We start from the raw sequence: 118,116 nt of genomic DNA on the forward strand, positions 1-118,116 counted from the left end.
TATACTTTTATCAAAATTCTAAATACATCTGTGTTTTACATAAAATATTTTCTTAAATGTTATATGTTTTAAAACGTCAATAATAACTATTATTATAAGTTCAAGAATACATTAATCGAAAAATATATATCAAAAAATAAAAATAGTATAATAAAATATTTTATGTATTGATACTTTAAATAATATTTATGGTTTAATACATTAAATATAAAGTATTCACATTTTAAATGTAATTTTAACTCTATGTATTAATTATTCTAAATAATGGTATGTATATATTATTTCTTTAAATTTATGAATTAATACGTTAAATAATATTTAATTTTTTTAACTAGACAAAAGTTTAAGAAAGTTAGATTTGGAGACTAATCGAATCCATGTTGATGTGGAATATGAATTGGTTCCTTATTGATCATATCAATCAATCTTTGTTAACAAATAATATTTGAAAATTGAAGTGATAAATAACGACTACAAATGATTAAACGAGTCTTCTTTTTTAATGTTAATTTTTTCTAAAAAGAATAATTTTCTTTTTGGCTTCTCCTGCTGTGATTGTTTTTTTCTTTTTGGTCATCAGCTAAATGATTGCACCCAGCACTCATTGATTCATGTAAGAGGTGGGAGCCAATCCTTTATAGAGACTCACTTTCCACACGACGTCACAAACTCATCTGGTAAGGTTTGTAAATTTTTATTTTGAAATAAGTTTAGGAAAAAGTTAATATAATACATAGTTACATACAAATTATATCTTCATTTTTAGCTTGCGTGATTTTAAACTTAACAATATTTCAATTAAAGAACCGAATATTATATCCTAGAAAATTACGTTTATTTTTTCAAGATTAATTCTCATCCACGCGTGGACTTTGAGTCTCTTTCAATCTTCGGTAATAAAATTAAGTGCTTGTTTGGACACATGTTCAACACACAAGTATAATATGCAAAAATTACGTCACTTTGAATCAAATATGCAGAAGCTACAACTTGATGCTTCTAGGTAGACGTGTGTAAAATATAGCAAGAATCGAAACCAAACAAGCTGATTAATATTGTCAACTCATGATCTGCACTTATAAGTAAACTTCGTGTTTGAAATTTGAATCTTATCATTTTGGTCGGTATTTTTCATAACATATATCACATTAGAATTGCTTTTGTATGTTTCGTTCTTTTTTTTTTTAACTGGTTCTAGAACGCTAATAATTAGATTGAGAAGCCGAATTAATATAAAATTTGTACTGTGACTCGGATGACATATGAAATTGTATTTAATCATTTAAATTTGATAAAAAAAATGATAATTAATTTTAGTTTTAATTTAGAAGGATTACCCTATCAATTTGAAAGAATTACAATTTCTTTTACATTATAATCATTTAAGTTCCAGGTATTTTTTAGATAAACTTTGCTATAAATACTTATACCAAAAAATAAAAAACAAACTAATTATAAAAGAAACTATATCTAATAATCAAAGTTTGACAAAAATGATTATTAATTGTAGTTTTAATTTCAAAGGATTACCTTATCGATTTGAAAGAATTATAATTGTTCTTTTATATTATAATCATCTAAGATTTAGGTATTGTATAGATAAAAAAAATCATAAACACTCATGAAAAAGAAAATAAATAAAAATAAAATGTTTAAATTTTTACTAAATTTAAAATTTAGTTACGCACTTTAACTTATATAGAAACTATTTCATCTAATTTCTCTAATAGTTAGGGTGATAAGTTGATTTTAATTTATGAGAATAGTTCACTTTCATTTTATCATCTTATTTTTCTTCTCCATAAATACTTATGAAGAAATTTATTAAAAAATAATCTCATTTCATTTGAAAATGATTCTGAATCTCATTTATATTGTTTATAAACGCAAATAAGTCAAGCTATGAAGCATTAAGTTTGACATGTCAAAACCGCGTCCTTATTCGAATTCAATTATTGTTACAACTACACAACTAGCATTTACTAGGAAAGAGAACATACTACCCCCTTGGTCCATTATAATTATTTTGGTAAGAGAAAAAATTTGTGTTAAAATAATTATTATTTTAATTTGTTAATGTAATATTGATTATGTTTTTTTTTACTTATATCTCTTGTAATATTAATGGTGAACAATAAAATATATAAATAAATTAATAATAGTATAAGATTATTTTTGTAAAACTATTATTTTATTTTATTTTATTGTTTTTTTTGTGTAAAATAACTTAGGATGAGTATTATTTTCAAACTTACCTGGTATAAGCTAATAAAAGTAAAATAATAATGATGATCTTCCTTAAAAAAAAGTAAAATAATCATAATCATTTTGGCATTAATTACAACCTAACAGTCTATAGATAAGAAGCTATTTGATTATAATCGTATCCTGGAACATCTGAAGACCTTAATTAAAGAATATTTACTGCTTTTTTTGTTACTACTTACTACATATTACTGCATTCTTCCCATAATTATTAATGTTTGAGATTAATACATATGAAATGAAAAAAAAATATTTTTTATGGAAAAATAAAAAATATTTAATGGATGCAAAATATTATTTCCTTCGTTTCATTATAACTAGTGTGTAAAAAAAATAATTTATCCCTAAAAATTATTATTATTTTAATTTTTTAATATAACATTAATTTTTTTCACTTATTTTTCTTATATATTAATGATGAAGTATAAAATCTAGAAATAAATTAATGATGATATAATGTTAATTTTGTAAAATTATTATTTTTTATTTATTTATTATTTTTTTTTATGTGTAAAATAATCTGAGACAAATTAGCTTGGAACCGAAAAAATAGTGTTGTGATTATATTTGATAAGATATTTTAATTAGTTTATAGTTTTTTTATTAGTTGAAAAATTTGTTTAACTATTTAATAAATAATTTTTTTAGTTATTTTTAGCATTTTTTTAAAAGTTAGTTTTTAACTTTTTATATTTTATTCCTATATATTTATCCAATTTTCTAATTATTATTTTTAAATAAATCATGATTTTTATTATTTTTTGTCATTTTATATTTTTTAACTACTTTGATAATTAATTTTACTAAACATTTATAATTTAATAAATTTGTTTTTTAACTTTTAATAACAGTTGATTTTTCGACTTTCAACTAAATTTTGAGTTAAATTTTGTAAAATATAACTTATATTTATATTAAAATGACATTATTTATATTCAATATCACATAAAGTACTTATAATGGTTATTTAATAAATATATAATTAAAAACAATTAAATTTAAAATTTTAAAATATCAATTATTTTGGAAAAAAATAATGGTTTACACCATCTAAATTAAAGTGACAGGAGTGCATTTTAGAGAATAAAACACAATAATAACCATAATTTATATATATATATATATTGATTTTATCACAATGCTTAAGTGATGATTTTTTAATTACTAATAACTATGAGCATATTTTATTTTTTAAAGTACACTTCCTCACTTTAAAATAATCAAATTAAAAAAAAACTAGAAGATTAGTAGTTATGAGAAGGTCATAATAATTACTTAAAAAAATACGTATTAAATAATACATATAATATATATAAATATAATAAATATTTTTAATAAAAACTAGTACTATTTATTTTTTCTTAAGATTTGCATTTGAGTATTATTTTTTCATTTTTATCGTTATCTATGCAATTATTATTTATTAATGAACTACTAGGGCGAGATGGCCACGGACGGAATCACCCCCCCACCCCCGTCTGTCCTCTTCGCCTGTGTTTGATAACATCGAAATCGAACGAAAACCTTTCTTTTACGGCAATATATATATATATATATATATATATATATATATATATATATATATATATATATATATATAATATTAAATAAATATAAATTCAGCAAATTTTTATTCAACATTTGTTTCCCTATCTATTTATCTATCAGAGTCCAACGCCACCAACTGAACATTGAACAACAACATAGTTCATCCTCTTCCTTCTTTCTCCACCAAACCTTAAACCTTAAACCTTAAACTCGCATATAACCCAATCAAATTTGCCTTTAGATTCTCATTTCCCGTCAAACTATCTCTCTCTCTCTCTCTCTAGGAATCCAAAATATTCCAACTAAACCTTTCTTCCTTTTCATGGCAGATCCTACCCGTCTTTCATTCAGGTTAGATTCTAATCATCGTGATACTCAACAAAAGCTGGGTTAGCTTTAATTAACGTTAGTCAATCAAAAAATTGTCTTTTATTTTTTTTGGTTTTCTGGGTTCAGTCCCATACACAGCTTGCGATCGGATCCGGTTACAGTGGATTGACTTATAAGGTTTTAATGGTTCTGCCATCATTAGTGGTCATAAGGGACTTTGAAAAAGGTTCTGGTTTATTATAATCTATTATGAGATGAAGTGAAAACCAAATAAACTAAAAATTCGCATTCTTTTCTTTGATTTGTTACTTACTCAATCTTCTATCTTGCTTGGGTTCCAAGGTTTTCTTCGTTTATTTTTAGTCATGCTGCATTAATTTAATATATACGTAGAAGCTTAAACTTAAAACCAGTTTCAAGTTATTCGTGCCTGTCAATATCAGGGTAACCTTTTACCTTCTTTTGTCCCTTTTTATTTATGTTTCTGGTCTCCTTTACTTTGTTGTTCTCCACCTGAATAATATTCTCAAGTTTTTACCTTCTAATGATTTTATGTCCTCTCTCATAAAATAAAACTTCTGTTATTTTGGTCTTTCGAGCACATTCAGTCAGGCTCAATGGCAGAGGAATTATTCGTAATTAAGCATTGAAGAGTCCTTTAATTCCTCTCTGTTAATTTTCATTGTAATTGAATCTTGGTGTAAATGTTGTTAAACTATTAATACGCTTGCTATTGTCTTTGTAGTAAAATTGTTATTTTTATTGCTGGCATAATTACCCATGCTCTTTTGCAGTTCAATCTCATACCTGTATGTGTATCTCTAATGCAATCAGTTAATGAATGAGAAGAGGAATCCAAAACGTCAAAAACCACTGCCTTTCAGCATGCCTGTGACAGACTCAAATGATCCGCAGAATTTTGATGATAACATTCTTTTCCCTGTTGAAGAGATTGTACAATACCCGTTGCCCGGATATGTGTCGCCAACTTCAATAAGTTTTAGTCCCGATGATAGTTTAATTTCTTATTTATTTAGTCCTGATAACTCTTTAAACAGAAAGGTTTATGCATTTGATCTGAAGACCAATACACAAGAATTGTTATTCAGTCCCCCTGATGGTGGACTCGATGAAAGTAATATTTCTCCGGAAGAAAAGTTGAGGCGGGAGAGGTTGAGGGAGCGTGGTTTAGGTGTGACACGGTATGAATGGGTGAAGACAAGCTCAAAAAGGAAAGCAGTCATGGTGCCACTGCCTGCTGGGGTTTGTTCCCTTTATCCTGCAATTGATTTAAAATGTTGTCTTATGTTTTTATTCAGGAGAGAAAAGTGGTAATAGTTTTTAAACATTTATCTTACACTTTAGTACTTTAACCTGTTAGGAACACTTCAGAAGCACATAGATCACATTACTCCAATAATCTCACCATGATGCCTCATTGCCACCAGAACGTTATCCCCTTCTTGAAGTGTGATGTCAGTCCCTTTCTAACACTTGCTTGGAACAAGCTGTCAACATTTAGATGTTCTATATGAACAAATTAACTGAAGCCTCAAATGCTGATTTTTGTTTTGTTTTTCTTCTTCTTTTTGTATAGGGTGGCTTATCATTCTGCAATTGTCTAGCATAGTTGAAAGGAGGTTTCTCGAGTTATTTACTAACCTCTTCAATTTCTTTATAAAAACTGAGCTTCTTGTACCTGATTTTGGAAGCTGTGTTAACTTCAATGATTTGCGTCCCATAATTGCCATTGAAATTGACTAGGCTTATTCCATACTTGATACTAATATAGGTTGGAATCTTGTTTATATGTATATAACAATGTTATGCCAAACTCTATATTCTGTTGTGTTTTGAATAGGTGTGTATGAGAATGATTTTTTTTTCTCTCATTTTGTATTTTATACTACATTGAATATGATATTGATTATTTACTTGAAATAGTCAAGTTTCTTATGGTTATTTCCTTTTCCCTATGAACAGATTTATATTCAGGACATTCCCCATTCAAAAGCAGAGCTCAAGCTTCCAAGTGTATTAGGTTCACCCATTATTGATCCACATCTCTCTCCAGATGGATCAATGCTTGCCTATGTAAGAGACTCTGAGTTGCATGTTCTGAATCTCTTGTCTAATGAATCAAAGCAGTTGACCCATGGGGCAAAAGAAAATGGTTTGGTAAGTTCAGCACTTGGCTGTTCTTTTCTGTATTGGATTGCTAAATGCATTTGAGTTCTACAAGATATTTATGATTCTTATATAAGTCACCTGACTAATTAATGTAATCTTTTAAGATAAAATACCTTTAAAGAAAAATATTTTAGCAATTAAAAGATTATATGGTTATGTGTCCTTTTGAAACATTGTAAGCTTCACCTACTTTAAATCTTCAAATCAGCTGCACGTATCCTATTTAAAGTTTTTAACTCTGTCATATGTGTTTCATTACAAGTAGGAGGCATCTCACTGCTGAATTTGGTTCAGCTTGGTCCTTCTGTCCTTGCTGCCAATGGCCTGGATAATGATAGTTTAGTGCAGTGTTGATTCTCTTCTAGGGTCAATCTCTAGTAGGACTCTAAGGTTTTTCTTTTCTTATTTATGACGTAAAGCTTGATTGGATTAAGATATTTGAAAACTGGAACTTCAAAAGAGTCAAATTACTCTTGATCATCCAATAGACCTTAGGCTTGAACTTGTAGACTTGTCATTCAAATGATTGCATAAAGCTTTTAGTTTGTTTTCCAGTAGTTGAAATGTTTTGTTTGACTCTTACATTATTTTAGTCTGAGAAAATTTGACATTGGGTTTATGTGTTGCAGACTCATGGGCTTGCAGAATATATAGCTCAGGTGAGATTTACTTTAAAATTAGATACTTTTATATACATTTTTAGACTAAATATGGTGCTTTGCATTCCTTGTATGAATTAGTCCTTCCTTCTACCTCTGACCGGGTGAGTTGCATAATAGATAGGTTCTGAAATGATCTCATTTTTTATGATTTCATCCTTAGCTTGTTAAATTTTCCGTACGTTTTACAGTGACAAGAACTAACTCTTCTAAAAAGCTTAATATGTTATGTGCTGGCCCTGGAATGGTTTTTATCTTTGCCAATAACATGTATTTTTCGGATTTCAGGAGGAGATGGATAGAAAAACTGGATATTGGTGGTCACTGGACAGTAAATATATTGCTTTCACTGAAGTTGATTCTTCTGAAATACCACTTTTTAGAATTATGCACCAAGGGAAGAGCTCAGTCGGTTTAGAGGCACAGGAAGACCACCCTTATCCTTTTGCAGGAGCTTCAAATGTTAAAGTGCGCCTTGGGGTTGTTTCAGTAGCTGGAAGCTCCATTACTTGGATGGATCTTCTCTGCGGGGGCACAGAACAGCAAAACAATGAGGAGGAATATTTGGCAAGAGTCAATTGGATGCATGGAAACATTCTCACTGCTCAGATTTTGAACAGGCACCACACTAAAATAAAGATCGTTAAGTTTGATATTAGAACAGGCCAAAGGAAAAATATATTGTTCGAAGAAAACAGCAGTTGGATCAATATACATGACTGTTTCACACCTCTTGATAAAGGAGTTACCAAATTTTCGGGTGGATTTATCTGGGCTAGTGAGAAAACAGGATTTAGACATCTTTATCTTCATGATGCAAATGGGACTTGTTTAGGACCCATCACTGAAGGTGAATGGATGGTTGAGCAAATTGCCGGTGTGAATGAGGCTACAGGTCTAATATATTTTACTGGGACCTTAGATGGTCCTCTGGAGTCCAATTTGTATTGTTCCAAACTTTTTGTTGATGGAAGTCAACCACTTCAGGTCCCTGTCAGACTTACGCACAGCAAGGGGAAGCACATTGTGGTCCTTGATCATCATATGCGAAATTTTGTTGATATTCATGATTCCCTTGGTTGTCCTCCTAGGGTGTTACTGTGCTCGTTGGAAGATGGAAGTTTAATCAAGCCTTTATATGAGCAGTCATTTACAATTCCAAGGTTCAAAAAGCTTCAACTTGAGCCACCGGAGATTGTTGAAATACGGGCTAATGATGGCACTACATTGTATGGAGCCCTATATAAGCCTGATGCTTCAAGGTTTGGACCTCCACCTTACAAAACTATGATCAATGTTTATGGTGGTCCAAGTGTACAGCTTGTTAGTAACTCTTGGCTAAGTACAGTTGATCTGAGAGCACAATATTTGAGAAACCAAGGCATCTTAGTTTGGAAGGTCAGTTCCCTGAATTTTACATGATTATGGTTCACTTTTTTTTTGCTTGCTTTTAAATTTATATGCATCCAGATTTTTATGATTCAGTCGCATGCTGAAACTCAAACATATAGGACATAGTTGCAATATATTGAATCTCATTTACGAACCACCGGTAGTAATATGATTGAGATGGGCAATCCACATATTTAATAGTGACAGAACATGCTTTCAATTAAGAAAATCCAAAAATGTATTCACCCTTGCAATTCATATTTCCCATTTGTATGCTCAATGGTTGTAGCAGTGCTTTGATGGTCCCAAATGCTTAGGTTCTTGACCCTTGAGCTTTTATATTGGGAATGTTTTTCCCTTTTCTAACAAACAGGGCAGATTTGCCCACTTTTTACAAAATGTAGCATGGAAAAATATAGGTTTTGCCTCTATCTGTTTCCAATTATATGGCCTGCTCATCCTTCCAAGTTAAATATTGCTCTCTTTGTTTACAGTTAGACAACAGAGGAACTGCGAGACGGGGGTTGAAATTTGAAAGCTATTTAAAACAAAAACTTGGTCAAATTGATGCTGATGATCAGCTAACCGGAGCAGAGTGGCTTGTCAAACAAGGGCTTACAAAAGCTGGTCACATTGGGTTGTACGGATGGAGCTACGGCGGGTATCTCTCTGCCATGACACTGTCAAGATATCCAGATTTCTTCAAGTGTGCAATAGCCGGTGCCCCTGTTACATCATGGGATGGATATGACACGTTTTACACAGAGAAGTACATGGGGTTGCCATCTGAAAACAAGTCAGGATATGAAAGCGGTTCTGTTATGAACCAAGTGCACCAGTTGAAAGGGCGGTTGTTGCTTGTGCACGGCATGATTGATGAGAATGTTCACTTTAGGCACACTGCAAGACTTATCAATGCACTTGTGGCAGCTGGAAAATCATATGAGCTAATAGTTTTCCCAGATGAACGGCACATGCCTCGGCGTCATAGTGACCGAGTTTACATGGAAGGGAGGATGTGGGACTTCATTCAGAGGAATCTGTAACATGACTTTTTAATTCATCTTTCATTGTTGTGTTTAGTTGAATGGGCAAAGTGGTTTCTGAAGTTCTTTTACCCAAAAGAATTGGTTTTGTTTCTTCTTGCCTTAAAGCTGATAAGCTACTTTGATGGCTATTTTGGCCCACTTCACACACCCTAACAAGAAACTCTTCTGGGTATCAAATAACTGAATAAGCCTTTAAAAGTCAAATAGTCTAGATCTTGTATGTGGAGGAGTTATCCACATAGCCCTTTTTTTTTATGAGCGGTTTGCTTTCTTTCTTTTTCACCTTTTTCACCATCAAGTCAACCTTATAATTCCTCGTACTGCTTACAAGGAATTGTTCCCCCCCTCCTTTGGCACTTCTCCTTTCTTGCCTTTGCTTAATTATAATTGAAGTTAAAAAAAGTTGAAGAAAAATATATGATTCATCCAGAAAAACCAAAAATATTAGTACCATACCAATGCTGGAATTTTCCTGAAAGGTCAAACACATATATAAGTTACCGTTGAAGAAACCATAATTATTTCCTCTATAAGGACGGTTGAGTATGTCAATTTTGCCGTTTTGCCGTTTGTTGATGGTAGAGGCCAATGTGTTTAACATCAAAAGTCTTCTCAAGTGCAGAAAGATAAGTATGAACACTATAGAAGAGTTGATTGCATCTCTTAAGAGCATCTCTAATGTCTAATGGAGGTTCTTGAAGGATTTTTTAAATGAAGAAACTATTTCTTATAGTTTCTTCTTCATTGGAACAAATCTATGTAACGGGACAGTTTCTTAAAAATAAAGATTTGTATCTTGTGGAAGAAATTATATCTTAACAATAAAAAAAACAATATTTATCTGACACATAACAAAATTATAATTAAGTGAAAATAAAAATAAAAAAAACATATAAAAGTGAGTTTTTTGAAGTTTCTTACATAAAAAGTAACTTAAGAAACACACTCAAGAAATTTCCATTGGAGATGCTTTTAGGGTAATTGATGGATACTACAATGTTGTGTAATGGTCACTCACTCTTGTTTAACCATTTAATGGGAGGTTAATAGTAGTCGCCTCATTAATGTCAAAGAAAAGGAGGTAATGCTTAATTAATAAATGTCACTTAATATTAGGTGCTCTAATTTGTACATTAGATAGTCCGGATTACAAACTCAAACATGGTTCAAATCAAGCTATTAAAAAAATGATCACGCAAGGCTCCCTGGGTTGTTATAGCATTGAACTAATATATCCAAAACCTAATAAGCTTTAGAGATCGATTGTGGGATGTTGCTTCCTACTTGCATATCGGATTGGACTTTCTGGACAGCAATGAGACACGTTAGGAAGCAAAGGAAGTTTTAGCCTCAATTGTGAAGTTGTTGGGTGTTCTATTATGCCTTCATGGCGTGGAGCAAAAGTCATGGTCAATTGATGCTACTTGGGCTGGAAGACTAGTAGGGCTTAAGGGTGGTTTCGAGGGAACTATTGCATTTTGCACCTCCTATTGCATTCTGAAAAGCATATTTCAAAATGCAAATTTTCATTTTGGAATATGAACTTTCTGGAATGCAATAGTGGGAGTGCTAGAAACAAATGCCTTCCAAGGGTCTGGATGGTACATGAGCCTTAATCTTTGAGGGGAGAGTAAATAAGGCAACCAACTTGGCCTTAAGGATATTTGTGGAAAGAGGTTAGACATTTTTATTAGGCTTAAAAAGCTTGACTTGGTCTAAGTTAGGCTTAAACTTTTTTAAAAAGCTCAAGTCTTAAGCCTTAAATAAAACTTATTAAACTTGATAGACTGATGTATTTATATTCATATCTAATACAATGTTATATACAAAATTTGCTAATATACATACACTTATTTTTAATTAAAGATGTTAACAAGTTATAATTAGAGATTTTCTTAAAGTACACAAATAGTATTCTGATTAAAAATCAAGTGAATTTAGTCAACAAATGATTGTGGGGATTGCTAGCATACACCAACTTGTTCTTTAATTAGATTATATTAGCAAGTTTTAACTGAATATCATCTTAAAATATGTCGATAATATAATTTCTTATGATACCTGAAAGGCTCAATGGATAACTAAAATTGAATATTTATGATATTTGGAAAACTCAATTGGCATAATTGAAATATTAAGGATTAAAACCGTACAATTGTAATATCTAAAATATCAAAAGCATAATTAAGTCAAAACGTTCACATTCTAGATTGGTAACTAATGAATTGATTTCAATTTTTTTAAATATCAACTCCTCATATAATCGATCTAGAGTGTATTTTGTAAAATGACTTTTTATTATTGGCAAAAATTAATCGCCTTTCTATCAACCTATTTAAAAAGTCTATATTAATGTTATAAAAATATCATCATCTCACTTGGAAAACTAAGGAAAGCCGTGTTAGGTTCACGGGAGGAAAAAATAACAGAAATTTTTATTTTATTTTCATCCTCTCTATTTTCATTCTGAAATTCAAACATAGCATAAAAGACCTTTGTTCACTAGTGATTAGGTTTTATTTTAATATTTTTAGTGATTCAATCCTCCTAATTGGAGGCATACAACGTTAACGTGGAATATAATGCATGGATTGTGTAAGAATTTGCGATCCAATGTCAAATTGCATTTAAAAAAAACAAACAAACAAACAAACTTTTCAATCATGGAAAACAATTCGCATTCGAATAAAAAGGTTTAAAGGTTGACCAAAACATAGTTAACGGATAAATATTGATACTAAGGGATAAATTTAGAGTCCCACTAATATCATATATATGTTTTTTTTATTAGTATTCATTTTTTATGTAGTTTGTTTTGTATTTGTATTAGTTTAAAGTATTTTTTTATACTGATGTTAATTAGAGTTTAGAGCTAGCTAGATACCAGTAAAAAAGAAAAGTTTAAAAAAGAAAAGTTCAAAACTATAACTAACAAATATTAGTTGAATTTATGTTGCTGCTTATTTGTCATAAAGAAAATTATTTTCAATAAAAAAATATGTTTTAATAAAATTTATAATTAAAATTAATCTAAATCATATTTAACGATTTAAAATGAATTTTATTTAACTTTAAAATGAACCAACCTGTCCCTACATAAATCTTTATGAAAATTCAGACACTATTTTTTCCAAGGCAAAATAAAGATACTATTAAAGTGAGTTCAAAGTACAAGATGTGCGTGAACATGATAACAACATCTGATTACAAATATTTTGCACCCCTGAACCTCCCATCCTTGCTTTTATGCCACCCAACTCTGCTACCAAAATTAAGAACGACATTCTGTGAGAACAACAAATATATCCCTGCCCACTTTCTGTTTGACACATTGCCAATACCAAACTTTCAACCTTCCACATACAAGACACAATGACACATGGCATCTCCCCACCCTTGTAGCATAGGAATTGCCAATGACTGATACAAAATACTCATTATACGAATTCTGTATTTAACAGCCATGCCCAACTTAAATAAATAAAGCCAACACTACTGGAAACAATAAAAAAGACTATTGCGTGTTCATCTGTACCAGCTGCACTATATACTCATTCATATAATAAAGATGTTATTCCGTATGGCCACATAGGATTTCAAATGATTCAGAAAGCACGTTCAAATTCAAATTTAAAGAAAAATATCGTGACAATTTGGAATCATATCTAACGGAAGGAATTAGTCTCCATAATATGATGAATCAAGGTTTAAATAGTTGTTCACACATAATATTCAACCCTACCTCAAAATTAACAATAATAATTAAATTAATTTTTTTAAATATTATCACAAATTTAAATTTTATTTTAAAAATACTTATAAAATTAATTGGTTTAAGTAATAATCAAATATAATAACATCAGTTATAATCTAATGAATATTTTTTTAACCAATAAATAAGAATTATATTGGTAATAACTCAATAAATTTTAATATCACAATTTTATTATAAGACTATATGTTTTAATGTAAAATCTTTTTTTCTCATTATAATATATAAAGAGGGGAGGATCAAATTAGACCGGTGTAATTTTGATAATTATTATATCATTCTATAACTTTTAAATGAATAATATTTTCTTAAAATTGATCATTGGATTGAAAGTTCTTTTACATAAATTACATATGCAAATTTTCGTATTAATATAAAATCATTAATTATTTTATTCATACAAATTAAAATTAATATAATATAAATATTTCAAAATATATTAAAATATGAATCATTTGAATATATTTTTATTGTTATTTAATTTTGAAAAAAAATTGATACAAATAATCTTAATAATATATAAATATAATTCAATAGTTAAATTAATAAAAATTACATTTTATATTAAATTATATTTTATATTGATAATAATATAATTGTACGCTATAAATACATAGTCATTAAACTTTTAATAATGTTTTTTCTCTTCCCTCTTTTAGAAGTGCATTACATATATTATCCTAAACAAGGAAAAAAAGTTCTCTCAACTACATCAAATTATTCTCGTATGCTTACATGTATATCCCTATACGAGCTTTTATTTTAATATTTTACTCTCTATCAACACTTCTTCCCTTTCTTCTTCTTCCCATTTCTTTTCATCTCCCCTATCTATTTCATTATTTTATTTTTCCTCATCAACACCCCTTTTTTCTTTTATTTTGCTGGTCTGTATTTTTTTTAAATTTCCTTACATTAATTAATTCTCATTGACTTTAAATTAAAGAGTCTGTAGAGTTCAGAAGCACTTCTTAGATAAGACGAGATAACCTGCGAATAGCGATTTATTTTGGAATTCCTTGCAATGGCAGAGACTTACTTCATCATCTCAATCGCTTGGGTTTTTGCGTCATGTAATGTGACTCCATTTACTATAGGTTTTCTAACACTACCCCAAAATTGAAAGTGGCAATGGAAAATTGACAAAAAAAATTAAAAACCGGCAGTTGCTAAACGGTTTGACATTTGAAAATAAAAATACTTAGCCACACATTGTTGCTAAAGGTAATTTTTGATAGCAGTGCATGGCAAAAAGCAATATGTGATATACAAAATAAAAATGGCAACCTCCATGTGTCTTGGCATTTTATGAAGTAAGATTAAAATGATATGGCAAGTTTTTGTCATGGTAAGGAGTGCCAATAAAAACCACTACTCGCAAGCTACCTCGTCTTGTCCAAGAGTGTGTTTGAAATGAGAATTAATCGATGCAAGGAAATTTAAAAGAAATAGAATACACAAAATAAACAAAGAGGGGGAAGTGTTGATTACAAAAAAGAAAAAGGAAGAAAGATGATAGGTGTTGATACAAATTAAAATATAAAAAAGTATTCGTATATGGATTAAAACTAGTAGTTTTACAGCGTAGCACACATCAATATCAGCTTACTACCACGTCATTCATTGTTAATAATATTAATTTGTTTTAACAACAGGAAGCAAAATAAAATAAAAATAAATGCTTGCACACAAACTAAAATTAACTATTTTTAAATGTAGAGACTAAAAGATAAAATTGGTACCATTATAAGAACCAACACATAATTTTTTTTTTAGGTATAAGAATTAAAACAAAACTGACAACACATTTTAGTGTCATATCAACACCCATTAACATTAACAACAAGAACGAAGACAAAAAAAATAATATTTGCACCGGATAAAAAGGGTGATTTTTAAGTGTTGGAAAAAAGGTAAATTTTATGCAACTATGGGATCAAATTAAGAATTCTTCCTGTTATAATTAGGATTATAAAAAATTATAGACATAAATGATTAATTTCTTTCATTTATCAGGGCATACTTTTAAAGAAAAAACTGTATATAAGATTAGGGCATACTTTAAAAACAATAAAATAAAATTGAAGATTAATTTGTATTGTGCTATGTAATTTACAATTTTGAAATTACATATAAAGAATAACATTTTTAATTAGAAATTTAGAACCATTCAACTAATATTAATTTTGTCAAAATTATTTCAATAAAAATTAGACAAAATTATTTTATTATAAATATGTATTTGGACACGCGTATATTATTCTGTCTAAGCCTAACAAATAGAACCAAAACATACCATTTGATTTTTTTTAAAAGCAAGCTTACTATTGGTAACTTCTATTGTCACGTGAATTTTTTTAAAAGAAAGACTTACTTTCAAAAATATTTTTTCAAACGAAAACTCATTAATTTAAAAATTTATAAACGTTGTTTTTTCCCCACAACTCTCTTTTTTTAGAGAAAACTAATGCTGTGAAAGACTAATATCTTGGATTTGACTCAATTTCTGTCGGTACAAAATTGCTATTTTGGAGACACGTCAAAATAATAAACAATTAACCACCGATTTTTGGACTTATCAACTTCTAAATTTTGTAATGACTTAAACGATAAATTTATGTATTGTATTAAAGAAATAAAATCCGAAAATAGTTTTAGTACTAAATTTAACATGTAATTTATTAATTATTCATTCCACAAAGAAATATTCTCTGTGTATTAAAGAAACGTAATATTTTACCTAATCTGCAAATGTAATTAATTAATTTTTTTGACAAAACTAAAATTTTAATTAATTTTTATTTTATTTTTATCTCTCCTATTAAATAATGTTTTAAAATACATATTAACTATTAGAGTTTTTTTTATCATTGATCAATATTATGATAATTAAATGAAACAAAAAAAAATTAAACGTCAATAAAAAGGAAATATTTTAACTGGAATTAGGGCATCAAACGCTCAACTCTATATACTATTATTCTTATCACGACCTTGTTTATTGCACACATTATTTTTGTAATTAGCCAAAATTTCTTTATCAATCACCTTAAATTATTCCATCTTTACCTTTGTTTATATATTAATTTTCTACCTATTTATTAATTTTAATCCATTCTCTTCTATCTTTATTTTTAAATTGAATTTTAAATTTTTTTATATGTCAATAATTAATCATATTATAATTTAAATGTTTATTATAAGTTCAATATATTATAAAAACATTTATTTATTATCAATTTTAATTTTATAAAAATAACTGTTTATTTTATATAATCATATAGTACAACACTAATTTCAAATAACTAACATTAATGAGTTACGATTTATGAAATAAACGACTAAATTATGACTATGAACTTTGTCATTTCTTACGAATGAAGTTCGTGAAATACCTCACTTATGAGCCGTTAGATACAATACATTCAATTGATTCACGTTTACCATTCTTTTTAATTAACCAAAAAATGTAAACATAAGATAAAAATTCAATCAACTTAACTTCTTGCATTCTATGTAAAAAAAAATTTACATTCTATCAATTAGTCATTGGTTTCAGTAATAGTCTCCTTAAATAAATTTTTGCATTCAAAACTAATTCATTTTCATGAAATAAATATCAGCAATATGTTTTTTATTATGAAATTAATTAGATATGAATCTCATTAAATAAATAATAAAACTCTTAAAAATATAAAATATATTAAACACCTACCATATACATGTAATAAAAAAATTGATAGAGAAATATTGGAAAGAAAGTTGGAATTATTCATATATTAAATTTTTAGCTTAAAAACAGTGTTCTAGAAATTTCTTTACATTTTGTTAAAAAAAACCTTTACATAATTAATTTTTTCTTTTCTTTCTAAGAAGAATTCAAAATCCTGCATTGATACCAGTCCAATTCCAATGTCTTTCAAATAACTAACATTAATTTTTTCAGTAACGTGTTTTTAACTTCGGTGACAAGTCATGGAGTCGAGTCCACGCCTATAAATGGCACCTCCCATTGGCAGATTCTATTTCATTTCGAAACCGTATTTTTTACACTGTCCGTCCAGTCTTAATTTTCTGCATTCCTCGAGACACTGACTCACTGAGTCGAGTTTTTTTTCCCGGAAAATTAGGAACCTGAGAAAATCTCCGATTCTCCGAGAAAATCCGTGCAATGGCGCTTAATTTCTCATATCACCGTCATCGCACATGAACGTCCTCTTCGATTTCGCTTCACTCTCTGTAAGCGTTCTGTTCACTTTAATTCCTTTCGTTTCAGATACTTTTTTTCTGCTTTTTCTTTTCTTCTAAGATTCGTCTCGTGAATTGTACTATTTGTCAGCATATGTAGCTTTTTTTTGTAGGAAGAAATTAATGTAAAACATCTCGTCTCCGATTCGCCTTGATGTTTCGTTTGCATGTCATTGGAAATTGTTTCGTTTTTGTTTGCTTTTTTTTCTTCTTCCGAGTTTCGGTTTTTCTGTATGATTCTACGGATATTGAAAATCGAGAGTTATGTTATTGTGCCTTTAGCTCTTCCAGCTTTGCTCGTTTGCTGAGGTTATCGGAAAGAAGAAAATTACTTAAGTGAGGCACAATACATTACTTAATTTTAATCTGATTGAATATTACTTCATTGTTGAGAAATTAAACTAGACATTTTCCATTTTACTGATTGTTAAGTTTATAAGTGATTGTTTGAGTTTTTTTTTTCTTTGATTGAATTTAATTTTCTCTGACTGAAGATTTCTTTCCTTTTGTAGGCTAATTGGAGTCCAGTTTGCAGGGAATTCTTCCTTCCTTTTTCAGCATCAACAAATTTTCTTATAGCATAGATTAGAACATGACAGCTACGAAAAAAATCATGTAATCAATTCAAGGAGATATGTGATCAGCTGATCTTCATTTCTCCAAGGTCTTGTGTTTTCTGAAAAGTCTTGGTTTGACTCTGAGACCTGGTTTCTGGAAAGAAACTTAGGATATACATATTTTAGGCTTCTAATTCTTGTTTGCTACTTAGGTTCAGGCATGAGGAATCAGGAAGAAAAAAAAGAATTTGATCTTTTTGTGATTTCCTATTGAATCTCTGATGGAAATCGGTTGAATTTTGCTATTGGTTTTGAGGTTCATAACTTGTTTATTTTTGAGCCAGCAAGGTTTTGAACCTGTAAATTGATAATGGCTTGTGTGGCACTTCATCCGGTGTGTGAAGAATCTCTTAACTGTGGTGAATTTACCAGCTGTTTCAGCCCTCATTTGAGGGAGTCAATTTTGATTTACCTAACTGTTGGTGGATCTGTGATTCCTATGCATATTATGAAGACGGATTCAATTGCTTCAGTGAAGCTGAGAATTCAAACCTTCAAGGGATTTTTTGTTAAAAAGCAGAAACTGGTTTTTGAAGGGAAGGAATTGGCTCGTAACAGATCTTGTATCCGTGATTATGGTGTTGGTGATGGGAATGTTTTGCACCTGGTGCTGAGGCTTTCTGATCTCAAAGCTATTACTGTTAGGACTATGTGTGGAAAGGAGTTTGGGCTTTATGTTGAGAAGAGTAGGAGTGTGGGCTATGTGAAGCAGCAGATTGCAAAAAAAGGGCAAGGGTTCTTGGATCACAAGGATCAAGAACTGATATGTGAGGGTGAGGAACTTGAAGACCAGAGACTTATTGAAGATATCTGTAAGGACAATGATGCTGTTATTCATTTTTTGGTCAGAAAATCAGATGCCAAGGTAAGGACTAAACCAGTTGACAAGGATTTTGAATTATCAATTGAAGCATCATATGTGCACAATCTGGTACCAAATTTACATGCAGACCAGTTAGGGTCAGTCTCTGTAACAAATGAGGTCCTGGAGAGGAGCCAATTAACAAGAGATTTTGTTCTGGAACCAATTATTATGAATTCCAACATCAAAATTCCACTGGTGATCCAAGAGCTAATTAAGAGCACTTCGGAGGGATTAGAAAAAGGCTGTAAACCAATTCAATCTTCAGAGGGATCAGGAGGAGCTTATCTCATGCAAGATTCTTCTGGCTTGAAGTATGTGTCTGTTTTCAAGCCCATAGATGAGGAGCCAATGGCAATAAATAATCCTCGAGGCCTACCTGTTTCTGAGGATGGTGAAGGGCTAAAGAAAGGTACGCGAGTAGGGCAAGGTGCATTGAGAGAAGTTGCGGCTTACATTTTGGATCATCCTAGGAAAGGACCTCGCTCATATTATAACAATGAGGAGGGCGGATTTGCTGGAGTTCCTCCTACAGTCATGGTCAAATGCCTTGATAAAGGATTTCATAATATTGAAGATTATCAGAATGATTCAGCTAATGTTAAAATAGGATCTCTTCAGATGTTTATGAGGAATATTGGAAGTTGTGAAGACATGGGCCCTAGTGCTTTTCCAGTGGAAGAGGTACACAAGATCTCTGTGCTGGATATCAGGTTGGTAAATGCAGATAGGCATGCAGGGAACATTTTGATTGCCAGGGATGGTGAAGACGGTCAAACTATCCTCATTCCAATTGATCATGGCTATTGCTTGCCTGAGAGTGTAAGTTTTCTGCCACTATAAATGCATTGGTTCGGTTTTCCAGTTGTAGGGATATTTTAAGCTGGTGGTGTTATCGACAACTACACTGTATCTTCTTAAATCTACTTCTCGTGCATGTCTACTTCAGAATAACTGCTAAAATGCTGTAAAATTCCAAGTGCAACTTCGCCACTGATCTCAGTGTTATTTGCTTAACAGATTACAGTCTCAATTAGATTCATTTTTCTCTGATTGTCAAAGGCATTAGACTGCATGAAAAGTAGAGTGTTTACTCTTCTTTAAATTTCCTACACTTTGCATATATTCTGATTTCGATTTTGGTTTTGGTTAATTCTACATATATTTCGACTTCTTATTCCTCTCTTAACTGCTGCTGAAATTCTCTTACACTTTTTATAGCAAAAACATTACTATCATTTTCAGCAAAGCCTATTATTCAGACTTCATATCCTTTTCAATAATCTCAAATTGATTTCTTTTGCATTTGCACTGTCTCTATTCCCTTGGTTGATTTTTCAGCAAACCTTCCTGATAATATGTGTGAACGTCTATTATGGAATATGTTGTCCTATCATACATAAGTGTAAATTTGGTATCACTTTTATAGGGAAAATAACCATTCCTTTTTTTCAAAAGCTCTCTCAGAAGTTACAAAATGAAAAATTCATCAAAATAAGTCAATCTAAAGAAGTTCTCAAGCTCCATTGTAAATGGTTTTCTGAGGTTCTCGAAATCAGAATATGATTATTCTGCATGGCGAAGGCATTAGCAGTAAACTGTAGTAATTATCAACTCTTCTTTCTTTGTTGTTGCTACTCTGAAAAGGAGTTAAATTGTGTGGCTTCCCTCTTGTTTTTCTTCTACTTATTCAGTTGTTCTATTTTCTCCCCTTTTGCAGTTTGAAGACTGCACTTTTGACTGGTTATACTGGCCACAAGCTAAGGAGCCTTACTCTCCTGACACCATTGATTACATAAAATCTCTGGATGCTGAAGAAGATATAAAGCTTTTGAAGTTTCATGGATGGGACCTTCCTCCTAAATGTGCCCAGATCCTTCGTATATCAACCATGCTTCTTCAGAAAGGTGCAGAGAGAGGACTCACTCCTTTCGCCTTAGGAAGCATCATGTGTAGAGAAACACTGAAGAAAAAATCTGTCATTGAGCAGATTGTTGAGGAAGCAGAGGAAGCGGCATTTCCTGGAGCAAGTGAAGCTGCATTTCTTGATCTGGTTTCAGTGGTCATGGATAGTCATTTGGATGAGCTATTCCCGTGACTGAATATACATAATTCACATACTTATTACTACTATTTTGATAATACAGTGATAAAGTGGTCGTGCTTGTTTCGTCTTCAAAGAGGATCCATCAAACTCGTTTAGTAGACTGTGGTTAAAACTTCTGTATTGACCAATCAAGCATTTGATGCTTGTATTGCAAATATCGACTTCTCTTATATATATATCTCTTATAACATGGAAATATATTGACCAGGAATGTTTATGGAGTCCTGTGCAATATTATTCCTCTTATGTTCTTTGGTGAATATAAAATTGTTTGAATAAAGTTGTACTTATCATAGAAAAAAGGAAACAAATTCTGCCATTCGTGGTGCGTTTTTTCTTTAAAATATGTTCAGATTCTGCGAGGTTGTGTCCGTAGAGCAGGGAAATTTTGCAGCTCTGCTCGGAAGGAATGAAACAAGGTTAATGAACATTGTAGGGAGTGCAAATGAAAGGATTTGTATTATCTGTTAAACTTAGGTGGAAGACTTCAATTTTAAAAATAAAACTCAGTAAATGGTAAAAATGTGCGAGAACATTTTTTGTAGGTAGAATTGTAAGTTTCTATTATTAATTAATTAGTAGTATAACTATCTACTTTAACATATAACCCAAAATTATAACTACAGAACCATAGCTCAAATGACATATAGCCTGATCCCATGATCAAGTTCTATTCATGCTACACTTTAGCTTATCGTTTTCTTTGAAAGTTTTAGGTATCATTTGTAAAAGGAATTATTTTTTGGAACTTATACTTTTATTTTTCCTATTTTTAATTTTTTTTCTACAGAAAAACTTACTCCACTCTAAAACATACCAAACTTAAATTAGGAATGCCATTTTATTTCAATCAATTCTATCATTTTCTGATAATATGATTTTATTATTTATGAAATCATCATTTATATTAACCAAACGTTTATGATAACAATTTTCTAGTATAATGGTTGACTGAAAAATATTCGTAATAATGAGTAAAGTATTGCCGACAAGCATGGTGCGTTCATAATCAATTGATCGCTTGTTCCCCCTGCTTATCACATAATATTCTCAAGATGTTGAGATTGCTTGCTTAACCTTCTCATATGCTAGATCTATATGTATTTAGTAAGACACCGTTCGGTAGAATAAAAAAAATGGAAAAAAAAGTAAAATGAAATAAGAGTTTTGGATTAAAGTATCAGTTTCAAAAACAACAAAGTCTAACCGATTAGTTATGGACCATTTGTTACATTTTTCAAAAAGAACAAATCATTTTTATTTTATTTATTTGTTGTGGTTATTTAAACTCTTCAAAAATAATAAAAATTGAATAAAACATGAATTTAATTAAAATAAAAAATATTTTAAATAATTTCCCATAAAATCAGTTACTTCTTTTAGAAAAAAAATAATTTTTATAATTGTAAACAAATATAAATTAGCTTCTAATTTTATTTAAATTTCTAAAAGTTAATTATTAAATTATTTTACATTGAATCCCTTTTTTTTAAAAAAAATAACAAATTGACCACTGACACTAGACTTTTTTTTTTTTTACCTAAAGCAGTTCTCTCATCTCATCTATGACAAGATACAGGGATGTATTAAAAAATATATTTAAAGGAGATGAAAATAAATAAACTTTGACATATATAATTGTCAATATATTATAAGATCGTAAATTTTCCTTATATATAAAGAGAAGGGGCGGGCGGGATCCATCCTTATTCCTATGTCAATCTGTTCATACTTTGCAGTGCTAAACATCAACAAATAACTCAATATACATTAATTAGGACTAATATTTTTTAATATCACTAGAATAAATAAGACAACCTAAACCTAACTAACTCAACCCGAATGTAAGAAAGAAAAATTACTCATGTCATTATATATTACTCATATCATTATATATTACTCATCATATACTTGACCAATATGCTATGACCAATATGAAACATTAGCATGTGCTTGATTAGACTTCAGCTAAGTACGATTATCTTTAATTTCTCGTCAAATATTTTTCTTTTTTGGTTTTCTAAAAACAATGCAAAAGCTACTTCATAGAACTTTCACATGTGTCCAAAAGACGCGTAGCCAAACACCCCGTTAATATGAACATCTGAACATGAACATGGATGGAAACATAATACCAGAATGGACCCCTTATCTGATATTCTGATGCCCCCATTAATTAATGGCTTGCCATGTATGCTCCTATGAAGTTTCCAGGCAATTGCACAAAAACGTAAACTTCCAACATCCAATAAAGACAAAAAAGTCATTCATTGTGTTTTTCTACATGCTGTTTTTTTTTTTCTTTTTAAATTACATGTATATTTTATTAGAGATAATTCTATTGTACATTGAGCACTCGAATTTAAAACTTTTGATTAAATTAAAATAATTTTATATCAATTGATTCAAATGCTTACTGATACCATGTCATTTAATCCAAATAGCTTACCTCTTCGTTATAATTCTGGCCAGCAAGATTCACTTCAAATTTCTAAAACAGAGTTGAGTTAAGCAAAAATTGAATGTATCAAACTCGGCATAAAATTAATTTCAGTCCAGTTTTAATTGATATCAAGAGCTATTCCTTTGATTGAAACCCAACTACTACTGCTATTATTATTATTATTATTATTTGTTCAAGAAACCTCAGTATAAGCTCCCAATTATGTGAAAGATATGTTAGTGGGGATTCATCAAAGAAATAGGATCCATGAAACATAGTTTGTCAAGAGGTCATGTTGAAAGCTGATAACGTGATGGATCCCCCACCAAAAAGAAAGAAAGCAAAGCTGACAAACGCGAAGTATTTTTCGGTTTTTCCACGACTCTCCTCTCCAGTTGCGTTGGTCTTTTTCCTCTTTAAAAGAAAGTCAAACAATTACTAATATCTTTTTATTATAGAATTTAACATTTTTAATGAAATATTTCTTTCTCTTTCTCATTCTTTTCTTTTCTAAATCTTTTGCGATGTGATTGATATGCATTGAGAGATAATAAAAAGAAGTATAATGTACAACAATACAATACAACATTTTGTTATGTATATTTGGTACTTGGTAGTCAATACATAACACGAGTAAGCATTAAATACAAAGCAAATAATTTATTGTATAAAAAACTATATAATTTACATATAAATGATAGAATTACTATTATAAAAGTGGTGGTGATGAACATTAGCAATGATAGAGACTAGACAAGTGTTGACTTCTAACAAGTTGCTCTTTTTAGAGGAAAAAAAGGCACATCTTCACCCGTCACATAACCAAGATGCATAGATTATGATACTACCATTATTTTATGTCGGGTGAAATGAAAATACTATTACTAAAACAACTATAACAACTCTGACGTGGAGTGAGGCAAGCAAAAAATAAGTGCTATATATGACACTGAACACTGTTTACATACATGATATATTCCTTATTATCATCATCATTGGGTTAAAAGAAAATAAAATAAAAAAACTATATTGTAGTTTATTACAGTCACAAATAAAAATTATATGGGCAAATTGGTTTGGTTTAAACTTTAAACTATGAACCAAGATTTTGAAAAGGGTCTACAGTGGCAGTGGATCAACTTACGTTGATAACCCAGCAATGAACGCCACTCCGGTAGAGGGCAACCAGGACGAGCCCGATATAAACTGGCCCACCGTGAATCTAGACGCTTCCACCGTCGAATTGATGGCCCGATAGCCGGCCCAATTAACCCGTTGGCCCAGAGCTGAACCCGGCCCATAATTCATGTATTCACCATAATAACACGTGTCTAAAGCAAAGGAGGAAGTGTTCCACTCGAGCCAGCCACGTGGATGCACGTGGTCCCCTATGTAGGACAGCATGAAGACGGTTCTAGCGTAAAGTTTCCAAGGACGTCCCAGATAAGTGGGGTAGCTACCCTTGGATGCTTCAAGATCCGGCGTGGCCATGATCCTACAATTGTGGATCGAAATGCCCGTGTTCTGATTCGGGTCCTTTCGGTTTTGGGCCGTGATGGTGTTCTTCTGTTGGGCCATGGGCTTTCGGGCCCAGAGGGTGCAGTTTTGGAACACCACCGCGGCGTTGCCGAATATGAAGTCCACGGTTCCGTAAATGTCGCATTCTCGGTAAAATTGACGGTTCGAGTGGACATACATTGTGTCTTGGTATCCGATGATGTTGCAGCGGTACACCACCGCGTGGTCTGCTCCGACGCGGAGGGCCACCGCCTGGTGCCTCCCCGGCCCGGCGTAGTTCTCGAACGTCATGTCTTTTGCGATGAAACCAGAACCACTAGCAGCTGCAACCACAGGATCAGCAAGCATTATTGTTATTAAGTGTGAAATTGTGTTAGTGGTTGAAATTGAATTAAATTATTGGTAGTGAACCAGTGGTCTTGTTGTCTTTATGGATATATTCTGTTGATGCTGGACACAAATGTGACATTGTTTATCGATTTCGCAAGCATTGCATGACCCACTAACAATAATTTGATTTCGCTACTTTAATTTGATAACATTAATATTTAAGTGTATTACGTGGTTATGAGGTCAAGATGTGGTTCGTTTGTTTTGGTGATCACAGATGGGATCCATTTTTTTTTTTCTCGTTTTCTTTGCAAATATTTATAAACAAAGAAACGAAAAAAAAAAACAATGTGTTGTTTTTCTATCATTAATGAAATAAATAAATAAACTTAAACGATTTTCTCAAATTAAATAATATGATTCATTTGAGAAAATATTTTATATCTTTAGTTTTTAATTTCATTATTCATTATAAAAATATTACATTATTATTTTAGATTAAGGAAAGGGAAAATTTCAGGTTTGCAAGAGTACTAGAAAATACTATGAGTTTGAATATTAGGATGTACTATAGGACTGAGGCGCAAGAGGCAAAAGAACAACTAAACTATGCTTTATTAGAGCATAGAAACTCCTGACACATACATTAAGGGGAAAAAAAACATTTTAGATTAAGGAAAGGGAAGTTCCAGGTTTGCAAGTCCAAACCTTGTCTAAAACTATAATTCGAAAACAAATCAGCTCAAATTATTTTCTCAAGAGTGTGAAAGAAATAAACTGTACTTTTTTTTTATAATTAGAGAGAAACTACCACGGAAGTAAATTTGAGGAAGTTCACGAGATCTAATAGTGCAGAATATTATTTTACATGTTTTACGACTTTATCGATTGGGCTATAGATGTAGTTTTGAATTCTCTTCAACATTTGACTTCGTTTACTCTTTTTTTTTTCAAACAAGTAATTAAAAAAACAATAGAATTGGTGGTGGTGGAGATCAAACGCTCACTTGGACTAGACAAGCAACTAAACAGCAAGGAATCATAAATATGGCACCCTAGAATAACAGACCACGTGCAACTTGCCCTGATCTACCTCATGTCGTGCATGTTTTTTGACCTTTTGCTTTCGTGGTTTTTCTCTCTTTCTTTTTTACAATATTTTGAAAATGACACAGGTTTTTCTTAATTTGTTATTTTAATTTTGAAAACAAGAATTATCATATATTTTTTCACAGTTTTAATTTTGCTAACTTTTATTTATTTGGTTAAATATATATTCATTTATCAATTTATTTTAAAATTTGAAAATTTATAAAATACAAGCAGTACTTAATTACAAATTGCTTGCATCACTCAAAGCACTGTAATAAACATTAAGGAGAGGACAAAAAGAAAGAATTTACCGAAGGAAGCGGTGTGAAATGTGGTCAGGTTCTGGTAATAATTTCTTCCGCCCGTGATGACGGTTTTGCCCTTCCCGTCCCCTATGAACATCACATTTGTTTTCTTCCTCCCCAACTTTAAATTGTCCTCTTCATACCTGAAATTAAAATTTGCATCAACAGAAAATCTTAGATCTTTATCTATCGGAACCTTTGCCATCACCAAACATGCTTCATATATATTTGGCGTTTATATCCATCCACATGCTAATTCTTTATAAACATATATTTAATATTTTAACAACTTAATAATTTTTAATATCCAATCCTTAAGTTGTAGTATATATTTTCAACACACTCTCACCGTTAAAATGTCAAAATCAATTAATGAGGATGGTGTCATCGAGACAGTAGTAAACAGTTCATTGTCCTACACCACATGGGATTCATTATGATCGCAATATTACATAATTACATAGATAATGTTGCTAGTACTAGTAGGCTTCTGGTTTTTTTTTTTAGTGCAAGAGCATGAAGAAAATGAAATGGAAAAATAAAAAATATGAATAAAATGGTGTGATGTAATAAAAGAAAGATAAAAATATTATCGTTGAATTCGTGTTCACGTGACTACAGTGACAAGTCCAAGCATGATGATTTAATACCAACAAGTCCACCACGCAATCACTCCACAAACTTTTTTAAACTCAGTTAATACAAAACATGAAAACAACAATGATTAAAAAAGGAGGTAGTAGTTAACTGGTTACGTAGTCAAAAGCAAAAAAATAATAATAGGAGTTTGAGGAAAGAGAAGAGTATATTTTATGACAATATAAAAATAAATTATGATAAAAAAATTTACATACAGTAACAATTAAGCTCATTATATATTTACCTTCCTGCCCTGATGTAGATAATGATGCGGCGTGAGCTATATTCCGGCACCTTCTTAATGGCCTCGGCGATGGTCTTAACGGTTCCGTTACCGTCTTTGGAAACCACAATATCTGCTTGTATCTGCGACAGAGGCAAGCTCAGCAATCTCCTATCTCGCCCATTCAGCCATGTCGGAAAATTATCCTCTCGCATTGCCATCAACCGCCTCCTATTCTGAATAGGGACGCCGGCGAAGTCGTCGCCGGCGCCTGCGCCGGAGAATATCGCGAGACAATTGCTCACGAGCTCGGACAAGTCCTTGAGGTTGTTGGCCATCTGGTCCTTGACTGTGCCGGCGGCGTCGGCGAAGCCCTCCGCGCAGGTGTCCTGGTTGGTGAGCGCAGCGCTGAGCCACGTCAGCACGTCGTCGTTGGCGGAGCCGACGGCGCCGACGGAGACTGTGTTGAGGGAGCGGGCGAGCGCGTCGACGGAGTCGTCGAGGAGCTCGAGGCAGTCGTGGTAGGCGGCGCGGACGCGGGGATCCATGGCGGTGTAGGAGATGGTGGCGGAAGAGTAGAGCGCCTTGGAGAAGTGCTGCAGCGTGACGTTGAAGGAAATGTGGACGAGGTCCTTCTCGGATGCTCCTTGAGATCCCGGGAAGTCCAGTAATGATTTCATGCACAACATCTTAAAGCGTGTCTTGCTGCACGTGCGTGAAATGGCCTGTGTGAACTTGCCGAGACTAGTTCCGTCCCCTCCGGTATTTTTAGTGCGAGAGCGGACGGCAACTGCAGTAACAGCGGACGCGGCTATTAATAAGACAGCAAAGAGTGACAGAAACACAATGTTTTTCCTCCCGGAAGATCTCGGAGGGTTGAGGCGCGAGGAGCCACCAGGATCAGAGGGTCCTAACCTTCCGTACTCCATTGTGATGTGTTCTTTCTTTGGAGAGAGAATGAGGGTGATGTGTACATAATGAATATATGGTGCCCTTTATATAAATGACGGTGCTTAGTTACTTCTACTACTGAGGAGTGAAAAAGTGAGTGTGTTTTTTGTAGGTTGGTGTGAAGTCCATGTCGCAGGGAATTAGCTGGCTGCTACTATGTATGCCCACTGAATGTACAACACACTGGCTTCTACTTCTACTTTCTATTATTGCTTTAATAATTATTTACCTGAATATGATAAGTATGACCTAAGGATGAACAATTTTCCACAAGCTAGGTTGAAAACATTACAGGAAAAGATTAAGTACACCACATTTTTAAGTAGGGGGAACATAGGGATAAGAAGGAAAAATAGAAAAGAACCAGGGAGAAAGTAACAATGTGCCTGATAAAAAAAAAAAAATTGAATAGAAAATGAAAAGGAAGACAAGGTGAAGATTGAGTATATGAATATATATTTGTTGGAAGCCTTTGATTTCTTGATTATTTTTGTTTTCATATTCTATTTTTAAATTTAATGTACACAAATATTATCTTGTTTTTAATATTTTTTTTTTGTTTTAAAATATTTGTACAGGAAATAAAAAATAGAAATGAAAATTTTGTAGATTACAAGTTAAAATAGGCAATGGAAATAGAAGGAAGCGAAATCCACACAAAGGGGACGTGCATACTGCATGAATCATGATCGATGATGATGATCTTAACTGTTAAGTGAATTCTCCAATAATCCAATCCCTTCCTTTTCGTTCTAATCTTTTTCGCTAATTCTCTCGCCTTTCCACTTTATAATCATGTCCGAAAATGTTTGTTAATTCCCTTTTGTACTTAATTTTGATTTTGATTTGCTCTTTCTGCTCTGAACCAAATGTTTAATTTAATATTATAATTATTTTTTTATTTTATTAAAAGTCGAATTTTATACTTATTATTAAAATGTTTCTCATATGTAACCAAAAAATATATATTTGAATTATATGTAATGTAACTATTGAAATATAAAAGATACAAGAAAAGATACGAGAAATCTTTATTTTGGATGCAAAATTGGAAAATATTCAAGGATGTAGCAGGCATTGTTTATCAAAAGAATTGTTGTTTTGTAAAACGTTTATGCAAAAATTACTTAAAATATAAGAATAAGAACAAGAGTGTGGTTGACATATTTCACACGGTGGTGATTTACTTATGAGTTAGGGAAAATAGAGTATCCATAGGCAACTTTATCTCCTTCTCGTTAAAATCCATGAATCAAAAAATGTTTTTTGTATGTACAAAACTTATGGGGTAAGTTATTTCGCAAAATTAATTGTTAAACTAATTTCAAAATTGTAATTTACTAATCAAAAGTATTTGAACTAATTTATTGAATTGGAATTTAATAAAACTAATTGTTGCATGTTAAAGTGTGTCTGAAAAATGTCAGGTAATTAAAAGTATTTGGGAAAAGTACATGATAAAATTAACATATATACTGCTTGGTGCTTACTGCTTACTAAAGCCGGGCAAACGGGTTTGAATATATTGTGGGCTATCCGTTAAGTCTACAACTCGCACGATATATTAGTTTTATTTTTTTAAGATCGTTTGATTTGTGGATGTTTTAGCATGACTCGTTTAATCCCCAGGTTATATGGACCAGCCTGCGGTCCCTGCAAGCCTTTTATAACCTATTTAAAAAAATGTGTTTTAAAATTTACACTTGGTCCACTTCACATTAAGTAATCTCTATATGATTTAATAGTTTGTAAATAATGATATAATATTTTAATTTAGTATAGAATTATAAATAAAGTAAAGATGACGTAGGAAAGTATTTTTTAAGAGACTTAAAATGTAAATTAGGTTATTATTTTGGACAAATAATTTTTTATTAGATAATTCTCATAATTAATTAATTTTTAAAATGAGTCAAATTTATATTTTTAAAAATTTTATTTTCTATTTATTTTTAATTTTTTTGTTAAATGTGAGTTGGTTTGTAATCTTATTAATTGTTTAAAAAAATATTAGATTGACGTCTCTCATATATTATATCGATGCTTTCCTTTAAATGTTTGAAAGACATTACAATACATATAAGAGGGAGGCTCTTCTAAATGTTGAAAAATGAGAAAATGTTCGTGTAATTTCACAAAATTTCAAAGGTGGTTAGTATAATTTCCATGGCAAAATTAACGTATACGTACGGCTTGGTGCTTACTACTTATTACTTACCCGTTCGAGGACTACTAGTCTGTCACCATCCAACCAAAAATCTTCATTTGGATAATATGACTTGTTTAATTAAGGATGCGTTTCTTAGCAATTGAGAAAAAAAATTTAATCAAATTGGCAATCAATCAATTATCAATTGCTAATTACATCATCAACTAATTATACATGCATGGGTGGGAATGAGGTTACTCCATAGACATATAAAATATGATTACTGTATTATTATTTTTAAAGGAAATATAGTTAGGACTTTTCATTTCAAATCAAAGGTTTAATACAAATGAGAATAATATTAAAGGATTGAATACAAACAAAAATCATAATACAATGAGGCGTGTGCAAGAGTCCGAGCAAACATTGTTTACTTATCTTTTCTCAAAACTGATCCTAGAACTCTCCCTAGAGTTAGAAATACTAAGAAAAACGGGTCTATATATACTTAGTTATTATGACTATGTTTTAGTTAATTTTTATCTTTTTTTATTAGATAAAAAATTTGTTTGATTATTTGGTAAATAAATTTCTTTAATAATTTTTAAAATATTATTTGAAGTATCATTTTTTAAAATATTAATTTATAACTTTTTATATTTTCTTTTAATTTTATGCTTAATATATTTATCTAATTTCTTAATGACTTTTTTTAAAATAAATCATAATTTATTATTTTTATATTATTTTATATTTTTCAAATACTTCAACAACTTATTTTATCAAACATTTTAAATATAATAGAATAATTTTTAACTTTTAACTTTTAATTATTTTTACCAAATATAGTCTATATTAAAAAACTCAGATATTCTTGTTGAGACATGAACTAAATTATCAACTAATAATAGTTTTACAATCAGTCTCAAAAACTATATTACTGTATTGTCTTTTGATGTATAGTTTTACTTGAATTTTTATATGACTTTATGTTAACGACTCATTGGTTAATATATTAGTACAATATATAATACATGTTTAATTAACACTGATTTAAATAAAGTTCAATCATAACTAAACTAATAAAACTGTAAAATTAATACTTTAACTAGTTTAATGATTCATACGTACAGTTTTTTTAAGTACTACCGTATTTATTAAATAGAGGTAGATATTTTAAAAAAAATGATTGAATTGGTTTCTTTATTTACATTATCATATCATTTTTTTTACTTTTTACAGTTAATTATAAGATGATTTGCTCTTTGGTTTCAGTCCAAGTACTTAACCAGTTAATTACCACCCCTGTCAGGCAGGCAAAATGAAATGGGGTTTACAGATTAAAGTATCAGACTACTAAGTGTTAAGTGTATGTTTGATTTACTATTACAAACGGATGTTAATAACAAAATAACTTTTATAAAAGCATCTAGCTATACTCTTTTTTTCGCGTACGTTCAATTTCTATTGAACCGTTGGATTTTATTTCACAATTCGTACATGATATGTAAGATGATAAACCAAATATGTTATATATCCATACAACAGTAGATTTTCATTTACATTTGATTCATTGATTTTCATTTACTAGTACTATATGATTTTGCAATTAAGCAAAAGTGGACATTTAATGTCGATCCGCAAACAAAGATCTAGCATTTAAAATATTACTACTAACACTAACATGAAAAATTGTATATTTTGCATGTGCTGCTAATTATTCACTCTACGTATACAAATTATTGGAGCAAATGTACTTAAGAAAATCAGTGCACAATGTAGTTTTAAACAAAAATATGATTAGACTGATAATGGATAAGATAATCAACTTTGGCACAGAATGACATCTGGATTTATTGGTTGGTTGGCTACTTGACGTTAACAACCATTTTTGCCACCTCACTAATTAATTTAGAATGCTCTTTTTGCTCTTCAATTGTTCGTTGAGAGGCTTTTCAGATGTTCCTTCATAGGTCAGTTTACACTTACTAATTAACGTAATAATTCCGTAATTGAATCTTCTTTTCCCTTCTTATCTCTCACTTTTCTTCAGGGGCCCCAGCTAGCTATTGTCTCAGTCAAAACTGGGTGGCGTCTTCCCTTTCCCTCGAAAATTATTGCACTTTCCCCCTTGAAATCATTTCAACATTCATAATTTGAAACTAACTTAACAAAAAATTTAAGAGCATTTATTCTGTTTTGTTTTGCTATCACTCATTAATGAAATTTATGAATTGGGCTTCTTATTTAACTATCTTCTCATGGACAACGAATTAAGTTTATTATAAGCTGCCTAGTTTTAAAAATGCTATATATCGATTTATTAATAAAGACTGTGTACACAGTGGTCCAGCTTTGCCAACTTAAACCCAATTAGTATGAAGCTCTTGTAACTTAATTAGTAATTTCAAAATTGAGATATAGATATATAATTGTATTAAATATTTTAAAAAATAATTTTATCATTTATAACAGTTTCATTTAACTTGAATAAGATTATTTCCCATTAGAGATACCTATGACTTCATAAAAAGTGTATGTACAAAATTTTTATCGTTGATCCAAAAGATAATTGAAAAAAATTAAGACAAATGGTAACCAAGATTTTAAGGACTTGTTGAGAATTTAAAATTGAAAAACTATCAAATTGAAAAAAAAAATCCTTATTATACAAAACACTACAAATGCTTAAACACCAAAAAAAAAAATCCTTATTACACAAACTGCCTTCTACGTCTGAAATATATTATATTTATATTCCTCCACGATATTAAAAATTTGACATTATAAATGCTTAAACACCAAAAATGTTAAGATAATATTTAATAACATGAAAATAAATCATGATTTAATTTCATGTCTTAAAAATAACAAGAATTATTCTATTTGTTTTAAAATAATTTTTCAATGAAATTCATATAAACTATTAGTAATAAAGTAAAACAGATAAATATCTCGTACCAATGTATTGGTAACAGAAAAAATAAAAAATAAATCATCATCGTAAATTTTTAATATTTAAAATTGTAATGGTTGATCAAATCAGTTGTTAAAAATAACAAAATACTAAAGTACTCTCTAAATTATTAATTAATTTAACTCCTAAAATTGTAATTATCCGTTAAATTGGTACTTATCTAAAAATAAATAAAAAATTGTAAAGTATTAACAAATTTAGTCTCTTTGTTATTAGCTGGTGTTATCTAACATCATGTTGAGTTGATATGTTAAGTACTTGAGTGACAACCAATTAGGTAGATATACGTGATTGTCCCAACTATCCATCAATGTTAAAAAGATTGAGCCACTTTGTTTAATAATGCATGTGTTCTCAATTTTAGAGGGTTTTGTGGCGATATTATTAAGAATTTTATGATTCTTAATTAATTAATATGGGTTATATATTATATTATAATATTTATATTAATTATTTATATTTAGATGGGTTTAATATAAAATGGTCTAATTTAATGAGTCCATTAGAGAAAATTGATATGAATTTAATAAACGGAAATCAGTTTGACTCATTAGAAAATAATGGGAACCCTAATAAGTTAAAACCTAGCGTATGATTATGATCCCTAAGACACCAAGTCAAGAAATAGTTTCTCTTCTCCCCATATGAAGAGAAAATGAAGGTCCCATAAGAAAAAAAGTGATTTGGTTGAGGAATGTCATTAAACTAATTGTTTGTGACCGCTGTAAGGTCATTAAAACGAAGTTTCGATAAGAAAGAAAATGATTTGGCTTGATAATCTGACGTAATGTGATTTGATGCTCGTTTGATATTTTATAAGGTTTATTAAAAATTCCAATAGATATTTCTTCAATTAATAAATTAGAAGACTAATAGAAGAGTAACAAAACTAATGGGCAAAAGAAGATTAAAAAGACGTAGGGAGGAAAAAACTCAATTAGTATTCAACTAATATGGTGCTCATTTTGATCTTATTATGTGTGTGTGCTTAGTTAGTTAGTACTTTGGTATATGACATACTCAATTTGGTTTTTTATCAATGTTAGATGAACCAATTAATAGCGAAAGGACTGGGACTAAATTATTTGTTGATTTATAATTTTGGAAATCATTTTGTTATTTTATTTTAATTTTTCAATTATCAATTTGATTTATTGTTAAATTGATTGGTCATTCATGATTTCAAAGACACATTTTTTCTTTTACTAATTTTGGGGACCAATTTCAACAATAATTATAGTTTCGGAAACTAATCAAATGAGGTTTTGTACAAGAAATGCAAAATAAAAGAGAGAGTAAAGTAATTTACACATTTATTTTTGCCACAGGTAATTATTAAACCGACAAGGTATATTCTAATTTATAATTGTAACTTTATAATTACTAGGGTTATATATATATATATATATATATATATATATTGAAAATATCATATAGATTTTATTTCTTTTAAATAAGTATAGTATATTTTATTTTAAATGATAAAATATATTAATATTTATTAATTAAAAATAAATATTTAATTAATTAATTTAATTTTTATTACACATATATTTAATTTTATCATAATTTTAATTGTCACTTTTTTAATTAAAGATGAATAAAGTGTATTCCTCTTTTGAAGGCTAGCAAATAGCACTCATTCTTTAGTACATAGGTAGCGTAGAAAGTAAGTAAAAAAGGAAAACTGAAAAAAGAAGATAAAAATATATTACCATAAAGTGATTTTAGGGTAGTTAATGTCTGATGATGAAGCAAATGTGATGAAATAAATAAATGTGTCGTGTAAGAACTAAGAAGAAAAGAAAGACGCGTGATGATCACTATGTGGATTACTTAACACAGTTACACTTAAACTTAAACTGTTACATGTAGCACACAGGAGCCACCGACAAAGTCTGCATGGGCCACAGGAAAAGTCAGTAAAATACTCTAATAAAGACCGAAAACAACGTAACGTCTTTTCCATTCGGCCCTGTTGTCAGTTTGAACTTTGCTTCTAACATGAAAGAGAGACTTGAGAGAGAACACTTTGTAGGATGTTCCATGCTATTATAAGATTATGATTGATAAAAATAATTAAAAAATTAATTTATTAAATTATAAATACTTTGCTAATTAAAATAATTGAAAAGTATAAAATAACATAAAAATAATAAATTATAATTTATTTTAAAAAATAATAAGAAAATTAAATAAATGTATCAAGAATAAAAATAAAATAAAAAATAAAAGTTAGTATTTAAAAAGAATATTATTTCAAGTAATCTTTTAAAAAAAATATTAAAAATTATTAAAATAAATTTATTTATCAAACAATAAAATAAATTTTTTAATTAATAAAAAAATTAAAAATTAACTAAAACCTCCTACCAAATATAATATATATCTAAAAAACATTATCCTTATCTATTCAAATAAAAATTTGCACTTTATTTTTTTATAAAAACAAAAAAAAACTATATTTTATAGAATACATGCACCTTACATTATATATATATTCAACGTTCACACAGATCGGACACCGCTTTGTGGTATGCCCTCGTCCTTTTGGAGTAGTACGTGGATTTTTTTATATATTTTATATTACACTGACAGTTAAAATAAAATGTATAACAGAAGTATTTTCTTTGTGAAAAATACTTTTTTAACACAAAATTTAAATAAGAGATTATTCTTTAATTATAAATATATTTTTAATGGAAATAATAAAAGTTAGAAAAGTTATGCATCTCCATCATTTCCGAAAAAAATAACTAAGGGAAATAAATAAGAAAACTTATGCAGCTGCATAATTTCTTTTTGTTAAATTTGATATGTTAAATTGTATTTTCTCTGTTTTATAATAAATGCCGTGTAAAAAAGAAGTAATCTGAAAACAAGTATCAATTTAACTTTTCCATGTCACTACATACCTTCTTCACTTGGGATGTTTGTTCACTTGGATATAGAGATTTATATATTGTTAGCTGATGTCCTAGGGATTTCCTATGCGAGGGTTTAGTTTCTTTGTTGCTCTTGTTACTTTTTCCTACTGATAATTTTTTAAAACTTTTTCATCTAAACCAATTACTTTTCAATTCCTATATACATCCAATAACATTGTGTTTTATCATATAATAACATTTTGTTTGTTTGAGTTGAAAGTCAGAGGGATAAATGTAAAAAAAAAAAAATGCTTGAAAAGAGATAAAAATTGATTTTCATTGTTGTTTGATTGGACTAAATCACAGATGAAAGGTTTAAAATTTTAATGGACCCACTTAATTTACTTTCATTGCAAAGGTGAACTAAAAAGAGGTGAAATGCATAGTGTGTCCCTTTAATTTCAAAACAATCCCTCCTTTATTTCTCATGCTCACGAATCTTATGGCATCCATGTATACCCGTGAGCTTTTTTATTTTTTATTTATTTTGAAAGTGTGATCTGTGCCTTCTCTTGGAGCTTTCCTTGCAAACCCTATTAAACAAATCAGTTGTTTACAAAGGTACATGATCGATTATGGTAAAGACATAATTGATTTCATATAAAAACAAAAAACATATTTTAGTTGGTGTCGGTAAAACAGAAATTGAATTAATGTTTACATTTTTTTTATTTTCTTAGGTACCTAATCACTTTAATTCACATGTTTAATCTTATTTCACTCTCTTTCATTTGAACTAAACAACCTTCTTTTTGACACTCTTTCATCTATTTTTTTTTTCTTTCCACTCTATCAAACACAAGCTAAATATCCTTTTAATTAGCTTTTCAAATGTAATATTAATAACAAGATTAATTTTGTTAAATTTCTATTCTTTTTTTATTATTATTTATCAACTTTTTAGGGTTTGTATAAAAAAACTTAGATACGACACATGTTGGATAGCCTAGATAGTGTTTGTATTAGATATTATAGATGATTTTTAATGAGATATGATACACTTACAACCATTCATACAACTTTGTAATATTTTTTAGTCCTTAAATTTCTTCAAAGTCCCGTAAGATATTATTCTTTTACTAAACATTGCTTTTAAAAAAACTTTTTTTTTTGAGGTAGGGGTGGATAAACGAGGGGACTAGCTAGGGATAAATAATTTAAGGGTTTTTATTCTAGCATTTTTAGGTAAATTAATGATAATGGAAAATGAGGTAAAAAATAAATAGCATTCTGGTATGAAGTTTTGACGTATTGTTACGGGGAGGCTGACAACAATTTAAGATTAGTAGGGAGTAGTAAAAGCTCGAAATGTTGAAGAAATGTTTGTTCTTTAGAAAATTTACAAGAAGTAGGTGAGAGGAATTGATTTTCAAAGTCAGTGTTCAAGAAGGTAGGTGATCATAGTGATACTTGGTATGATTGTTGGGTGGAGCGGGCATGCTAAACAATAAGTATAGTAGGTTATTGTAATTACTAGTTCATCAGCACGTATTACAAGGATATATATGCTTTAGAATGTTGTCTCTCTACTTTACACTTTACATGCACGTTTGATTTTCCGTCCAACTTGATATCGTCCGAATTTCTAGACAAATCCAATGGTCCAATGTAAATTGAACACAAAAGGAAGGAAGATGTTTTTGCGAACGTGCTTTTGCTACCAACATCCGTTTGAAACAAATACACAAGCTTTTTATGGTGCTGCCAGCTTTTGGTTTTTGATCTCCACTGTTTCGGTGCATAGTGCATTATGCTCCACGTATTGTGTCATCTTGGATGACAACAAAACCCGGCTTGTTAGCGGCGTGCACAACTCCGAAGATAAACTTTTGTCAAGCATGCGTGGATTATAGTGCTTGGCTAAAAGGAATATTAGCAAAATCCGAATGAAGATTCATATGCACCATATCTAAGTGTAATATGCACATGAATCAGATATAAAAGGTTCTCGTCGGTTGGCAGTGCTGTGGTATGGGAGCTTATTGAAAGTGAAATCCACATTTGAAGAAAGTAACATGGCGTGGTAGTACTGCTACTGCCCCCAATTTTAAAAGCGGGTACATTTTTAAGTTGGTTAAAAAAACAAAAAAAGAGAGAATTTTTAGGAATACACAAAATTGTATTGTTAATATTTTTTTAACTCTCATATGATTTCTATACTAAATATTTTTTTTAATTCCTTAACTGATTTTCTAAGGACACTGATAAGTAAAACCCTAAGTACATCGTTAGCAGACAAATGAGTCTCGATGGATACATTCAAATGGTTTAAAGGTGTGGCAGATGCGAATTGCTCCGCATGTGAGGTTCATTTTTGCATGAAGCAGGAGATGTGGTTGGTCTGAATCTTATTGGGTGGTGGGTCTGAATGTTATTGGCATGTGCTCTCTGGGGTCGCATTTATTATGGTTTGGTTCATTTCTTTAATAGAGACATATGCTTAGTATGTTTCAATTTTCTTAGCATGTTACACGTTGGAATATTCATAACCTATACTCACTTTAAGCATTTTTTTAGTTGAAATATATAGAGAGAAAAAAGGAGGAGGGATCCCTCCGTATATAACTTAAAATGAATCTCACATTATCGTATACATCATTATCAAATAAGTCTAATTGAATAAGATATATAAATTATTGTAAATTCTCGATATTTATCTTTGATTACAACAAATTAAAAACTTATTTTTATGTATATAACAGGCATGTTTAAATTATTTATTTTTTATTAAATTAAGGTGTAATTCATTTATATATATATATATATATATATATATATATATATATATATATATATATAACACGCAGATGTTTAAATTATTTATTTTTCATTAAATTAAGGTGTAGTTCATTGAATACTTGTATCCATAACACTAGACCAGTACTTACAGCTTACAAGTCCTTACCGTACTACTAGGAGTGGATTGTGAGGATTTGTGATGGTCCACAAAAAGGTGCTAAACCGAAAGGGGCTTCCCTATGTCAGATTTATAACATTTCCAAATGCTATTTGTAAAGGTACATCAAGGACTGGAATCATAAATGAGGATCCCACCATTGTTCAATCCCATGTGCTGCTCTGAAGCCTGACGTGTGACCCATATTTATAATTAGCTGATTTAGCTCTGCTGAGGGAAGCAGATGCACCGGTTCTGAATTTCTGTCCAAAGCACCTGACAGTAAACTCTCCCTTTTTCTCCATCTTCTCCCTTTGTGCAAAATAATTAATATACCCCGAACATATATGATCATGATGATGTTGACCCTTAAGAACAGCAGAAAGACCAACTTTCATAACACCAATAGAAATGTGGATTCCCTGCCTGATTTTCTGATGATTAATCCTTTCTAAGGGGGCTGATGTGAAAGGAGAATTGAAGAGGTATGTTGGAAGATTGTAACCCTTTTTGGCCATGTTTTTTCCTGCAAGCAATGCTATTGCTGATCCCAAAGAGTCTCCTGCTAGCCACACATTGTCAGATCCAGCTATATCAATCGTATTCTGAATTGAATGCATGGCGAGTTTAAATCTAGAACTCTTGTGCAGTGTGTTAACTATCCATTTGAGGTCTAAGAGGATGTCCCTTGACCTTGTTTCTGCTCCAGTTAAAGTGCCTCGAAATGCAGTAACATATTTTAGTGCGTTGAGAGCACAAGTTTTGGGGTAATTGGGTGGCAATTTCAGTTCTAGGATGGCACCAAACAAGGAGAAGTCAGCACTATCTACAAGCACATTGTGGAGATGGAAATGGAAGAATTTCCACTTATACCAATCACTTATGAACAATTATATAAAAAAACTTGACACCACACTTTAATAAAAAATCTTAAGGTTTAAATTTATGAGTCTTCTCTTCATTTATATGATGTTCAATTTTTTCACTTTTATCCGGTATAGGACTTCACCTCACACTTATATTCTAACAGTGTGGTGAGAGAGCAAATTTTTTAATACTATTAATTAAACGATTTTTTTGTCTTGCTTTCATCTCAAAGATATAGCAAGGAAAAAAATAAACTTTACATGTTCACTATGCTAGCTAAAGTTTACTTGTTATGGTATTTATATAGCAGTAAGAACGTAAGATGTTACATGACAATACATGTTGGCTATGTTCGTGAAATCATGGTTACATACCATTTTAATTTCATGTGAATGTATTTAATTTGTTGAATTAGGCCAGCATATTATAGTGAAAAAAAAACTATATAATTGGCATGCACTATTTGTACTGGCACAACAACTTGCTTAGACCGTTGACAAAAGGATATATATGGGTGGTGAGTGGCCTTATTCCTTTCAATCTTTCAATAATCAAATAATTTTATTTAGTTTTATTTAAGCAAATTGGGTTGTAAGAAGAGAATCATTCTAATTTTGGCGAATTTTGACCCAAAACTAACTTTGACATCCTATCCACCAAGGTAAATAATGAATCCTACCAGTCAACGTAAGTGAAATATGAAGGCCCTGAAACACTGAAAATCTGTCTCAGATATCATTTCACCTTCTCTTCCTTCCTTGTTAAACTGTCAACATAATAAAAGGCTAAGGAAATTCAGCAAGATGATACTTGACTAAATTTGGCAACAACTATGAATCCCAGTTAACATGCACAAATGCTAAATGCATCATTTTTCACACGAGTGATGCTATTTGATGCGAAAAGTTCCTAGTGAATCATTAAGAAACGGTGTAATTTACTTGAAACGAGAGAAAGACAAAATAATTATAGTGGAACTGGCCAACTAACGTACCTGGAACAAGAAAGCAAGCCCGGCACTACTCTATGGTTTCAACTCACCATGCACTCTATGAGTGACTGAGATATATATAAAGGAAAGTTCAATGACCAAGTACGACGACACCTTCCAAAATTATAAACCAAATTTTGAAAGTTGCCCAATAACTGGGACAAATATGAATTCTGAATTCAACGAGCAATTAACAATTGAGGAAGCGAAGGAAATAAGGAATTCATCAACTCAAGTGCTCTCTTCACGGCCTAATTAGGATATTATATTTATATTTTTCCTTTTTTATCTTTTTCTTTCTCTTGGTATAGATGAGAATTAGGCCAAGTTTTAAGTATAAACTTTGGTATGTTAGGAAATTAGAGTTAAAAAGAATCCAAGTATTTAGATAATTAATAGAACTTGTGAATTTTAAAACACTGAATACTACTTAGTAGTGGAATCTACTTGTCCACTATTTACATCAACAAATAATTTTAAAAAACAACAAATCAAAATTTTTGGTAAGAAATATTTTTAATCGATTGTCTTTTGCCATTTTGAATTCATAAACACAATCGGCCACCAGCATGAAATGTAATCGTATCTCATATCAATGAACACAGGTCGAATCCAGGAACATTAACAATTTATCATCACTCAATACATACCATTAACATATAACCATGTTCTTATTCTTAAATTGGGGTAGTTTCTATCCCGTGTTGTTCAATGTATCATATCATTGTTGAGCATTATTAATTAAGGCGAATCGGGTCCAAGATAATTTTATCTTGTGATAGTGACTTGTATTGAAATTGGAAGTAATCCCGGTATTTGATGCTTCTGAACAATGGTTTTTCATTCTGCAATAGCTCCAGCACAGGTCCAATTTCCTTGTCTAGCACAGGTCCATTCGCCAACACAACACTCATCCTTGTGTCTGCGTTGTTCAGGATTGCTCGGTGCAACACCCTCGCGTACCTACCGTTACTCGCAACCTTGTGTAATTGCATTAGATCAAACCAAGGTTAATTAGTGAATGACTTTTTAACAACTAATGTTTTAAAATATATGTTGTGAATATCTTAAATTTCTATAATTTAGTAAAGCAAAATAAATATGATAACTCACTATTTCTTCCCATGCCTAATTCAATTTCTTGATCTTCACACTGTTCATCTTGTCTTCTCTTTGCTTGCACTCTTTTTCTCCCCCTCCTCTACTCCTCGTCACTCTAACATGAATGGTGTTTTGACATTTTATTGTTAGACTAAGGTATGTTGACTTAAGGATAGAATATGTGAACACGATGTTTGATTTTGTTTTACTCGATTTTGAGGATTTAAAATTACCACAAAATGTATTGCAAAACATTACTTGTTAATCTAAGTTTTAAAATTTTAAAACAGTCATAAATAATATTTTAAAAATTATTAGCCACTTCATTAAATCTTTTTAATTTCAACTTCGAGGAAAAAATTAGTTATCTCTAAATTTTGGGAACCAAAAGAAAATTTGATCAAAATTTGATAGACTATAAAAAGATTAAGTTTGAAAGTTAACAAATAAATTTTACATTATTTATTTATTACAATGACTTATGTTAACCTGGACACCTTAGTCACGTCACCAATGCCTCTAACAACGTCAGCAATAGAGCTAAAACTAATATTTGACGAAAATTGGGGGCTTTTAAGAGATAAAAAAAAGCCGTAATTTGATCATTTGATTTTTTTTTTGGCATTATTAGATGAGAGAGAAAAAATGATTCATTTAAAGAATTTAATTTTAATATATTATTAGTATAAAATAACTTAACCATTGAATGTGTAAGTCTTACAGTATTCAAATAAGACTTTTAAGATTTTTTAAAAAAGACAACAAAATCTGATATTATTCAATTAAGATTGTTTATAATTTATAAAAAGCCTTTTAATATTAAAAAATATATAAATTTCCATTAATTGTTTTTGGAGAAGAATTTTAGTGAATTTTATCAAATTTTTTAGTATTAAACATTTATCAAATAATCTCACTCAAATCACTGAAATTTTGTTAGACTTTCTTTTCTTCTCTTTTTCTATTAATGATCGGACTTTCTCTTCTCTCATTACACATGTCATTTTCTCTCTTTAATATTTTTTTAAAATACATGTTATATATATTTTTCCTATTCTTTTGAAATAAAAAAACATCAAATATACTTCTCTCATCTACATATTTTTCTTTGTTTTTTAAATTAAATTAATGTTTGTTTTATGTATTAAGACTAATCATGTTTTCTTTATAATGATTATGTCTATCACATGTTAGATGCAATGTTTTCACGATTAGCATCCTTAATTTTGTCATCTAAATAACTTAATAACATTCCTACCAATTTTTCACTCTCACAACTTCCTTTTAGTATATGCTTATTATTATATCTTATTTAAACATGTCATTAGATTTATTATGAAATAATTATAATAATTAAAAAAAAAAAACTAACATATAATTTTAAATTTATTGTTCAAATGTAAAAGTGAGAAAAAAAAATTCTATTACAAGAAAGATTAGTATAGAAAAACATAAAACTAGAATCAATATAGTTATTGACTCTTGTAATTTTGAAAATATTTTTTTAAAATTTAGAGAATCATTTCAAATCTTATAAATCTATAGAATCTTTTTAAATTTTTTAATTTTTTATGATATAAATTCATTAAAATTTAAACTATAAAAAAATTCTTATAGAAAAATGATAAATCATAATCTTTAAAATTTACGAGACTTTCTAATATTAAAATAATTTTTTAAAATCCTAATTCAATACACAATTTTTTAATACTTATATACGACTTAAAGCTGTACTTAGGATTTATTAGGGTAAATAATTTAGTTAAGTATTTATTGAATTAGTGCTTATCATCGAAGCAATTACCTATAAGTTGTTCTTATAATTGAAGAGAAAATTGTATTAAATCATATGCTTTCATATAAGTTGTAAATTATTTTCATGAATTATATATATATATATATATATTATTGAAATAAGCTGAAAATGTTTATTTATTTATATTTTTAAATTGAATTTTAATAATTTTTTAAAAATAAATCATCAATGACTAAAAATAATCTTATACTAATTAAAGGCTGAATTACAATTTTTGTTTCCATTAATTCGTGATTTGTGATTTGGATCCTCTTTTTCTCTCACAATTATAGTCCTTTTATTTTAAAAACATTACAATTTTAATCCAATTCTCATTTTAGTTTATATTTTATTTGTTTTATCCATTTGAATTAGTTATTAAAATTAAATTTAAAATCAGATTCAATCTACTAATAAAAAATTTATATTTTTCAGTAAGATTTTAGTTTATTCAATTTTTAACTTTTCAAGTCAAATCTTTTATTGGATTCCACTCTGAAATAAAGATAAGATATCTGATAGTACTATATCGGAATGGATGTAAAATTTAATGGATGAATGATGATAGATATCTTCAGGTTTTACTCTATTTTTTTTTTTTTTGTGAGAAAAGGGCCCAAAGGCCCATATTTTCAAAAACTTTGTAAATGGTCGCCGAACTGGAATGTTCTAGTGTAAATACACAGTGTTTCAGATACAAGAGTGGTGGATCCGTTTACCGCAGCAAACACTCTTCTGAGTTCTGAGCTAGCGAGGTTGCAATGGCGATTATCTCCGATTTCAACGAAGAGGAGCAGAAACCCACTCACTCTTCGCCACCGCAACCCCAATCCTCTTCCTCTTCCTCTTCGTCTTCGTTCAGTGCTGCTTTTGACCGGTCAAACCCTATCGCTTTTCTGGAGAGAGTCTTCCAGTTCGTCTCCGAACACAGCGACTTTCTGGCGACGGAGAGCGCCGAGAAGGAGATAGCGTTGCTGGTGCGCGCCGCCGGGAAGAAGAAGAGGGAGTTTCTCAAGTCGGAGAGAGAAAAGGCCGAGAAGAAGAAGAGAGAGGACCTCAAGGCCTCGGAGGAGAGGGAAAAATCCGACAAGAGGTTGAAGGAAGAGAAGGAACCCAAAGCCGAAGACACCAGCAAAGACGAAAGCACCTCCAAAGGTAAACCCACGAAAGCGATTTCAGCCTCTTTTTTTTCAATGTGCAATTATTTCTTGCCCTAACAATTGTTTTTTTTTCTTTTGAGTGCTGCATATGATAAGTATAAATTTGACAATAAGCATTATTACTTTAGGGTCCGTAAGGCACATTGTTCAATGTGCAATTATGTATTGCCCTAACAATTGCATATGATAGGTACTATCAAATTGACAATAATCTATTGGAAGAGTTCTTGAATTGTCTTGAAATAGAGAACAAAAAGTTGTATTGTGATTCAGCTGCTTGTATACACGTGATGTCCTTCAATGTGCATTAGACCATCGTATCTGTTTTGGGGGCTGATATTCTTTTTATTTATTTTCTTTTAATACTTGGACAGTTCCAAACAAAGGTAATGGCTTAGATTTAGATAAATACTCTTGGACTCAATCACTTCAAGAGGTTAATGTTAATGTTCCGGTGCCAAATGGAACCAAATCAAGATTTGTTACTGTTGAGATAAAGAAGAACCATCTAAAAGTTGGACTCAAAGGCCAGCCTCCAATTATTGAGGTCAGTTTGTCCTTTAATATCATTCATTATCGAAAGATGTATTCTATGATGTTAATTATTTTTTCCGATTGATGATATGATAACTCAGTTCATATTTAGTATCTTTATGTTAAGTGATGACTATGCTTATAAATGACTTTAAAAAATTTCAGGGGGAGTTTTATAAGTCTGTCAAGCCTGATGATTGCTATTGGAGTATAGGTAAGATGAACTTTGAAGTTGCAATACATGAATTGTGTGCATCCGTGAGCTAATGTTGGGGGTGTGGTTTTTGATTGTTTTGTTTATTGATTGATGACAGAGTCATGACCTCTTTATCTAACGCTTTACATCAAAACCTATTTTGCAGAGGATCAGAATGCAATTTCTATTCTTTTGACCAAGCATGATCAAATGGAATGGTGGAAATGTCTAGTGAAAGGTGATCCTGAGATTGATACCCAAAAGGTTGAACCTGAAAACAGCAAACTTGGTGACCTGGATCCTGAGACTCGACAGACTGTTGAAAAAATGATGGTAATCTATTGATGTTGATGATATTTACATTAAATTGATCATATTAGTTCTGTTGGTTTACTCTGATATCATCATCATCATCATTTCCCTAGGTCTTTTTGATATTTAGAATCCACCCATTCATTTGTTGGTTAACTGTTAAAATGTTAGCCATATAAATTATCTGATATTTTCTATGAAGCACTGACACGGATACCGGACACGACCCGACACGGACACGTGGACACCTGTCAAACACATCAAATTCAACCCGGACACGAGCGTCGGTGTCGTGTCGGTGTCGGTGTCGTGTCGGACACCGGACACGGCAAGGGGTTGGGGTGTCCGTGCTTCATAGGATATTTTGCTTCTGGTTATTTGTCTTGTAATTTGATGAAGATATCTTGGTTTATTGAATTTGTGCAACCAGAATTTGTTAAGACTCAGATCACAGACTGAAGAATTTGAACCCTTTATAATATAGCCTTAAGATACATCTGCTGGCATTTCTTAGATATGAGGATGTTTCTTTGCTAATTGGTTTACATTCTCTTGTACTATCACACAGTTTGACCAGAGGCAGAAGTCTATGGGCCTCCCTACCAGTGAAGAGCTCCAGAAGCAGGAAATGTTGAAGAAATTTATGTCTGAGGTGTGGATTGTAGACTTTCTCTCTTTGATTTATTATCAGTTACTTGACTGATTTATCTGTTTTGTTTTTGGCTATGTTTTGCAGCATCCGGAGATGGACTTTTCTAGGGCTAAAATATCATAAATGGGTGCATTACTCTTGGCAAACTTTTTTGGGTCTGATCTTATTGCATGCAGGCAGGTCCAGCTATTATACTAATACTGGTGCTACCTTTAATCGCAGTTTATTATCGTGTTATTTCTTTTTGGGTTTTGAACACAATGAACTTTGTTCATAGTAGTTTTTTTTATTTTGATATAGTCAGATCTATTTTGGAAATGATCTTTATTGCATACAGGCTACTGGTGGTACCTTTGGTTGCGGTTTATCTTGTTATCTCTTTTTGGTTGTGAATGCAGTGAAACTTTGTTCATAATAGCTTATATTTTGAATGGAGAATTTGCGGCTAGATTTATTTTCAACGACTAGAATTGGTTTTGAACCATTTGATATTATCGAGATGTATTCCTAACTTAATTTGAATCACAACATTGAAATGTGTCTTCATTAGTTGATTTTCTAACTTACGAACAAACATGGCTCAAGTGTCAATTGCCAAGCCAATGTTGTGAGACCCAAGTAAAGAGATGTCCCGGCAATCAGGACTACTAAGATCTTTTTTCTGTGTATATTGAGGTTTGAAGTGCTTCTAGTGCCATGCTATATCTCATTCATATGCACATAACACATAAAATGGAAGGTTGACAAAATGAGCTCTTGACAAAATGTTCGAGACAAATAAAAATGCATAGGTGAGAACTAAGACAAGATTTTGTGCTACAATCATTTCGATGTAGTAGTACATAGAAAGTTTTGTGGCATATTTGATTTCGCGTTATGTGTTCCATGATGTGCTTAATGAAGAGTTTCTTTTACATTTGTGAACGTTTAAACGTACAGCGTGTTTGGTTCCATCTGAACCTCCCAAAATTTGGTATAAAACATCACGATCTCAAATAGCTTTACATTTCCTGTGAAAATAAGCTCAACATATCACTGCTCCAATCAATTTACATCAAAATTAGGTGATGCAATATGGTTTTTAGAGTAATTTTGAATGGTGGTTCAGTTCCTTAAATACAGTTATGACCACTTGTGGAAGCAGCAACGTCCTTCCACCAACTTTAAAGTAAAAAAAAAAAACCTTTATAAAGTAAAAAGTGGAGCCAGCAATAGTAAAAGGTAACGAGAATAGGCCATGCATTATATCTTCGTTTATCTATCACAGATTGGTAATTTGGTATGGTAAAGTCACGTTTTTTGTGCAGCATACGTTGGGAATGAATCACAGGTCCAGCTTTTGTGCAGGACTATTTTGCTTTTGGAACTATAACTGGAAGGGGATGGGAGGGATCAATTTTAATTGTAGTCGATCCCTTTGTTTTTCGCTCATGTATTGTTGGATTATGGTACAACTTGTTCCTGTTGAAATGAAAATTTTTATTTGGCTGATTAAAACCAACTTCTTGCCTCTAGCTCTTTTTCTACCGTAGCTGAATCATGATTTCATGCTTTAGAAATAAAAGGAAAAACTAACTTCTTTCCCAATTTTAGCACCATCGATAATAATATTTTAGGCTGAGTTAGTATTAAATTAACTGGTCGGATAATACTAAAATTAAGATTGAATCATTTGGTTAATATATGAATTCGATTATTGACAAAAATAATTCTTAGTCAAATTTACTTATCTTTTTGCCAAACTTCAGATTAATTTTCTCATGATGAACGGAAGGTTAAGAAAAAAAAAGAGTTAAAAGAGTTAGTTTTATACAACAACAAAAAATGGAAGTTTCTACAACAAAAATAGATTAATAGAAAGAGAAAAGAGAAGTCAACGAAAAAGAAAGAGCCTGCATTATTCTTTTCATGATTCTGACCTTTTGAGGATGCGCCATCATATGTAAATGTCTGCTCTATAAGGTGTCCGGTGTGTTTAAATGTAGTTGTAGTTTCGTACGTTTGTTATGTTATCGATTATTTGTCAATTTGCATAAATCTCCAACGGTGATATTAAATCAGAGTACATCCTTTTAAGTTTTAACATTTACTGTTGATAATAGATCACTTTACTAATTATCGCATAACCTTTATAACCATGACATGCATGACACATCTGAATTTGATTTTCAGGAATATTTTCCAGAAGAAAAATTATCAAAATTACTCGTTACAGAACATTTTTATGTCACTGGCTTTGTGTTGCGTACGATAATCCATTTATCCATCAACTGGATTTGTTGATAATTCTGTCAAGGCTGTGTAACTGACTTTGTGATTAGGCATCACAACTGAACATATTAGGGGCGAGTTTGATTTTTCTTGTCGCCACCCTAATCAAGGACGGAATTAGTTTTAAGATTGGATTAGGGAGAAACACAACAAATATTGTGCCTTTTTTTAAAAAAATTGACATGCAAATACCGTAACGGATGCCAAGGGTTTTAATTTTCATCCCATTTTTTTTATTTCATTTTCATGTTATATAAAAGAATTAAATGTAATTTTAGTCTTTCTATTTTGTTCGATTTATAATTTTGGTTCTTACATTTTAAAATAGAGACATTTGATCTCTTTATTTTAATAAATTTATGATTTTAGTCCTTTATTTCAAAATTGAGATATTTGATCTTATTTTATAAAATTTATAATTTTAGTCAAATTCTCAATTTTTGAATCATAAACATAACATATTCATTTAACATAAATGATTTAGTTAATTATCATGTAAGAAATAAAATGTTGATAAAAGTGAAAATTTGACCAAAATTACAATTTTGTTTAAAATATAAGATCAAAATTGTAAATTTTTTAAAATAGAATGATCAAATATCTTTATTTTAAAATACGAGGGCTAGAATTACAAATTTTTTAAAACAGAAGGATCAAATGTCTATATTTTCAAAATGAAATAACCAAAATTACATAGTGAACAAAATAGAGGATTTTAAACCTAAACAAATAATGTTACAATATGTCTCGTAATATATGTTGTGCAAGAAGAAAAAATAAGTCTCAAAGTAATTTTTATTTTAGTTTTTAATGTAATATTAATGGTTGTTTTTTTACTTATATTTCTTATTATATAAATGGTGAACAACAAATTATAAATGAATTGAAGATGATAACGATAATTTTATAAAATTATCATTCTTTTTTTATTAATTTATTATTTTTTCTTAATGTGTAAAATATTTAGGATGACAAATATTATGAAAAAAGTAATAAAATAAGAAATTTCGTATATATTTTTATCTGTATATATTTTCATCTTTTTTTAATGAAAAAAATTACACATCTCTCTTAAGCTCTTACTATTATTAGTGAGACAAAAATAGAGACAGAGCGCAAGAGAGAATTTGAGTCCTCCTTCCGCTTGAGTACAAAACGCAAATAGTTTCTGTATCAATTTGGTTTGAGAAGTATTAGCAACATAATCCTCTTTCTTATACATTTATACATTCTCTAATGATATTAGTTAAAATTTATTAGAAATTATAAAATCATGAAACTCATTAAATATGAACACAGACTCACAAAATTGTGTTTTGAATACAATTAATGATGGAGTGTGTGTTTAAAAGTGTGGTAGAATTATTGGGTCCACAGCCATCCTATTTTTTGTACATGAGCATGGAGGGTTCATGGGCTTCCTGGGCCCATAACCCAGCATCAATGTTTCCTTGTGGGATACTTCAAAATTCAATAATGAAGAAATGGAATTAAATAAAGTTGGTACAGTGACAAAAAGATCTGCAACTACTCTAGAAGTAAAATAAAACCATATTGTGCACCCACCAACGACATGGAGATACGTGCCACTATTTGCCACACGTCCCTTTCCTCTTAAAGGTAGATGAAAGCAAATGACTTCTTCACTTCATTGTCGTCTTCTCTCATTAACCTTGTGGCCTATATAATTTCACATAAACACATCATAATGGTCGAGAAAGTGATACCCTTTTTGTATCTTCTGATATATTCAGTTTTGGACCCGAAAACTAGTAACAATCAAAATGATGTTTTCAAAACTCAAAAGGGAGTTTAATTCTTATTTGTTTCTTTAATTTTAGGATATCAATTAAAGCATTAAACTCTGGTTTGTCTCAGGACCCAAATTACATAGTACTCATGTTTAAATCGGTAAAATATATTTAAGCTCACCCTCACATCTATATTCGGGTTCACTTTTTTTTATTAACTATGTTTCTATTTAAAAAGAATTATTAATAATTTTACAAATGTTATTAGTACTCTAGAAGAAATAAAATATTTTAATTTTTTATACAGTCAAGTATTTTAAAATTTAAGGCATATATTCATGCAATTAGACTCAGACTTAAGGGTGTTTTAAATTTAAAATAACCCGTACGTCTAAATCTAATTTGTGTATTTAATAAACAATAAATTATTTCTATAATGTAGCGTATATACTAGGTTTCGAAGATCCTTCTACCACTATGATAAATCAGCCCCACGTGTAATGATTTGGAAAGTGACATGTGCTTACAATTTGCATTAGTTTGAATAAAATTGAAGTATTTGTAAAGGAAAAAAATGAATACCAAGAATTAAATATTTTTTTATGATTTAAAATTAGTTTATGCATCTTATACTTTAAAGTTTTTTCATTTAATTTCTGGTCGTTCATTCATTTAATTTGTCTATCGGTTAAAGTGGATGAGCTGGTTTTTATTCATGAAAAATTAATTTATTTTTATCGTCTTAAATTCTATATATTTATTACGATTGCTTAATAAGAAATTTATTAACTCTTGGTATTGTATTTTTTAGAAAGAATAACATTGGATACAGAATTATTGCAAGGTGCACCTCATCTTATAGTTTATCAAGGTAGTAAGATTAGAATGAACTTGTATAGTTGTATAGAAAATAAAGTCTGATTAGATATTTTATTAAATAAAAAAAAATAAAGGGTCTGAAATAGATGGTGGAAACTGCATAAATGTGAGGTGATATGTGTAATGTGTTTCTGTATGTGCGAGTAGTACATTTTTGGGTGTACGGCAGAATATGATTTTTTACTTGACGGAGTTAAGAAAAAAAAATACTTTTTTTATGCATAATATATGAAAAAAACACATAAAACGAATATTTTTATGAATGAAAAATTACATAATTATATTAACTAAAAAAATATTATCTCTTGTCCTATTTATCAAATTGGAATTCATTTTTATCATCAGATTTTTTTCTTTCAAATTTTAATAATCCTTTTAGTTGCTTTGATAGGTGTAATTCTCGTGAATAAATTTTTTTTAGAAATAATAATATAAATCAATTTTTTTATTAGATTTTATCCCATTTATTTTGTTGAATTCTATGTGAATAAAAATAAATATTTTGTATAAAATCTTTTTTTATTGTGAATATATTCTTTTATTGTAGACTTATTATGTTAATCATTCAGATCCGTTGAATTATTCTTGTTCGTATTGAATTGAATAAAAGTTGATAATGAGTTGATAAATGATATTCGAACACACACTTATTTTGAGTGCACAAGTTGTAATGTAAAATATATTATAATTTATTTTTTTATAAATAGGATCGAACATAATGATATATAAGAAAAGAAATAAAAATCGGGATTTGATTGAAATATACTAATAGTACAAATGATTTTACACTTTTAACTATTATGTATAATAAAATTATTGATTTTGATAACAATTATTTTAAAAATTATATTTATGTAATTTATAATTTATAATTAATTTATAATATGAATATTTTATATTAATAATACATAAAAATTAAAATCATAAATTAAATAGATAAATTATTTTTTATATATTTTAAGGTGGATAAAAATATTTTTATGATTATTTAAATACACTTAAAAAAATGGGAGTGATTATGACTCCACTAGGTTACCTCTTCCCTCCCTGTTTGTATGAAAAGACAATCTAATTCAATTTCTTTTTAATCAATTTATCTATTTTCTAAACACGTACACTTGTCATTAAATAAAAAATATTTTCAGTTTAAGATAAAAACTATTCACATAATTAAAGATTTTTTATGCCCTCCTGAGTCCTATGTGACTTGAATAATCACTGTCTTGAAAAATTCTGGTATATTCCACAAGAATGATATTTTGCTCCGGAATCTTGGATGGGACCCTTATATAATTATTAGAAGTTTATATAATGGAAAAACAAAATCCCTCCTCTAAAAGAAGTGTATTTTCTCTATGTATTATATTAGTACTTTTTTCCACTCAAAAAAATATTAATATTTTTTATCACTAAACTTATTATATTTTGTCGTATAGATAAACATTATTTGGAAATAGTTTTATTATAGAAAATAATCATTAAAAACACTTTTAAAATTTATAAAAACATTTTTTTCAATATTATAAATTGATAACTATAGACTATATCGTTGCTTTCTTAAAGTTTTTATTTTACATTTGAAAAAATACTGTTAGATACAAGCACATCTTAGTGCTTTAGAAATTATAAATGGCTTTATCTTAAGCAAAATAGAATATTGTTAAATTGTTACCTGTTTTTATCTTATGCAACGCACATACATATTATTAAGAAATAAAAAGAGGGGAAATTTTATGCATAGAAAAATCAATTTGTTAATTCCTCTTCGTTTTTTATATATGATATTTTGTTCTATCTCTAAATAATTAATTAAAGATTATTAAATTGAATTATTTGGGCTTAAAATAGAAAAATCGAATGATTAATTTTTGGTTCTCTCTGATTTTTTTAAGTAACGAATGTTATCTATGGTCTTATCTCAAACCAATTTTCTGTATTACTTAACAAGATCAAATTGCACGTTCAAAACTTTGCAGAAAATGATGTTTGTCCCTTTAATTAAGACTAGTCACATTGGTTTTCAATAATTTCATTTTATATATTTACTAAAATCTGGAGTTGGCCATGTCAGGATGAACGTGACCAAAATAGGTTTTTGAACTTCATATGTTAGACTTTGAGAGGGGCCTTTGTTAAAAGGATAGGAGGGATCTACAAAACAAAGGATTCCGACACTCAAGTAAGTATATAAGTTAGAAAAATAAGCATGTATATGCGTATCTGAGCATGTATGTGTAAACATAAGCTCAAGTGAGTGCCGAGAAAGTACGAGAAAACCTGGTACTTATAGGATTGACTGGAAGTTGCGGGTCCTTGTTTGTAGGAGTTGTTACGGCCCTTGCAGATAATTACCAACTTTTAGATAATAGTTGGTAGCTTATAGATAATATTACAGATAATTGTCGGCTTATAGATAATAGTCGGTAGCTTATAGATAATGTTAGAGATAATACGTAACTTAAAGATAAAAGCTAATAGATGGTTGTACCTTATAAATAATGCATAACCATATAGATAATTGAATATCTGCCTAGAGATAAAGTGGTAACAATATATTCAAAGGTTAAAGATAACGTGTTAGTTAGGGAGTCCGGCTGCTAAGGATTGAACGTTTGTGCTCCTGTGCCAGGACTGATATGGAGGGTTGACATGTGTCTCGAAGTGTCACGTAAGATGTCACGTGTATTTTGTAGACCCTGGATAGTACATAAGCCCCCCAAGCTCTAAGCCAACTTGCGGGCAAAAGAGGTTTTTCAGTGCTAAAGGAGATTGTCATGTGTCGAGGGAGTTTGTTTGAGGTCTAGGGTAGTAACCTTGACAAGTAGGAGGGTTACGAGTTTGTCGATCCCCCAAGTGTGGACAAGTATTGTTTAGTGTCGAGTGTGGTACCCTTGACAGGTGAGAGCATTGCAAATCGATATGGCTTGTCAAGCCCCTGAATCCTAACAAGTGTTGTTCGGGCTGCTTCTATCAAGTTGTCCGAGGTAGATGTGTGTTTGGTATTGCAGGCGAGGTCTGACGTGTCAAGTGGGGGAAGATTTTGAATTTGATAACTCTGCCTTTGTCTGACCGTTGGAGAGTGCATTGAAAACAAATGATATGTTTTGTCTTTTGTTGTAAGTGAGTGTGGCACACGCACAGTACTCTTGCATACATGTCACTCAAGGAGTGACATGTACTAGAGACGTAGTGCTTAAACTTGTAGGACTCACCAAGGGCGGACCTTGGGTTTTGCAAGCCCTTTGGAGAATCGACCAGGGAATTGTCTGACTTGGGTTTTGGGCGCCATGTTTTTGCATACGTGTCACTTCATGGAGTGGCACGTATTAGAGACGTAATGGTATGCTCTTGCATATGTGTCACCTGTGGAGTGACACGAACTAGAGATGTGGTGTCGTGCTCTTGCATACGTGTCATTTCGTGGAGTGGTGCATACTGGAGACGTTGTGGCATGCTCTTGCATACATGTTTCTTCGTGGAGTGACACGTACTGGGGACATTGTGGCATGCTCTTGCATTCGTGTCATCCGTGGAGTGGCATGTACTGGAGACGTAGTGTCGTGCTCTTGCATATGTGGCACTCCATGAGTGGCATGTACTGGAGACGTGCTCTTGTATACGTGTCACTCATGGAGTGACATGTACAAGAGACGTGGTGCATGAGCCTATAGGACTCACCAAGGGTGGACCTTGGGTTTAACGAGCCTGTAGGCCTTACCAAGGGTGGACCTTAGGTTTGTGCAGCGCATGCTCTGGTGTACATGTCACTTTGTGGAGTGGCATGTACTAAAAACATGGTTCATGTGGGAGAGACTCGGATTATCTTGAGTGTTGACTGTGCATCGAGTGTGTGATTCCCCTAGAGTGCGCTCTGGCAATGTAATCACCTTGAGAGTGTTTGAAATGAGCCTCCAGTTGATCATGGTCAGCCTTAACTTTCTCAGCTCCTCCTCATGGCATCACTCCATCTTCGCAATGCAATTTTTGAGTTGTTGGAGAGTACCAATTTCTGGCATGGCTGTTGAAGGAGGATTAAAGCTTTCGAAAGGGATCTCGTGTTTGAGGCCAGATCATATGCTAAACATGGGTGAAAGAGACAGATAGCGAGAGACTACGGGGTATGTTTTACCACAGCCCCATGATAAGCGCCAAATGTACTTACCAAAATTCGAAGTTGGCTCACGTCAAGGTGGACATGGCCAAAGTGGACTCCTGGACTTCACACGTCGGCATTGAAAGGGGCTTATGTTAAGAGGACAATGGGGAACCTGTAAAACAAAAGACTCTGACGCTCAAGTAAGTATATGAGTTAGGAGAGTAAGCATGTATATGCGTATCTACGCATGTATGTGTAAGCGTAAGCGTAAGCTTAATTGAGTGCCGAGAGAGTACAAGGGAATTTGGTACTTATAGGATTGAGTGAGAGTTGTGAGTCCTTGCTTGTATGGACTGTTACGGCCCTTGCAGATAATTATCAACTTATAGATAATAGCCGGTAGCTTATATATAATATTACAGATAACTACTGGCTCTAGATAATAATCAGTAGCTTATAGATAATATTAGAGATAATATGTAGCTTAAAGATAAGATAAAAGTTAGTAGATGATTATACCTTATAGATGATCATAACCTTGTAGCTAATTGAATAGTTGTCAATAGATAAAATGGTAACAATATATTTAAATATTAAGAGATTAAAGACAACATGTTAGTTGGGGAGTCCAATTGCTAAGAGCGTTTGTGCTCCTATATCTGGACTGACATGGAGGGTTGACATATATCTCAAAGTTCTACGCAAGATGTCACATATATTTTATGGATCCTAGACAATATATTTCGCGTATCTTCTCACATGTGGATACAATAATGTGTCGTAATAAGATTGCTCGCTATTATGGAAAAGCACAAACAAAAAGACTAGCAACAAATATTCAGTTTTGTTGTTGAGTTATTCTATTTTAACAAATATATATATATATATATATATATATACACTTTATTTTATTTTCACAAACAAGCCATTCGATAAATAATTATTTGTTTTGTTCAAATATTTAAGCAAATCAAACCATTGCCTCAAATACAATATTTTTTGCACGTTTATCTAATTGTAAATCTGTTGGTAATTGAAAAACCAACATTCTAAATTCAAATATTGTATGAATAACGTTTCTTTTTCTACAAGTTGAGCACTTGAGCATGGCTATATAAAATCAGTAATCACATCAAATAATTACGTGTTTTTAGTAAAATTCTCATAATATCCAAGCTCAACAAAGTATGACAAGTTGGACATATAGTGATTAGATGTGGCATGTTGGCTGAAATTTTTGGCATCTTTCAAAGCACAAATGGGTTTTTCTGGCGTGTAGTGTGGCCTTCCCTCTCATGAATGTGTCCATGTTCATGATGTGCCTCTCATTCACGGTTCACTTAGCTTATGAACACAGAACAAGAGACTTTGGACTATCGCTCGAGTCATTTTCTTCTTCATCTCCTTGCCCTGCATCATTATAGCAAAGACAATTTGTGCTGTCAATGATCATTATTATTTTAGTTTTACTTAAACCATCTACATTCATATCATATGTGATCTTCGTTTTCAAATTTCAATTTAGTTCTTCGTGGAAAGAAATTGAACAAACCTATTATTCTTAATGTTGTAGTTAATTGAAATTAATTGAAACACACAAACAATAAACCTATTACTACTGTACTAATTGAATCGTAACTCGGGTAGTGATTTAAACTATTAATCATGTCATAGAGCTACTAATGACTTTAAGCAAGCTCACAATCCACCTCACTTAACACCCTTTTAAATCCACAATTATTATGTGGATTAGTCTCAATCGTTTATCCACTTCCTTCTCTCTTCTTATTATCCCTGCAATAAACCGTGAATAGAAAACCCTTCACGTACACGTCCCAGTGTCCAATGACGGATCCACGTGTTGTTGCACCCACTAACATTATACCATTTGTAAATAAAACTAGTATCCTAATCAGGCATTGCCACGATATTCATGTCTTTCAAATTTTATTTATTTCTTCTATCAAACATCACGGACGTTTCTTACTAAAATCGAATACTCAAATTAAATAGATTTTTTTTTACACGTGAACAAAATAAATTTTATACCATCATGTGAATCTTTTATATTTATCTTAATCTCAAATTAATATTTTTAAATTATATTTTATCTTAGTTTTTAAAATTGCAACATATAATTGTTTGTCACTAATCTCGGCTAGAAAGTCAAATGTTAAACATGCAATGCAATGTCTTAACACCATATTATTTAAGAAAACAATAGTATATTTATTGTTTATTATATAAAATCATAAGAAATAGTTAGCATTTTTTCTTGTCGAGTAATTAAAAGTATTTAATAGAGTATATTAAAATATATTTTTACTAACCTTGTAAGAAATTCAGAAATATTTGTAAGACTCTAAAAATAATTACAAAAAAGTGCAAATAAGTAAAAGCTAATATTTCTTATAAATTGACCTATACATATCAATGATGGATCCACGTGTTGTACTATGGGTAATTGCACCCACTAACATTATACCATTAGTAAATATAATGTGTATGTATTTTTTTTTCTTCAAGAAAGAAATCGTACTAAGATATCAACTCACATACATTATTTAATTAACTGACTTAGACTTTTTTATTATAAAATATGTATGTAAATTATAAATTATTTATATAATATGAAATGTAGTGGAAAAAATATTTTATAATTAAGTATTGTGCTTGTAAATTTATTTCTAGTTTCATTATTCTTACTCAATTAGATATTTTTCTCCTTCTCTTCTTTAAATGTGTACAAAATATATATTTTTATTTTTATTTGTATCTTAATTTTTTTAACAGCCTAACTCTTTTAATATGCTCTATTTTACTCTTTTTTAAATTAAATATCAATCATATTTTAAGAAATTATTATCAATAGCTACAAATAATCTAATATCAAAACTTAAATTCTTTGTCATAAATCCAAAGTCCAATTTATATATTTAAATATATTTATTTACTAGGAATTTTAATTATAATTCAATTTAAATATTGAAAACTAATTTTTATTATTTTAATTTTAATTATATATAAAAATATCATATTTATAATACACCAACTGAAATATTAATTTATATATATATATATATATAATTATTATCATGATAACTTAAAATTTCTAGATTGTCATTTGTATCCAAGTGCCATTGTAGCAATGCTCAATAATGGGTCAGCATCATGTGCATTACGAGTAGCTTTTCAATTTTTTTTATTTTTTTGACAGCAAGCTTTTCAATTTTTATTCATGAAAAAAATATGCCGAATTGTTACCCCTCCGGCAGGAAAAAAACATTTGTTAGTTTTGTTCCTTATTTAATTTTTTAATTTTTAAAATTATAGAAATTATGTATTTTAGACTTTAGTCATTGTTTAACGGCTGTTGAGCGACTACAAACACGTAGGAATTAAAATCCAAAAATTTAAATAGAGATTAAAATACAAATATTTTATTTTAAAGGAATAAATTATGCTTGTATATTTTTTATAATAAATTACATTCTCCCTTTTTTTTTATATTGGTCCTTAGTATCCACTCAAGGGGACCAAGTCCGGTATGATAAATAAAGATATTAAGAGTGATCAACGGTCAGGTTCGGGTTCAAAAACCCAAATCGCATTGACCCGTTAGTTTCTATAACAGATCCATTTTTGCCTTATATGGTCTTTCGGGTTTTTCCGGTCCGGTTTGACCTTGGTTGGATTTCAATCGGGTCAAATGGATTTAATCAGGTGTGAGTGATCAATTTTTTTGTCTGTTTTTAAAAATAAATAAAAAATAGTTTTCCAGTTTTCACGAGCAAAACCTTTACTGAAAGTTTGATGATTTACTTAGCATGAAAAATTGTTTAAGGTTGATGTAAGTAAAGAATTATAAGGAAAAACAAATTATATGTATGATTTGAAGAAATTTAATTATGATTAAACGCTAATTGAAAAGGTAAATTTGATGGTTGTTGAAATTTTCTACAGTTTAACACAGAGCAATAATCATGTATATAAATAATTGATAAATATATTTTCTATTATAAATTTAAATGGAGCTTAAATATATTTTTTATTTTATATACGTAGAGGTGTCAAAATAAGTAAATTCAAACTTACCATGAATTAAGGTTTAAAATGAACAATCTAATTCAACTCACTTGTGGTGAGCCAAGAAGATCCTAATCCACCTCAACCCACCAATAAACCCACCACATTAGTGGATTGGGTGAGTTAACTCACTAAATTAAAAAAATGTATAAATAAGATAATAATAATGTTTTTCTTTTAAATAAAATCATTTTTTTTCATCTAGTCATTCAATGATTCAAATGATTCTATTACAAATATAAATATAAAAATAAACAGTAGCACTGTAAATTAGTAAAAGAAATAATCTCATACATATTACTAAGGCTTTTACACCATTAGTCAAACCTTAATGGTATGATTTATTCAACTGATATGATGTTTTTTTTCATCATTCCAACTCATATAATATGCCTTTTATATACAAAAAATTGTGTTTAAAGTTATTTGTAAATAATATTTTAAACATAATTAATACCATCATATAACTCGATATCTTTAGGGGAAATATTAGAAAAGTGATACATAAATTATTTTTGTTTCCTTTTTAATTTTTCTTTGGAAAAGAAACATTTAAATAAAATCTCTCAAAATTGGGGATAATGATAATTCGTGTTTCTGATAATTAACATAATCACTGTTAGTTTTTTAGAGAAGACAGTTGTGTTTTTTTCCCGGATAATAATAATAATAATAATAATAATGATATAAGTTTCACAATAAATTACAAAATATTTTAAAATAAATTAACGTTATATTTATGTATTTATTTAAGAGATATTTCTAATAAATAGATGTTTTTTTTTCTAAAAAAATGGATTAAATAATTAAAATTCAAGAATCCTGAACTGACCTAACTCACAAAGTCTTGTATACTTTTTAATCCTATAAGCTTTTTTTTTCACATAAACCTTTTGATCCAATGAACTTTTTAAACCCTAGCATGCATACATTAATAATATGTTTGGGGTGGTAATGAGATGAGCCAAAATTAATTTTCATTTCACACTAAATGTGAAGCAACATATTATTCCTATGGAAAAATTATGGTGATACCTTAGTTTTGAGATAGCCATCCTGTTTTTTAAAGGTATATAAATATGTTATAAATTAAGTGTGTGTTTGATTTATTGACAACATGCACTTCAAGATTGTTGAACAAACAAATATGTGAGAAATAGCTTTATTGGGGTAATTGAACAAAAAAACAAAGTGTCTATTTAAATTGACATGATAAAATTAATTTTGAATGAAATTAATTTTACATAATTACTGTATAATTTGTATGCATCATAATTGATTCAAACATATAAAATCTGATTAAAATTAAGGTCAAACCAACCTCACCATGATTTTAAAAATTATCCAAATAGACAGTAATTAAGTTGGATGAAATGAATAATTTTTAACAGCTCTATCCATGATAATGATTCTTGGAGCTAGCCTTTCTATTCACCCATGTCATATCAGTGCTGAGCTCCAAAGCGTGAGTTCCAGTTTGGGCCAGGAGAGAAGGAGCCCATTTACTAGAACAATTCCGATGACAACTTGTCTATTAGAGTATGAGATGGTCCCCTCCACCTGCTCTCTCTTTCACACACACACACCCATACTTGTTTTGTCTTTTCCTCTTTTGATCTTTTCTACTTTCATAATTCCTTCCCTTATAGGCGTGAATATGGGCCCTATTGACAAGACACTCCTTGCGTTCATTTGTCTATTAAGGAAAGAATTTCTAAGCTTAATTAAGTAAAATCTTCAATGTTCAAAGATTAATCAGCTTATGCTTCATGCGTGCATAATTAGATTAGTTGATTCACGAGTCAGTGATTTGAGCTGTCAAGCAAGTTGGGGTGGTGAAATAACGTGTATAGTAGTATTTCATTAAGTAAGAGGATAGCTGAAATAGTAGTGTATAAGATGCTTAATTAGCACACATAAACAAAAGATTGACCAAATTCATTTTATTTCCTTTTGCTAAGTCACCTGGTTCCGGTAAATTAATTAATCGCTCTCTGCCGTGATTCTTCAAAACTACAATCTCAAATTGTTTATTCTCGTTTTGATTCCATAAATTCAGTAGCACAAACCATGGCTTTGAGATTCTACACCACTGGCCATTGGCCAAAGCACAAAAGAACTAAGCACGTTTTCCACCCATACAGGTTGTAAGCACAAGCCACAAAGTGAACCAATTTCCACAAAAAAGTTTATTTGCACTTGGCGGAATCAACAGAATTTTTGTTCATTAATTCTATGTCCGTAACACACAATGCATCTGCCAAAATGAATGCCCCCACGCGTAGTGAAGCCATCAGAACAAACAAAAGTGTTTTGCTCTGAAATGGACATCTCAAATTAGCTTTGTTTTGTTCTAGGTGATGGTATTTATTGGTACCAAGCTAAGAGGCTTTTTTCTTCTTTTTTCACATGACACATAGATAGGTTCCTAGAGAGTTCCTTTCCTTAAATTTCCTATTTTCTAATAATGTGGGACTTTAAGATTATAGTACCCTCCTATTTTAGCCATGTTCAGGTGAACATCCCATGTCTCCTCATTGCTACAAAAAGAAGAGCATAATAAAAACACCATTCTCTCTGAATTTTAACTTTTAAAAGAGTGGTTTGAAATTCCTCGCACACTTTTTCATCCGTTTACTTTACAGCCTAGTTTGAGTAGTTTTATATTCCCCCACAGCTATTTTATAAAGTTGACTTTAACGTATACGAGTAAATTAAAGCGCCAAGGAAAGGAACTGGACTTGTGCTACAAGGTAACACTTATTTTGTCTCAATAATAATTTGGGTTAACTAAGTTATCAAAATGAAATACTTAAGAAAGGAAAGAAGTAATTAATCTCCTTAAACTTTACCTCTTTTATAAGTAGCCATTTTAAACTTTAATTTTATCTTAATTCATCCTTAAATTTTATTTCTCATTTGTGAATTGATATTATGAACTTTAAATTTACTCCAAGTGATCCTTGAACTTCTATTTTTTTTAAATAGACACTTTAAAATTTAATTATATTCCAGTAAATTTATAAAAAAATATATTATTTTTATTGCAGTTAGTTATTTTCTATCAAATTAGAGTAAAATTATTTGTCTTAAATAGTAATCACCAATTAATCTTTTTCTTATTTTGTTACATATTATTTCTTCATGTATTAAAATATAATAAAAATATGAATTTAGGAAAAAATAAAATATTAAAAAACAATAAAAAATACTTTATTCAGTTTTTTTTTATAAATTCTATCACGTTTTAATGTTTGGAAAGTAATTTATAAAAAAACTAATGATGTTTAAAGTACACTTTCAAAGGGAAAAGAGTACTTAAACTCTTTTTTTTCCTTTATAAAAATAGGGATTACGTACTCTTTCACCTTGAAAAATTATACTAAGTTTAGGTGTGCGAAGGCTTTCCAATGTTTACAAATTACAATCATACTCATAAATAGCACATCAAAATAGGGTGAGTTGAAGAAATAATAACTTTAAATGATTTCAAATCTTACTATACTTGATGACATTGAGGTACAAAATGTTCTAATTAAGCTATTTTATTTTTATATCATATTTTACAATATTTTCTAGTATTTTTTTTTATCATGACATATATTTTATCTGATATATTTTTTTTATTTATTAAAAAAATATTAAATATATGAATGTGAATAATTTTTCATTCAAAAGTTTCTCCTCAATAAGAAATTTAGAACCATTGTTAAATATGAAAAAAAATCAAATAATTGATATATAAATGTAATAAATACACAACTTTTTTTTTTATCAATTATAATAATTCTATCCAATTTTAACTCACAGAATTGTCTTTCATTAAAAAAATATATGTTTGAAAAAAAAACTCAGCTACAATGAGTTATTTGAGTGTAAAATTCATTTTTATCAAAACCTTTGGTACTTTTTCGTAACAAACATTTTCATACATTTATCGTTTCTTTATATACTAATTTAGTACACACATAATTTAATTCTAGTATATTGTTAGCGTAGGAAATTATAAAATTTAAAAAGACTTGTTGAATAAAATATTAATATAAAATTAGATACCTCTATACAAAAAATTTACTCCTATGTCAAAATTAAATTCTAAAGTTGTACGGGTTGACATTCTTCCGTTCTGCATTGCACCGAGTTAATGGGAAATTGTTTGAATCAACCTTTCATTTGGTAAGCTTCAACTCACAATAAAATATGGAGTTTTACTTGTAGAATTTCTTATTTTTATTTTCAGTCGCAAATTAATGTTTCTTAAACTCAAATTTGTGAATGTGAACGAATAGAACACGCCACATCGAAAGAGAATTTGAATAATCTGATCAAACTGGAACACAGAATCTATCATCTTTAATTTCATGGTTTAGAGATAATAATATAAAAATGATACGACATTTTTTTAAAATTCTTCATCAATTACTATATTCAGAAAATAACTTAATTAATTTGACCTGTGCGATAAGTATCTAGGTTACAATTGCTTGTTTAATTTATTTATTTTTGGGGAGGCTAAGAACCCTCTTGTTATATTTTTACGTCTGCACACGCGTGATCAACATGAAGCTCACCCTACCTTCGTTCACTTTCCCTCCACAAGCATCGCTACTGCGAGCTATTACTGACGATAGAAATGCTTTAATTTTTATGATTTTTTAAATTCTAATGTAGATCTGTTCATTATTGGACATGTAAAGGGAATTCCGATGTATATCTGTTCATTGCTTATAAGGTGTTTGATAAAATATTCTTTAATCAAATTGTTTCTTTTGTTTATCCTGGATGTGATCGGAGAGAATTCGATAAAGATGGTTCTCAAACTGTTCTCATTTGGGCTTTGTAATGAAGTCGAATGACATCATTTTACTTTATCTTTTTAACACAATTTCTATTTAAAAGTTAAATTGTAATTATACATTACTTTTAAGCAAATAATTAAGGGGGTCAACTAATTAAGACTTAATTAGGCAATCAATTTTAAGCAAATAAAGATTTAAGCATGATCATCATTCCAATAAGAGGTCGACCATTTAAGACCAAAGTGTGGTTGTCACTATAATAGGAAGTATACCATTGAAGACTTAATTAGACAACCAATTAAGTAAATAAAGAACTAGGTGTGGTCCCGTCTCATAAGAGGTCATCCATTTAAAACATGGGCAACCAACTAATCAAACAAAAACTTAGGTGTGGTCATCATCGCATTTAATGAAAAAGGGTCTTCCTATATCCTTTAGCTCACTTCACATTTTAAACTCAAGTTAGAAGTATGTAGAACATACCGAGCTCTAAGCCAATCTCAGGTCCATCATGAGCCGAGTACAAATTCTAGGTTAAATATTCAACTCTTGGGTTGATCTTAGGTCCATTGTGGGACAAGCTTTATATAGGTTAACCTTGTATTAGGTTGATCTCAAGTTCATCATGGGTCAAGTTTGAGCTTTAGACCAGATAATTAACTATCAGGTTGACTTTAGGTTCAAAGTTGGTCGAGCTCTATGTGGATTAACCTTATTTTAGGTTGACCTTCTATCCTTAGGCAAGACCTTTGTTTTGGGGTAAGTAAAACTTGAAGCACTCAATCATAATGTTCGATATAAGGATGACTTAGTAGTTGGAGTGACTACTTGGAAAAGAAGAACTAGTGTAAAGGGCAACCCACAAGGACATAATTGTTTGTTGAATCTAGTGTTAACTTCCTATACACCGAGGAAAAAATGCAAAACACAATTTGAACTAGATTGGACATGGTCAATCTTCAAGATGATCTCTAAAGTTCTTCTTAAGCTGGAACAAAAGTAAATAGATCCTTAATAACACATTTTTCCAACAACTAAGTATTATATAATAGTTTAATATTCACACATTATCAATATAATTTTTTTCAACACAAACTATTCTAAAAACATTTTAAGCATGAATTTAAATTGATTATTATAAAAGTAAATAAGTTTAACATACATCAATATATGTTATTAAATTATAATATAAATGCATATTAATTAAATTCTTTTACATGGGATTTTATTACTTTGATTCACACCTACAATACTTTTTAATTATTTTTTAGCTACCATAATTTTAACATTTCAAAATCAAATTGTTTACATTATCAATACATGTATTATTTATTCTAAATGTAAATTATATTTTTGGTTTCTTTGTTCTTTGTTGCAATTTTTACTTTTATTTCCTATTTTTGTAGCATTTTTGGTTTTTATACTTTTTCCTTATTAATAATTTTAGTCATTGTTATCAAGTAATAATGTTAATTCATGATGCAACAATTTGTTTGACAATTTAATGACTTGTCACGTCATCAAGAAGTCTATCATGAACAATCATGTATAATTTTTTGGATAAATTAAATTAGAATAAAACTACAAAAGATTGTCTCGTCAAACTCCTCAATGACGTAACAAATTGGACTATCAACGTGGTTGTCATGTCATCGGTTAATGTTATTTCTTGACAATATAAACTAATAAAAATGATTAACAGGAAAAAAAAGGTATAAGAACTAAAAAAATATTATAAAAGTTTTATTTAGGAACTAAAAATGAAACTTATAAAAAAATAAGTATCAAAAGGACAATTAACCTTATTATAAAATATAATGGATGACAAACACTAAATTAAAGAGTGAAATATTAAATTTTTATTACACTGAGTAAATAATTATGTGCAATGTTGGATGTTAAATATTGTGTTGTAATAGTCATCATGATAGAAAAGTAAATATTAAATATAATATAGGCAGTTTATTGCTTGTTTAATTTATAGGCAGCATATTGCCTATGCCTTTTTGGATTTATAGATACTAAATAATTGTTTTTTAAGAAAATAGAATTAATTAACTAGTCATGGTTGGTTAAAAGTGAATAATTAATATTATGTAACACATGCGAACTTGTACATGATAAAAAAATCAATGCAACATTTAGAGGGAAAGTTTTTTTTATGTGAAAATGAAAAAATAAATATTGATCGTTAAATTTTAGGATAAATAACCTATTTAGTCCTTGAAAGATCACCTCAGTGATAATTTCATCCTTAAAATATGAAAATAACTAATTTAGTCTTGAAATATGTAAAATGTGCAACGATTTAGTCATGTTGTTAACCATGAATTGTTAGAGTTAACATGAGTACACATGTGACTTTTGTTGACTACATAGCAATTCCAATCATGCATATGTTCATCCATGCCAGTGCATAGAAATATGGAATAAATTGTCAACATGAATATTATTTTTTACTGCCTCAATGTTCCTTCTTTATTATTATCATTGTAACAACTCCTTACCTTTCCCCTTTAAAGCTTATTCTTCACCTTCTCCCGTTAAGAGTAATGGTTCCCATCATTGGCTTTTATGTGTCTACTATTCTTGTGTGATTGTGTGGTCTGCTTGAATGGGTGATGGGTCGGACTCAACAAAAGCTACAAATTCAAAGAAAATGAAAAGGGCATGATAGTATTCAACAAGATGAATGTGAGTCTTCTACCTTTATCTGGATGCAATAGTGGTAATGTTGTTTACAATTATTGCGAGAGGAAGGTTGTGATTTGAACTTCAAAAATTATTAAGAACTTAGGGAAGTTGTTATACATATGTCAATTGCCAAAAGGTGGGGATTTTTAGTTTGAATTTGTATGGTTCCCGATATCTCTACAACCATGTTAACCCTACATAAGTGTAAACAACCATATATTAGAATATAAAACCTAGCAGCAAACTGACAAATTGGTCTTTATACTATGCCACTTAAGGTCAAACTGATCTTTAAACATCACAACTAACTAACAAACTAGTCTATGACATACATTGTATATAGTAAATGCAATCCAAATAGTAGACATGCATGCTTGCTATAATAGCTAACAATGTTGCCTTCTGGATGTTAGACTTAAAGTTCCAACCCAATTGGTTGTAATCCCCTAAATCTTCAAGTAGCAAAGTCAAAAGTCACTTACAATTATGTTTGTCTTCAATATCAATAATAACATACGAAACAACAAAAATTCCTAGAAGGCTTTGCTTTTGTCTTCAAATCCTATATCTTACGGTGTGGATGAAACTAGGAGGTTGCATTTTGTCTTTAAACAATGACAAAGAAAGCATCATCAAGATGAGTATGGAGGTGGTTAATGTTTACTTATTCCTTTGTAGAGAGCGAGAAGGAGAAACATTCCTCACTTTGTTCTCAATTGTGCATGGTAACAAATGACCATTCCCCGAATGTTTACAATAATAGATAAAAAAGGCAAGCTTATTGGTGTCAATTTGGTTTTGCTTACTTAGCAATCGTGTGTCATCAAACTTTCACACAGGAGTGTCTTGTCACCAACAAGTGTAACATGTGCACTCACGTTATCTTTAATGATTTAGGGATTATTTTTATTTTTTTGTATAAAAAAGTTTAGGCAAGTTAAATCTCCGAGCTTATCAAGGTCAAGACATGTTTCAAGATTCCAGAAGCACTTACATAAATACTTACAAATTATTCACCATCAAGATACTCACATCCACAACGAGAATCAAACACAGGTTTTTATGAGATATGAGTCAATTCCTTATCAATGAAATCAATCTTTGTTGACAATGACTCAAATTTATTGTAGAACTAAATTGTTACACATTTTACAATTTTTAAGACTAAATTGATATTTTCATCTTCAAGGATGAAATTATTAGAAATGTAATATTTCAATGACTAAATATGTCATTTATCATAAATTTTATTATAAATAACTAATTTTTTTAATAAAATAAAAAACGAAAACTAAAACACATAAATCATGTAAAATTTTAAAAAAGTCAAGTAATGTTATAAATTAGCCTCCTGGTATTAAATTTTGACTTGAACATAAATTGTGTGGCCTAACTTTACTTTCTCTTAATCTTATGCTAAAAGTAGCCTTCACACAAAGTATCACAAAGTATATATTCACTGAATTAGAGTATAATTTATATATCACTATTTATCTATTGTGTGGTATGATTAATAAATAATTTTATTTTTTAAATATGTGATTACAATATTGATTATAATTTGTGTATATAAAAAATATCTATTAAAAGATGTTAATTTCTTAAATAAATTTTAATATTTCAAAAATTAATTTTTAACGGGTGATAAAAAAAAAGATTTATACATTACAGTCCTTGTGCGTTGGGATGGATGTATGCCGACGGCTAAACTGGCCGACTGTTGCCCTGACTGATGAGTGAGGATAACTGTTACGTTCACAGTTCATCCCCCACCATCTCCTCCACCATCACCATTATGTTCACACTTCACTGCCATTGGCTTGGTGCAACTCACCTTCCTCTGCGATTCGCAATTATAAATTATATTATATTATTCATTAAAACCAATGCCCTTTTCCATTTTTCTTTAAAAAGGGCTTGACAAGAAACATGATTGGGGACACTGCATTATAAAATGGTTCTGTCCTTTTCCTACTTTGTCCTTATTTAATACTTTCTTCTCACATCATATATTTCCAAAGTCCTGCAACTATACCATAATTATTGCCGTAGTTACTTCCCATTTCTCTTCATATAAATACTTTATTGCTTTGTCCTAAATAAATAAAATCATCAAAGCTCAAACCCCTCTACTCAAACCACTCTGTTTCTCTTGCTCTGCTATTACCCTGTTTCCTGTGGAACAAATTTCCATCTAGCTCTCCTCCGAATTAGGTTTTGTTCTGGAGAAATGTATGCAGAGACTGGTCTTCTCTTCCCATATTTGAACAACATCTCTCACGGCCTTCATCAGCTCGAGGAGTACTGCAAAACCCAGAAGTCCAATGCTTCAATGGTATCTTTCTATTTCTCTCTTAGTATCCTACTGTCTCTGCTCCCTCTTCTGTTTCTGCTCTGTTTATCTACATTTGTTTGATTTTATTTTCTACTTACATCGAATAAATTTCTAAGCTTTCTTTTCTTTCTTTCCCCGCTATTTCTTCCTTACTCCGAATGGTCCCTATTCATTTCTTTGGAGTAAATGGGGCTACAAAAAATGGGTTGCTTTGTATTATGGAATTAAACTTAGTTTTTTTTTTATTTATATGTTGTTGATGTCGTAATTTGCACGTAGATATTTGTTTCACGCATTTCAGATATTTTGAAAATTTCTTCCTCTTTTAGTTTATTATTTGGTGGTCTTTCCTTGATTGATAATATAAAGCTAAAGAAGAAAAACTGACAACCAAACATTTCCAAACTTAATATGTGCTTTTCTCATTTGAGTTTTGCTTCCTCCTTTCTTTATGAATGTTTTCTCTAATTAATACCACTAGTGGATACAACTGTAGTTGGATTCATTCGCTGGATCTGAAAAAGTATGAGAAAAGGAAATAAAAAAGGGTATAAAAGGAAAGTGTTTTCTTTGTGATGGTTTCGTCATGTATAATCTTTCTTCCTATTGTTTCAAGTTTCTAGTGTGAACTCTCGGTGGAGTTTGTCTTTTTGCGCCGCACTGAAGAGGGAGATTAAAGAGAAAAAAGACTTTTTATTCGCTTTTCTTCTTTATATTAAGGCAAAAGGGTAAAGGAACGGGGTTTGTTAATGCTCAACTTAATCATTTCCTCATGGTATTTGTCGGGCACTAAATATAACTCTAGAAAGGTTACTTCTATTTCTGCTCCTGTTACATTTAAATAAGTGGTTAAAATAGGTTGTTTTCATGTGGTGTGGTTTTCTGTTTTGGTCACTGAAATTTCAAACAAAATTTGAGGGGATAGTGCCTTGTAATCAGGGAAGGTGCACCTTGACTAGCCCACCTTGTGGTTTTTTCAAAGTAAGCCCATCCATCATAAGCATAGGGATTTATAATGATATTGCTTGCAGCATAGCTTTAAATAATTGACAAAGATAGGATTCGAACCTTTGCTGCTTTGGATATTTTGATGTGTGAATATTCGTTCTTCAATTATTTGCTTTCAACTGACTTCCTTATATATACTAATTTAATCATGAGAAGGAAAATAGTGATCCATATTCTCCAGTTGAGTTATAATCATGAGTATTCTGGACTGTGTGGTGCTAGTTTCACTGTTTCAGCTGTTAAAACCCAGATTTTCTTTCAAAGTCAGGTTTTGGATTGACGCATGAGCTTTGAATTTGAAACCATCTATTGAATTCCAACCCGAATCTATGCAGAACTTCCTTTTTATGTGAATTGTGAAGGTTCTACTGAATATGTATTGGCACCTATCATTTACAGCAAGGCTTCTGCTTTGTAGCATGAATATGGGCATACGATCTTTGCTACTGTATATGGAATTTGGTTTGTACTGAAATTAAAGAAAAGTCATTTTCTTTTGTTATCTCTTTATCATTTAACCTGCAATATGCACTATTCTGAAAATAAGTACTCGAGTCAATTTACTATACTGGGGAATCTTACATATTTCTTAGAATGTGCTTGAAACTCTCGTAAGCCCTTGCTCAAGTCTCTTACTGACATATAGCTTTTTCTGTCAACTCACTGTCTCAGATTGATTCTCTCTCTTTTTTTTTTTTGTTTTTTCTCTTTCTAAAAAAGTTGAGGATAATCCCATCCATAAACCGTGTTTTGGTTGGATGACCATGATATGCAATTGGAATCTTTTGCCATTCTAAGAAATTTATAATGTGTCAGTTGCTTTAAGAATCACTTTACTTGATGGAATCATGCAAATATCATCATGAATACTTTTGGCAACTGGCATCAATGATGTCAGGAATATTATCATAGAGCAACTTCTCGACACTACTAAGTTAAACATGATAACCAATTGGAAGCAAGCCTTACATGCTCTAAACAATTGACTACTGGATATAGATTATAGACTCAACATTGAAGTGTTGTTGACAAATCTGTTTTCTGAGGGTGCAGAGTATGGGAGAGGGAAGTGTAAATCATTGTAACCCATACCGCATCCGGAATTGACATATTGTGATGTGTCCATTCCTTTATTTGTTTCATTACAATTATTAATTTTAATACAATACGATTATTTCATATTTGCCTGTAATAGTTAATTGTATGTGCTGAGTGCTATTCAACATCTTTTCTGTTTTTTTGTTCTAAAGCCAACATTCTGTTTTCACTTACTAGTTGTTGCATTGGTTTTACATTATTTTTTTTTATCATTATTGGGCTCTACAATTAAAGTTAATTTCATTTCTATAGCTGTATTACATCTTTTTGATTACGTTACCGTTTATTTCCCCATGTCTTTAATGCAGGATGACCTTGTTCAGTCTTCTGTCATGTCAGAGTATGATTTGGCAGCAGAGGGAGATCTGTTCAAAGCTCCTGAACCTATTATTGAAGAGCCAATCATGGATATGGATCCCATGACAGCCACCATCTCCATGATATCTTGTGGGGAAGATGTCTCCTCACAGGGACTAAAATCCACTGATATTGATATTCTTCAAAATGATCAGTTTCTGCATGAGGTGTTCTATGAATGTGAAAAGGATCTCTTAGAAAAGGCAGCAATAGAGCCACCATTCTCTGAGATTCTGGAAATCAAGGTTCCTCTTCTGAACATTGATGAGAACACAATTCAAGAAAACAAGCTGCTTCCTGACATGCAATTAGCAAAGAGTGTCAGCTCAGGAAGTTTGAGCTCAATGGACTGGATGCGTGGAGCTGCAATGAAGCCTTCTTTCATTGATATCCCTGCAATAGATTTCAATGCAGATTATGGCATGCGGAGATCATTTAGCGAAGGAGATATAAAGGTTTGCCTACACCTCTTTGTATATACATTGTGTCTCATGCTTTTTTTATTTTTATAAATTTAATTAAATCACCATGAAATTTAGCTGCATCTATTGAAGCTATAAAGGTAACAGTTTAAGGATGTGTAAAGGTCATCTTTTTTACTACACAGCAGTGGGAGCAACTTTGCCTTGAAGTTAGAAGTGTTGATGTTTTCAGAATTCAGCTTCTTTCCTTGACTTGTTTAGAGTGATAGCTAAAAATTTGATCGCTATGATAACTACCTTACCAAGGAATAACATTGATAATAAGTATTGGACTCTGTCAGAATCTTTGTTCACCTCGATGAAGAGAGAATTCACTACCTTTTGAACTCAATTAAGAACAAAGATTCACCTTTATCATGTATCATCTGATATTGTTAAGTCTCAAGATTTAAGCAGTATAGAGATGAAAAAGAAAGGAATGATGAAATGACCTGAACCTGATTGCTAAATTAGAAATAACAAATTTGACAGTCTTTTCTTATAATACCTAATGTATTTAAAATATTGCTTTTGTCAAAATCTGTTAGTTTAAATGTCTCAAATTCGAAATCTGCTTGTTATCTGAAATCAAAAGTTCAGAAGACACCAAATTTTTCTTCAGAGAATGATTCCTTTTGTCATGTTTCATGTATCCATATGATTGACTTGTTTCTTGCTATACTGGAAATGCTACTCCTTTAATGAACCTGCAATGTAATTAAATATCTGTTACTTAATCTGCCCTTATCTGAAGTCATGTCTTTTCAAACGTCCCCTCCCTTTTACATTCAGAAATGGGATACTTAATCCAGCAAATTATGCTTTCTTATGTGGGATCAAAACCAATTTCTGTTTTAAATACTTCCTAGTTATTTATTCCTTTAGTTAGCATGAATAAACTCACCAAAATCTTGTGATTTACTCAAAACTATACTGGATTATTGATACTGTTTTTGTGACAGACTCTTGGTAATGGTAACATGAACATCGTCCAATCACCCCTTGAGAGGCCCTTGCTTATCAGCAACTGCACCAGTGAGGAACGCTTTCAAAAGCTCTCAAGATACAGGAATAAGAGGACAAAGAGGAATTTTGGGAGGAAAATCAAGGTAATTATAGGTTTACCATCCCTCTAACACGTGAGAGTTTCACATGAATTATGAATAGAAAGCCTTGAAAATTCCACATGAATTATGAATAGAAAGCATTATTTGGTTAATGCTTTCTACCTAGAACATGGCATTCGTCTTTGTCTTCTGTTCTCAAGAGTTTCTAGAATTTGTTTTCTTCAATTCCTTTTAAGGTTGCGAATATGTCATGGATGAGTAGTCTATTTTATAAATGTTCATCATTCATTACCTCCACTCTTGAAGCTTCGGAATGTGACATCATCCATTCTTCTTGTTTTACAATATTAATGCAGTGAAATGCAGCTTCACTAATAATGCATAATCCTTTGAAATGCTTTTAAGTTGTTAAGTATGGCATCAACAGTAATTTCTTACGCAACCTAGTTTTATTGTTGCTATTTTCAGCCAAAACAAATTCCGAAATCAGCTGATGATATGCTTTTTTTTTCAGTATGCTTGCAGGAAGGCTCTTGCTGACAGTCAGCCAAGAATCCGTGGGAGATTTGCAAGGACTGAAGAGTCTGATGTCAAGAGGGAATGAATGACTTATAACTGATTTAGTAGGAAGAAAGTAGAGTTGAGTAGCTATATCTGATCAAGCTATATGGAAAAACTCAGCAGTAATATGTGATTAGAACTTATGTGGGGATTCTCTGTATGCTTGAGCAGATATTTGCTGAATAAACCAGGCCCCAAACTTCTTGGGGTAGTTCATCTCTTATCTATTGTATTAACGTCCCTATAGACGGAAATAACCTTCCAGATATGTATATAGGTTTGTTGAATAATGGAAAGAAAAAGAAAGGATTTTACTATGTTCATATATATGATGAAATGACAAGGTAACATCAATAATTTCGTTCTCTAATGTCAATTTTAGTTTTAATTTAGTTATTCATTTTTGTGTTCTCTAACTTCAATTTTCATTTTAACAATGTTTTACTATTGCTTTTGTTTTGAAACGTTTTTGGCTTTGGCTCTAAGTTAATTTAGTCTTCTGCAAAACGTTTTAGTCTAATAGTGGCACAGCGGTGGAGGAAGAGGCCTTTAACTAAGGACCTGTTTTGATAAGCTTATCCATAAGCACTTCTAGGAGAAACATAACTAACAAGGAGTGGTGCGTTTGGTTGTGTTTGAAAATGGTGGAGCAATGATGAATGGCGCTTGGTGGAGATAGCGTGATAGAAGTGTGGCAATGGGCCAAGTATCTTTTATCTTCCATTCATTGGATTATAGGAGTGATCAAGAACGAGATTAGAATGTTAAAGTTAAGGAGATAGGTGAAAGTTGAAATTTAGTGAAAGGTCACAATTGCAATTGCTTGGTAAACAAAACACAACATAACACAACCGCTGGGTGGGCTGGGTGGAGATGCACTTCAAAAGTTGCTCCTACCCTAACCCAGTCAATCATTACATGCTAGGATAGTGCCTTGTAATTTGCAAAACGTTTCTTTTTGTAGTTTAGTTTAACTGTCTAGTGATGGCTGTAATATTTTTGATTTTCGATTTCTAAGTGACTTTCACATTAGGATATTTCACTTAGTATATTTTGTTTTCACTCACATGTTTTATGGGAAACTTTTTAAAAGGTCATTCATCTTATAACTATTTCAAGTCAAATACACTTAACTGTGAAATTCTTATGTGATAGACTATCTAAAAGTAGATATATCTTATTACTATAGGTAGTACCAATTAATTATTTTAAGTCATACTCAACTGTACAGTCTTATAGCTATACAACTTGTGAATTCATCTCATTTTGATGTGATTTGATCGAGGTGTTCCAATGAGAATCAGGGCATCCTCTACATTTTTTCTAAGTATAAATGCCTTCTTTTCACCAAGAGGTGAATCCTTGGTAGCCTCCATTCAGTGGCTTTGGCTTCCTTTCCTCCTCCAATCCTTATTTGACAATTTTTACGTGGTTTGAAAGGGAAAAAAATAAATAGAAACTCACATGATCTTTATTATGGAGTCCTTTCTTATCTTTTCCTTAGTTTTTTTCATTTTGAATTTGTTTTTTAACTAAACACTTGAAGTTGGACCATGTTCCATGAAAAATTTTATATTTTGTTCGAAAGGATCTAAATGCGGCGGACGATTTAGGCGACTCTGGCTAATGACAATTGCGGCTTCCAATGAGTAACAAGACTTGCATAACACTTGCACAAATAGTCTCATGATCAAATTAGTAAGTGTAACTAGTGAATGATGAGACTTGGATGTATACCTATAAGCATGAAATATCCTATATAGTGCTAGATGGAGGGAAAGGTCACGTGACAAGTCCCAAAATACTTCCGTAACATATTTAATTTTTGAAATTTCAGTACATGTTTATTTCTCTTGTTTTAAACTTACATTTCTAGGATTACGGCATCCTTGAATGATTTTTGAAGGTTTAAATTAAGTGAACCGAAAACATCACTACATCGGGTTCTTGTTCAGCCACATGAAGATTGATGTATTAGACTGAAGCTGCTATGAACATGATCCTATCTATGCAGCTATCCTACAACGGCGTGGCATCAAAGACTTCTTCGTGTAGGTGTCAGATTACAATTTCATTTTGGAAGAACTTGTAGGGCAAAATAATGTTTTTTTTTTAAAAATAAATAAATAAAACATATATGCAAAGTGTGTGTGACACTTGAAAAGTGAATTACATTAGCATATGGTGGGCTAAAAGTAAGATGTACAATGATGTAGACTGGTGGATCATTTGCTATACATGTTTATGCCATGTCACTGTCACTTCATTTTTTAAAGAAAAAAATAATGATAATAATTTCAATTACTCAAGATCAAAACAACAGGATTGGAGGCAATACAAACAGGAGCTTCCTCTAGCCAAATCTAATTAGGATTAGAGGATACAGATTTTCTACATAGTTTTCTTGTCAACACATACTATGTGAAATATTAAAACCAATAAAATCTTGACTAAGAGTTACTTACAATTGGCAATAGTCAGGTTCAAAGGTTTTGGGTCGCGAGAGTATTAAATTTCTTTACCACAGCTTAATTGCAATTAGTTTCTGCTATTAATTAACAGTATGAAAAAGAAAAAATCCGTGCAAATGTGATGCATTGCGTAGACCAATGCTCCTGCAAGCACCACATTTTTAATCTGAGTACAAGATTTTACAGGTTGTTGCTGCTATTAACACACCTTTCTACATCCGTACTGTTGCAACTTGCAAGTGTTGTCTAGTGTTACAACTAGTAAACAAGTAAATTTCAACTAAAGAGAGTGTGTCTAAAGTGTTGCAAGCACCCCTCTCTCTCACAACAACTCCAACACCCCAATGATTACATGGCCCGCTTCTGCTACTTCAATGTTTTAGTTCAAGTCATCCATGATTTGGAGAGTTCCATAATCTCTGGTGTTTGATTCAGAGACTGTTATACTACAAAAAGTAATAAAAATAAATAAATCTAACATTTATCATTGTCAAAATTTGTGATAACGTTGAAATAATAAAATAAATATTATAAATAATACAATTGTTAAAATAAAATAGTGTAAAAAATGTGTGGGGGTGTCTGAAATAAGACAAATAAATAATAACTATCATTTTATTTATAAAGAGCAATAAGGAAATTTAATAAATATTTTAAAGATAAAAAATGTAAAATGAGAAATTAGTGTTTTAAAAAAATGTTATTATAAGTAGCGTTTCATAAATTATTTGAAATTATTAAAATATTTGCTTACCAAACAATTAAATAAACTTTTTAGCTAACAAAAAAATTAAAAGAATTTATCGAAGACAACTTAAATAGATGAAAAATAATAGTATTAATATTATATTAAAAAAGTAATTAAAGTAAAATTTATTAGAAATATAAGTAAAAAAAGTAATTAATATTATCCTCACTCTCAATTCATATATAAACAAAAAAGTTATATTGTATTTTAATGATATTATTCTTAAAATATTATTCATGTAATTATAACTCTATTTTCAATGACTCTTTTTTATTCATGATAACAACAATGAAAAATATATTATGAATAATTTTATTTTTTTATTTGAGATTTTGGTGTTAACTAATTTTATTAATTAATGTAAAATTATTATTATTATATTTATATATGAGTTTAGAGGAAGTATTAAAAAGCTAACATCACAATTATTTTGAGATGGAAAGAATATATTAGTATAATTCTAAAAAATAAACAAAAACAAGAAGAAAAAAAAACCAGATTAGTTACGTCGCAAATAGATCAAAGTTTTGCAAATAGAAAAGAAAAAAAAAAACGTTTAGTTAGGTTGCAAGTTTCAAACCATAACCAGACATGACTTGAAAATGCTAAATCTAAGTTAAAATTAGTGATGCCAATGGGACAAGGTGGTAGCAAGTTTGCCTATTCTCATTCTCATCTCTATCCGTAAAAGGTGAGGGTTGAGAAATAGAATCCAACCTCATCCTTATCAGATTCGAGAAAACTTGCTGGATAGTCATCCAACATTTTTTTAAATTATTTATTTATATACTTTAAATAAATCATAAGTTATTAATTGTATTTTAATTTAATCAATATATATTTTAATAAAAATAAATAAATAACGTAAATATATTTAAAAATTAAATTGTATAATTTTTAATTTTGTTATAATTAGTATTATAATTATAATATTATTTATTTAACTATTAAAATGATTATTCTATATTTTAATAATTATAATATATAAAATATGAAATAATTATATATAAATATAACTATATTATTAATAATTATAAAATATACACAACGGAATAGGTAGGGGACGGAGTTAAATATGAGATAGGGAGTGACATGCCCGATCTCATCCTAATTTTTGCAATTTTCCTGTGAAATTCCGAGTAGAATCGAACAGCTATATATGAGTTCAGTTTTTATTATCGTGGCTAGTTAAAATGACTTTGGGTTTTTGGGTTTCTCGCAGGTCGCAAGAGATGTGTAATGGGGACGTCGTCATAACGAGGTTTTAGAAAATTAAAATCCCATAAAGAATACTCCAATTAGTAGCTACTAGCTACTATTATTATTATTATTATGATGTTATTTTTATCTTTATATTTAAGAGAATAGTACTATAGTACATTGCATGTGCTAAAATATTTAATTAACATTTCTATTTACATAAAAATTATTTTAAATATTATCATTTCTTTATTTTATGATAAATATATAAAATACAAAAAATAAATATGAATAGAAATATAATGACTAAGGTTATGTTTAACACGATATTTTAATTAGTTTTTAATTTTATAATTTTCTTTCACTAATAAAAAAATTTGTTCGATTGTTTTTAATAGTTTTTAATGATTTATACTATTTTTTAAACTTTAGTTGAACTAATATTTTTTAAAATATTAACTTTTAGTTTTTTTATTTTTATCTTCAATATATTTATTTAATTTTTAGTTATCATTTATAAATAAATTATAATTTTATTATTTTTATATCATTTCATAATAGTTAATTTATCTGACATTTATAATTTAATAAGTTAATTTTTTAAATTTTAGTTATTAGTTGACTTTCTAATTTTTCAGGTTTTGTTAAACATAATCTAATAGGTATTATTTGAAATTTTAAAATTAAATAAAAATATTTTTAGAAGTGAATATTGAGTAAATAAAAAATTTGAAAGAAATAATATACATTAATAATGATTAATGATTGGATTTGGAGCATTAGACAAAGTCAACTTGGCTTGGCCGCCAGCCTTGACTTATACTCTATTTGATTCTTCAAAACTATGCATGCAGGCCATGCCCAAGCCTGAGATTGCCAAGATCGCCACACTCTGTCACTACCCAAACTCTCAGATTTTATATTACTATCTCTACTCTCCATCTTTTTTATTTATCTTTAGTACATAACTAATTAATGAGAAACATCTTATTGGGTCAATGGCAAAAGGGATGAAAACTTAAATTAAACTATCGGGTGAGTTTAGTTGTGTATATATATATATATATATATATATATATATATATATATATAAATTAAAATAAAAAGATAAAGACATGGGGATCCACTTTAATTTCTTAAAAAATTTCTTGGTTTTTTTCTCTTTTCTTCTCTAACCAAACAAAGGGTAAAACACTTATACTTAACTGACCATAAAGAAAGAAAAAAAAGAGTCAATGATAAAAAATGGTCCTTCTTTCGATCTTTATTCTTCTTTTTTTCTAGTGATCCAAAGATAAGATAAGAAGAAGAAAAAAACTGAAAGGCAATCACCAGTACTATGATATCCCTCCTCTCGAAGGGTCTCTCAAGCAGAAAACAGGAACCGATTCCATCACAGGACCAAACTTACAGTGTGGTATCCGTTGCATCATTCAGTAATACACTTTGTAACATGACATGATGACTCTAGCCAAGTTGAAAGGGCCTTAAAATTAACTTAACATGAAATTAACTAGTTTTGCTACCCAGTGGCTCACAAATTTTTTGAGAACCTTTGGACACGCACCATGGTCCTCTACAAAACATGAACCTAGCAGGGAAAACGTATGCAACCAAGGTCAACACTACCTAATATCAACGCCAAAGACAAAAGCCATCAGCCTATTATTACCTATATATAAATGAAGTGCGAGGAGCCTAAAAAAAAAGTGGGAGGATAAAGGTAACTGCATGTAAAAAGTAATTAATCTTTGACAATTTAGATGAAATTAATTTAAATATTAAATATTAAATATTAAAGTTAACTTCACTCATCATTCTCTTGCTCCCTCGCACCTCATAACTTTACTCTCTGCATCTCTCTCTTTTTTTTCCCTTTAACTACATAGACAAAAAATAAGAAATCCACTAAACAAATTTTTTGTTGTTCGGAGTTTAGACTTTATACACTATACAGCCTCCCCCTATAGAATTTTCCGATACACTGCTTTCCAAGTTATGAGTAACTACCAGCTTCTTGTTTAGTCTTTTTGGATAATAAATAAATCGTGTTATCCCTTAGCCATAAAATAGATACCCAAAAAAAGGGTATGCTTACTTTTATTCTATTGCTAGATACCACAAACAATAATAACGAATGATGAATAAATTTTCATGGCTTCACATCACACCAGCGACCGGGAGGTTTCGTTTACGAACAAAAAGCCAATAAAAAATTAATATTAAAACATCAATGTTTTTTCTTTTTTATAATTATGAAATGAGTTCTCTCAATTTTCTAGAACCTTCATCCATCGGTATCCATGGTTGATAGCCAATTTACCCACCGCGAGGTTTCGTCTACGAATCAAAAATAAAATAAAATTTCTACCTTTCAATTTTTCTAGAGAATGAAAACAAGCCATAAAATTGAGAAAGTGAAGTCAGTGGCGTAGAGTGCGTAGATCCAATCAGAAGAACTTGGTTTCCTGATATACCCACCCACCAAACACACTCAATTCCCACGTGCCCAACTCATCCTTGGTGCGGACGAAGAATCAAATCAAACGCCATCGTTCAATTCAATCCCTCACACATGCATCAAAATTAAATTACCTTCTTAACGAAATAAATTCAAAATCTTAAAATTCACATCAATAAATGTGTTTAGCCAATTAACTGTATTCACAGAAAAAAAAAAGTGTTTAACTGTTTTAGGGTTGAGACTGGTCAGAATAAAAGCCTATTGGCACTGTTGCACGTCGTCCTCTTACAACAGAAAACATTCTGGTCACAAAAAAAAAAAGAAAATTGCCCTAGTCACTCCACCAGATCTTCGGAACCAAACCTAATAGCGATTTTCATATGAAATCTTCTGCTCCAAGTCCAACTCCAACGACTGCACGCACAAAAAAAATTTAAATTTTACGAAATGCAAATAACACCCCATCCAAAAAATATTGCTACAACTTCCTCCACCGGAGAATACCACGAAGCTTGCTATAAATATCAAAATCCAAGAAACAAATCCATTGTGGCAGTGACACATTATGGACAACAACATTAACACACACAAAAAGCATAGCAAATCATGCAACAAAATCCAAGGACAACAAGGTCTACGATAAAAAACATGTTTCCCACGCATAGACATACATAAGTGACACATTTTGGCTCCAAAATTCTTGAACAATTAAGTTTGGTGACCCATTCTCTCTGCTTGAAACATTGACTCAGCCATAGCCATGGCCATAGAAAATTACTAACATGAAAGCTTATAAGATACAACGTTGCACACGATGTTGAACCAAGCAAGAATGCCATCACCAAGCTCACGACTCGGAAGAAGAATTTGCGCTAGCAATACGCAACGCGCAAGTTAGCCTCTACTGGCCCCATCAACTAACTACATTACATAACAACATATGAACACACTCAAGATAACGCCGAGACTTCTCTCTCTCTCTCTCTAGTCTTACTCTGTTGTCACCCTTTTCCTTGTTCCCTCTCTAAAAAATTTCCTAAATTAAAACATCACCGTCCTATGTTTCAATTTTTTTTTTGTGTCCAGCCCCACATAATACAAATTACATTGCAATTTGTCTAACAAAAAAAAAATGTTTACGTTTCTCTTCTGAACTACTCTCTCTCTCGCACACTGAGAGATCCCTCTTTTTCTTCTTCTCTGCTCATTCGATCTTCTCGATCAGGTTCTCCGACATTCTCGCGCCCAATTCTTTAACTTTCTTCGACCCTTTTCGCGTGTCTCTCCACGAAATTCGGCCTCGCCCTTTCGCTTCTTTGGTTGCTCTGTTTCTCGGAATTTCAATTCGGGATTAGGGTTTAGAAGGTGTCTCGCGCGTTTGGCCTCGGGGGTGTAATTTTCCTTTCTGGGGTTCTACAAGTTGGGATTTTAACATCATTCGCGGCTTCAATTTAATGCGGGTATCGTGATTTGTTCCTGCAGCGCGAACCATGATTATTAAGCGGAATTTGAAATCCCAAATGCCGAGTCTGAAACGGGTCAAACTCGGTGACTCGGTGGGCGAGGATGATGAGTATTCTTATGCTCGTAAGAAGAGAAAGACCAACAGTTACTACCCTTTGAACCTTCTCGGCGACGTGGCCGCCGGCGTGATTCCGGTGAGTTTTCACGGGCTGCTCGGCGCCGGCGTGGCGGAGAAGAGGTTCTCTGCGTCGTGGTGCAACGGAGTGGAATCGAACGCGAAAAACGACATCGTGGAAGTGAAGAAGAAGAACGAGGTTCAGCGGCCACCTCTGGTTAGGACTTCAAGGGGGAGAGTTCAGGTTCTCCCTTCGCGGTTCAATGATTCGGTTATTGATAATTGGAGGAAGGAGAGCAAGAGTAGTGGTGGTTTGCGTGATTGTGATTACGACGAAGAATTTGAATGCAAGAAGGAGAAGTTCAGCTTCAAGGCACCCAAGGTTTGCAATAATCAGAAGAAAGGAAAAAGCGAGGAGAAAACGGGTTCTAAGGCTCGTAAGTACTCGGCATTGTGTAATGGTTTTGGGAGGAGCAAGTGTTCGAGTTTTCGTGGTGATGGTGCATTGGCCTTGAGGCGCGGTGGGGTGGCAGTTGAAGAGGATGAGAGGAGAAGTTTTTTGGAGGTGGAAGAGGTTGGTTTGATGGGTTTGAAGGAGAAAAGAAATGGGTTGTTTGGGCCAGAAGATTTTTATGCAGGTGATATAGTGTGGGCCAAAGCTGGGAGAAAGGAACCTTTTTGGCCAGCCATTGTTATTGATCCTATGACTCAGGCACCCGAGTTAGTTCTCAGGTCTTGTATAGCCGATGCAGCTTGTGTAATGTTTTTAGGGTATGCGGGGAATGAGAATCAAAGGGTATGTATCATGTAATGTATTGTAATGCGTGACTATTATGAATAATTACTTCCTATATGGAGAACACTTGTTGTGTATTTATTGTGGTTTTTGTGATTCGGGCAGGACTATGCATGGGTGAAGCATGGGATGATTTTTCCATTTATGGATTATGTGGACAGGTGTGGAGTTGTTGTAGGTTGTTTGTTTACATTGTGTGAAACTACCACCACTTGGTGTTTCTTTGTCGAAGGATTTTTTGCTTACTAGGCGTGATGTTTGTTGGTTTAGGTTTCAGGGGCAGTCTGAGTTGAGTTACTATAATCCTTCTGACTTCCAAATGGCAATAGAGGAGGCATTTTTGGCCGAGAGGGGTTTCACAGAGAAGTTGATAGCAGATATAAATACAGCAGCTACTAACAATGGTTATGATGATTCTATTCTGAAAGCCTTTCAGGAGGTCAGTGGTACAAACCAATATGCAGGATATCATTTTCTGAACCAGGTAAATCAACTACAGTGCTTCTTTTTCTTCTTTTGCCAACCATTTGGGGAACTGCGTAGCTGATTGGCTGTTAAAATTCTGGTGCATCATATTTAGGGGACACTTGGGGAAAGCTAATGCTATCTCCATCCCTATATAAAAACTCTTTTAACTATTTCACTAGACTTAGGAAAGTTGGTTAATGTAGTTTATAGCATTAAATCTGTTAACAATTTGTATTATTTTTTCAAAATTGCCCTTTGATTATTTGACTTATGATCTCGCTCTTTCGGCTTAATTGCTTTCCACCCAATTATTTGTCATTTTCTGCAATCCTCACAAGAGAGAAAGAGTTTATCTTATTAATTTATAACATTTATTGTTTATTGATTACGGTACAAAAATTGTAACGTAATTAACGGTATTTTGATAAATAAATAAATAAATAAAAACAATTAATGCAAGAGACAATTTGAAGGTCTTATAAAAAGGGACAAAAAAATTTCTCAAAAAAAGTCTTATATGCCGACATACTTTTTTATATGCTTTAATTATGTAATTATCACTCTGTATAAGTGAGGAATGGTGCCAAAGTTTAATGGTTCATTGATTTGAATTTCCGTTACAGGATTTATTTGATAAGAAAGAAACACGGCCCTGTGAAGCCTGTGGGTTGAGCCTTCCTTACAAGATGTTAAAGAAAACAAAAGATTCAAGTCCTGGTGGCCAATTCCTATGTAAAACATGTGCTAGGGTTTGTATATCTTGCCTTTTTCTTCTAACAGATTAGATTTAAGTCTGGAACAAAAGCATTATAATTGAAGTTCTGCATTTGTTTAGAATTTTTTCAGTCTTCAAATCATTTGCTTTTGCAGTTAACAAAATCAAAACATTATTGTGGCATATGCAAGAAGGTTTGGAATCATTCAGATAGTGGAAGTTGGGTAAGTTAGTTTAGTCCTGTTAACTAATTAAGGTTATTCTTTGCTGCTCAAAGACTCTCATTGCTTTGTATTGTAGTATTATTTTTTTTTACCTTTGTGAATGTCTCCCCCAAATTAGGTGCGCTGCGATGGATGCAAAGTGTGGGTGCATGCAGAATGTGACAAAATTTGTAGCAACCTTTTCAAGGTATATCCATTACTTGATATCTTAATATTGTCACTTGTTGGCATTTGCATAAAGTGACTTTTTTTTTTTTTTTTTGCTGATTGGTGTATTCTGTTTTTTTTAGAATCTTGAAGGCACTGATTATTACTGCCCTACTTGCAAAGCCAAGTTTGATTTTGAGTTATCTGATTCAGAAAAACCACAGCCAAAAGTCAAGTAAGTTTGTTATTGTCCTTTTATTTAAGTCCTCCTGCCCTGGCTTTGTGACATAACCTAATGATTTCATTTAAAGTTCTCACGAAGCCTATCTATTGTGATTCAAGTTCATATACTAATTTAGAATATTTCTATATGGTAAGAGGAATGCTAACAAAACACTTTTTCTTATTGGGTAAAAGTTTATGTTAGACCCATTAGTAAATCATGTGGGTCCCACTCACTATTTAGTGGGACCCACGTGAAACTTGTCCAATAATAAGGAGAGTGTCAAAGAAATTGTTGTAGCACTTCAGAAAAAAATGTTTAGATTATTTATTATTTCTAACTGTAGTGGATACTTTGGTACAGGTGGAGCAAAAACAATGGGCAGCTAGTGCTTCCAAATAGGGTCACTGTTCTCTGCAATGGTGTTGAAGGCATATATTTTCCAAGCCTTCATTTGTAAGCACAAAGTCCTTCCGAAGAATTTGACATAAAAAATTTCTCTGTTGTGACTATCATAGTTTTATTAACTTGTTAATTTTTAAAATTGTCAAGAGTTATTTATTACTTGTAATTAGTCATATTTAAAAGGTGTCATAAGTAGAATATATTAATGCCTTTTTCAAGATTGGCAATTAATACCTATCCGATATAATCTGATTTTGTGATTTTGCTCTTTAGAGGGAGAATGTAACACTAGCTTGTTAATGAGATTCTACTTTCCTAAAAAGGAATGAAACTGTGGTTGGAATTTTTAGGAACATTCCTGCTTATGTTCTTTATTGTAATTCTTTAAGAGTTAATAGTCTTATTAGAAATCATGCCCAAAGAATATTCTCTTTTTCTCTTATAATCCTTGGAAGAATTCCTAATTTTCATCAATGTGTACATTGACTAAATTTCCACCAAAATTTGTGTTAGACAACAATACTTGGCATAGTTTGTTTCACTCATACTTAAGGTGCTAGCACAGCTTTTCTAATATCTAATGTAGCTTAACATTCAAACATCATGTTACAATGTTCCAAATTGGCTGGTGTCATATTGAATGTGCTTTTGTTATTACTTCTAGATTGGAAAATGATTAATGTCTTCTCTCTCTCTCTCTCTCTCTCTGGTTATGATGTGTGTTCTTCTCTTTCAGAGTTGTGTGCAAGTGTGGGTTTTGCAGGACAGAAAAGCAAGCACTTAGTGAATGGGAACGACACACAGGTTCCAAATTAAGAAATTGGAGAACAAGTATTAGGGTGAAAGATTCTATGCTACCTCTGGAACAATGGGTTTGTATATTACTATTACTTAATTGTGGTTCATAATATTCCCTTGTCTCTTTGTGCTAAAAATATACTAATTATTGGTTAGTATAGTCTATTAAGATTGTTCAAGTGTCTACCCACCCTCTTTTATACATTTAATGTACTTATGGGCTTGTTATGTATAAGTAGAGTACAGTATTCTTGTTTCAATTAGTATTATAATCATTAACTGAAGTTTTCTCCATCTTATGGATTAGTAGGTCTTAGATTTATTTGACAAGGATTTTTGAAGTAGTAGAGGGTAGTATCACTTGGATAACCAGCAGATGTATATTCCATATATAGCCATAGTCTGGTTCCTATTTGGACTGTGTTTGTCTGATTGAGGAACCATCTATACCTATGTACTCAGTACCTCTGGTACTTCATTTTCATTTATATATATATATATATATTTTTGCCGATAAAAAAAAGATTTATTTGAATTTTATTTCTTCAGTGTCAAAATGCTAATGAAGTCATGATACTGACCTATTGAGAATGAGAATCTGGGAACTCATAATATTATTCTCATTGTATGACATGGGACACTTGGAAGAAGAGTCGGGTTGCTGTTTTATTTTTGGGAGGGGGGTTCTCTGTTCTAAGGCATAACACATGCAACTAATACACTACTATTTGACTTCTCAGATGCTGCAGTTGGCAGAATTTCATGCTACTGCTCAGGTTCCCACCAAACCTAAGAAACCTTCTCTGAAAGAAAGAAAGCATAAGTTGCTTACCTTCTTGCAAGGTGACTTTTACTCATTCTGTTTGCAGACAACTTTTCATTTTGATGAGTTTGCCATATGAAGTTCTCTTAGTGATAGTTGTACTGTAAACTATTTCTCTGACAGAGAAGTATGAACCTGTTCATGCTAAGTGGACTACAGAACGCTGTGCTGTTTGTAGATGGGTTGAAGACTGGGACTACAACAAAATTATCATTTGCAACAGGTAATGTAACAGTTTCAGTTCATTTTTTATTGCATATATTCGGCCAATATTCAACCCATAAAGAGGTAGGGATTTGAACAAGATGCTGCATGTTTCTACAGATCTTGTAGCCAATAATGATTTAACTCAGATTTAATTTTTGTCTGTATTTTGAAATATCATTTAGAGCAAAAGTACCTCTAGTGCATTTGACAAGAATATGCTCCTCACTTGATGATTTCAATTATATTTACTTTTTGCCATTCTGACTATTCAATGTTACAGCTTTGTCATTGATGCATATGAAGCTATATTTTTGGGGTTACTCTATGTTGTATTGCAATTAAATCACAAATAAATTATATATGTTACAGATGTCAAATAGCAGTTCATCAAGAATGCTATGGAGCAAGAAATGTCCGAGATTTTACATCTTGGGTTTGTAAAGCTTGCGAAAGACCTGACATCAAGCGGGAGTGTTGTCTTTGTCCTGTAAAAGGTATGTCTTTGACAAAATTTCAAATGTTTGGTATATAAAGTGATCATCTTTTTTTTTCCAGGTATGATGTAGACTCGCCTCTCTGTGATATCTATTTTTTGGAACTGTTCTGCCTGATTTTTTAACCTTGTATGTTCATATAAATCAATTTACTCTTCTTGGCTGAGAATATTTTTGCCCCTTTACTATGAGTTTAATTCAATCCACTATATGTGTAAAACTGTTTCACATTTATCACCCCATTATGTAAGGTTTATTTTTGGAATTGTGCAACTTTATTCTTTTAAAGGCAAATTATGTTTTTAGTCCCCCCAATTGTTGGGGGTTTTGATTTTTAGTCCCCTTAACTTGTTTTTTGACTGGTCTTCGTCCTCAAAGTATTTTTTCCATTATACTGTTCATCCCTGTTGTTTGAGAGCTCAGTTAACTGGTGACAAGTTCTTCCACATGACAAATAAGTATATGCCACGTGTCAAATTCGTTGACACATGATTATAAATCATATTTTTTGTATTATAATAATTTTAAAATTATTGAAAAAATGTTTTTAATTTAATTAGTTTTATTAACTCTCTCTCCTCCACACTAAACCACCATGACCATCACTTAACCCAACGCCGGGGAACCTACCCTCCGAGATTCAAGCCGAGTCACCACCCATCACCACTGCACGTGATCAGATCCAAGGTGGAACGACCACTAACACCAACAAACCTTGTGCACACCAAACCCACCGCCTCATCAACCTTGCACAACCCAGATCTAAGCCACCACCCATCACTACCGCATGCGACTAGATCTGTGGCGGAACCACCACTAATGCCGACGAACCTTGCGCGCACCAAACCCACAACTTCGCACAACCCATATCTGAGCCACCCATTGACAATTTTTTTGTTTTTTGTTTTAAGAAGGATGGGTGTTGAAGTTAAATTTAATTTGGAAATATTTTTAATAATAATAATAATAATAATAATTTTAAACAAAAATTCTATTGTGAGGGAACGTGGTTTAAATAATTTTGTATTGTAGTATGGGTCTAACTTGTTTACCTGGTCTAAGAACATGGTTTGGAGATTCATCCCTTTGGCCTATTTGACAATGTTTTAGCAATTTCCCATCTTTTGATACTTTTGAAGACTGATTCTTTTGGATTCAATCCTTTCAATTTTGCTTATTTGAAGAAAAACTCATTCTGGGTAGTTCTTTTTTGCCCGAGTTGACTTTTGCAGGCAACAAGAATGATAAAAAAAACTTGAAATCTAGCTGCTTCAAGGATCATGGGGGTATTCTGTTCCTTCAAGTGTTGTGTTTGTTGTTTCAGAACTCGGGTTAGGTGATGGTCGTGGTGGTTTGGTGTGGAGGAGAGAGAGTTAATAAAAGAAAACTAATTGAATAAAAAACATTTTTCAATAATTTTAAAATTATTAAAATATAAAAAATATTATTTATAAGCAAAATTAATAAAAGAAAACTAATTAAGCAAAAAACATTTGACATGTGGCACATACTTATTTGCCATGTGGAAAGACATGTCACCAATTAATGGAACTCTCAAATGGCGGAGATGAACAATATAATGGAAAAATACTTTGAGGACGAAGACCAGTCAAACAAAATTTGGGGGACTAAAAACATAATTTTCCCTTCTCTTAATCTATATACAGTATACACATGTTATTCAATTTTACTCATTATGGCTGAGAATCCTCCCTCCCTTTGACTGAGTTATATTTTAATCCATTGTAAGTGTAAAACTTCTTTATACTATCATTTAAAAAGTTTTATTATCATATTCAAAACTTCTTTTGTACTATCATGTTTTGCCATGAACTAAACAAAGTTTTACTATTATCAAGGAGCTCTGCTGACATGTTTCTACCTTGGTTTTGATGACTAGAATATTGTTCGCTTAAACTATTTTTGGACTCCCAGGTGGTGCTTTAAAGCCGACAGATGTTGACACATTGTGGGTTCATGTCACTTGTGCTTGGTTTCGACCTGAAGTCTCTTTTGCTAGTGATGAGAAGATGGAGCCTGCTTTGGGTATTCTAAGTATTCCATCAAATTCTTTTGTAAAGGTACAGTATTTGCTGCTAGAAATTTCCCCTGAAAAGGAATGCTAGTCACCAGGTGAAGTGATTTTATTCTTTGTATATTCCATGCTATCTCAATTGTCAGAGAATTATTTTCACCACTTTAAAAACTAGAAGAATATCTATCTGATTTGATTATTTTGTTCATTGAGTGTGGTATAAAGGACATTATCTAGACTCTGAATTACTTAATATTTTTATCATTTTGTGCAAATCCTAGAAATAGCCTCTTTGTTTGCAAGAGTAAGGCTGTGTTCGTCTACCCTCCCCAAACTCCATTTGGTGGGAGCTTTTTGCATTGGGTTGCCTTTTGATGTCTCTTGGTCCACTACTCTTAACAAATACAATCTAAAAATCTGCATTACTTGAATTTTCAGATTTGTGTTATTTGCAAGCAAATTCATGGTTCGTGTACACAATGTTGCAAGTGTTCTACTTATTTCCATGCCATGTGTGCTTCAAGGGCTGGTTATCGAATGGAGGTGAGGGGTCACTCAGATTAAAGTGGCTTGCTTGATATCTTGTGATTTTAAATTTTCTTTTAATTTTAAGCAAGTTTAATGGCAATTTTCAATTTACTTCCCTGTTTTAATTAAAACAAATATGACTTTATCGTTAATCATTAGTTGATAACTGATTACAATTACTCACCAGTCTCATTCATAGAACATGCATTTTCAATTTGGACTTTAATAAGAACAAAAGACAACATTTTCATGGTATAAGAAGACTGACAAGGATCAGACTATTTATAGGGCCCATTGGCATCAATTAATCCATGTAGCTGAACCATATCTAATGAGATAAGACTTGATTGTTGTTGTATTCTGTTAGACTTCAGAAGCAGGACATGGTACAAGAAGACTAAGATCATACTATTGATGCCCATTGGCTTTAGCTAATCCATGTAGTTGAACCATATCTAGTGAGATAATACTTTATTGTTGTTATATTCTGTTAGACTTCAGAAGGAGGAGAGGACATGGAAAGTGTACATTAGAAGGAATAAAAACAGTTACGTAGTTACAAAAGCTAGATGCTTAGTCAGCAGATATTCTGTTAGTCAGTTGGGTGGTTAAATAGGGTCAATCCTTGTAAAGGAGAATTCTCCTTTTTCATTGAGTGTTCTAATAAGAGAATCATTCACTATCTTCTCTTCTGTGTTTTATTTTCTATTAGGATTCTTGGGTTATAGAGCCCTAACACATTCTTGAATGTTGAATGTTTTATCTGTTGGGATAATTTTATTAAATTTCTCCCCATTAAATGCAGTTGCATTGTTTGGAGAAAAATGGCAAGCAGACAACAAAAATGGTCTCTTATTGTGCTTACCACAGGTATGCAATCCTCAATTATGACTAACAAAATGATTAACCATCCTCTTTTGCCCATTTCTACCATTTTCTTTGTAGATTTTTCTTTTTCCCCAACAATTATCTTTTTGTAATTGCAAAAATATAGGTTTGTCTTAATTTCTCCTTAATCTAAATCTTATTTTCAGCCTTCCATCTTAATCACATCTATTGTTTTTTGCAGGGCTCCCAATCCAGATACAGTTTTGATTATGCAAACCCCTCTTGGGGTCATTTCAACTAAAAGCCTTCTCCAAACTAAGAAAAAAACTGGTTCGAGGTTAATCTCATCTAGCAGAAAAAAGCAAGATGACTCTCCTGTTGATAACACTGAGCATGAGCCATTTTCTGCTGCTAGGTGCCGTATCTTTCAAAGAACAAACCATACCAAAAAGGTAGATTGGAGAAAATTGTTGTTCATGTTGGTGAATGTTTGTAAGCTAGTACTTAAACAACATAGCTATGTCTCTGATATTTTTAATATGTTAATGTTAATTGTCCTGTTTCTATTTCCAGTGAAAGTGTTTTTTGTGTTTAAACACTAAAGATATTCTTAGAACGTGAGTTTGGGCCTAACTCAATCCCAAAAGCTAGCTGATGGGGTGAGAGTTGCTTCCCACTTATATATTCTATTGTGGCCCTATCTCTAGCCAACATGGGACTTGAGTTTTTCTCAACACACCTAGGCACTATTGGGCTTGGTGTGTGGATAATATGGTGGTTGACCCGTTTAATGGATCTAGGATAGGCTCTCATACCATCTTAAAATGTGGATTTGGGTCTAAATCAATCCCAAAAGCTAGCTCATGGGGTGAGAGTTGCCTCCCACTTCTATATTCTATTGTGGCCTTATTTCTAGCTGATGTGGGACTTGAATTTTTCTCAACAGATATATTAGCTTTTAATCTGTGTTACCAATATCTAATGTATTTTGCCAACAACTAATACTGCTTCACCAAAATGTGCTGGATACTGCTATCGCATGGATGCAAACTTGTATGTGGGGCATATCATAAAAATATCATGGTTACTGCTTTTATTGCTTTGGTTTCTTTGTTTCCATGCTCATCTTTTGGACATAATTCTCCACTATTGCCTCAACTTCTAATTTTTATTTCTTCTTTTTGTTAGAGAGCAGCAGATGAAGCCGTTTCTCATCGAGTGAGGGGTCCCTATCATCATCCTTTAGATGCAATAGAGAGTTTAAATACACACAGAGTAAACCTTTTATCTTCTGAAAATTATATTAGATTTCCTTATTCTTTTAACTTGGATTTAAGACTTGAACTGTGTCCCCCTCCTTTCTTTCTCTTCTTTTGCTAATGTATTTTTTCTTGTCTCTTCCCTCAAGCAGGTAGTACATGAACCTCAGGCATTTTCTTCTTTCAGAGAACGCCTATACCACTTGCAGGTAATTCTAATCTTTCTAAGGTGGATTATTTGCTTCAGTGGTCAATTTTCTGACTGTTTTATGGGTACTTTGTATGATTCCAGAGAACCGAAAATGAACGGGTTTGCTTTGGTAGATCAGGCATACATGAATGGGGCCTCTTTGCACGAAGAAATATTCAAGAAGGAGACATGGTATGAATGTTATGCTCAACTATGATAACATTAATAGACCCATAATGTTGGTCAATCAACAACGATTTATATTTTTATTAGTATTATGAGGACCAATGGGGTTTTGGACTACTTGAGCATTTGGAACTTGGAAGTACAGCAGAAGTGATCTATTCTATTCTATTTTGCATAAAATAGAGGCAGATAAAGGGGAACCCTTTCAAGAATCATCATTATGACATCTGTCCTGCAAGGGAATACCCATTTTCAAAGCTGTATTCTTCAGGCTTGTCAACTAGTATTAATATAATATAGTGATTCATTGCAACTAAATATCTTTAGGCCTGTTTGATTTTAGAAAACATTTTGTTTTCACAAATAATTATAAAAATGCCACTTTGCTTTTATTTTGTTTCCTATTTTCATAAATTTTAACAAAATACAATGTAAATAAGATGATGTTTTTGCAATTATTTGTGAAAATAAGGAATGGAAACAGAAAATGTTTTCTAAACCGAAACAGGCCCTTGACAACCTTTGGCTTTCTACATAATTTCATATGGTAGAACATAAAAACCATGGAGAGCAGTTCAAGTAACAGACTCTCTAGCACACTCTTTCTAACGCACTCTACCAGTTGTTAAAATTGATTGAAATCTACAAAATTAGGAGAGAAACTCGTTAAATGAGAAGTGTAACCCGCCCAAATTTGTTATTTCCAATAAATTTTAGCCAATGATAGAATGTAATAGAAAGTGTGTTGCTAGCATTTCTCAAACATGGAATATGTCACGGTATTTGCTGGCTGATAAGGCAATTTCAAAATCATGATAAGCCAGACAAAGTCTGGTCTAATTGTCATCTCCTCGCCTGTATTTTTTTTCTCTTTTGGCTGTTTTGGTCCTGAGGATTCTTCTGGACCTGTTCCTAGTTCAGATGTTTGGAACATATATCGTCCATTGCTTTCATTATGATTATTCTAACATTAGCAAATGCATGAAATGATTGTTGTTGGATCCCTTACATTTTCTTGAACATTAGCTTTCCATGTACAACCTTTTTCTGTAGCAATAGTGAGCATGATTTTAATCCTAAGCAGGTTCTTGAATATCGTGGTGAACAAGTGAGACGCAGCATTGCAGATTTGAGGGAGGCACGCTATAGATTAGAAGGGAAAGACTGCTACGTGAGTTAATTCCTCTATGTCTGCCTATTAACAGCACACTGGTCATCATATTATTTATATGTTATGTTATCAACCTAAAATGCCCTACTCTTGTCTTTGCAGCTGTTTAAGATTAGTGAAGAAGTGGTGGTAGATGCCACTGATAAAGGGAATATAGCTCGGCTGATTAATCATTCTGTAAGTCAACCTAAACTTGAATTGGCATTTTCTGTACATCACTGTCATCTCGGATTCTCAACACAGGATAGTCATCTTACCTGTTCTCTGGTTCATGTTAATACAGTGTATGCCAAATTGCTATGCAAGGATCATGAGTGTCGGTGATGAGGAGAGCCGGATTGTACTCATCGCTAAGACTAACGTGGCTGCCGGTGATGAGTTAACGTATGTCTCTGTGTGTGTGCACGCGTGCGTGCGCATGTATCAGTATGTGCATGTTCTTTATAGTTGATGCTGGTTGTTTTGGTTTGGGCAGGTATGACTACTTGTTTGATCCTGATGAGCCAGAGGAAAACAAAGTCCCATGCCTATGTAAAGCTCCAAACTGCCGGAAATTCATGAATTAGGAAGGATTATACAAATAAATGAACACCAGATGACTAGTATTGTTTCTTCTCCGCAAGGAGCACTAACCCCCCATCCCCTCTTCTGCAGGGAAGCTCACAGTTACACCAAAGCTGTATTTTTTATCAAACCAAAAGAAGAGAAAACAAAGTAGGGAGAAAAAAAAAGGCATAGTTTAGTGTTTTTCTTTTACCCTTTTGATTTCCTTTAGACATTCATCGAATTTTAATAAAAACCTAGATTTGGTAGCTTTTGGCTCTTGGCGTCTCTGTAAATGTATCACCTTACATTTTACTCATTTTCTTCTACTTAATGTCAACCGATTTCTTCCCTTCATGTACTTTTCCGATGATCTACCAATCTAATTGTATTGAAAGATAGTAATAAAAAACGTGTTGCACCCAGATGATGTACATTTGATTTAAAAGTAGTGTTTCATCCATCTACGATGTTTCTCCTAATAATATTAGTATTTTATATAAAATAAAAGTCATTTAATATTTTAAAAACATACAAAGTTTCTTATACTGTTTTATTTGATAATCAATAAAATATTAGTGGAGGATTTAAAATTGTTCAATAAATTTTTAATTGTTGGATACGTTAGTGTGATCCTTTGAATGAAATTTCGTCCTTAAAAGCTCTCGAGTGTTTTTTTTTTTTAAGTAAACTGCAGATATTCAATGGAGAAGTTGTTTATATAACTTAATTAATTTAAGAGAGTAATATTTGAAAGACAAAATTAACAGTTTATTCAAAACGTTTTACCTTTTTTAGTTTTTACTTAAATCCATGCTATCACCATTACTTTCACATGAAATAACTTTCAGAAAAAGTTGTCTTAAACTATGTGTTCACCTCGTATTAAAGGTAATAGTTTGTCTATTCAAATTAAAGCAAATAAATAAATTACAAATTATAATATAAGTTAAGGAGTTTCGTTTTTTTCATTATCATTATGGCCTTGCAGAACCCTAGCTATTGTAAAGGCTTTTGAGCGTGAAATGCAAGAGGATACAACATGAAACATCGGTTAACATGTTTGTTTCACAAGGCTTATCCAACACAATCTGACCGTATAATAATAATCATAAAGTAAAGCCTTATTTATAACAATGGATGGTTAAAGCTTAGAACTATTTTTATTTACAAGGTAAATTTCAAAGAAACAAATGACAAGAGCATGAAGATAGATTGGTGTCCCAGTACGAAGAAATTACCTGATTATTGTTTATCCTAGGACCAACCCAAAGTGATGTGAAGTTGTTGGAGAAGAGGTGCAAAGTTAGATGAGATCTGTGTCACTCTGCTAACACAATACACTTCAGTGTACTCAGTACTGTGTCCCATGTTTACTGTTTTGTTTTCTTGTCAGTTTTGTATATTACTTATCATATGCTTGACACGTTTTTCTTTTAATTCTCTAATATTAATTATAATTCCATGAGCAACGGTGGAGGGCGGACTTGGAAATTTTCTGTGACGCAATACATTAAACAAAGTTTTGAATGATACTTTAGCGATACTTTTTTTATTGATATTTTAATGATAACTTGAATGTAGCATTTTTCAATCTCTTCTTGTGCACTTAGGTGGTGAGGTGATTTGACCTTTTTGTTTCAATTTGATGTTTGTTTGAAGGCTTTTCAAAATCACTATAGATATATATTTTTTAATAAATCTGATATATTTTTTACTTATCAAATGCTTAAGAAAAAATGGACAGCTCAATTGTCGATTTATTAAAATTAGTTTATTCATCGCTAAATCACAAAATCGTTGCCGTCATAAATATTTGCTTGTTTCCTAATGAAATTAATCTTGTAAACAATATCATGGCATAGGTTAAAAAAACACTACTATTACTCTCTCTCTCTCCGTACATTAATTATTTAGGTGAAAAATAATTAAGTAAAAAAAAGGATATAATTAATCTGAATAATAACTTAGAGTAATTTTGAAAGAATATTATAATTACAGACAAAACTAATATAAAAAATACAATTTTACATCTAACGTTGAAACGAACTTGAGGAGGGACAACTACTTCTTGGGGCATGGGAGGAAATCGTTCATTTCAGATCACAATCGACCAAGCTAATCGAAAAGGAAAAATATACATTCAAATAATAATTTTGAATCTGCTACAGCAACAACTAACTAGAACCGTTTCTATCCACAAAAGACCTTGTAAATAGGAGCGCGGATCCATTAACACCTCGTAGGACAAGCATTCTTGAGTCCACATATGTTCCACACACAAGCCTTGACAAATCAAATATTTCTGGTGGAATTTGTGTTCTTAGTTCTTGTAGAACATTTCTCGCAGTATCAACGTTTCGATTTAATGGATCATCAAGATTCATTCTCACATCAATATCACCAGATGCAAGCTTGGCTGCTGGAAGACTTGATGGAAACTCCTTGAAAGGGACTATCTTTCTCCATTTCTTGCCCTTAAATTTCTGAGCTAAAGCCTCCACATTGCTGGAAGGGCCAAAGAAGAACTTCTCTGTGGTCTTGTCTTGTTTCAGATATAACCGTCTCCCAGATCTTAGTGTAAATAAAGAATTCACCTGCAATCTTCCACTCTTACCAGCTTTGTCATGAGGCCAGTCCTGACCAATCATTACAGAGAATCCAATGTCAGAGCCAAATGAAAGATTATCTTTCAATTTTGATTCTCTTGTCACGGTTAAATGCACGTCGCTGACGAGTACACGGAGAGGAGGTTGGCGAAGGGTCAGGCCTACATGCTTCCCAGTGGAGTATAATAGACGCCATTTGCCTGGAAGCAGCTCCAACCAGTTCTGCAGACATGAATGTTGACACAAATTAGCATAAGCATTAAAAAAATTCTTTTATTTAAAAAAAGAATTCATACCAAGTTTTAAGGTCATGGTATACATCCCTCCAATTAATAAGAATACTTAGTAATACCAAACAGTGAAAGTTAATTACTGCCATCAAGCATTGTATTTATTTATTTTATCGTGGATGCACTGGGGAAATCTCCACTAACTAATGGGCCACAAGTGAACTACACAAGGAAACTAAACACCACATCCAACTTAAAATCTTTAGACATTTCACACATATGTTGCTCAACTTGTTTATTCTACCCAAGGTGGGACTTTTTACTTTCGACTCCAACGATTGGTAAGCAAAAGTGCAGGCAAAAATGGCTAAGGCTCTTGGCTTGGGTATTAACTATTTTACTATAGCAACAAAAGAAATGGAACTTAAAGCAAAAATAGTAGAAACAACAAAATCAGGAAAAATACACAAGTTTTAGTCACAAATTACCCTTGGCTGTGGATGGGGATTCAACATCTCCATTAAGTCAATGAAGTGGGCAAGCCTGCTTTGCTAAAACATAGAAAACACCCATTAGTCAAACTTTGTATTCCATATATTCCAATTACTAATTTTCTTTAAGTTAAATGTTCCCATCAAGACATTAAGGACAGTAAACAAATAATGAAAAGAAACATTAGTAAGGAAGAATTTGTGGACACCAGACACTAACAAATATAAAAACTCTTATACAAGCATCAAGGAACTCAAAAGGAAATAAAAGGGTATATTTCATATACGGGGCATCGTTGGATGAATACCTGAGGCTGACGATAGATGTACTTCTCCCTAATACGCATTGCAGTAGAACCCAGACCCCATCGGATAATATCCATTGATGGGACTACTCGCCATCTTGGCCCACAAAGGAATGGGTGTCGAAGAGCATCCAAACAACTATATAAAAGTTCACATGGTTAACACAAGTACAACTTATAAACTTGGCCAAATCAAACTAGTATCTCTAATCAAATGCCATTTATATTCATGTTTTAACAAATTCTGAGAAACTAGCTACATGTTCCCAAAACATCAAGCCTCCTAAAATACCAAAGAAACTTAAAACACTTTTTCTCTATGACTTTTTTTTATACCAGAAATTTCTTCATGGCACTACCATTTTTATTTTTAAAATCTTGACGCACATGCAAGATATAATTTATCTCAGCCCAATATGGGAGCATTGATAACTGCTAAATAATTGTGAATTTATAAGAGTTAAATAGTCAAACTTTGGCTTAAAATTAATTATTTAGCAGTTATTTGTAATTAAAAGTGAGAAAATTAATTTAAATTGAATTTCTGGTTGCAGATACGAAAAAGAAGGCTGCATTTAGCAAAAGTGGCACAGAAAGGAAGAAAAAAGAAGAAATTCTGAAGCAGGCCCAATCCAATAGGGGCGCTCAGCGCGCATCAGGCGCTAAGCGAGCAACTAACTGGAGGCGCTGGGCGTGGCGGAAACCGTTACGCGCGCTAAGCCAGCCAGGCGCCCAGCGCCCGATCCAACAGACGCACAGGCGCCCAGCGCCCGATCCAACAGAAGCACAGGCCCAGCGTACATGGCGCGCCCAGCGCGCGATCTGAACGCGCTAAGCGCGAGGTGTGGCGCTGAGCGCAACTACGAAGGCCCATAAGCCCACTTCAGCCACTATAAATAGAGAGGCAGTCCCAAGGAAATATCATCCCATCTCAGAGCATCACTCTCAGTACTTCAAGCCTGAGTTTTCTTCCCTCTCTATATTCTTTGTTTTGTTTTGTTAGCCTAGCCTTTCTTTCATCCCCAGTTGTAATCCCTCAATGGCCATGAGTGGCTAAACCCCTAGCTAGGGCCTGGCAGGCCTAAAAAGCCAACGATGTACACTGAGCTTCAAGAGTTATCAATGCAAAAGAATTTATTCCAGGTTTTTTCTGTTCTATTTCTTTTCTTTTATTCTTGCATTCATTCTTAAATCTCTTTTTGGGTTTTAATCGCTCGGGAGAGGGTAATTCTCAATAATATTTAAGATTCAATGCATGCATCAGTTTTAGGGGTTAATCGCTTGGGAAAGGGTAACACCTAATAGAACATCTAAAGAAAAGAATCCTTGGGTTAGCATTGCTAGGCATAGAATGATAACTCACTGCCCATGCATTTAAGCAACATCTAGAACTTGATCTTAATGCATTTTAATTATTGAATCTTCACAAAGGCATTTGGGAGATAGGTAGTTAAAATAGGCTTGTCAACGTGAGGCATCAGGGGCAAGTAGTCAACAGATGTGGGTAGAACTAACACCATTTCATTGATAATGAATATCATACTTACATGCATCGTAGGCCAATTGGGTTTGTCTGGTCTTGGCATTTCTATCAATTGTCTTCCCTTTTACTTATTTGTTTTAATAATAGCACTCTTTACTATTCCTACTTTACTACTTTACTTCCACTTACAAATTGAGAGGTATTGAAAAGTGCAATAAAATCCCTGTGGACACGATACTCGGACTTCCGAGCTTTACTACTTGTCACGACTTGGTACACTTGCCAAAGTCCTAACAAGTTTTTGGCGCCGTTGCCGGGGATTTTATTTTCGCACTTAATACTTTATCAGTTTGTAAGCCCAACTCTTCTTTTTCTTGGCTTACTTTATCAGTATTTTCTCTTTACTTCTATTCTATTCTTTCTTTCTTTCTTCTGTAATTGCACGGGTAGTGCTTTCTTGTTTTTATGCGACTTAGGACTGCATCTGGAGACGTGGTCCCTATCAACTTGGAAATCGAAGCCACTTGTCGGCGTAACAACGCTGCAAGAAGAAGAAGGGAACAGGACACCGAAGGAAGCAGTCACACATCACCTCATCTCTTTCCACATCACACTGAAATGGACGGGGAACAGGCACGAAGAGTCACCTTAGAAGACTTCTCCAACACAGCCACTCCTCAGTTCTTCACAAGTATAGCAAGACCGGAGGTGCAAGCCGCAAATATCTCCTACCCGCATTCCCTTATCCAGCTTATTCAAGGGAATCTCTTCCATGGTCTTCCAAGCGAAGATCCTTATGCTCACCTTGCCTCATATATTGAAATATGCAACACTGTAAAGATCGCTGGAGTTCCAGAAGATGCGGTACGCCTTAACCTCTTCTCTTTTTCTCTAGCAGGAGAGGGAAAACGATGGTTGCACTCCTTCAAAGGCAACAGCTTAAGAACCTGGGAAGAAGTAGTAGAAAAGTTTTTAAAGAAATACTTCCCAGAGTCGAAGACCGCCGAAGGGAAAATGGAGATTTCCTCCTTCCACCAATTTCCGGATGAGTCCCTCAGCGAAGCACTAGACCGTTTCCACGGGCTGTTACGAAAGACACCGACACACGGATACAGCGAGCCGGTACAACTGAATATATTCATCGATGGCTTGCGACCCCACTCGAAACAGCTACTAGACGCGTCCGCAGGGGGAAAAATCAAGTTGAAGACTCCGGAGGAAGCAATGGAGCTCATCGAGAACATGGCGGCCAGTGATCAAGCAATCCTTCGTGATCGAAGCTATGTGCCTACAAAAAGAAGCCTTTTGGAACTTGGCACGCAAGACGCGACATTGGCACAGAATAAGCTGTTGACGAGGCAGATTGAAGCCCTTACTGAAACCCTCAGCAAACTACCTCAACAGTTACAAGCGGTAAGTTCTTCCCACTCTTCTGTTTTGCAGGTAGAAGGATGCCCCACATGCGGAGGAACCCATGAGCCTGGACAGTGTGTAAGCCAACAGGATACTTCTCGAGAAGTAAACTATATGGGCGTACCAAATCGCGGATACCAGGGTTACAACCAGGGGAACTCATCTGGATTCCACCAAGGGGGAGCAGGATTCAATCATGGGCCACCAGGATTCAATCAAGGAAGGAACTTCACGCAAGGTTCAGGGTGGAGGAATCAGGGAAACCAGTACAAGGAGCATAGGAATCAACAACCGTACCAACCGCCATACCAGCATCCTAGCCAGGGCCCCAATCAGCAAGACAAGCCCACCAACATAGAAGAGCTCTTGCTGCAATTCATCCAGGAGACACGGTCCCATCAGAAGAGCACGGATGCAGCCATTCGGAATCTGGAAGTTCAAATGGGCCAATTAGCACAAGACAAAGCTGAAAGGCCCACTAGAACTTTCGGGGCTAACACAGAGAAGAATCCTAAGGAAGAATGCAAGGCCGTGCTAACTCGAGGGCAGAGGAAAGCACAAGAGGAAGGTAAGGTTGAGGAAGAAGACCAGACAGAAGAAGACCAGACAGAGGAAGATAAGACAGAGACACAGGAGGACAGAGACACAGGAGGACAGGACAGAAGTAGAAGAGAAAGTGGCATCACCACCTGAGACAAAGAGCCAGAAAGCACGGGAAGCCAGGAAAGAAGAACCACCAGCCCTACCACAAGATCTCCCATATCCTGTGGTGCCCACCAAGAAGAACAAGGAACGCTACTTCAAGCGTTTCTTGGAAATATTCAAAGGGCTGGAGATCACTATGCCATTCGGGGAAGCCTTACAGCAGATGCCCCTCTACTCCAAATTTATGAAGGACATCCTCACCAAGAAGGGGAAGTACATAGACAATGAGAACATTGTGGTAGGGGGTAACTGCAGCGCGATAATACAGAGGAAACTACCCAAGAAGTTTAAGGACCCCGGAAGTGTTACCATCCCATGCACCATAGGGAAGGAGACGGTGAATAAGGCCCTCATTGACTTAGGAGCAAGCATCAATCTGATGCCCTTGTCAATGTGCAAAAGAATTGGGAATCTGAAGATCGATCCTACCAAGATGACGCTTCAGCTAGCAGACCGTTCGATTACACGACCTTACGGGGTGGTAGAAGATGTCCTAGTCAAGGTCCGCCACTTTACTTTCCCGGTGGACTTTGTGATCATGGATATCGAAGAAGACGCAGACATTCCCCTCATTTTAGGCAGACCATTCATGCTGACTGCTAACTGTGTGGTGGATATGGGGAATGGGAACTTGGAGCTGAGTATTGACAACCAGAAGATCACCTTCGACCTCTTCAAAGCAATGAAGTATCCACAGGAAGGTTGGAAGTGTTTCAGAGTAGAAGAGATTGATAAGGAGGATGTCAGTATTCTCGAGACACCACAGTCTTCACTGGAGAAAGTAATGGTTAATGCTTTGGACTGTCTGACCAGTGAAGAAGAGGAAGATCTGAAGGCTTGCTTGGAAGACTTGGATCGACAAGACAGTATTCCGGAGGGAGAAGCCAAGTTTGAGAAGCTGGAAGAGAAAGTTCCGTCCGAGAAGAAGAAGGTAGAGTTGAAGATATTGCCAGATCACCTAAAGTATGTGTTCTTGGAGGAAGACAAGCCTGTCGTAATCAGCAATGCACTCACAATAGAAGAAGAAAACAGGTTAGTGGGTATCCTCAAGAGACACAGGGAAGCTATTGGATGGCATATATCGGATCTCAAGGGAATCAGCCCTGCTTATTGCATGCACAGGATAATGATGGAAGAGGATTACAAGCCAATCCGGCAACCCCAGAGAAGGCTAAATCCGACAATGAAGGAAGAGGTCAGAAAAGAGGTACTCAAGCTCTTGGAGGTGGGACTCATATACCCCATCTCTGACAGTGCTTGGGTAAGCCCAGTACAGGTGGTTCCCAAGAAAGGTGGAATGACAGTGGTGCGGAATGAGAAGAATGACCTGATACCAACAAGGACTGTCACGGGCTGGCGAATGTGCATCGACTATCGCAAGCTGAATGAGGCCACCCGAAAGGACCACTTCCCTCTACCGTTCATGGATCAGATGCTGGAGAGACTTGCAGGGCAAGCGTATTATTGTTTCTTGGATGGATACTCAGGATATAATCAGATTGCGGTGGACCCTAGAGACCAGGAGAAGACGGCCTTCACATGCCCTTTTGGCGTCTTTGCTTATCGAAGGATGTCATTCGGGTTATGTAATGCACCAGCCACATTTCAGAGGTGCATGCTGGCCATTTTTTCAGATATGGTGGAGAAAAGCATCGAAGTGTTCATGGATGACTTCTCGGTTTTCGGATCCTCATTCGACAGTTGCTTGAGGAACCTAGAGATGGTACTTCAGAGGTGCGTAGAGACTAATCTAGTCCTGAATTGGGAGAAGTGTCATTTCATGGTCCGAGAAGGCATAGTCCTGGGCCACAAGATCTCAGCTAGAGGGATTGAAGTTGACCGGGCAAAGATAGAGGTTATAGAGAAGCTGCCACCACCACTGAATGTTAAAGGTGTCCGAAGTTTCTTGGGGCATGCAGGGTTCTACAGGAGATTCATCAAGGATTTTTCAAAGATTGCTAGACCCCTAAGCAACCTGCTGAATAAAGATGTGGCATTCAAGTTTGATGAAGAATGTTCAGCAGCATTTCAGACACTGAAAGATAAGCTTACTACTGCACCTGTGATGATTGCACCCGACTGGAGTAAAGACTTTGAGCTGATGTGCGATGCCAGTGATTATGCCATAGGAGCAGTCCTTGGACAGAGACACGATAAGGTATTTCATGCTATTTATTATGCTAGCAGGGTCCTGAATGAAGCGCAGTTGAACTATGCCACCACGGAGAAGGAAATGCTAGCTGTTGTCTTTGCCTTGGAGAAGTTCAGATCATACTTGATAGGATCGAAGGTCACCATTTTCACAGATCATGCTGCCATCAAGCACCTGCTCGCCAAGACCGATTCGAAGCCAAGGTTGATTAGATGGGTCCTCTTATTGCAGGAATTTGACATAATCATTAAAGATAAGAGAGGATCCGAGAATGTGGTAGCCGATCACTTATCTCGGTTAAAGAATGAAGAAGTCACTAAGGAAGAGCCTGAGGTAAGAGATGAATTTCCTGATGAGTTTCTTTTGCAGGTTACCACCAGACCTTGGTTTGCAGACATGGCAAACTACAAAGCCACGGGAGTCATTCCAGAGGAGTACACTTGGAATCAGAGGAAGAAGTTCCTACACGACGCACGCTTCTATGTTTGGGATGACCCCCACTTGTTCAAAGCAGGGGCAGATAATGTATTGAGAAGATGTGTCACAAAGGAAGAAGCACGAAGCATTCTTTGGCACTGTCACAGTTCATCATACGGCGGACATCATAGCGGGGACAGAACAGCAGCAAAAGTGTTACAATCAGGTTTTTTCTGGCCCTCTCTTTTTAAAGATGCTTACGAGTTTGTGCGTTGTTGTGATAGATGCCAGAGAACAGGGGGGATATCACGGAGAAATGAGATGCCGTTGCAGAACATCATGGAGGTGGAAATATTTGACTGTTGGGGCATAGACTTCATGGGACCCCTGCCTTCGTCATACGGGAATATTTACATCTTGGTAGCAGTTGACTATGTCTCCAAGTGGGTGGAGGCCATAGCTACGCCAAAAGACGATGCCAGGGTTGTAATCAAGTTTCTAAAGAAGAACATTTTCTCCCGCTTCGGAGTCCCACGAGCCTTGATCAGTGATGGAGGAACGCATTTCTGCAACAATCAGTTGAAGAAAGTCCTGGAGCACTATAATGTCCGACATAAGGTGGCCACACCTTATCATCCTCAGACGAATGGCCAAGCAGAAATTTCTAACAGGGAGCTCAAGCGAATCCTTGAGAAGACAGTTGCATCATCCAGAAAGGATTGGGCCTTGAAGCTCGATGATACTCTCTGGGCCTATAGGACAGCGTTCAAGACCCCCATCGGCTTATCACCGTTCCAGCTAGTGTATGGGAAGTCATGCCATTTACCAGTGGAGTTGGAGCACAAAGCATATTGGGCCCTCCGATTGCTTAACTTTGACAATAATGCATGCGGGGAAAAAAGGAAATTACAGCTTCAGGAGTTAGAAGAGATGAGACTGAATGCCTATGAATCGTCCAGAATTTACAAGGAAAGAACAAAGGCATATCATGATAAGAAGCTGCAGAGGAGAGAATTCCAGCCAGGACAGCAGGTATTGCTCTTTAACTCAAGACTAAGGCTGTTTCCAGGTAAGCTGAAATCCAAGTGGTCTGGGCCGTTTATCATAAAAGAAGTTAGACCTCATGGAGCAGTGGAATTGGTGGATCCTAGAGAAGGAAGCTTCGAGAAGAAATGGATCGTCAATGGCCAGCGCTTAAAGCCGTATAACGGAGGACAATTAGAGCGATTGACGACCATTATCTATTTAAATGATCCTTGAGAGAGCCTACTGTCTAGCTAAGGACAATAAACTAAGCGCTGGTTGGGAGGCAACCCAACATTTAGTGTAAAGTTGTAGTATTTTGTTTTTCTGTTCAAAAAAAAAAAAAAGCCCAACAGGTGTGAATAGCAAACAGGGGGTACGAAAAGCAAAGGCCCACAGGTACAGACAGCAAAAGGAGGGGTGCTAAGAGCAGAAGTCCAGTGGGCTGCACGAAGTCGCGCTAAGCGCCCAGATGGCTTCTCGCAAGCGCCGTGCCGTGCCCACACCAGGGGAAGTGTCCAACTGGGACACTTCCCGCTTCACATCTGAGATTGCCTGGCACAGGTACCAAGACAACATTCAGCTCCGGAACATCCTTCCGGAGAGGAATGTTGAATTGGGACCCGGTATGTTTGACGAGTTCCTCCAGGAACTCAGGAGGCGCAGATGGGACCAGGTGCTGACTCATCTTCCGGAGAAGCGGATTGACGTGGCTCTGGTGAAAGAGTTCTATTCGAACCTTTATGATCCAGAGGACCACAGTCCACGATTCTGCAGGGTGCGAGGACAGGTCGTTCGTTTTGATGCTGACACCATTAACGACTTCCTCGACACCCCGGTTATTTTGGAGGACGGGGAGGAGTATACAGCATACACCAGATACCTCAGCACTCACCCCGATCCTGACACCATCGCGGCCACACTGTGCACTCCAGGGGGGCGCTTTGTCCTTAATGCTGATGGTCTCCCCTGGAAGCTCCTGAGGAAGGACATGACGACACTTGCTCAGACATGGAGTGTCCTTTCTTATTACGATCTTGCGCCCACTTCTCACACTTCTGATGTTAATCTTGACAGGGCCCGCTTGATCTACGGTTTGGTGAGCCGCATGGACATGGATGTGGGCAGTTTTATATCACAGCAGATCAGCCAGATTGCCCAGTCCAGCACCTCGAGGCTCGGGTTCCCGGCGTTGATTACAGCGCTGTGTGACATTCAGGGGGTGGTTTCTGATACCCTGATCTTTGAGTCACTCAGCCCTGCGATCAACCTAGCATATGTGAAGAAGAACTGCTGGAACCCCGCCGACCCATCGATCACTTTCCCTGGGCCTCGCCGCACACGTACCAGAGCTTCAGCATCAGCTTCCGAGGCCCCTCTTCCTACCCAGTCCCAGTCTCAGCCATCCCAGCGACCGCGACATCCACCTGCTTCCACCTCAGCATCCATGGACATGCATGGGCAGATGCTGAGGTCCCTTCACGTTGGACAGCAGCTCATCATGGAGAACATGCATAGGCTGTCCCTACATCTACAGATGGACCCTCCGCTGACCACTCCAGAGGCTTATCGTCAGCGAGTCGCCTGGCCAGGAGACCAGCCCTCCACTGACAGGGGGGAAGCGCCTTCTGGAGCCGCTGAGGATCCTGCAGTCGATGAGGACCTCATTGCTGACTTAGCCACTGCTGACTGGGGCCCATGGGCAGACTTGGGCGGAGGCAGTTGATTTTTCTTGATGTTTTCTCTTTTATGTTTTGTTTTGTGTTTTGTTCTTATGGTCTGTTTAGGTATTAAAAAGAAGTAGTAGTAATAATATGAGAGATTTAGCATTTGTTTTCTGAATAATAATTGCATGATAACTTGAGCGGTCATAATTTTTGAGCTTGTTCTGAAAGGTTGAAACACTTGAGATGCCACTAGTCCTTGGAAACATTGGTTCTGGAAGCACGAGTCAGGTCAGGAAGTGGAACATGAATAGCACAAGGTGAGAAGGATAGTCTGATGGAACAAGGTCATAACTGGTATGCCGTATACTTGCTTTAATACCGGTGAGAGTGTGAACTTAATTGTGAGAGAAAACGCCTGTTTTTAAGTTCCTGGTTTTGCATCACTCTTGGATTGTTAGAATAGTTACTTAAGGTGGAAATGATCAAGGCCATGTTTGTTATATCTAGCTACTTAGCCAAAAAGCCAACCCAACATCATTTTTTCCCTTGCACCCATGATTGAGCCTATATATCATATTATTCTGAATTAACCCTTAAGCCAATAAAATGATAGGTCCTACCCTTTAGGATGAGAAGAGAGCAAAAATGGGTTATAAAGGTCTTAATTTGGGGGATTTTGGAAAATAGGTAGCTAGGACAATGGTACAGCATGTAGTAAGACACCTCTTACAAATTAGAAGCCCAATTTATTCCAAAAAAAAAAAAAAAAAAGAGCAAGAGAGGTGTCAAGAGAAAAGTGTTGTGGGAAAAAAAAAAAAAAAAAAAAAAAAAAAAGGGGTTAAGAAGAATGCATCGGAAGTATTAGAAATTTTTGCTCTCTTAATCCTAATTTGAATTTTCAAGAAAAACCATGATTTTTTGTGAGCCAAGCCCCAATACAAGCCAATAAAGTCCTTAGTGATCCACCTGAAGGTAAATAAAGATAACTATACTTGAGAGGAAATGCAAAACTTTGGAATCTTACTTGCAGGTTGTTAGAAAATTGCAGACACTAAACCATACACTTGTGAGCAGAGGAAAACACCAGCCTTGTGAGGAAAGTAAGGCAAGCCAGATTTGATCAAGATTCCAAAGGACTGACTAACCACTTGTGTGTTTTATGCTTTCATTTTGAGATGTTGACAGATGCGGAAAGGACCATTGGAAGAAGGAGGAACTAAGGCCATTGACAGTGTTGAAACACTCAGAACTTGTTTGGGAATTATTTCTATTTTTGGTTTGCTTGGGGACAAGCAAAGTTTAATTTGGGGGATTTTGATAACTGCTAAATAATTGTGAATTTATAAGAGTTAAATAGTCAAACTTTGGCTTAAAATTAATTATTTAGCAGTTATTTGTAATTAAAAGTGAGAAAATTAATTTAAATTGAATTTCTGGTTGCAGATACGAAAAAGAAGGCTGCATTTAGCAAAAGTGGCACAGAAAGGAAGAAAAAAGAAGAAATTCTGAAGCAGGCCCAATCCAATAGGGGCGCTCAGCGCGCATCAGGCGCTAAGCGAGCAACTAACTGGAGGCGCTGGGCGTGGCGGAAACCGTTACGCGCGCTAAGCCAGCCAGGCGCCCAGCGCCCGATCCAACAGACGCACAGGCGCCCAGCGCCCGATCCAACAGAAGCACAGGCCCAGCGTACATGGCGCGCCCAGCGCGCGATCTGAACGCGCTAAGCGCGAGGTGTGGCGCTGAGCGCAACTACGAAGGCCCATAAGCCCACTTCAGCCACTATAAATAGAGAGGCAGTCCCAAGGAAATATCATCCCATCTCAGAGCATCACTCTCAGTACTTCAAGCCTGAGTTTTCTTCCCTCTCTATATTCTTTGTTTTGTTTTGTTAGCCTAGCCTTTCTTTCATCCCCAGTTGTAATCCCTCAATGGCCATGAGTGGCTAAACCCCTAGCTAGGGCCTGGCAGGCCTAAAAAGCCAACGATGTACACTGAGCTTCAAGAGTTATCAATGCAAAAGAATTTATTCCAGGTTTTTTCTGTTCTATTTCTTTTCTTTTATTCTTGCATTCATTCTTAAATCTCTTTTTGGGTTTTAATCGCTCGGGAGAGGGTAATTCTCAATAATATTTAAGATTCAATGCATGCATCAGTTTTAGGGGTTAATCGCTTGGGAAAGGGTAACACCTAATAGAACATCTAAAGAAAAGAATCCTTGGGTTAGCATTGCTAGGCATAGAATGATAACTCGCTACCCATGCATTTAAGCAACATCTAGAACTTGATCTTAATGCATTTTAATTATTGAATCTTCACAAAGGCATTTGGGAGATAGGTAGTTAAAATAGGCTTGTCAACGTGAGGCATCAGGGGCAAGTAGTCAACAGATGTGGGTAGAACTAACACCATTTCATTGATAATGAATATCATACTTACATGCATCGTAGGCCAATTGGGTTTGTCTGGTCTTGGCATTTCTATCAATTGTCTTCCCTTTTACTTATTTGTTTTAATAATAGCACTCTTTACTATTCCTACTTTACTACTTTACTTCCACTTACAAATTGAGAGGTATTGAAAAGTGCAATAAAATCCCTGTGGACACGATACTCGGACTTCCGAGCTTTACTACTTGTCACGACTTGGTACACTTGTCAAAGTCCTAACAAGCATTGATGAACAAATTATACACACTTTCAACTAGCAATATTTCTTCATAGCATACCTTATCCTTTGAGAAGGTTTAGTAGCAAGCAATAAAGATAAAAGGTGCCAACCAGCTCCCCAGTTCCTATCAAGTATCTGCAAGAAATTAGAAAGGCATCAAAAGACTTGAAAACAAGAATGTAACTCTAAATACCAAGCATCTTTCAATGAAGAATAAACTTACTTGTAATCCAGCATTTCCATAAGGGGAACTTCTGCCAAGGATTTCCAATATAAACTCTCGCAGACATGAAGGATCATACCCCTGAAGATGAGACATAAATTATCACTAGAAAGTTTACATCAATGCATGACCCTTTCCTTTAGATAGATGAAAGAATAGGCAGCATAGAAACATTTGATGTATTAGGTATCTGAAAAAAGGTGACAAAGTGATGTATAGAAATGAAATATTTGTTAAAAGAAAGGATTAAGTCTGGTAAAATACTTCTATATCAATTTAGAGAAAACAGATGATTGTCAAAGTAAGTCACCCAATATCTTACTCTGGTAAGATTAGATATATAACACAATGCTAACTTCAGGATGAGTATCCACCTACAGTTGTCCTTCAACTAATCTTTCCTGAGTGATCTGCTACGGATCATGATCATTAACCATTAATTTTGATTAAAATGACACTAATTTCAGAAACTGCTCAATTCAAATTTTCATGATAATGGTTTATGAGCTGCTATCAATGAATGTGTGTGTCTAGAGCATTTAGGTCAACTAGTTTCTTTTTCCTTCAAAAAAGCTTGAGTTCTTTTTAAACATTCAAGAGGCTAAAATTGAATAAAAGAATTAGCTTTTCATACCTTTGTGAGGAACGATTTGAACTTTGCAAAAATCAAAGGATCCATAAGTTCCCGCATTACCATTTTAGCCATTATGAAGCCCATGCATCTTTACAACAGAGATAACCAGGTATCAAAAATATTATATAGTTCCAAACATACTTCACTGAAAAATTCCAAGACCATACCTCATGTCAAATGCAATCATCATCTGTCTCCTGTCCAAGTTGTCCAAAGAGCTACCATTCGAACCATCCTTGTAAAAGTCAGCAGCATTACCCAATATACCTACCTGTTAAGTAAACTCACAAGGTTAAGCCGAGCATGAGGAAAGATTGAACAGATTATACATCAAAAGACACAATTATCAATTTCCAGCAATTTGGATTGCATGCATCAAACTTTCAGTGCCAAGAAACATTAGACCTCCGGAAATCACCACCCAGCAAGTCCATATCATTCATCCTATCAGTTATTTTTCCTTTCCCACATTTATTGAATTTCTAGTGATAGATTCTAGTCTACTTTTGTAATTTAGCATATAAATGGCTAAGCAAATTATCACAATATATCATTTCATTGTGTGGAATCACAATAATTTTCAAATCAGCAACAAAAACAAAATTCTAGGTTTGTCTTTGTGACATTCTGTGAGTTTAAAGCACAATAAATGCATTAAACCACCTAAAGGATCAGGCAAACAGAAAATATAATCCACAGAAAAGACAGAAAATGGATGAAGAAAGATGCCATAATTATAATGTTTTAGGAGAATGACAATGCTTACTTTAATATGTCTGTCTATTGGACTTATATGAACATTTTCCAGTCTCAACTCTGTATGGGCAAGACCATGGCTGTGCAAGTAATTTACCTAATTTAAATAAACAACAGAAGAGAATATCATTTCTCCTATTGCTATGTAGTATATACAAAGCACTTACAAGTAAAAATGTCTTCATTCAAAGAAAAGATTAAGGGATTTTTTTTTAAAAGGAAAAAAAAAATACCCCAATAAGAAGATCCCTCATCAATATTCGAACAAGTCGCAACTGCCTAGAAACTGCAGGACCTCCAGTGAAATCTTCTCCTACCTTCCTAACAGACTCTTCATCCAGTGCAAGAGTAGCCTCCAAAGTTGGAAGCCAATCCGACTGTTGAAGCCAGTGTCTCAAAGAAAAACTACCGTGATACTACAAGGAAAAATAATTTTAAAAAAAACATTCAGTTTCTTATTTACAAAGTGGCAGAAAGACTCAAATAGAGCAAACGTTCAGAATAAGTAAGAATCAAGCACATATGAAAGAATTAAAAGAATAAATCTTACAAAGATTAACACCTACCCCATGTACTAGGATAAATGAACCACTAGCATCACTTGCAGGCAAAGAGATATAACCATGAACTTGCATTGAGTAAGAATGATACAGCAGTTTACGCCGAACCAGCTTCTTTAATACCTGAAAGGTGACAACAAAAGAATTGTGATGGTATATAACTATAAACAATTTAAATTGTGATATTAAAAGATCAACATACCTCTATTGCTCGTTTCCCACGACGCTGAGCTTGTGCACTGGAAAGCTGTCGAAGTACAACTCTTGTGTTACACAAAGAGCTGCAGAGGAAAATGAATACATACAGATGTTATGATTGCAACTAAACATACAACCTGAACCAAACAAAGAATTAACTTACCTACCACTATCCTTTACCATGCCTTCAAAAATTACCTCATCCGGCTACAGGAAAACTTAAATCAATCAGACCAGCATTAAAAAGTCTATCCAGTCATGACACATCATAAACTTATTTTAAATTGCATACCCTCCCGCCAAGGCCAACACTAACAGTATCTAAAATCTTAAAGTCTGACATTTTGAACTGTATAACATGATCTGTTTCCTCCTCCAAGCAAACTGACAAGGTAGTTGGAGCATCTTCCAGTGACTCCTTAGAAGATGCAGATGCAGCATTCCTTAATGAAGAGCAGCACACTCCCTTGCGCTTTCTCCTGACTAAATTAGAGAATTGTCTGGTAAAACGCAGGAGAGCAGGTACAATAAGTTTTGTCGACAAATTTTGAGCTGAATAACTCCCCGGAATTGGGTTCGGCCCAGTTCTACAAAGCGCCATCGATCAGACCTCTGACTGCCAAAAAAAGAAAGGATTACATTATGTATCAGCAAATCTTCAAAGTTCAAAGGGGGTCCATCAATGGTGCAACAAAACATAACAGACATAAAAGAAACTAACTTCACATCCCATTTAACAGATAAGCATAAGCAAAAAAAAAAGAACATAATCCGGCTCAATGGTACATACAGAAAGCAACAAAATACGTGATTGTCTTTAACTATCAACCCTCAGTTTCCCTCGCATGCCTGAATTGACGAAATAATTCTCTATTCTGTAACAACAAACTCAATTCCCAACTTTGACCAAGGTGCCAAGTTCCTATTTATGATTTCCCACATTTCTGGAGCAATTAACTAATATTAGTTTTTTTTGTTTTTTTTTTTTTAGTAAAAGAACATAAGAAATTGCAAAACATTTTACTTGTTGGCTCAACCATAACAAACAAGGTGAGTAATCTAAGCATACAGACGGTGAAATCCAAATACAAGCATCATAAGAAAAGGAACAAGCATTTAGCAAAAAAAAAAAAGAGAGAGAGAATTAGAAATTGAGGACGTGGAAAGAGGAGGAAGAAAAGGGGAATCGGAGAAAATTGAAAATGAATTACCAGAATGAGAAACGGCAAGATAAGAGCATGGAGATGCAGAACAAGTGTTGTACATAACTACATATAGAAACGAAGCGTGTGAGAGTTGCATGCGAGGGAATGCTCGAAACGTTTTCCCACGTGTTTCTCGCACGTCAACTTCTGCCTCCCCCAAATATCTATTTTTTTATTTATCCATCGACCATTAACCTCTTCTTAGTACTTCTGACTTTCTTGTGGAACCAACCAAGGAGGTGTGACAGATTTATAGATAAGGCTTGTCTTGTCTTTTAATTTAATTATGTAGTTTGATTTCTAAGTCAGTCTGAAAAGAAAATTATTTGCGTAGGGAAATCAAATTATTTATTTAAATAAATTTTTAATATTTTTAGAAAATAATTTTTTACTTTCAATTAAAAAAATATCTATAAGTTCACTAAAACAAAATATTAATTCACAAAAATAAAATATATACTTATATCTTTAGAAAATGTTATTGATATATAATTTGTGTGAAAATTCAAATTGTGCTCTGTCTTTTTATTTGGCTGAGCCATTTTATATATTGTTTGAAATAAGGAAAAGAGGAAGAAAGGAAAGGAAAGGAAATTAATACACATCTTTAAAAAAAAAATTCCTTCTTTTGGTACATATGAAAATAAGAGAGGAAAGAAAGAAAAACTAGAAGCCCCACGTTATAATTTGCTCTCTATAGTTTGGAGAGAAAGCTAAAAAAAAGTAAACGATTAAAATTTTTTATATTATTTATAATTAGTACATCATATATATACAATGGAAATTATTATATCTCATTTTTATTAGTTTTTTGTCTTTTTTTTAAAATACACTTCTTTCTATTCTCTCATTCTAACAATCATCTCATTTTGCATTCATTATCTCTTCTTTTCACTTTCTTTTTACTTGCTGTTATTTATCTTTCTTTCATAAACCAAACAACAAACATATATAATTGCATCTTGTTTGTCTTTTGCTCTTTAAAATTTATCACGTTGCTATCTATATTAGGTGGAAATATTTGTTTAGTTTTATAAATGACTTAAAAATGAAATATTTGTAGCTCTCAAACTGTCTGAAAAGTCGGGCATTTAATTCTCATTATTATTCCTGGATACTTTAACTTACTCAAAGAGTCAAAGTCTATGCTTCCAAGATTCAATTAGGTTCGTTGGATGAGTAAAAGCATAGAAACTGTTCGTTCATTTTTATTTTTTTACAGCAGAAACTATTCATTCATCTAAGAATCCATAATAATGTTTATTTAAAATTGATTTTCTTATAAAAACATTTTTTTTCCTTTCATGTTTGGCATAAAAAGTATACATCATAGATATTGTCATCTTAGGTCATAATTCAATAAGAATTCAAGAGAAACACGTTAATTCCAGACTTTTTCTTTCAATATGTTCGTTTCCAGTTTATAGTTTTTCTAACTTTTAAAAAAGGCTAACCTTTGCTATAGTCCCGCATCTACAAGCAATAATATCAGATGGTTCTTTCATCTCTGTCTCATTGCATGGAACGTTGAAATTACATGGATTATGATTGTACGACTAAAATGAATCTTCCTCATTTGTGGTTCTAAGTTCATCTTTCATATAACGACAGTATATTTGACGTCTTTTTTTTTTATGATGCTATTTGATGTCTCTTTAACTGTTCTGACGGATAAAATAGAATGGAAATAATAAACAAAGCAAGTGTGGGCCGATTCGAACATTGCACGTTAATCATGTTGGGCTTATGGTCCCAAAATTTAGACAGTTACTTAATGCACATCATTTTTTACTTGGTGCACCTCATAAGCTAAAATAATGAACCGCAATGGACTATTATACCCCTTGGTAGTGTTTTACTCAACAGGATAACAATAAGGGCATGAAGGCTTAAAAATCTGTTCACATTATATTGGCTTTGTTTTACTTTCGAAGAAGAATAATGTCAAACCATTGGAAAAGTCAAGGAAACAACGCTAGTTAGAGAAAAATACTAGAGAAAAATATGAATGATGCATATAATTTTAGGCTAGGAAAACAAGCATAGACATATGAATGACAATCAATGTGGTTATGTTTCATATCACAACTCATAAAATGAATGCTTAGTCCTCCACCATGTTGTTACCAGGGGTAGACCAAGACTCAGATGACAGGGGTAATCATAAAAAATAAAATTTATCTAGCAAATATATATCAATTTGTACACAAAATACTCATAGATTGATGTTTCAAAATATTAATTACATTAATAACCTATCAAAACACGAAACATTTTTATTAAACTTTCTAGTAATTTTCTTTTCAATGTATATTAACAAACATTCAGTCAAAAATTCATTTTTCATCTTGTTGCAAAGTGTAGTCTTCTTGACTATATTCATGACTGTGAAAGATCGCTCTGTAGTAGTTGTAAATCACAGGAAGTGTGAGAATAAGAGTTATCATCCTATACACAAGAGGATAAACTTGTGCTTTTCTAGTACTAACAAACCAATGACATAGATTAGAAATAATGACACTTTGAGAAACAAAAACTCCTTCATTTGTAACTTGCAAGAAAAATAAAGTTTTAACAATTATAGTTTAAAGAAAAAAAACTGATTATATAATAATAGCTAAAATTAATCAAATATAATATTAAGATGAGATTTCTTTTGCAAAAGATAAAATTGCTATATGGATTTTATAATTTAAAAAACCAAAGATAAAATTTGATTGTATATTTGGTAAAAAAAAAAAAACTGATTGCATAGTAATTAAAATACGATAAAATATTATATTTAAATAAGATTACATTGTTATTGATTTAATAGTTTAGAGAGAGAGAAAAATCAAGAGACAAAATAGATTATGTAATATTAATAACTAAAATTTTATCAAATATAAATTTTAGATCAGATTCTCTAAAAAATAAATAATAATCTATAGTGTGTATTATATTTGGAACAGTTTTACACACTCAGCATATGGAATTGGAACGGTTTGTACTTTACTACTAGACGCACAACAACAGGAGACGTGCTATTATATAGGAAAAATTCAGGGGGGCATGGCATTACTATATATATATTGATGCATATGATGTATGAGATGTTATTTATCTCTTTCCTTCTTCCCTCCAAACAGGAGTTTCATTTTTTAAAAAAAAAACATAGTATCTCTATGATCTGACAACATTTATTCGCAATACTCACTCTTTTTCATCTACATAGGTTTGAAATTATCTTACCATAAATATAATGTATATTCGTACTTGGTTTTTAAACTAAAAACTAGTTAAATGAATCACATTATAGTTGAGAAAGCAAATTTTCATTGGCTTGTACACTATTGGATAAAACAATATAATCATATATGTAAAATAAAGTATTAATTATTAATTTAATAGTTATCAAAACTACTTTATGACTAAAAATCAAGAAATCTAATGTTGCACATTTTAGGTAATTTAAATAAGGCTAAATTGTATTTTTTTTGTCTCTCCCTTTAATTATTGATTTGGGATTTTGCGGTTCCCCGAATTTATTTCACGATTTCAGTTTCCATTTGGTTCAATCCTCTATTGTTGCATATATTTTTTTCCTTTCTTTTTTACATTTTAATTAACATTTAAAATTAACATCTAACTAACGATTAAAAATAATTTAATTACAAAATCGTTTGATAATTTATTTTAAAATAGGTAACTCCTTATTTGCATTGTTATTTTAATTAGAAAATCCTACTTCAGTCTCATGTCAAATTATCAGTATCCATCATTCAAGCCTATATTTTTTGCAAACAATAAAACAAAAATCAATTGCATAAAATCTACATTAATTAACAAGTAACAACATAAATTTAAAAAAATGTTAAAAATATTCACTTTCTTGTAATTATACTTTCATTATTAGATGAATTTTAATTTGAAAAATATTGATCAAACTAAAAAAAATATGAATTATTAGATGAATTATCAACAAAAAATATTGAGTAGTCGCCTACATTGAGTTATCAAGGCTTCTTTAAGAGCTTTTTATTTCAATTTTACCTACATATATTTACATAATATCAACAATTAATTCACAGTCTTTGTAAGAAAAAAAAATGGGTAAAAACTCCGTCTTTAGTTTTATCTTTGGTGTTGTACCCTCTACATATTGATTTCACTTCCCATTTTAATTATAACAACCTACAAATACTAAGGTAGAAAATAATATAGGTTCAATAAAGATGATGTATGTGTAGAGTTATTATAAAATAACACAACAATCACAGGTTACCAAACGTGTTATCTTAATCTCTTACAACCTAGATATAAACATGGCCATGTTT

The 118,116-nt window shown here is 32.5% G+C and overlaps 7 protein-coding genes across 14 annotated transcripts; 5 read left to right on the forward strand and 2 right to left on the reverse strand.

Annotated features, from left to right (window-relative positions):
- Positions 1 to 3,907: 3,907 nt before the first annotated feature.
- On the forward strand, positions 3,908 to 9,688 carry LOC114410297 (dipeptidyl aminopeptidase 4-like). 3 transcript variants are annotated; one of them, XM_028374185.1, is made up of 6 exons: positions 3,908 to 4,164; positions 4,978 to 5,406; positions 6,127 to 6,321; positions 6,963 to 6,992; positions 7,281 to 8,390; positions 8,879 to 9,688. In XM_028374185.1, exons 2-6 carry the CDS (start codon positions 4,981 to 4,983, stop codon positions 9,428 to 9,430), a joined length of 2,313 nt encoding a protein of 770 aa, XP_028229986.1. In that variant the 5' UTR covers positions 3,908 to 4,164; positions 4,978 to 4,980; the 3' UTR covers positions 9,431 to 9,688. The 3 variants fall into 3 exon arrangements, with proteins under 3 accessions (XP_028229986.1, XP_028229985.1, XP_028229987.1); XM_028374184.1 differs by having other exon boundaries at positions 3,909 to 4,164; positions 4,938 to 5,406; XM_028374186.1 differs by lacking the exon at positions 3,908 to 4,164 and adding an exon at positions 5,525 to 5,618 and having other exon boundaries at positions 5,291 to 5,406.
- Positions 9,689 to 17,212: 7,524 nt separating this feature from the next.
- Positions 17,213 to 21,358, forward strand: LOC114410298 (phosphatidylinositol 4-kinase gamma 3-like). Of its 3 annotated transcripts, none has more exons than XM_028374189.1 (4): positions 17,213 to 17,444; positions 17,966 to 18,117; positions 18,223 to 19,754; positions 20,653 to 21,358. In XM_028374189.1, the coding sequence occupies exons 3-4, from the start codon at positions 18,381 to 18,383 to the stop codon at positions 21,028 to 21,030; spliced, it is 1,752 nt and encodes a 583-aa protein (XP_028229990.1). In that variant the 5' UTR covers positions 17,213 to 17,444; positions 17,966 to 18,117; positions 18,223 to 18,380; the 3' UTR covers positions 21,031 to 21,358. The 3 variants fall into 3 exon arrangements, with proteins under 3 accessions (XP_028229990.1, XP_028229989.1, XP_028229988.1); XM_028374188.1 differs by having other exon boundaries at positions 18,229 to 19,754; XM_028374187.1 differs by having other exon boundaries at positions 17,966 to 19,754.
- A 3,036-nt stretch (positions 21,359 to 24,394) lies between these two features.
- Positions 24,395 to 28,584, reverse strand: LOC114410300 (probable pectinesterase/pectinesterase inhibitor 61). The gene is made up of 3 exons (XM_028374190.1): positions 27,611 to 28,584; positions 26,734 to 26,870; positions 24,395 to 25,323 (listed from the first exon to the last, which is right to left on the reverse strand). Exons 1-3 carry the CDS (start codon positions 28,516 to 28,518, stop codon positions 24,623 to 24,625), a joined length of 1,746 nt encoding a protein of 581 aa, XP_028229991.1. The 5' UTR covers positions 28,519 to 28,584; the 3' UTR covers positions 24,395 to 24,622.
- Positions 28,585 to 44,919: 16,335 nt separating this feature from the next.
- LOC114410301 (protein BOBBER 1-like) lies at positions 44,920 to 47,558 on the forward strand. The gene is made up of 6 exons (XM_028374192.1): positions 44,920 to 45,398; positions 45,778 to 45,950; positions 46,103 to 46,151; positions 46,300 to 46,466; positions 47,014 to 47,097; positions 47,182 to 47,558. Exons 1-6 carry the CDS (start codon positions 45,005 to 45,007, stop codon positions 47,218 to 47,220), a joined length of 906 nt encoding a protein of 301 aa, XP_028229993.1. The 5' UTR covers positions 44,920 to 45,004; the 3' UTR covers positions 47,221 to 47,558.
- Positions 47,559 to 69,707: 22,149 nt separating this feature from the next.
- Positions 69,708 to 74,930, forward strand: LOC114410302. Of its 3 annotated transcripts, none has more exons than XM_028374194.1 (4): positions 69,708 to 70,008; positions 72,423 to 72,926; positions 73,895 to 74,041; positions 74,514 to 74,930. In XM_028374194.1, the coding sequence occupies exons 1-4, from the start codon at positions 69,904 to 69,906 to the stop codon at positions 74,601 to 74,603; spliced, it is 846 nt and encodes a 281-aa protein (XP_028229995.1). In that variant the 5' UTR covers positions 69,708 to 69,903; the 3' UTR covers positions 74,604 to 74,930. The 3 variants fall into 3 exon arrangements, with proteins under 3 accessions (XP_028229995.1, XP_028229996.1, XP_028229994.1); XM_028374195.1 differs by lacking the exon at positions 69,708 to 70,008 and adding an exon at positions 70,430 to 70,817; XM_028374193.1 differs by lacking the exon at positions 69,708 to 70,008 and adding an exon at positions 70,848 to 70,989.
- A 7,366-nt stretch (positions 74,931 to 82,296) lies between these two features.
- LOC114410303 (histone-lysine N-methyltransferase ATX4-like) lies at positions 82,297 to 95,419 on the forward strand. The gene is made up of 23 exons (XM_028374196.1): positions 82,297 to 83,818; positions 83,924 to 83,979; positions 84,089 to 84,302; positions 84,910 to 85,035; positions 85,157 to 85,225; positions 85,344 to 85,412; positions 85,516 to 85,607; positions 85,959 to 86,051; positions 86,737 to 86,872; positions 87,539 to 87,641; positions 87,745 to 87,844; positions 88,198 to 88,322; positions 90,258 to 90,403; positions 90,796 to 90,900; positions 91,691 to 91,755; positions 91,955 to 92,165; positions 92,902 to 92,988; positions 93,125 to 93,181; positions 93,265 to 93,354; positions 94,433 to 94,519; positions 94,622 to 94,696; positions 94,803 to 94,903; positions 94,995 to 95,419. Exons 1-23 carry the CDS (start codon positions 82,934 to 82,936, stop codon positions 95,083 to 95,085), a joined length of 3,183 nt encoding a protein of 1,060 aa, XP_028229997.1. The 5' UTR covers positions 82,297 to 82,933; the 3' UTR covers positions 95,086 to 95,419.
- Positions 95,420 to 97,007: 1,588 nt separating this feature from the next.
- On the reverse strand, positions 97,008 to 113,949 carry LOC114410304 (probable plastid-lipid-associated protein 14, chloroplastic). 2 transcript variants are annotated; one of them, XM_028374197.1, is made up of 14 exons: positions 113,807 to 113,949; positions 112,888 to 113,211; positions 112,759 to 112,802; positions 112,600 to 112,678; positions 112,404 to 112,520; positions 112,071 to 112,253; positions 111,848 to 111,934; positions 111,249 to 111,352; positions 111,082 to 111,169; positions 110,448 to 110,528; positions 110,283 to 110,359; positions 98,701 to 98,836; positions 98,390 to 98,452; positions 97,008 to 97,893 (listed from the first exon to the last, which is right to left on the reverse strand). In XM_028374197.1, the coding sequence occupies exons 2-14, from the start codon at positions 113,194 to 113,196 to the stop codon at positions 97,240 to 97,242; spliced, it is 2,022 nt and encodes a 673-aa protein (XP_028229998.1). In that variant the 5' UTR covers positions 113,197 to 113,211; positions 113,807 to 113,949; the 3' UTR covers positions 97,008 to 97,239. The 2 variants fall into 2 exon arrangements, with proteins under 2 accessions (XP_028229998.1, XP_028229999.1); XM_028374198.1 differs by lacking the exon at positions 113,807 to 113,949 and adding an exon at positions 113,386 to 113,733.
- Between the last annotated feature and the right edge of the window lie 4,167 nt (positions 113,950 to 118,116).

This window comes from Glycine soja, chromosome 4 (genome assembly GCF_004193775.1).
Source record: "Glycine soja cultivar W05 chromosome 4, ASM419377v2, whole genome shotgun sequence".
Classification (NCBI taxonomy): domain Eukaryota; kingdom Viridiplantae; phylum Streptophyta; class Magnoliopsida; order Fabales; family Fabaceae; genus Glycine; species Glycine soja.

Excerpts from the sequence above, each read along its gene's own strand:
- LOC114410297 (XM_028374185.1), top strand. The coding sequence starts at position 4,981 with ATGAATGAGAAGAGGAATCCAAAACGTCAAAAACCACTGCCTTTCAGC. Across the intron at positions 5,407-6,126 it reads TGGTGCCACTGCCTGCTGGG|ATTTATATTCAGGACATTCC; the intron begins GTTTGTTCCCTT and ends CCCTATGAACAG. Across the intron at positions 6,322-6,962 it reads GGGCAAAAGAAAATGGTTTG|ACTCATGGGCTTGCAGAATA; the intron begins GTAAGTTCAGCA and ends TATGTGTTGCAG.
- LOC114410298 (XM_028374187.1), top strand. The coding sequence starts at position 18,381 with ATGGCTTGTGTGGCACTTCATCCGGTGTGTGAAGAATCTCTTAACTGT. Across the intron at positions 19,755-20,652 it reads GCTATTGCTTGCCTGAGAGT|TTTGAAGACTGCACTTTTGA; the intron begins GTAAGTTTTCTG and ends CCCCTTTTGCAG.
- LOC114410300 (XM_028374190.1), bottom strand. The coding sequence starts at position 28,518 with ATGGAGTACGGAAGGTTAGGACCCTCTGATCCTGGTGGCTCCTCGCGC. Across the intron at positions 26,871-27,610 it reads ATCTACATCAGGGCAGGAAG|GTATGAAGAGGACAATTTAA; the intron begins GTAAATATATAA and ends TTTTAATTTCAG. Across the intron at positions 25,324-26,733 it reads ATTTCACACCGCTTCCTTCG|CTGCTAGTGGTTCTGGTTTC; the intron begins GTAAATTCTTTC and ends CTGTGGTTGCAG.
- LOC114410301 (XM_028374192.1), top strand. The coding sequence starts at position 45,005 with ATGGCGATTATCTCCGATTTCAACGAAGAGGAGCAGAAACCCACTCAC. Across the intron at positions 45,399-45,777 it reads AGACGAAAGCACCTCCAAAG|TTCCAAACAAAGGTAATGGC; the intron begins GTAAACCCACGA and ends ATACTTGGACAG. Across the intron at positions 46,152-46,299 it reads TGATTGCTATTGGAGTATAG|AGGATCAGAATGCAATTTCT; the intron begins GTAAGATGAACT and ends CCTATTTTGCAG.
- LOC114410302 (XM_028374193.1), top strand. The coding sequence starts at position 70,876 with ATGTGGTGTGGTTTTCTGTTTTGGTCACTGAAATTTCAAACAAAATTT. Across the intron at positions 70,990-72,422 it reads CACCTTGTGGTTTTTTCAAA|GATGACCTTGTTCAGTCTTC; the intron begins GTAAGCCCATCC and ends TCTTTAATGCAG. Across the intron at positions 74,042-74,513 it reads ATTTTGGGAGGAAAATCAAG|TATGCTTGCAGGAAGGCTCT; the intron begins GTAATTATAGGT and ends TTTTTTTTTCAG.
- LOC114410303 (XM_028374196.1), top strand. The coding sequence starts at position 82,934 with ATGATTATTAAGCGGAATTTGAAATCCCAAATGCCGAGTCTGAAACGG. Across the intron at positions 83,819-83,923 it reads CGGGGAATGAGAATCAAAGG|GACTATGCATGGGTGAAGCA; the intron begins GTATGTATCATG and ends TGATTCGGGCAG. Across the intron at positions 90,404-90,795 it reads CATCAAATTCTTTTGTAAAG|ATTTGTGTTATTTGCAAGCA; the intron begins GTACAGTATTTG and ends TTGAATTTTCAG.
- LOC114410304 (XM_028374197.1), bottom strand. The coding sequence starts at position 113,196 with ATGGCGCTTTGTAGAACTGGGCCGAACCCAATTCCGGGGAGTTATTCA. Across the intron at positions 112,803-112,887 it reads GTGTTGGCCTTGGCGGGAGG|CCGGATGAGGTAATTTTTGA; the intron begins GTATGCAATTTA and ends GTTTTCCTGTAG. Across the intron at positions 110,360-110,447 it reads ATGGAAATGCTGGATTACAA|ATACTTGATAGGAACTGGGG; the intron begins GTAAGTTTATTC and ends AATTTCTTGCAG.